Genomic DNA, 123360 nt, shown 5'->3' on the forward strand with positions numbered 1-123360 from the left:
ATTGGTTCAAGAGCTGCAAACAATGTGTGTCTCCTTTCCAGTCTTGGAGTTTTAGACTTGTGAACATTCAGCTATTCTTTGGACCTTCTTATATCCTCCATCTCATGGCAGGAAAGTTGTTTTCAGCCAATCTTGATCAATTTTCACAATCCTATCTGAGCCTTTCACTCAGCTAATGTATCAGGTATACAGGACTCTTCATTGGCTAATGATGTGATCTAATCTGCTAATTCTATTATCATTATAGCTGTCAATAGAAGAGGGCTGAGGAAAAAAAAGTATCATCCTGACAATATCTCTCAAAAATTAAAGAAGTCTTCTTCACACAACCATGGACTTCAAATTGTGAACCACTAATTCATATAATTGATTAGAAGATAAATATCTTATGCACATGTTATGAAGAACAAAACAGTTCCTGCACTAACTTTTCCTTTTTAACAAAAATACCGAAGTCCTTCTTGGATATTATTAAATCCACTCTGGTTGAAATTAAAATTAAAATAAAATAAAATAAAATAAAATAAAATAAAATAAAATAAAATAAAATAAAATAAAATAAAATAAAATAAAATAAATAAAATAAAATAAGCAGCCTTACTAAAGCTAATCAGAGTATGATATATCTAGAAATGAATAACGCCCAAGGAGACCTCAGGGTTAGAGTGGGCAGTGAATCGACAATGCAATATGGCAGGGAACAAGAAAGCCTGCAAATGTGGTCTGTCATAAAGAGAGATAGACTGTGTCCAGAAAGCTCCCATGGGAATGCTCTGCAAATATCCACTGAGTTCCTGACCTGTCATTGCTGAAAAAAAAGAAAATAATGAGGGAACTAGGGGAAGTTCAAAGAAGAGCAACCAGAATGATCTGCAGGCTGGGAAAACTCAGCTGTGAAAGACTAAAATGGCCAGATAATGGTAGTGGTACCTAAGTGGGTTTTCAGGGTGATTTGCTTGAGTTCACAAATATATGCAAAGCAGAATCCAGCTTCTTTACACTGCTTTACCTTTTGTAGTATTATGCAGAGTCCTTAAAAGAAGAATTCTACCAACACAGTGGTTGTGGAAAATAGCTTGAAGGCTTTCTGAAGGAGCCTGTTATCCACAAAAAATGGATTTGTTACCTGGTGTGCAACAAGCCATGATTGCACACTCATGAGAGACATTGATTATTTACTTCACAGTTGCACAAGCCTGGGTGCTTGGTGGTATTCCACAAATCAAGCACACCAGCTATCAAATTTTTACTATTTGTACATTGCAGCAAATAAAGGAATTAGTGTTCATGGGCAACAAGTTATATAGTTCTCTATTAGTTAGTATCCTATCTTCTGTTGGTTAATGATTCTCTTGTTTCTCATGCTAATTAATCTTTATGCTCAATCTTTCTCTTGAGTTTTTGGGTTTCTTGGGTCGATGGTCCGTGAGTCGGCGTTCATGATCTCTCCCTGCCAGAATTACCTTTTACCCAGTTGGAGCTGATTTCAGCACAATTGCTGAGTTAGCTTTATTAGTTTCTTCCTTACCTTGGGAGTTCTGCCAGTTGTCCTTGTGGCTCACAAATTCTGCATTCTTTGTGTCCACTATCAATGAAACATCCTTCTTCCCAAGCTCTGGTAACCTCACCCAGGTCTGAGATCACTGTAGCATGTCAGGCCCTAACCCTTAACAAGGCAATTTTACCAATAAGTAATTTGTTTTCCTAACACCTGGACATCACTTAGAGCATGCTTGTTAGCTGTGTTTCATGTAGTAAATCTCCCTTCTTGTTGACTAGTGTTGAGAGTACACAAAGATCCAATATTAAAGAACATCCTTCCTTAAGAAAATTTTACATATTCCACATTTTTCAACAAGCCAGCACCAGTTCCTGCTATGCAGTGGACATGGTGCTGCAGCACTGTAGAAATTACAGCACAAGCAGCAAGATTGCTACCTGAATTCCTGGTGCTCAGGGTATTTAAAGTATACTAAAAGCCTTGAAATAGTCCAGAAACAGGACACAAAGATGGCTTAGAGCCAGCACAAACCCATCCTTAAGACAATACAGCATGCAGAAAATGTGAAAGGTGGATAGGAGCAAGGGAAGAAAAAAGGAATAGAAAAAGAAAGAAAAACAAGATGACTTTAGATTTACTAGCAGGGAAAAAACCATAAAGGTCAAACCTAAGACTGTGGAGATGTGAGAGGCAAATGGCAGAAAGCTTCTCTTCTTGCAACATTTGCTATGAATTTAAGGGGACACCATGCAGCTGAATTGGAGTGGACTCTTGTCAGGTAAATAATAAACTGGCTGGCAATTTCCATCTCGTAATTTAATATATAGATAAACGTAAAGCCTTATTTCAGGCTGTATTTAGGCGGTTGGGGGGTGGGTGGGGGGAGAGGTTGTACAATGCATGTGTGCAGAGGGGCTCCAGGAGTCCCACAGCACAAGCTGATATTTCAGTCCGTTCTGCATTGATTAGTCACAACCTCCTGAGTGGGGAGCCCTCCGGGAAGAGAGGGACCAAGCAAAGGCAGGTACCTGGAGAATACCCCTCCGCTGCTTTCCATTCACATAGAAACCGCCACATGCGACACGAAGTGTCATTTCCATTAACAATTCACCGGAATATCTTGATTCATCAAGTCCAGGAACTTCCTGGGAAGTGTGGGAAAAGACCAGCGGGGCATCTCAGATGTCGAGAGAAGGACTTAAGAGCAGCTCGGAGGATGAGAAGCCGCACAGCACAAACACACAGTTCACAACAGAGCAGCGTGCCTCTGCCTCCTCTGTATCCCCCCTCCCCCGATTTTATTCCGCTTTAGCTATCGCTACCAAACGCCTGGGAAGAAGCTGGCTGCTCTCGGCGGGGAAGGGGGGCTCCCTGGCACAACCCTCCCCCTCTGCCCTCCCACCGCATTCAGTTGCAAATCCCTGCCCGCCGGAGGATTCGGCTCCGCGCCCGCTCCGCGCCGGCCCCGGTGCGGCAGCTCCGCGGCCCCGCAGCCGCAGCGCCGGCGCCAGGGGTGCGGGTGCGCCTGTGTGCGGCTGTGTGTGCGCGCCTGCCAGGGAGCCAAGCCGAGAGGGAGGAGTTTGGCTTTTTTTTTTTTTTCCCTCCCCCTCCTCCTTTTTTTTTTTTTTTTTTTTTTTTTTTTTTTTTTTTTTTTTTTTTTTTTTTTTTTTTTTTTTATTAATCAGGAGCAGTGAATGGAAACCAATCAGATAGAGAGCCCCCTCGGCTCGGGCTGCCTGCATGCCGGAGTTAAAAAGTGCTGCTGGCCGAGCGGGAGCCCTAGTGCGAGGCGGGGAGGTTGAGCGGCGGGAGAAGGGCCCGGGGAGCTGCGCTGCCTCCGACCCGGGCGAGGCTCGGCCGCCTCGTCCCTGCGTGCCGGTAAGGAGATGAGGAGATGAGGACATGAGGAGATGCGGATCCGCGCCTCTGGAGGGGCAAGTTGTGCCTCTCACCAGCCAGCCGCCTTCTGCTTTTTTTTTTGTTTTTTTTTTTTTTTTTTCCTTTTTCTTTCTTATTCTTTCTGCCGTGCTTATTGGGAATGCTGATTAAGGGGGGGCGGGAGACGGAGGAGGGGGACAGCACTTATTTCGCAAAGTTGGCAGCTGTCTGGCGGAGGGCTCTGCCCCCGCCGCCGCTCCGGGGTGACCTCCCCGGGGCTCCGCGCCCTGCCCGGCGCTCAGGGACGAGCGGGGACCGCGGTGCTGGCCTTGGAAGCCAGCAGAAGGGATGCGGCGTTTTCCTGGGGATTGTCATCGCCAGCAAGACACTTCGGGCCAGGAGAGGTGGTGAGAGCGGGAGAAGGGTCGTGTGTGCTTGGAAGAGGATAACAGTAATATTTAATAATAACAGCGGCAGAAGGATGAGTAACTAGAAATTAATAATTTTTAAAGTGTGTCTCTGTTTCTTGACACTGCCTAGTTGCTGTGAGATGCATACAGGGCAAAACCTTTCGGATCGTGAGCGAAATCCGAGGCAAAGTGCAGAACTGAATGTAGAGCACAGTTGAAATGAGGCGCTTCCTCAGTGAAAAGAAGGGGGCAGAGTGAGCAGATCTGGGGACGTTACAGGAATTGACAAATGTGAAGTCTTTTATTTGATAAAAGAACGGGTTGGGGAGTGCTGGAGGAGGTGGAAGTAAGAGGGTAGGCGTATAGGCATTTTTACAGGAAAGAAGTTGGGTAATTGCAGAAAGCAAGCACTGAATTTGGTGGTGTAGTAAATGTTTCTAAGGAGCTGGTAACATACTTTCTGTGTCAGCCAGGTTGAACTATTTATGTATTCATATATATGTAACACCTGCTTACACACACGTAGGGAAAACTGTTTGCATACTACATCTGTGTATTCTTATGCGAAAGGTTGAGAAGAGATAAGCAATAGCAGTAGAGGTCAGTGGCTGTGGAAAGGAGTCCTGTCACTGCTGCAATAAAATCCATATTTTACGGAGAGTTAAATGCAGCACTTTAAAGTGCAAGTGGATGGTCACCTAAGTAATTCCTGATGACATTCAAGGTTCGAGAAGTTTAACGACTGAAATTGCTCCCAGCTCGATGGCACAGCTACTACTTTTATACAAATCCAGAAGATAGGGCACCTTTTTCCTTTTACTTGTGTGAGGTGTGGGATTTTAAAGTTCTGTCAGCAGTGCATGAGAGATTGGGTAGCACAAATTACAGAGTGTAAGGTAAGGTCAGTCCTTTCTCCAAATTTACTGTTCTTCTACCACAGCTGGAATAGAGAGTACAGTTCTTGTCTATTCAAGAATCTCTGAGGATGGAATGTTCATCCTACATGTGTACCTCATGCTTTCCATGCATGAACATTTGCACAAGGAGAACACTGCAATCAAGAACAAGATTATTTCCATTCCCTTTTCTCACAGGACTGTGTGTAGTATCATTCTGAAAATGACATAATTCCAAGGAAAAAAATTGCTTGATCGTGCAGACCTCTTTGGTTTTAATCAAAATAGACATAGCTCTCCCAGTCAAGATAAAGGCTTATCTCCTGTATTTGCTGGGCTGAAATCTCTATTATGCAGACAGTTCTTTGCAAAAGTACTTGCATGTTACTTAAAACATTCCATAAAATTGATTAACATCTGTTCCTGAGCAATATAATGCTATGGGTAATGGTGCATCCCTATTCATTTCTTTTTTTTTCTAATTCCTGTTTAAAGGCAATAAGTTTGCATGTCACAGGAGAGTCGGGTAGGGCTCGGAGGCTTGTGTTCAAGATTAAGTAGATTCCTTTATCATGGATATATACAGTTTTAAAGGCCTGGCAGCAATGACACAATTGGATAGCTCCTTTAAAGAGCCCAAACATGCTAATAAAGACTGCAAAGCTGAATCTCTTTTTTCCTCTCCATTCAGATGTTATCTGACACAGCACCAGTAAATACATAATCTCATATGCTTCTGGCTTTCAGCTGCACCATAATCTTTCTGGACATATTTCTAGTGGTTTGCAGTTGACTTTTGAGCTGGGGGAGGGAAGAGGAAAGCAGCCAGTCTTTTCAGAATAATGTAATCAGAGCAGCAATACTTTTTTTTTTTTTTTTTTTTTTTTTTTTTCCAGGGAAAATGGCATTGATTCAGTCCTGTTGTAGCTCTCTGCAATTATCCTTTGCAGTAACTGGGGTCCCCGTAGGGACTTATTAGTCCCTCTAGGTATTTTAGTTTTCACACCAATTCACAACTCTTGCATATCTCCATGCCAGCACACCAAAGATTGCATTTATAGACACGGTTATCATTTTCTAACCAAGTTGTTCAGCTAGAAATGTGCATCTCAACTTCTGACTCTCTCTCTCTCCCTCCTTCCCTCCTTCCCTTGCATAGCTCTTCCATGCAAACGATAACGTGCCGCTCAAGGCAGCCTTCCCTTCCATAAAGTTTGCATTTTGCCATCTGCTGTTTCAATAATATTTAGCTGAGAGACTTCCTTCAAAGCAAAACATACACAGGTTAAAAAACGTGGGATTTTTTTTTCCCCCTGCTTTCTGCAGAAGATCTCAAAACTAATGTGAACTTCATAGAAGTTATGAATGTGCCTGTGTTCCCACCAGCTGAGATCTTCTTTAAAGGACATACTGGGCTCCTCTGGGCAGGAGCCTCCCTCCAGACCACTGTCCCCTCAAGTGTGTTACATCATTTTTACTTTGACTGGAAGCTATCAGCATGCTGATATGCTGCTTATTAATAGAATCCTGCAGTATTTTGGGGTTTGGAAGGAATCACTGTTGGGTTTTCTGGTGGGTGCCTGTGTGCTGTGTGGTGGTCAAGCAACATTTATGTGTTGTTAAATGAAATGGTGGTCTCTGTCTCGTGCTTAACTGAACTTTTCAGTGTGTCACCTGCCCTTTGTTGACTGCTTTTAAATTATGTTACCTTTCTAGTGCAATCTTGCAGCATTATGGCTCAAGATGTGCAGGAAATTACTTATGGATCTCCTTGGAAATGGTGGCTAATTACTAAAATGAAAGGTAGCTGAAATCTATAAAAAAGAGTGGGTAGAATGCATTTGAAGCAGCAGGCCCCACTGTGATGGTGCCTCATCTTACATAATGGTTACAATTCCTCTAGTGGCTCTGCTGCAATTATACCAGAATGAAGTAGAATTGGTTTTCAGTATCTTTTGATTATCATAAGCATGTGGGAAAGGCTTTGCCTTGGAAGCTGGGTGTTAGGGAGACTTCTTCATTAACCCACTGAAGACCTAGTTAGTCGCTGTAGCTGTTCCTCTGTCTTCACAGGCTTTGCACCATTTGGGGTTTACTTATTTTTTCCTTTTTCCTATATAACTTCTTGGGTTCACAGCTCTTAGAAACAGGGCTGATAAACTCAGCTGTGGTTATCCTGACTGCCATGGTGGGGCCAAATTCAGGATCTTTTCAATGTAAGTCTTTAAAGTGAGTCCCCCATCCTGTGCACAAAGTGAAGAGTGCTGTGGCACAAAGAGCAAATCTGTTCTGCTGACTCAATGCAGCATTCAGCTTGCAGTATTAACACCATTCTCAAGTTTAAATGTGTTCTGGTTGAGATAAAAATCCAGTAGCAGCTGGTTTGCTCATGCTGCATGCTTAGTCATGGCAGACCCTTCCAAGGGGTCTGAAAAAAAATTGTGCTGTGTGAGGAGAAAAGTATGGCATCTTGCCTTGTTTCATTTGGGATGGGGAGAGATGAGATGTAGTGTGAACATTTAGTATTAAATGCAGCTTTTAGTTGTCTTTATTGCTTAGCAAAAGGTACAGGACAGATTATTAGTCTCTGTTTTAACAACACCCTTGAAGAATGCATCATTAATACAAAACATCAGCAGAAAAAGTCATCCTCTCTGGGTTGTGCTGAGTGTTGCTGCAGTGGATTTAGGTGGGGAAAGTGCTGGATAAAAGCATTTTTAAAGTTTGAGTGTGAGTACTTCATATCCAGTTGGGCTTTCTGCACCATAAATCTCAGCCTGAGTTGCTTTTTGATTCTTCCTCAATGAAAAGCTGGGATGTGTTGGGAGTCCATCCAGGCTCAGGTTCCTAAGGTTCTCTAGGGCACTGCTGTGTGTCCGAATCCTGATCACCCATCAGCTGCTTCCCCACCCCGTTTCAGGCAGGCTTATCCCTCTTTGTACCCGTGATCATCTCCCTATTCCAGGTGGAGCCGATTACCACCATTGTCTTCTACTTTATTTATTTTCCTGGTTGTGCATTTGGCACTGAAAGGCCCAAACAAAGACTGTAAATATTTGAGTTTATGCTTTTGTTTGTTTGTTTGTTAGCAGGAGCATTCCCAGAAGGAAATAGGATAACTGAATTTCAGGAGTGTTTATAGAATGGTGTGAATTAATGTTACTGGTTGGCACATCTAGTCTGCTCCTTGGGTATTTTTCTCTCTCTAAACAAACCAGAAAGAATAGTTTCCTCCGCAGCTGCAACTCTCTGAGGAGCGGTGAGGATCGGTGCTGATGGGGAAGGGTGAGCCTGTGTGCCCTGTCAGGATGGAAAAGGCTCAGCTGGCATGGTGTCCTTCCTGAGTTAGGATGTTGGACCTCCAAAAAGAATCTTTAAGCAAAGGAGTGATTGCTTAAATGTGATGGTGCCAGAGCACTCGATAGCACCATGCTGAAACATCCAAGATGGAGTGATACTGCATTATCTTTTTCACACCCAGCCACAAGACACCCTCTCCATACCCTCCTCTGCACCAGGCACAGAGACAAAAAGTGCGCACATGTTTCCATCTGGTTTCATTTGAGAACACTGCCAGCCTTGCTATGTTTTAGGTAACCTGTTCAATAATGGCTTTATTCTGGCATGGTGGGCAAATATTTGGTGGGTTAATTAGCCTGTCTTGTCAGGATGTGCATATATATTTATATATTGTCAGCAAATGCTTAATTCTAGCAAGAATGTGACTATTAGATTTCATTTCGACATAAATACCCATTGTAACCCCTCAGCTCTTCCCTAGTGACACACCACAATGCACAGAAGAGAGCACTTTATGAATGAGATCTGTCCTGTACTATCTGGGCACTGTAATTCCTCTCAGCTAAACTAATTTCATTATCATGCTGTAATGTTTACAGCTGCCTCTGAGATAATAGGTAGTGTATCTTTCCAACATCCCCACTTCTGCATCTAATCGCAGACCCAGAGCAGGAGGACCTAGGAGAAGGGTCAGCAGGAACTGAAAATTAGCACAAAAATTAAACACTAGTCAAGTTTCCCCAGGTACTGCAGGTTCGTGCCTGCCTGGTGGAAAGCAGAGCTGCCTGTTCCCTCATTACAACTGGCAGCTAATAGCTTCTATATCACAAAGGCTGCTTAATCAACACGATCATTAGCATGTAGCTCTGCTTTGTTGTGAGGGTAACACCAAACTCAAAGGGAGCACTTGCCTCTGATGGTAACTCCACTTAGCATTGAAGGTGATGGTGATCCAGACTTGCAGGAGAGCCTGTGGAGTGGTTGGGGAGAACCACTTGTGACTGTGGCCCAGCTGGGATTCTGACACTGCTGACAGTCTCACTCCAGGGAAAACCCTCTCTCTTAGAAAGATGTGTCCTCCTCCCTCATCCTCTTAGATCCAATACCATAGCAAAAATAATTAAAAGCACAGTTGCTTTTAGTTTTGCCCTGAGGACTCAGGTGAAATCTGTTTTCCTCACTGAATTGATTCGCTTTGTGTGCCTGATGGTTTGTAACTTTAGGGTGTCATTAGTCTGGCAGTCATTATTTGACGAAAGTATCTTCATGGACAAGAAGAAAATGATATAGCTTACAGTAGTCTGCACACCCCACCACCCTCCCCAAGAACCCACAGATACTCTGTAGACATTTGGGAGTCTCACTTCAAGTAAGGGACAAGGTGTTCATTGACATGAAGCCTTCACTCAGAAGCTGTTCCAGTATTCCACAATTCCACATCTTCACCACATGGACCCACTGTGAGGCTGGCCTGTATAATTGGCTGTGTTTTACAGCAGGGGAAGCAAATCACCACGGAGGTGAGTGACTTGCCCAAGGTCACAGGAGGAGATCATAACACAGCAGGGATGCTGAACCAGGCTCTTCTAGCAAGTACAGCTTGCAGTCAACCTGCCTGCCTCTCTCCTGCTCTCTTTAGTTGTTGTAGCTGATCAAAGAATGGATGGGGGGAAAGAGTCAGATTTGGGTCTCTTTTTTTTCATCCAAAAGAAAGCCAATTATTTTTCTCAAGGACTCGTTGCATCTGCTTTGACATTCTCTCCCCAAAGGATTTTCTGGATGTTTTTGCTTGCTTGTTCAGCCATGTTTTCTGTGGTGGGGAAGGGGAAGCTGGGTAGCTCCAGAGCTGTCTGAGACAAGACTGAGTATCTTATTCCCAGGAGAAAGTAATCTGAGCTGTCCCCAAGCAAGGTGGCAATGACCTTACTCTCTGCATCGGCCGAGTTGGACTGGCCAGAGTTTCTTTACCATTCCCTGCCTCATACATTCCCACCTACTTATGCTTGTGAGAGAGAAGGGGATAAAAAAAAATCTCATAAAAGTCTGCCTATTCTGCATGCTGCTCCCTGTGGTTTGGGGCAGTCAGAGGTCATACCACACTATCTCTTGTTCATGTCCATGCCTGCATGAATTCATTTCAAAGCACCCCTGCTTTGTAAACATCTAAGGAGTAGTATTCCTAGCACATAGATATGAAGGTAAGTCAAAGGGAAATACTTGAATAAGGACATGGTGTACACCAATACCCCTGACACAGTTATTGATCGTAGTGTAAATAAAATAGAGGGAGAAGTAGAAAAAGACACATATAAAAGATACATTAAATTTACAAGTTATGTGTCCAGTTTAGATCGAAGTTGTACCAGGTCCTGAGCTCTGTGCCACCTACTATGACCTAATGCTTTTGGAGCTGGCCTGACAAACTGATCAAGCTCTAAAAGAATTCAAGAGAACCTATTTCCTCACTTTCATAGTGCGAAGAGTGCCCTGGCAGATCACAGAGCAGGAATACATAGAGGTAGAATCTCTTTCAGGGAGCAAATTTCTTTTGTGAAATTGGTGCTCAATTTAGCTGTCAGGGCTGAAAGGGGAAAAGATGCAGAAGCAACTCTTAAGTCCACCAGCCACATCTCTTTAAGCAATTCATGCTGTGCCAACCAGTTTTATAAAACCCTGTATTTCATCTAAACTCCATTTAGGTCTAAATAATATGAATGCTCTGCTATGCTATTTCCCTTCTCACTGCTGATAATTACCAAGTTATTTCTGCCATAAACAAAGCATGTTCTTCTTTCTGACTTATACCTGGTCCCAGAGCAGTTTGCTTTTAAAAGTATCAATAAACTGCACTGAAGTCCACAAGGCAGTTTGAATATTTAGGTGTCATTCTGGACCAAGATGTTAGGATTTGTAATGAAGTGTTTACAACTTTGCAATTATTTTCATGGTGACCACAGCGTGATTGCTAAATGTTTGTATAATTTTTATCCCCAAATAATAGACTATGCAAAATAGGCATGGAGAGAAAAGCAGTGTAAGGAATAACCATCATTTTACATTGACACCCCTTCAACAGTCCAGCCCTGGATCATCTGTCCAGTATGGAGAAGGATTTTTTTACTGTCTGTCAGCTCCCATCAGCAGTTGCAGAGGGGATAGGACTGGACGGAGATTTTCACTTCCTGGCTGTTTCTGCTGGCATGTAATGGGAAGATCCTTCCTTTGTGCAAGTGTCACTGTGCGTTGCATCTCTAAAACCAATTCTTAGCTCAGATTCTTCCTCTTGGTGCCTGTGTCTTCAGGTCATCTGCACTTAAGAGGAAGCAGAGCACAAGCATCTGAAGAAAAAAGCTGGCCCAGTGTATCATATTTATTAATATTTACAGCCATCAGCACAATTCTGCAGACAATCTAATCTCAAGCAGCTTTGAAATTCAGTGCTTTTCAGAGCGTTGTTTCCCATCAGAAACAGAAGTGTGCACTCTGATTTATAGGAAGGATTTCTGTTACTCTTGGGAAAAAAGCCCACAACGAAATAACACAATACTAGGCTCCCACTTTTCTCGGCAAATAATTTATATTGCTATTAAATGAAATGTATTACCATATTGTAACATGCAAGGATCTCTTTTGCAGGATTTCTGAAGCAGCTCCTCATTAATCCACTGTAATTCATTTGTCAGATATCTCAAAGCTACTTGATATCGGAGTTACTTTAAAGTATGACAGAGTTTTCCTTAGCAGCAGGTTGTAATTTCAGTCAGGCTGGTAAATGTGAGGTCAGAGGCTGGCTGCTGCAAATCTAGAAGGTTAAAATATGCTGCACATCCTTCTTCCCTGTTGCAATAACATCCTGAGTGCTGGATGAAGAAAAGTAAATACTGGAATTATTCGAGAAATCAGCTTTCATCCTCTTGGAATGGTCACTTAATATTGTGTGTTTTGTGTCTATTACAAAAGTATTTCCATGTGCCAAGCTGGCATTAAAACCAGCCTTCATGTGATGCAGACACCTCAGGCTCAGATTTAGTTTCGAGCTCTGACCCGAGCAAGGATCTGTTACGTCTCGTCGGCCGTGGGTCTCCACGGACAGAGCTGGAGCCGTGGTGGTGCCTGGGGGGCTGCAGTGTCAACCAGAGGCTTCCTGACACGGGCAGGCAGGCATCCCAGCACTCGGAGCAGCCAGAAAACTTACTCCTGAAGTCTGAACTGAGCAAGGCAAGAGCAGAGATTAGCATCTATGAGCAGCTGCAGCTTCAGTAAGTGTTTGGCTGGGGCCAGCTTGGTGCAATCCAACACACCAGAGGTTTTTGTTAAATCCCAGAGTTAGTGTGCTCTGCTGCTGGTGATAGAAAGTACCAGATTATGGCAGTGGCAGCAGTTTCCAGCTCTGGGAATGGTGGGGTGAGCATAAGCAGGAGATATTTAACTAGATGGTGTTCAAGTCCTGTTCATCACTTCCTTCAAAGGTGACATGGTGGAATGTTTGATACTTTTTTTATATATACTACTGATGGTAGTGTAGGACTCGTGCTTATCACAGCTTTATTTCCTGAATATGTTGCATAAAGGTTAATGAAGACATGTTTTCAGATACCACCCTACTTTCCGTATTCTCCTTCCCTTACAGATTTTTCTTCTTCCATGGGAATGTTTCATACTCATCTGTTGTTTTATAAGATAATAATCCTTTGCTCAGCTCTGTGCATACTCTAATCCTAGAATGTTTTAGGTTAGAAAAGACTGCTAAGATCACCAAGTCCAAGAGTTAACCCAGCACTGTCAACTCCATCACTAAACCATGTCTCTAAGTGCCATGTTGCCTGAGGAAGGAGAAGGCACACCAGGAAGCCAAAAGTTCAGAAGATTTCAGTCTGTTGGAAGCAGGTGTTTGTCCTCACATGGTGGGTTCATCACAAAGCTGGATGAGCCTCCTTCTTGCAATTGCTGTTTTACCACCCTCAACTCCAAGCTACCCAAAACAAAGCAAAGCAACCAAGCAGAATTCATCTGCAAACTGGGATAGGATGAATGATCACAGGATATTCTGAGTTGGAAGGGATCCATAAGGATCTTCAAGTCCAGCTCTTAAGTGAATGGCCCATACAGGGATTGAACTCACAACCTTGGCATTATTAACACCGTGCTCCAACCAAATAATTGAACTGAGCCATTAGAAATAAGTTGCTAATGTAAGCAAGATTAACTTGATGTGCTGCCTGAAATGAGATGTTAGAGATGATAGGGAAGAGAGAAAACTTTTCATTTAGATGGAAACAGGACTGATTAATTAAGCAGTAATGAACAGGGAACCTTGCCTTGAATTGATATGAGGCTTGCAGTGCTAATTTAACACAAAATACAGCTCCCAATTTTGTTATTAAATTAAAATGGCTTTTAAAATAGTTTACTTTTTTCTTTTTTTTTTTCCTTTTCTGTTTCTGTGTGGCAAAATGATTATTCTGGCTAGTTAGAGAAACCAATCAGAGCAGCAGAAAGTATAGATTGAAAGAGGAAAGATTGTTCTGTTGTGTAATTAAGAAATATACACTAATATCCATGACATCATGAATAAGCACTTCAAAGTAGTAAGTATGCTCTGCATTGCATATTAAATGAAACAATTAGTATGCTAACAAGCTGCTCTGGACATACACTAAAAAGACATCACACTTCAGGAAATGAATGTTTCTTATTTTTTACTCTAAGGATCTGCTCACCTGACTGACAAATAGTATTAAGAAACAATGAGGAAGAAACATTCTTCCTTTTCATCCTTTCGTCTTTTCTTGCGATTTTCAAAGCAGTTTTAATTTCAGCGACTTTGTGGTTACTCCACATAAAGGAACTTTTTCTACCCTGATCAAATTATATGGTGGAAGTGTGAGAGATTGTGTGTGACAGACAAATCCTATGGAACAAGAGGGAAAACAACCTTGTAGCGACATTGCTTTTTTTAGTCTCAAACAAAATACACTCTTGACAAGAATGATTCCTTGTAATTTATTGTAGGATAGCTCAACAGTAGCAATTTGTCATGCGTGGTTATGTAATTTGATGGGTTCATTTCTTAAATGAATTATGGATTATGGATTACCTCTGTATATCAACAACAGAGCTGTATCTTTTATGTAAATATTCCCTCAACTTTTTCTTCCTCTTCCAATCCATTTTCCTTCATACAGAGATGACTTTTTTCCATCTAATCTTTCAACTAATAAGGTGTTTAATAATTTAGCAACCTAAAAAATGAGCATATTTCAAAGGAGTTAGTATCAATGGTAGTGTAAGAGCCTCAGGCTGCAAAAAAGTGGATGAGGTTACCAAAGTTTTAGAGTCAGGATCCCAACTGTCTTTCTGCTTCAGGCAGCTATTTTATTAAAGTTGGTATTAAACAACACTGCCTAAGGTCTGATTAACAATTTATGACTTCCTAAGAAGGATTAACAGAAGCCTATCATTTTTATATTTAAATCTTGATTTGCATGTAAGAGAAACCATACCCAGGTTTATATTTTCATTATTTATTATTTTTATTATTATTATTATTGTTGCTGCCTCTGAAATGTTGCTTATGTGAATATTGCAGGCATCAATTTGTTGTGCTGATCTGTTGGTAACTCATCTTCTCACATGTGTCAGAGGGACAGCTTGCTTCTTGCATCCTGTGATGGGATTGATCCTGCAATGAGCTTTTGTCTCATGCTGGGCTCAGTTGCTCTTCACTGTCCCTGAAGTCCATTGGGACAGAAGGTGATCTGCAGTTGGCAGTTCAGGCTGAGATCTGCCAGAGCAGGAGCTGAATGTTGTCCAGCTAGCATTACTTTGGGGAGTAAAATCCAGAGGTACAGGACCAAGGCTTGCCTGACATTCCTTCCCAGAGGGGAATTTTCCTGTTTGACATTTACTTTGTGCAACCAGTAGCAATTCCATCCCAGTGTCTCAGGTTTTTTATAAGCCTCCCAGTCCTGCTTATGAGGTTGCTTCTGGGCCACCTCTGCTAGGAGAGGAGCAGAGGGTGATTCTGCTGCTATGTTCTGGGATGCAACAGAGCAGCAGCTATTGCTCTTTGCTTTTATGGAGGCAGCCCAGAAAGAAGCATGCTACCAGGTGGGAAAAGAGTGAGGAGTGGATACCTAAATCTACTGGCCAAACTTTGTTCACTCTCCTGTACAAGGAATCAGGCCAAAGACAGGCAGCTTAGTGGAACAGAGAGGAATTTATTCTACTTCTGGCAAAGATATTTTTGATTATTTTTGTTTTAATGTTCAAATAGAAAATAATAACAATAGCTTGTTCTGTTATCACTTTTCAAACTGTACTTAATTCCCCCATGGACTGTCTTTTCCAAATTCAGCTGCTGCAGAAAATTGTGTGGCTTTTTTTTTTCCCCTTGTGTATTTCTATTTCTGATACCCTTCAGTGAATTTAACACTCATTTTACTAAGGGCTGGATATGGTGGTCATAGCATGTAGAGCTAAGGGAAAAGATTGTCAGCTAGGGGCTATGAGCTCCACTGGCTCACAGCAAGGGAGAACATTATTTTGGCTTTCCTGAGCTTCTCTAGTCAGTAAGACACTAAAAGGATCTGAAGAAATGTTGATATTTAAGGATTTTCATTACTTTTTTTGAACTCTCATCATGTCCATGGTTTTCCTTATAATCAATAGCATGTTTTTTCTCTTGGTCTTAAGGGCTTTTAAGTTTCAAAATACTAAAGCCATAATCTGAAAACTGCTGGTTGTTCGGAGCAAAAACAGGCATTACCACATTCAGAGAAAGACTTCTCATTTTTCTGCCTTTTCATGATGTGCTAAACTGAATTTAAGTTTTAGGGCTGCATTCATATTTCAATAATCTGCTGTTAGAAAGACTCCAAGAACTGCAGTCAGAATATTTTCATATGACTCTTGCCTTCAGCCTGTGCTTGTGGGTCATTATTGACAGAGGGATTTAAATAAATGCTCAAAAGATTGTGCTGAATCAGGGAACAGTACCTGTGAGGAATAAGACCCTTAGATGCTGGATTAACAACACTCAAGATTTCTAGCTTATTCTTCAGTTCTAAAATTTTTACCAGTCATATTCTCAGTCAAAAGAGGACAAACGAATATTATTCCGTTGCCTTCCAAGGAGCTGTAATGATAAATATGAGCTGAAAAACCAGACCAAGGAAGCAGAAGAAAATGCATGAATAAATTATCAATAGTGGACATGCCCAGGAACTTAGAGCAGTCAGCTCTCCCCACTTTCTCTTCTATCTCAACTATTAAAAAATCCTCAGCCATGTAGCCAGAGAGCAGGAGCAATATCATGGGACTTCTGTGGCCAGAGACACAGAAATCAACAGTGCAAGTGGATAGTTCATATTAATCTGTGCAGTGAATTAGTTATCAAAACTATTCTACAGCAACACATATTTATTTGTATGACATTAATGTCCACGGGTCCTAATTGTGAGAAGGAGTGCTCTAACTTAATAGAGTCCCAGCTGGCAAATAGGTTCAGAGAAATCAGTCTTTGCTGCAGGATTATTTGACTGAAATACAGCTAACTTCACAGGAAATCGTATTAGAAGAGAGTGGTTAAGTGAGTTCTACCCTATAATAGATGCGTAAGTTAAACATGTCAGCTACACATTTGTCCAATTAAAGCATACTTATTAAAAAAGATAGCTGAATACCTGCTGTATTGTGATTCATTCTGTAGCCACTGGAATGGTTTTAAAGTCTTCTGTGCACAGAATTTTCAGGTGAGGTCAGTGTGATTTTTCACTCACAAAAATGGCTTCCTGGTTCGCTTAAGTGAATCAGAAATAGAAAAAAAAACAGGTCTGACCATAACACACAAGAATGTCTTATGTGTAGGAACAGCATGGTATCAGGCATAACACAGAATATCACAATTCTTTAAAGAAAATAACAGAAAGAAGTAAGAAATAAAAAGTGAGGTACAGAACATTTGCTGGGAGTCACAGGAGACCATACTGTGTGACTTCAGTTGTCTTCAGGGTAAATTTTGCTTTGAGAACAATACATCTTTCCCCTTGTATTTGTGGGTAGGACTGTTGCCAGGAAAATGACCTCTTCTTTGAGCTTTGATTTTTATTTTATTCCTATTCTGTGACTACACTGTCGGAACTACATAAGCTGTTCAACCTTGGTCAGTAGCTATTTTGTGGTTATTCCAGGTTGCTTTCTGCAGCAAGGTTAACAAAGAGTTTGGAGGGAAAGGTTGTCTGTGTCACAGTTTGCAGATACAGATATGGTGTATCCGTCAAAAGAACTGCTAGATGAAAACAATCTGTCAGCACCTGGTTTGTAAACATCTCTCAACATCTGCTTTTGGATGCTCATTACTAGTTGATTTCCACCACACAGCAGTGCTCTAAAATGCTCTCATGTGGACAGCCTTTCCAGGAGAACATGTGGATATCAGCTTGCAATGAAGTGTCAGCTAGCCTGAATCCGAACATAAAGCCAAGTACTTTCCTGATTTGAAAGTTTCGCAAATGGTCTCATCTTGACGTGACTGAATGAGGGAAATATATAAAGTTGTGATCTCTTAACATCTGCTCCTGCCCTATTTTCTGAATCTCAGAACGAGCAGACACACAACCCTGCATTCACCCACCCAGCTTTAAATGGGTTACTGGTATTCTGCACTTTGCTGCTTGAGTCTTTCTGCGGCTTCAACCCAGCTCTGAAATGTGTCCCTCCAGGTTAGCTTGCATAAACATAAAGCCCCAAATTAGCATCACAAGCAACCATTGCCCTCAAAAACCAGTAGTTTTCCTGTGCTCAGTGCATATTTGCCATCTGCTAATGCATTAAAAAAAAGACGAAAAAAAATCTTGGCCAAGTCCTTAATTTGGAGTAAATCCACATCTAACCCGAGTAACTTTAAGGAACTGTCATTGCCTTTACCAGCTAATGAACAGGCCTCTGTGACTGCAAAGCAGAGGATGTTTTGGAGCATTTGGGCTATGCATTGTTTCTGGCTGCCTGAAAGGATGCCAGCAAGATGGAATACGTTTTCATGGAGGCAGCCTTCTGGTTGTTGTCCAGTGTGCAGAATGGGGAGTGTACCTACATGCTGCAAGTCTCCTGTACTGCTTGGCTCTGGGCACAGCTCACATACCTATGTGATATAAATACTCAGCTTTGCTTTCTCAGCTCTAACCCTTCCTGTGCAAAGTCAGAAGCATGGACACTTTGCCAAAAATAGGATGCTGAATCCTAGTTCCTTGCAGAAATTATCTCTTTAAAAGCCACCAGCAAAGAGGGAAAATTATCTGAAACCATCTCACACCATAAAGGATATTTTGGTTGTCTAGTGGATTTTTTCTTCTATCGGGAAAAAAAAGCCCCAAACACAATTAAAATATTAAAACTTTAACAGCAGTTCTTGTAGACACAGGAATGAGCGTTTTACCCAGAGTCCTGCTCAGGAGAAGTAGAGTGTGACTGTCTGGCTTGTGCTACACCATTATTATTCAGGCTACTAGCACTGGAAAAAAATACAGAATGTCAACACAAGGAATGTGGAAGAATAAGAATTTATACAGATATGATTGTATTTTGCATCTACAATTCTGTCTATTTTCAAAAAGAAATAGAGAGAGTCCTAGGATTGGTTTTTTTCCCCACTATGGTGGATTGATAAATCACTTTGGGAGGGTGAAATTTTTGGACAGAATAAAATACTGTCCAAAAGTTTTTAAATAGTGCTACCTGAACAAGGTGGTTGTTTTAAAAGGCCTCACAAGAAACTACACATCTTTATTTCACAGCTCACCCTCACATTCCTGTCTCTCAATAAAGTGTTACTCCACCATTGAGAGTACCTGGCTTGCTGGCTGGTGTCACATATCTTTCAGTATGTTGATACCAGTGTAGTTGTTAATCCTCAGGGGATTGGCAAGCAAACGGGTGTTTGAAAGCCCTCTACCTTCAAGGCCCCTACTCAAACCCCATCTAGAGCAGATGCCAGCAGACATAAGCACCATTAGAACCACCTAATGGCTCTTCACAGGACTGTGTAAGCAAAACAAGTGTTTTATTCCCTTTCATACAGAAAGAAAGATAAACAGTAGTGGGTTGCACTAATAATAGCATCATCTGTTAAGAACTTCAGTGGCACTGGCCCGTGCACCAGAAGTGGCATGGAGGATGGCACTGCCAAGTGATCTCTAGGCTCCTTGGTGAGGTGGGCTGAATAAACTCTCATTGCTGATGTTTACTCATTATCTGTTCTATGGACAAATAAACCTTGAGCCTCTGAAGCTGACAGTGTCTACACTGCAGAAACATTGCACCAATTAAAGGATTCAAGAGGCGGGGGGAGGGTAGCAGGGAAAGCACATTCTAAGGTAGCTGATTTATCATGGGAAAATGTCCTGTATTTTTGGGCCCCCAAGTTGCTCAAAGAGCCTGTGGCCTATATTTTCTTATATTTGCAGAGAACTACAGGGGAGTCTCTAATCTCAGGGTGGAATTCACTTGTCTCACATTCTAGTCATACAGTGAAAGACCTGCAGAATATAAATATATACCTGCTGCATTTAGGCTACATTTTTAAATTGTAGAACTTTGACCTGTGATATCTCCTCTGATGGAGAAGGAACAGGAAAGGAGCACAAAAGATACAGTTTTGCAACCACCCATTAGAGACCACTTTTTAAAGAAGGAATTGGAAAACTCGAGGTTTGAGTGTCAGTGCCCTTCCTTTCATGAGTGATCTCATGCTGAGTTCAATTTTTTTTTTCCCTAAAGTGCATTTTATCACTGCCTTTTAAGGTCTTTATACCCCAGAGCAGATCACTTGCAAATTTACAATGGAAAATTATTTCATGAAGCTGGTGATGACTCACTGGAATTGGTATTTGCAGACCTGGACACTGGGATTTGAAGATTGTCTGAGTGCACAAGCTTTTTAGATATGCACCCTAACAGAAGCACAGGCATGTAAAAAATGGCATGTAATTGTAAGCAGAACTGATTTTTGTGCTCACACCAACAGATGTATATGCACCTAGTTCATCCCATACAGATATTTTTTTCTTCTACTTAAATCCAAGTCAGATCTAAACTGAAACTCAGCCTTAAGTTTCAGTTAATCAGACAAGCACATCAGTATTCTTCCAAGGAAAAAGCAAAGCCAAATCCAATGAAATTTATAAAAGGACAAGATCCTGTTTCATGTCATTTAGATTGGCCAAATGACAAGACCTACAATCACTCTTAGTTAAATTGAATTGTTGGTCCTCCCTCTCTGCTGGAGATCCTGGTGACATTTTCAGTGGACTTCTGTGAATTTGCAAGGTTGAGATTTTATCTCATAGATTTTAAGGAAATTGTCAGCTTTTGTGACTAAAATTAATGAATATTTTATATTTTAGGGTTTTGGTGGTGTTTGTTTCTTCTGAAAATTTATGGTGTATGCCTCTCCTTGTTGTCCACTCTTAGCACTGATTTCTTTAAAGCTCTGACCTGTTAAGGTAATGATGTTATTATACATTAATTTTATTTAAAAAGTTAATTCTCTATCTCTTGCATGTGAAGAAGGCCTTGAAAACATGTAGTCTACTGAAAAAAAAAAATATAAAAGAACAATCTTCAGTTATTTTTAAGGCAGTCCAGCTTACTATTAATTTGGGGTTGACAATACAGTACATTTAATTGCAAACTTTTATAACTTCCTTGCTAACTACCAGCAAACTTATCTCTCACCTTTCTGGATCAAGGCATATTTCAGAACTCCACTTTTCCATTCCTGTGGTCTCACTAGTGCACCCGTGTGCAGCCTGGCCAAAGGCATGAGGGTGCCTCGGTCACAAGTAGCTAAATAAAACAGAAATTTATTAAATTAAGGTAACGACTGTAACATTAAATTAATGATAACGACTGTAACACTTAAGACTTGCATGTTCCTCTGTGTCCAAGAGCTTCACAAGCAGCAACTAATTGCAATACATTCAGTAATAATGGTATGTTCAAAGAGATGCTAAACTGGGCTCTTCTTGAAATAAACTGCTGTGCTGGAAAAGGAAATCACTAGATTACAAAATAGAAGGCAGCATCTTTTGGATAATCCCTCTGTAGCCTCACCCACCCAGGTCCCTCCCATGAGATGGCACACATCCTTATTTCCCCACTAACACCTACGGGAGAGGTGCCTGCATTGCCTTTTCTTCAGCTTTGTTGGTTCAAAGGCTACAGGGCTACTGGAATTTCTGCCTTTGTCTATTTGTGATAGGACACAGAAAAACATTTTTTAATGGCCATGGCTGTAAAGAAAGCTGACTAACCCCTAAAGCATTTTCAATTACATATTGCAGAGCAAGACAAAAAAAAATTCCTTTGCTGTTCTGTTGTATGCTGTAGCAGAGTCATCCTGTGTTTTCTCCTTGAAGTATGTGATGTCACCAAAAATTGATTACTTGGGCAAAAAGAAATGGGATTGCAGGGAAAAAACAGATTTGTTATATTAACCTGATTATAGCTTCAGGTAATAGATAACCTTATGCTTTATCTTGTGGGAAAAAAGATAGCTTTTTTAAACACTTTAAAAAAATCCCATTTCTAATGAGGTGTCTAGAAACACAGTAAAAAGCATCAACCTTTTTTTTTTTTTTTTTTTGCATTTGCATTTGCTTACTTGTAAAAAACCTTCAAGGGACAATTCACATTTCAGTATAATTTTTTTTTAACTTTAGTCAATAACCCTTTCCAGGAATTAAGTCCACTGCATGGGAGAAGTGGTGGCAGATAACTAGGTAGAGGTAACTAAATTGTGCATGTTGTGCTTTCTCAGTACTGAACTCCAGGCTCTGTGCAGCTGCCCTGGAGCTGCTCCTTGAGGGTGCCAAGACATGGTGATGAAATTGCTGTGGTCCCTCAGGGACCAAAGTCATTGTGGATAAGAGGGACCATACAAAGTTTTAGGCATTAAATGAACTTTGGAAATGAACAGGAGTTTCTGTTGTCCTGGCCATGCTCCCAAACTGCATGTTCGTGGCATTTCTGAGCTTGCCCAGCATCCAGCACTGCAGGCACTTTTGCCTTTCCTTGTAAGGGATGGTGTGGAGATGAGCTTCACTATCCATGGATGCATCAGGCATGGATGTTCTTAAAAATATATACAGCCACTAAACAGTAGTGGTGGATATCTTAGTTACTGGAAATGTTCAGGGTTATAGAAGAACCCCCACCCCCAGCTTTAGTTTCTTGACATTAAAAATTGATCTTGAGATACCAGCCCTGTAAAATCCATTGATCACTCCTTCTAAAGCAAGAGATAAGGCATTCCTGAACCTCTTCAGTGTTTACAATATAGATTTAATGAAGGTGGATGTTGCAAGTTTCATAGGTGGTAACAGCTTGGGTTGTATTCTTTCTGCTTCTCGTTCTTAAAGCAGCATTTGATGGCAGTTTCCCTGGGCTAAGATGCTGAATGTCTTTTTCACCTCTCAGCTTTCTAAAAATTAAGTGTAATTCAACTCCTGTGAATGATAGCCTGCAGATAACAACCTAGCCAAAATACCAACTGGAGCTCATTTAAAGAGGTCATTATTCCTTTTAATTAAATAAAAAATAGGAAGTTGGTCCTTTCTTATTGGCGAGGAGTATGAATACTTTTCTCATCGATCTATGTTCAGTAAATCCTATAACTTACATGAATTCTAAAAGCAATTTTTAAAGGTATTGCAGCAGAATTTTTTCCACAAATAACATACATGCTGAAACCTTATGCCCTTTTTTTTTCCCAAAACCTTCCTAAACCAGTATCTATTTGACCTAAGCTTTCACAGTTATCAAAGCACTAAAAACATGGAAGTTATTAGATTATTGGCACAGCTACCATATCTCATGATCTATTTAACTAGAAGTTAATTTTATAAAATGCTGATTTAAGAAAACAACAGCAAACAGAAGGTGTTTACACTCAGATGAGAGTAATACATTAAAAAGGAAAAAAACCGAACAAAGCAGGGTCAAAAGCAAATAAACAAAAAAATCCCCAGCTACCCAAATAGACTGTAGAAAATGGAAATGATTAAAAAAAAAAAAATCTCTGATCAAAAAAAACATCTGCATGCTAATCCTGGTGTTTTCAAGTGGAACAACAGAGTAAGAGGAAAAAACCCACACATTTAAAAAGAAATGTGAGAAGCAAACAGAAATATAATGATGAATGGAAAAATAAGACCAAGTCAGAAAATTCAGAGAAAGAAATAGATTGAATCTGCGTGTTCTTTCACAATAGAGCTTCTGCTGGTGTGACTGCATATTCAGCAGCGTGAATATTATAATTAAAGAATGTCAGCTCAAGCAAAATGTTTTAAAACCTTCCTATTAATAAGCAGATAAACTCCTTAAAAATACTGATTACATTAGAAGAAAAGGGAAGTGTTTGGGTTTTATGTTTCCATTCCTTTCATCTGCTAGAATACATTTAAATAGCAGATGTCTCTCCCAGGGAGTGTTTGATAGCGGCAGTGTTTGATTTTGATGCCGAGGTGATAAGACCATCTCTGTGGAGGGGCTCGGTGCTGTGCTGCAGGTCCCGGCGCTGGCTGGTACCTGCTCGGGGGCAGGTCCGGCGCCAGGCAGGGATCCCAGAGGAGCAGCAGCACAGTCCATCAGCAGGATGGATGAGGTGCTGCTCCGGCGGGGCTGCTGCCAGCGCCGGGGAGCTCCCCGCAGCTCTGCATCCCTGCGGGCTCGCCCTTACGAGCGCTGCGGACAAAGAGCAGGGCTCCCCGGGATGCAGGCAGCGCCTTGTCCCGGCTTGGGACCGGAGCAGGGATGCGTGACAGCGAGCTCCCGGCGCTGGGAGCTGTGGATGCGAGGGCAATGCAAATCTCTCTCATCTCGGGAGTTGGGAGCTCTTCTCCAACCGCGTTGCAATTCAAGTCGCTGCTTCTTTTTGTACTGGCAAGGCAATGTTGTGAAGGTACCTGACGAGTGCAAAAAACATTTAATTTAAGCTAGAATGAGAATTAACTCTGGTGCCTGCAAGTTAGCCGAGATAAGCCCAATCTTGCAAATAGTTGCATACATGGATAATTTTGAACACACAGATAGTTGAGGCCCTTACGTGTATAGCCAGTGGTTTATCATTCAGAAATTTTGGGAAGATCTAATCATTACATGCAATGATCTCAAGGAACATCATCATGACAATGTAGCTTAAACCCACACCCTTTTATGTCTCTTGAAGATATTGTTCCAACACAAATAATTCAAAGTTGGCTGAACTGTGGAAAAAAAAATAGCAGTTGAAAAATAGTTGCTGATGTATATATGCATCCTAGGCTCAAAGGAAAAACATTTGTCATTTTGTCACTCTGAGCTTGCTTTTTTAGCACCCAAAAGTATCAGAGTATCTTAAGGTTTTTGTCAGGTTCTACGTGTGAGGCTGCAATGTACTTTTTTCCCCATTGTGGCCAAGCTCTGTGTTGTGAGCAAGACAGTTTACCTGAGGTGTCATTACAAAGTGTGCGAAAATTGTCATCATAAATCATCAATGTGAAAGTAAAGACAGCCTCTGGGACTGCAGCACTTCTCCCAAATTCCTCCCCTAGCTATGAGGAGAACTGTAAGCTAGCACTGGGTTTCAGTCTTTTTTAGTTGCTGAAGTGCCCTTTTGCATTCCAGGTTTCCAGAGAGTCGCCATGGCAGTTACACTGTTAACCCAACCTTGAAGAGCAACAGCAGCACCAGCAACAGCCTGGTTATGAGTCTGTAAACATTACCTCATCCATTTCAGAGAAATTTTAACTCTCTTCTCCATTCCAGACTATGACATACAAACTGCCCACTGCTGTGTCAACTGCTTAGAGAACAAAAACTACTAAACTTTACAAAAAAATAATTTAAAAAAATCCAGAGTAATGAAAATGCACATAATCACAGCCTGGTGACACCCTGATTAAGCATTTTTTGAGTCAAAGACAAAATTAAATAAATGTTTCCTACTGTATACTGTATTTTGTAACTTTCTTTTGTATAGAAATCTCAACAGAAGTGATGGAAATTTGGAGTTTGGCAGATGAGTAGAAAGGAGTGCATTCCACTATACATTTGTGTGGCAGAGCTATGTGATGCAATCTGATGCACGTCCAGATGAACAAAAGCTTCTCGTTTAATGGGTAGGATTTAGAGAGCAGTGTTTAGTAATGTCAGTTCTGAGCATAATTTTCCCTCCTCATTCTTTCATCCATGCTGTAGTAGTTTCATGGTTTTGTATCAGAAATTTATTTACCTCCTGCTCACGGACAGTCTCCCTTCCACAGTTTGGTCGTCACTGTTTGGCCACTATTTCTTGCTGTGTGCTATCCTGTTTCAGGCTGCCTCATTAGAAATGGTTAATTGGCCCCAGTGTCTTACGCCAGGGAAAATAGCAATCTTTTAACTGTAATTAAGCTCCCACAAATATTTCACTTCATGCTAATTTCCCTGCTTCCAGCTGAGGTGTTTAAAATGCTAAAAAAAAAAAAAAAAAAAAGAAAAAAAAAAAAGAAAAATAAAAACCACCCTTTTTTGTCACATGTAAATAGTTTACTAGGAATTGGTGTAAGGATTAGTTTAAAATGTATCACTGAAGGAGATAGGGCGGTTTTGTTGGTTTGTTTTGGGGTGGGTTTTTTTTAACGCTGGCGATCCTATTCCTTTTACTCTTGAGTTGTGTGCCGATACCCCATCAGAGCACAGATTTAATTGTTTTTTCCCCAATATCGGCGGGCCGAGCCTGAGGCCTGGTTGGTCCCGGGCCGCTGCAAGGCCTGGAGCTCCCCCGCGTGGCGCCGGGCCGGAGCGGGGCCGGGAACGGGAACGGGAGCGGGACCGGGGCTGGGAGCGGGACCGGGACCGGGACCGGGAACAGGACTGGGGCCAGCAGAGGGGGCTGAGAAGCGGGGCCGGGAGCGGGAACGGGGCCGGGAGCGGGAACGGGGCCGGGTCCCGCGTCCCCCTCCCGCCTGGGAATGCTGCACCAGAATTCCAGCCCTGCCATCCAGTGCGAACCTGCGCTGTTAGAAGCGCACCGAACCACCGCTTTTAATTTTTATTTAAATTCAAGGAACTTTTCTTTTCGTTGTTCCTGCTGCGGCTGGTTTTGCAAGGTTTTCTCCTAGGGCAGTGAGGAAGGGGAGCTACTGCAGAGCGGGTGCGGTCACTCCTGGGAGCCTGCGCATCCCCTTGGGCTGTGCCCAGCTCCGCAGCCCGAAGGTGTGATCCCGGGAATGTCGATTGTAGGGTCACATCCCCTGACAGAGGAGGAGCCTCCATGCAGGGAGAGCTGACGGAGCGAACACAGCGCAGGCAGGTGGTGGGGGGCTGAAAATGCCCCATTGTTCCACTGAGCATAAACGGGGGAGGCACTCGGCCATGGGACAGGACAGTACCATGGAATGGCTGGAAAGGTTTTTGACAGCAGCTGGATGTCACCACGCTGCTGCTACCAGCCACTGCAGTTGATAGAGAACAGCGATAAGTTCGGTGCCTGGACAAACTCAAACTATTCTCCCCTGACTTGTAAATGAAGTGTGCTTTGTGGCTCAGTGGCACCTGTGTGGACCTCTCTGTATTCGAGTGTGAGGTCAAAGAATTTTCCGTCTGAGCTCCTGTAGCTGGTCTGAGCCCTGCAGAGATGCCTGCACCATCTGACTACAGCCCTTGCTGAGCGAGCTCCAGAGCCCATGTGTTGGGTCAGCCTGTGCACACCTCCTTGGGTAGTGAAGAGGGTGGGTTTGGCCCTTCTTCACCACTTATGTTAGCAATGTGCAGGCCATGGAAGATTAATTTTTAATTTTTTTTTCGGTCAAGTGCAAATAACAAGCAAGTTAACAAGCACAAGTAGTCACAAGAGCTGATACCATCAAACTCTTCATCAAGTTTTTCAGTGTTTTTTTTCAATACATACAATGAGGCAGCATAATTTTACCTGGAAACACTGCGCTTCTCGCAGCTTCAATTTACAGCTGTCTGGTGTCATTTCAAAATCCTGGCATTTGAATCACACATAAAGCTCAGAGCCTAGAGATTTTCCCTCAAAAATCCCAGCTCTTCTTTGCTTTTTACTAGCCCCAGTGAGAGTACTGAAGGAGCACTATATCATGCTCTGTACATTATGCCCATGTTCAGAGTCAAAGTGCAGTAATATGGACACAATTTTGCCTCTCCATTTCTATATGATGGTTCCTTTAACAGCTTGTTAAAGCACTGATGCAATTGAGTTGCATTAACAGGGACTGAAAATGGGTTAACAGTTTAATGAATGAAAAATCAAATACAAAAAAGAAGAAAAAAAAAGCCCAGCCTCCAGCCAGCTAGGTCTGAAATATCAATCTTTGGCTTTAAATTATTCTTCTATTGTTATTCTCTTTTCACATTCAGACCCTGTTTGCATTACTGTAGATTTGCACCATTCATCTAGTAAATCTGCCCTCACTCAGCCCTGGAAGGCTTATCCCAAAATAGGTGAATTCTCAGACTGAGTAGAGCATTCCTAGCAATTTTTGTATTACCTCCCTGCAGAGAATGTAAGTCAGGACTTGGTCTAAAATGTCTTTTTATCACCCTGTTGAATCCCTGCTGTGTTTAGCAGCTGGCACAACTTAAAATAGCCTTCAGACTATGCTAAATATTGCTGAATTTCTAGAGTACTTTCTAGTGCTATGTTCCCATAGCACTAGAAGAAATCATTTGGGACACTGAAGGCAGCTCTTCCATAGGCACAAGGCTTCACATAATACACATCTAGTTTGTGGGAGTGCACAGCACAGTTCACCCTTCACTACATCCTGTAACCCACCGAGACCCGAAGTACAAGATGCAGAAGCAGTTTGAAAATGGCAGAAACATTGCAATAAAGGAAAGGAAGTGATCAAGGGTATGAGCTTTCAGAAACTGACAGAGAACTAGGAGTATATAAGGATGTCATAAAGCCACCTTTAACCTTACCTTTGCTCCCCAAACTGCTCTTAAGCCACAATTTGGCATGAGTCAGGCTCCCCTATGCTGCTTTTGTGCAGTGCTAACTTTGTAATCTTTTCTAGAAGTCTGAGGCATTGACAAAAAGATTTGTGGGACTCATTTTAAAGCCAGAGTGCCTTGCAACCATGTAGGAGTTTGTACTGTGTGGTTTCTGCTGAATCATGTAATGTCGTACTGGTGAGCTGAAAAAGCACAATAATGTAGGTTGGTTTGATACTGGCCAAAAGCAAGATCTTCCTCACCATGGTTATGTACTACCCAAGTCTTACATCCCTGTAAGATACCCCCTTCTGAAATACAGGAAATACATTGTTTTAAAATCTTTGACATGACAATAATGACTTAGGAGTGCATTCCCTCAAACTGCACCTATACTTTTCCTACTTTCTTGCTACATTTCCACTAAAAAAAAAAAAACCACCACAGGCATAGTTAATATCTGAATAATTTTTAGGGCCCACTGAGAAAGATTGTGATTCTTTCAGTCATTCTGGTTTCTTTTAATGAATAATTAAATATGTGAATGTGAAATGGATTCAGAAATTATTTTCAGGAGCTTGAATTTTACTTGCCAGCTTTTCCGTTGCTTATTAGTTCGATTGACAATGACATGTTATTGCTCACCCAATAAACTTCTATGCAATACTGACACAGTGGCAGTGTTTTTTTCATTTTTCATTTTTCCCAAGAAAGGAGCAGTGCAAAAGCAATAACAATTTATCTTCTTCAAAAGTCTAGTTGTTTGCAAAAGTCTGGAAAAGTTTATGTCCTCATTTAGCAGTATGCCTACAGCTTTGTGTTGCAGTGGAGCCAAAAGAGGCAAATGAAAAGACATGTTTAAGAGCACTAATAGGAACATGCCCAAAAAATAGTCTCATCAGGGCACATATATCTGTTAGAATCAGTGATAACAAGGGAAGGATCTTGAAATTTTCTACTATATGAAATACAGCAACCAGAAGGTCTTAAGGAAAGACTGAAAAAAAAACCTGTTAGCAGTATCTGTAACATGCAGGAATCCTGCCTCCGCTTCCATTTCCTTCTCTCCCTCATGTGCTTGCAATATGTTGTAAGGGTGCAAGTGTGAAAAAGAACACATGCAGAATTTCTTGTAGGCAGTGCAGTGACACTTGTGGTTTTTCTGGGTGTGTGTATTTATTTTTGATGGCAAAACATCACAATTTGGCCATTTTCATGAAGCTAATCGGGTAATAGGGTTTGCATCTGCCATTATTTTTTCCCCTAAAATCTTGCAAAGGTATTAGAAGGTATGGTCTCACTTGAGGTGGATCACTGGGACCTAATTTTCCTTGTAATCTCAGTATGCTTTACACTGAAAGCCCTCCTTATACAAATACTAATATACCCATACACTGTCCCCATTCACTCAAATAAAACCTTGTAAAAATTAGTTTTATATAAGAATATGGATAATTTCCATATGGATTTTTTAATTTTATAACAAAGCAAAAGGTCTTATACTGCTTTGTTTGCTGGACAGGGAGCGAGTAGTGTGGTAGGATTTTGTTTGGAGTATTCTGACAAGTGCATATTGTTTCACATGTTGTACGAGCTTGGCTTGTCTTCCATGTTTGTGCAACTGTGTGGGGTCAGCAGAGACAAGCACAGTTTGTCAGGTAGCTGTGTTTCACGGGTTCTCATTCACATTGCTGTTATAATTCCTGCTGCATTCTACTCTTACAGCTGCTTTGCAGAACCTTTCACTGCTCTAAGATTTATGTCTCCATCCCTAAATGTATAAATTCAGAGTGTAGGAAATGTGGAGTTTTTTCATCTAACAGGAATATGTACAGCAGGAACCGCTGCTACACATAATCCTGCTGAACCATACTTCACTAATGTCCAAAAAGGTGTGTGTAAACTTGTGTAAAAGGTGTTTGTAAACAGTAAACTGGGAATGAGAATTCCTCAAGGTCCCCATAACTACTTTTGGAAAGTCCATAATAACTCAGGTTTTTGGAGGTGAAAGAAGACTGTAGCCCTACCAGGTGAAGCTCCCATGTGGAAAGCAGATTATCCCCATAACAGCCTATTGCTGGGATCTTTGACCATTCTTCTAAATGCAGATCATCCACCAGGTGCTGGCCACCTTCAGAGAAGAGATACCAGACTCCATCTGCCCTGTACTCATTCTCACACTGCACAGCAGCTTTAGTCCTGTATTCCATATATCTTTTTCAGTGCTTCGGGAGTTCAAATTCTGACTCAGGTTGAACTCTGCTGTAATAAAATATCCGTGGCCTGGAAGTGTTGTGATAATCAATCTTTTAACAAATCAGGTAGAAGAGACAGAAGAGCACAGATGTAGCAAATGCCACTGCACAGTGTGCTCTCCCGTTACCTGGAGGTGTTAGGCTGTACAGAAGCATAATGTCAGCAAGCACTTGGTTAATTCAGCTCCTCCTCATCCTCAGTACTACCTTGGTAAGAGGTATAATAGAGCTCTTATTCTGTTCTTTTCAAATTTTGTTGCTATGTGTTTTTGTAAAGTCAAACAAATAGGAAAATTAATGACAGCATGTGAATATGCCACATAATAATGCTACTTAGGGACTGCTGTGCCCTTGTTGCCAATTAACCTTAGTGTTCATCATAGGTTGCAGCCAGCTGCATCTATCACAGTTGCTTGGGTTGGGAGAAAGCATCCATCATTATTACAGCCACACAGGTATATATGTTATTTTCCTAAAGCATCATAATCCTCCACTTAACCAAAGAGGGCCTGGGATAGCTGGGAGGAAATGAAACTCAATTTTCCCCTCACATCTGCTTCAGCCTTTGGTATAATCAGCACCACATGCGCTAGGCAAGGTCACAAACTTTGGCAATGTTCATCACAAAGTGCAATTTCTCCATTCTAGTGCCATTAACTGCTCAGCAACCTCTCTTTCTCCATCCCACTGTTTTTAATCTGCTAGAGCACTTCAGAGCAGGAATGGGAGGACTCACCTCGCAGACCTGTTTCCAAGATCACTGCCACAAACCACACTTTGAGAAAGAGTCAGCAGTGAACCAGTACCCCATTTGTTTCAGTGGAATAGGGAAAAGAACATCACAGTGGGATGCAATTTCAAGTTTGCTGGCCAGCGCCTGAATCTGGAAAGAGATTCTGATGGCACCAGCATTACAGGCATTGTAGTGTCTCCTCTGAGTAACATCCTGATAGTTTGTAGGGACCTGTAGCTGACATGTAGAGTCAATGGAACCAAAGGCATTTTTTTTCCTTTTATTTTTAAAAGGGTCGAGAGTAATTGTTTTTGTTGTCCTCTGTTACAAAGCTGGGTATTTGCAGGACAGTGTGGTCAATGATGCACTGTTTCTGAGAGTCCTTTGCTTAACCTGCATTATTTTAGCTGAATCTTTGTTCAAAGCCTGTAGTTTGTTTGAAGCAGAAACGAATGCAAAGCATACACCACTTGAGGGGTAGGAGGATCTTGTGAATCTTGCCTAATACTATTTCATATGGTGCTTTGTGTGCTGCAGTTGCTTCCTTCATAAAAGCAAACCTTTCCCAAGCTACCTCCCTGTAGATGTGATGGGTTAAATTCACTTGGCTTTGCTGACTCCCTCTCTCTACCTCTCTCCCAGGCATTCACTGTACTCTCCTTCCATGGAGGGCCCCCTCCCCATCACACAAGGCAGCACCTCCACACCACACTGCCTCCCTGCCCCTGGGTTTGCTGTGCCCAAGGGTCAGAGCACCCAAACATCAGCCAAACATTGCTTTGAAGTTGCCCTTAGCTCAAACAAGGGGATGTAGAAGTGAGTGGAAGCATTATGAAATAGGCAAGATATGCCACAGGTGCACAGAAGTAAAAAGATAACCAAGTCACTGTCTTCCAAGCAGCAACATCAGCTCTAAATAGCTCTCTCTGTATGTATCCAGCTGATGAGCTGACAGATACTTCACAGCCCTCTGGCTGAGGATTTGGTTCTTATGCAAACCTATGACTTCAGATTGCATTCATGCAAGAGGATCTGGGATTTTTATAGAACCAGATGCATCTTTTGGCAGGAGGTGTATGAGCGTGTGTGTGGAGGGGGGCACATTCAAATTCAAATTCTCCACTCCTTTCTCTGTAAGTGAAATTGTTAACCAGGGAAGACATTTATGTTCCCAGAACATTGTTTGCTTTTCCTAGTTTCAGAAATACTACTGTACTTAGCAAATGGTGTGCTGGTCTCCAGCACAGAGAATAAACAGATATCCTACTCCTGCTTTGCCAACATGTAAAACAAAATGTGTCACTGGAGAAAAACTAAGGCTGCTCTGAACTTCCAGGACAATCAGAAGAGTTCATTCACCTTTGTTCCTACCTGACTCAAAAACCAAATGCCTGTTTGGAAAGAGTAAGTTAAATAAACTTGCTGGAAACATAAAACCATTTGTTTCAATGTGTGAGAGATAAGATGCAGAAATCCATTCCTCACCTGTAATCCCTACTGTTTTTATGTGCACTGAAAAAGTACTTCTATCAGCATGATGCCAGACCATCATTTCTTAGATAATGATCAACATTTTCTCTGTTATGCTCTCCTTTTTAGGCCCCGATTCAGCAAAGCATTCAGGTACATCTTTATCTTTAGGTCCTCTAGCAGCCTCCAGTAAAAGCATACAGTTTGAAAGTAAAGTGCTCTGCTAAATTGGGTCTTTCACAGAACTAAAGAGAAAGCTCACACAAGAGCAAAGCAGCTTTGCTTTCCTTCCAGTCACACTTGGTTTATTCACTTGCTCTTGCTGTGTACAGCTGTAGATTGCTGGCAGTGTGCTTGGATGGAATTTGCAGGATTCACAGCTTCAAAAATGAGATGTGCCAGCCTTTAGAGCAAGCTTGTACAAACACAGGAAACCAAAGCCTCCATGTAAACAAAGGGAGGTAATACATATATTCACACCTGAGCAAACAGACACACTCGTACATGCAGCAGCAATGCTCCAGCAGGTTCTACAGCATTCACTGTATTAGCAGACACAGCTCTCACTTCTGCTATTGCTTTTCTCTTGGCTTCGTGATCAGAGAAGCACTGGGGCCAAGCCTGCTAGTTTTGCAGCACACTGTAAAATGTATGAAGAGGTCTCAAAAGCTCTGACAGGGTCTCATCTGTACTGAGCTAGCTTTATAGTTGTGCTCAGGGAGTGCAGTACACTACACTGAATTCCTACTTTATTTTTTGTTGTCCATGTACTTTTTGCGTTTTCTGTAATTTTTCCCATAAGTGGGAATTTGCCAGATGTCTTGCTGACATCTTGGGGGGAAGGATATGTTGTTTGATTTTTGAGGAGACAATGAAATTTTAAAATAAATCCTGTGATTGGAAAGATGGGGTTTAGAGACTAAACCACTAAGTGATGTATAATCATAGAGACCAGAAGAAGAAAAACAGCTTAGCATCACAAATATTGAATATTTCTGAACTTGGGCACAAAAGACCTGCCAGTTATCTCAAAACTTCAGAAGAAGCTGGTTGCTTCATTGTAGTCTTTGCTGCCTCAGTGCCTTCCCTACCCTGCCACTATCTACACCAAGGAGCAGCACTACCTTCATTGCTGGTGTAAGATGCACTTCCTGCTCTATTACACCCCAGAGGTGACTTAGTCTTTTGTGAGCCACCCAGGGCCACCCTCAGTATCAAGTAAATATTGGTCCTGAACACACAGTCAGAACACGTGGAGTCTTTCATGTCTGAGCACACTTGGCCAGATAGTGTGGCAGACTTCTGGATTACCCAGGCTCACTGTCATCAACTTGGAGTTGGATAGGCTGACCTCTGGTATAGCCACAAGTCCCATTTACTACAGTCAGAGGCAGAAACATTCAACCATAATCACCGTTGGCTCAGACTTGACATAGTCTTTGGTATCAGATTTACAAAGATTTAATGTTACTTCAAGAGACTTGGAAAGGTCCCTGAGGGAGTTCATCCACAGGAGTTAGATTCCTTCATAGGATGCACTGAAGTCAGATGGGTACCTAATTCCCATGAAGTTAACTTGCACAAGTATTTTTATAAGTCCCTCTCGGCACTATTCCCTCTTGGCTTCCCTTCCCTCTTCTCCTTCCCCCTTCAATCTTTTAAATAAAGATAGCACTTAGCATAAAGATGTGTTGCAAGGCTCTTCTTAGTGCCTGTAAAGTGGTTTTAAACTCTGGCAGAAGTGCCTAAGTGTACAGTGTTCAGTGAAACTGAAAACAGTGGGGATTTTTATGGAGATGTTGTGCAAGCTCCGTTCTATCTGATACATTCATCTCAAATTTCCCAGGTGTCAACGTCAGAAGGCTAAAAGATGGTGCTGATTCCCCAGGGCTCTCCCTATCTTTTGGCACTGCAATTAAATCCCCTAAGTCTGATTCCCATTTCATCCATTTCTGCATGACTGAAGCAGGAGTGGTGGTTTTAACCTGCAACATAACAGGAGATATTTTAGCTAAAACTATGCAGCTAGGTCTTAGTTCTACTTTTTTATCTTCAAAGAAAAGACAGATCATTTACAACAAACTGCATTACAAACAAAAAGCACAGAAGGAAAGTAGGGAAGGGTGGAAGCAGACAACTGACAAACCAGTAATTTCTTAACAGGGAGATGAAATGCAACAACAGATTTGTTTATCAGACCATTCTATTAACCTCTAATGGAACATTTCATCATTTATAATTAAGCTTTCCATTTTGTTATTAGACCTTAACAGCTAAATTGGCATCTTGCAGACTAGGCCAGGAAATACAAGCAAGCACAGGAGTTCAGGCACAATTCAGTCCCTTCATCAATTCTGCTCAGAAGCTGCATCAGCCCCCTTTTTTTGATGTGGCTGATGCCTTGTTCCTATAGGCTCCTCTGGCTATGCTGTGCTGGTGGAGACCTCCTCACTCCTCCACCTGCAGGCCACCTTCCCAGAGCTGTTCACACAGACCCATTCCTGGAAGCCCTCCCCACCTCCTTTGTGTTGACTGTAGAGGTTTGCTTTGAGATCTGCAAGCTACAATGAGTTTATTTCAACTGAGATTGGTTAAGGCATTGTGCATCTTAACAACCTTCTCTCTTGGCAGGGTGTGCAGATGGGCATTTGGTGACAAAAACTAAGCCAACACAGCTGCAGCTGAGAGAGAACATGTGGGCAAGACTTTGCTTCTCCATCTGAGCCCATTCAGTTGTGTAAGGTAGAGCTGCAGAGCTCTTTATTTCCATCCATTTAGGCGAGAGCAGGGAAAAGGAAAACAGATAGGAGATAGAACTTGAGCCAAAACTTTCCCTTTGCTACCAAGCCAAAGAAAGACTGGAGAGGGGTCTCAGATGTGGTGGTTGTGCAGTCAGATGGACTGCCTGGGTGCTATAAATATTAGAGTGTGGTACTCAGCTTTAGCACAATCCAGCTGGAAAGGATTTTGCTCCGAGGGCCCCACCAGATCACAGTGGCTGGAGGTGGGAAATGGACTTGCATGCCGTTCCAATTTGGTAGACACAGTTTGATGTCCCAGCTGAGGCTCCTGAGGGGAAATAGGAAGATGAGGGTCTAGCTTGTGAATCATGCCAAGTGTTAGCTGCCACATTGCCTGCCTGCATCACATTTGCATAATTTTCCCCTTTCTCAATAGCAGAAGTGCACGCACCTGGAGGGCTTTGATGACAGAAGTACAAGTGCTTGGGGAATTCTGGCACCAGCAGGGTCAGCTGGCAGCTGAGAAGAGGTTCAAAGGCTCTAAATACTGAGCCTCAGGGTCCAAATTCTCTCTCCAGGAACACTGATCATATTGGCTGTTTTACTTCAATGGTTGGACAAATATTGCTTCCATAATCTGAAAAGTCGCTTTTGCACTTTGAGGAACTTTTTTTCCTCAAATCAATTAAAAATCCCACATAATAGCCACTCTCACTCCATCCCTTTATCCCATTCTTTCTGATGCGCTCATCCTTTCAAAAAACGGAGAAAATAATAAAACTTGTTCCTAAAACTCTGCCAGTTATGTAAGTGGAGACTGTTATCAGCCATATTTGGAAGTAAAAAAGGCATCAAATTACCTACTGCCAGGGCAGATGCTGTGTAAAACTGGCATGTTTTAACTAATGAGGTCACTCCATGACTGTCTTCCATCGGTTTGTGACAGTTTTTATGAGGTAGGGAAGGAAGAAAGTACAATTTGCTAATTGGAAATGCATTCCATCCTACTCCTCTTGAACTCCATGTAAGAAATCCTATGAATTTGAATGGACATAAGAAAAAGGCAAAATCCAATGAGTAATAAAATATTATTTTCTGGCCAGTAGGAGGCTTTTATTAAAATACTATTGAGTAGTAAAAAACAAACATGAAAGCTACAGAACTGCACTTGACATGAATGTCTTTTTTAAAATAAACAGACATGTTTGATTATTTGTAATCCAGTATAATCCACTGTGTAATATTAAATATTTTAAGAGAATTTTTCTTCCATTTGTTCTCAGCATGGTTGGCCTGAAGCCAAAATCTTGTTATTTTTAAAAGCAACACTCCACTAAGGGTTTTGAATTTCTTTCATGTTGGCTCTTTTTATGGCATTTTGAAATTGATTGTGCATAGCAAATTTATAAGACAGGAAAAAATCCCACAAAACTCACAAACAAGCTATGGCAGCATATTTCTCTCATGTAGGTAAACTGTTGGTTTTGTTCCCCTGATTTTTGCAGCAGGAGAGACTCTACAAAGTAGTTGCTAGGAGAGATAAACTTGTAAGGATGGAAGAATGGTTAAAATCCTGCTTCCATAAAGCCAAAATATAACCAGTTCCTCCCTAAGCCACTACCAGAGAAGGAGAAGCAGGTGCTTTTCTTAAAACCCTTCAGAGCTGAGAGTGCCAGTGGTGAAAGAACTTGTCTGAGCCTCAGCCAGATGTAGAGGTCTGGGGAGAATACAGCTTGTGTACGGACTGAAACCAGAACCTTCATTTCATACGGTTTTGAATTCACTGTTTAGTGGCATTTTGGTGCCAAAAGATTGCATAAATCGGTCTCTGCAAGAAACTGGATTCTGCAGGAGATGGTGACAGAGCAGTTTTTCTCTGATAGCATTTCACTCCCTGGCAGAAAGTGTGCTTTTGCTCTGTCCTGGATGTGTACCTAGCAGATCAAGTTTGCTACGACTGTTCTGTTCCTCCTGGTCACAACAGGTATTTTGCACCCCTACCACATCCTCCTTCCCATCAGCCTCTTCCATCTGCCATTCTCAATCTCAGCACAATTCAGGTCTTGAATTTAAACATCCAGTATTAACCATGCCATGTTTGAAAGTCTAGGACCCAGCCCTAGAGGTGTTTTGTCCCAATGTACATTCAGATAAGCGTTCATTGCATTTGAGCCCAGCTAGCAGGCTAGGACACAGGTTATATTTCCAGAAACATGCTTTCCTAAAAGAAAATGGAATTTCTCCAACATTAACCCATCTCCAAGAGCTGGGACTTTGATTAACATAACAATTACTGCAAGACTCGTAATGAAATTGCTAGTCTGATCATCTCTTATTCCTGCCCAACTCAGGCTTCTAAGGTGACATCCCTTTCTTCCTAAAACTTCCTGCAATGTAAAAAACGACCTGCATGAGCAGCCCAATTCTCTTGTAAGATATTTGTATAGGCCTATAACCTCTTTTGGGGATTTCTTCTTAATTTGTATTCATTCGCAACCAGCAGAGAGAATGAAAAGTGTGGCAGGGAGAAACTCATTCCAGCAGTTCTGCAGCACCCTGCAGCTTAGCAGAGGTAATTTGTGTAGTTACAGCCCTGCTTTTATTGAACACATCTGCAGCAGTCATTGGATTGGGATGTTTCCTTTATGCCTCCTTGAGAGCTAGTATGTGTCCTGGGTGGAAGGCTGAATTTGAGAAATGTTCACATAGCCCGTGACCAGCTATGAGAATACAAAAGTCAGATGACTTTGATCCTATTAAACCACAGAGATGCTGTAACACACACATACACACACACACACACAAAGGAGAAACAATAGAAGGGACTCATGGGTAAACAGCTATTTATTTGTTATGATCTCACCCTAAAGATTTTCACGTTAAGGCTTAATGTGGTTTGCTACAGAGGTGAGCTGGGTCATGGGGTTGGAGATCAAGCCTGTAAATAACAGTAAGTATAAAAAATACTTTAAAATTTTGTTCAGGTCTTTTTTTCCTTGTCTAAAATAGAATGTATGGATTTTGCCCTTCTACTACTAGGATGAAAATAAAGTAGGATAAAACAGCCTTAAAGTGCAATTAGAAGCAATTCAGGATAAAAAGCTAATCATCACCAAACAAGGGCAGCTGCAGGAAAAAGGCAGAAGAGGACAGACCCACAGCCACAAGGTTGATTTTACCCAGCCAAGTGGATGAGGAATAGGGTTAGATACCTGGAGTGCTCATGGGGTACCATCCCCTCAGAGTGGGTGAAAGAGATGCCATGGAAGCACGCACTCCCTTTTAATCCCAGAAGGAAATTTTTTTGGACCAAAGTAAAGTTCTCTGCCATCCCTTTCCCCTCCCTCCCAGGCTCTGAAATGTTCAGAAGCAAAATAGTGGCCCATTCTACTTCTGATGTTCTTCCTGCAGTTTTGCATTTTAGTATCGTTCCTGCTACACCTAGCACTACAAGTATTGTGTTCACATATACCCAGGGAAAGAAAAAGACATTTAAAAATTGTAGATTCCTCACTACACTACATAGAAATCTGTCAAAATTTTGCACAATAGACCAACTAACAATTAATCTTCCTTTCACCCCCAGCCACAAGCTGTGCTTGCATTCCTCCACGTCAGAAAAAGCATTCATCCATTATCTGCCTCTTTCTAGTCCCACTCACCAAACAGCTGTAATAAAAAATCCCACCTTATAAATTACTTCAGAACACAAAGGGAAATCTCTCCATTTTGCAACAACTTGACTAATTTAAAATGGAATGAGGATTCTTTTTCCCTCATGTTTTGTGCTAGTGTATACTTTCTAGGACATCATATCTTGTTATCAATTTACAGCAAGTGTTCATCCAGATTCCTACAGGGTCCTCCAGCAAATGCAGAAACAAATTGACATTAAGAAGCCACACATTTTCTGTAGGGAGTCACCTTCTGCAAACCTTGCCTGCCCATAAGTATGCATAAAAATGCGGCTTCTGGGAAAAAAAAAGATTGAATTCTTATCTTGGGGGAATGGAGCAGGGAAGTTGCATTATTAATAAATCCAAATGTTAGGCTTAAAAAATTATGCAGAGTTTAAGCAGGGGTGGTATACTGTACTCCCCCATTTGAGAAGGAATGGCAAAGCAGGCCAGACACTGCCATTTTTTCCTTGAAGACAACTCATTTTCTTTCATATGCTTATTCAGGACTCATGACTTGAGTGCCTTTTAAGTGGGAGTCCCCACAGGACCTGCATCCTGGCCCTTTCCCCACCATGTCAGTTCAATGGGTATGCAATTCCACTGAAGTGAAATGCTCTCTTTCCCTGTTTAGCTTTCAAGAGCAGTGAGGCATGTTACTTTTTATTTTTTTATGACTGAAGAAACCAACTTGTCTGTCACACCTTTTGCTGCAATTGGATGTGAATAGGGACCGAGCCATCAGTCCCAGATTCCCTGTATTTACCAGAGGGTCTGTTTAGGGAGTGATAAAGGAACTTTAGAAATTCCCCAAACACTATCAGGAAGGACACATTCGCTCAGACTTTATTGCACAGGAACTGAATTTCAGCAGTTCTGCTCACATCCTTTATCAGCCATGAATCCAAGGATGGATTGAATTTGGAGGGGTGGAGTCTAAACTGCAAAACCCAGGCTGGTGTGGTGACTACAGAGCTCCTCAGGACTGCCTAGGCTTTGTCAGAGGCCACTTCAGGCCCCAGAGCATGGCAGAAAGCAAGGCTGCCTAAAGTCACCCTCGTCCACGATTCCCTCAGGCATCCACATGGACTGCAGCTCTGAGATGTGGCTCCGAATTTCAGTCAGCCTTGACTAATGAATTGACTCTGTCTGTTTTGGCATGGGGCTTGTCCCTGTGGTGCAAAACTGCTGAGAACAGGGGCTGCTTCAAGAGCAAAAATTATCTTGTGGCCAAGGGAGCAATCACAGCCCTCCTGGCTGCACACAGTGCCCTTCCTTCAGTGCTGCTCCGCGCGGATGGCGCAGGGGAGGGACACCCGCTCAAATAATCGGCTGGGCTGGAGCCCAACCGCTGCACTGGCGGTCGGCAAGTCAGAGTGCTGCTGGCAGGAGATGAATAAAAATGCATGAAAAGGTACATCTGAGGGGTGTGCCCTGAGTCTTCCTTGCTGGCTGCATCCCAGGATCACAGCTGGATAACCAGCTGTGTCCCCGCTCTGAAGCGCTGCCAAGCTGGAAGCCTCTTTGCTGCCACTCCTCTTTCTCCTTGCTGCTACTTATTATTTTCCCTTTTTCCACACTTCTGCTGCATAAAAATTACCCATCTGACAAAGAGTATTACAGTCAAAATCTTGTTATGGGCACAGGAGGACACACCTTTTATGCAGAGCCAACAATTAGAGTTTATTGTTAATCTAATTATTATTTCAACAGTAAAATCAAAATTAATTGAACAGTAATTCCAAGTCCAGTTAGAATGATGCTAATATTTATAGTTTGTATTATCTAATTATTGCTAATTCCCATTAATACTACAACCTAGTTTGTTACAAACTTCCTGCTATCTACCTCTTTTTGTTACATCACACTCAGCTTTCTTATGAGTTGCAGCAGCAAATAATTAGCATCTTAAATTCTTCACTGGGAGGAATATCTTTAGTTATGTGGCTGCTTGAGTTTTTTATGCAATCTGTCAACACCACTTTTTTAATTTGTGCCCAACTTCAGTTACCAGTTACTCACTTAAGAGGTGTTGGAAGAACATGCATGCTGTAGTTTTTTTAGGGTGAAACCATGAAATTTTAAAGAGTGAAGAAAATACCCAAAATAAGTTGGATATTAGTCATCTCTAGGGTAAATGATGATTCAGCCAAAATAAGCTGATGTAAGCCCAGGACCAGGAAAAGCCTAAAGTGCCCTGTGTTAAGGTAAAACAAAATCTGCAATTTTTCAGTAGCAATGGTAACATCTTATTTCCAAAGGTGCATGGCTATAAAAGCTGTGCTCACACTGGTACTGCTGATGCTGTCTTGTACATGCCAATTACATCAGTACTGATGTCAGTAAAACCCTTCTTACCTGTTCTTTTCCCAGTTACAGCCAAATAAACTGCAGTCAAAGTGTTCCATGTTATTTCCCCAACCACCTGAGGTTTTCTTTCCAGCTGCTCACATCTGATAGAGTCACACTTCCATTTCAAGGATCAGTGACTTGTGGTTTTAAGCCTTCATTCTATTCTGGATACTAATATCAAGGAATCACTTGAGCTATTCAGACACTGAAATTAAAATTAATTTCCTACCAACAATAGTAGAATTAGAACAGTGACTATCAGTTTATGTAGTAGTGTGTAGCACACAGGTATATATATATATATATATATATATATATATATGTGTGTGTGTGTGTATATGCATATGCACATGTAAGCTCAACACTTGGAATATGGTACTAAGTGACAATGTATCACATTTCTGACAAACATCAGCATTTATAAACAGAAAGGAATGAACATCTAAAACCATAAATCTTAGATTGAAGCAGATTGAATCTTGCTTTTCCATACACAAACTGAATCTTGGGTAATCTCTACTGCTTTACAAGTACCCATACTTGGAAAACAGTCATATTACCACCTACAAGCTAAAATAGCTTGCAGTAAATCAGAAGAAAGAGGTATTGGTTAGTGATTGTGAGAAGGGAGAAGAGGCAGATAAGTCTGGGGAAGAATTCCCCTCACATTACCTGTGTGCACCCAACACCTGTGTGGTGGCTAAGTTGGAAGGGTTTTAAATAGGAGAAAGAATCTAATTTCTGGTTTAAAACAGAAAATGATGGATTTGTTATGCAACTGAAGAAATAACATTTTGTCACAACACAATTCAACAATGTGTAGATAGAGCTAATAAACTGCAGGTGTAATCTCAATTTTGTTTTTAAACTTGTCTTCATCCAGCAGGCAAGAAACGTTGTAAAACTTTAAATGACTTACAGCTTCTTTAAGAAGAGACCATTAAATACAAGATTGTCAAGATATGCAGAAAAATCTTAAATCTTCCAGAGTAATGAAAAAGAAACATGTATGTATTTGTGAGTTTATCCATATTCATTTTATAATAATTTTTCAGCCTTTTTTGGTGTCCATATAGTTTTCTGTTTCTGCAGAAATGTCTAAAATGTCAGGGTATAAGAGGCTTAAATACCATTGACTTGACTGCAGTAAGGGTTAGGTTTTTAAATGTCTTTGAAGGTCTGGTCTTTACATTCCCTTTCTGTGTTCAAGAATGATAGCTTTACAATTCTCACAGAACTACACTGAGAGTAAATACAGTAAAGATTATTAAGTGATCAGACTCCTTGGTAATTGAGACTATGTAGGTACCTTAGATGAAGAAACATTCATATTTGCAGGACAATTTGGCAATTTTCAACTTACATCAGTTTGCCCATAACTAGAGGTGAGGAGTAAACAGGAAAGCAGAAATTGGGAGGACTTTAGGATCAAAGCTAAAGCTTCTATCTGGACAGGAAGAAGGAAGCAGCCCAAGCTGATGACAGTCAAAATGCACTAGAAGTGTATGTAACATTTTAGATACTGAAGTGGAACATATTATGACTGCAAATAAGTCCAATTTTTAGAAATGTTTGAGATTTAATTAATTGCACCTTTTGTTGCAAAAGCATGGATTTCTCTGGGTATAGTCAGCAAACATTTGGTCACTTCAAGTCATATTTAAGTTCCAGTCATTTAAGCTCTTGTCATGAAAATCAGGCTAACAGAAATTTTGTCAGCAAGAGTAAAAAAATTTGAAAGAAGCAATATTAAAATTAAGAAACATTTTTTAAAAATCAGGAGTGACTTGCTGGCTTTACTGACACAAAATTCTTAACAGTTTCGACAAGACTGAAGCTGATTGTTTCTGTTCATTGTTTTCTGTATGAGTATCAGAGAAGTTTAGATTTGGCTCAAGAAAATACTTCAGATGCATGGAGTCTTTCCATTAATGGAAGAACAGATGATCTACCCCTCTCTGATGTGAAGCATCAGAGATTGTACTGGCACCTTAGGTGATCACATTTCTTTTCTTACTGTAAATAATTTTCTAGAGTATTAACTGCTATGGAGAATGCCTGATGAAAAGGATTTCTGAAACAGAAGTGAGTCTCTCTTGTCCAGATTAGTATCTTCTTGTTTTGTTTTTTTAAACAGGGACATCTGCTTACAGGCATAAAAGCTCAAATTGTACAGAGATGATTTCTTTTAATTCTGCTACTCCCAGACTACTTCTCCGGTGTTTTTGATCTTGGCTATCAATCCTGGCAACTTCATGGAATTAATTCAGAATCAAAACAAAATGCTCTGGTGAGCAAAGGCCAATTTTGCTGTCTTCATTGGCTTGCACAGAGCAATGTTCTACTGAATCCTGGACTGAGAACAACCACTTGAATCATACATTCTGTATTTTTAGGATTAGCTCCTTCAATTGTCTAAAACATAAAAGCAGAGCTGTCCTAGAAGCTTCTAATCCCCAATTTGCTGCATATGATGTTCACATAGTTATTTAGCATTAACAATATAGTTAAGAGTTGCAGGATGGCTCCAGTTCCCTTACACAGAAAACAATAGAAACGAGTCTGTCTGGAACAGATTTTAGAAATAAAAGTCTCCATTACACAAGGGGAAGATTTCAGTAATTCCATTATGGACTCCACTTGCAAAAAACCCCACACTCGCTATGTCCCAAAGAGATTCCACATATAATTGCAAAGAATTTAGCAATACCAAAAACACCAATTGTTTTAAGTCAGATTGCAGTCTTTCCTGACTTCTGTTGATGTTGTTTTCTGGCTTTTTTTCCCATTCCTAAGAAGAAACATGTTTACAGGGATTTAATCACATACATTTTATTGGTTTCAATGCCCAGAGAAAACTCCTCACCAGAAGGAGTACAGTTTAACAGTACAAGCAAAGGTGTTAGTCACCTGTATAGTATTTGATTTTTCACAATGTATGTACACAGAGCTGTATGAACCAAGAGAAAAAAAATAAAATTGGGCCATTCAAATTTCCACAGTATTTCTAATTAAGCAACTCATTAAGATTTTTCAAAGAAATAGTGACATAAGTGGTATTATGAAATACTTCAGAAACTATTCAGTCACAAGTAACATTATTCTTTTATACATTTTCATATTCTGAGAAACATAAAATTACTAGCAAAAATATATTAAAAGGCCTTTCTCAAAGAAGAAAGCCACCTCTCAGATTAGTGATTTGAAAAGCAAGTTTGCATGTTTCCTATTCAAGAAACTTCAAGAGTTTCAGAAACATCACTCACTGTTCACAAAACTGCAGTTAAATAATGAGTCATCACACTGAAGTGGTAAAGTTTATCACCTCACCTGAAGTCACAAGTTGAGTGTAGCTGCTTCTGCCATGCACTTGAACAATGAATAAATATCATCCTTCTGGAAACAGAATGTCCTATTTGTCAAATTGCTAAAACATTCCTGCCAGCATGGCATGGTATTTATTCACCCTGAATGATCCACAAGCATGCCTTATTCCCATTTTAATACTCATTATTCAGTCCTAATAACTCTGAAGTCACTCAGAAATGGTCAATCCTTCTCGCTGCTGCAGCTGCTTCCTCATGCTAGTCCTCCTGGGATATCTTTGTGGCTATCTCAACCCTCTGCCATCCATTCTAGCCTTGCTTGAGATCTCAAGATCTCCTAGATCCTTAACAGAACCAAAAGATTTAAGAAGGGAGGCCAGCCCATCTTCATTAGCTCTCCTCTCTTTTGCTACAGCTTCTTAGGCTGTGTAGTTAATATGGGTAACATTAAGAAGTTTTTAGAGAATCTATAGTGTCTTAGTGTAGCCAGTTACTATCATGATCAAAGAAATAACAGACCTTTTCATCAAAAAAGAGACATGACCTCCTAATCTACAGTTCTTTTAACGGCACATTCATAATGAAATCAGTCTTAATGGGCATCTCTCTTTTCTAGTTGACTTCTCCCATTGGACCATATTTGCACAAACGGAGTTTGCTTGCCCACAGTGAGCTGAGAATTGCAGGCATTTCTGATTTGGTAGCACTCTGCACTCATTTCACATTGGTAAATGGCCAAGAAAGTCTCTGAGAGATAAGAAAGCTGCTGACAATCAAATGCAAAGTCAAAGTTTCTATAGTTATTTCTATCACGCCCAGGTTCCAGTACCTTATGTCTCACCTCGTTTGTTTTCGCCTAGCTTCAGAGTGGGAAATAGCATATGTTTCTGTCAGGAAGTCAGGAAAAATGTACTGAGCACTGAGCCTCTGGCAGAGAGGAAGATGCAAGCAGCAGCTAGTGAATAGAAAACTGCTTAAGAAAGACAACTGCTTTGCTGTACCACAGGTGAAATGGGCACACTGGGATAGGGTAGTGAGGAGAGTCACTGTAGCAGGGAACTGTGAAACATAGGCAAAAAATATATTAGGGTCACTAAAAGAAAAAAAATAAGACAGCAGCCATCCAATTTGGCATTGTGGCTATCCTATGGCTTCCTAATGTGAAGTTACAGGCAGTTGTAAAGAAAAAAACAGAAAAGAATAATCTCTTTTGTACACAGGAAAAATGCGTAAGTTCTAACATGCCTAAATTAGAATTGTGGGAACTCTGCTTACCTGTTTGTCCTCACTTGCTAAAATCGTTCTGTTATTAGAGTATCTGGGTTTCTTCTGAAGGAAATAAATCAGGATTTGAGCAATTAATATCATATTTTACAGCAACATACACTCTGCCCAAAGCACATCCAAAACACCCCTGTCAAAGAATTTTCTTTTACTTGTGTCTGTTATTGAACTGCCTAATTGCTACTGTCAGAAATAGTCAGTCTTTGATGAGAAGATGTGCCTGTGCCTTTGAAAAAGATGCCTTACCTCCTCCTTTTTTTTTATTCCTGGCTATGCATGTGGCAGTATAGCTTCTGCCTTCATTATCACACTACAATACTTGAGGGAGAGCTGCAATGCCACTAAAGCATCTGCAAGCCCAGATTTCTCTCCTGTGTTTGGAGAGTATCACTGATACTTTGGCTTTGAGTAATTGCTGATCAGCACTGAAAGGATCTGTTGCCTGTGGTTCTGTCTTATTTATGGGAGTTTGTGGATAATTTTCCTCAGATGGCATGAGGGTAGATACCTAATAGATTGTTGGCTGAGTGTGTGTGGAATAAAGCAAAACAGGGTATCTCCCCTAAAGTGAGGGAAACTCTTTTAAGGGAGACGTTGACCAGGTTTTTCTTTAATGTATCCAAAGGTTTTTAACAGTTTTCTTATCAGATATTTTTGAGTGGTGGCATCCCATACCTTTCTCAGACTAGAGCCTTGTTTAAAATATCTCCATTTTTTGTACAATGAAAAGCCTAAAATGTCACTGATCACTTCTAAGAGCCTGTGTAGGAGGCTTCCAAATTCCAATGTCTAAACAGAAATAAAACCACAGGTATTCAGACCATGTAGCTTTTTCTGTGGGAGACAAAGCACTTTTAATTAGGCACTTGATGGTCACCTAAGAGTGTTTCTATTATCTGGATAGGAAGGCTAGGCTCTTTTTTAGGCATCAAATTTTGATGCATAATGTAGACTGAATTTCTTTGTGACAGCACACCTGTTTTGAAGAGCATTCAAGTTCTCTATTCTAATGTACCTAAATAAATAAATAAAAAAGATTAGGGAAAACCACAGCCTTATAATTTGCTAGTAGCTTATTGCATGTCTGAGAAAAACAGCAACTTGCCCAACACGATTACAACACTGCAGACTTAAATCAAGTACTGCAACAAAAAATAAGATTTTCCTACAGCATTTTCATGGCTTCAGGGTGTTTTGGGGTACTGCTGGAAACTCTGGCTGTAGTTCCATGCACATCTGCTACTCTCTGCCATTAAGGTATTCATCAGGAATAAAAAATATGCATATCAGATATGTATAGCAGTAGGAGCACTATTGATTTGTTCTTCTACTAAACATAGTTGATTGCTTGGCTTTTTAGTCTTCTATCAAGGCACAACTTAAATATAATTAACAGTATGAGTCTGTACTATCTGCTAGTCACATACCAGTCCCTGGTTTAGAATAGAACACAGCATTACCAGGGCTCTTCCTGCTGCAGGGGGACACTGAAATGCTGTGGAGGCCTGTCCCCACATCACCTGCAAAAGGCAGAAGAAGCTGGAAGCAAGGCCAGCTCCTGCTCCGTGTTAGTGCCACCCAGAGGTCGCTCACAGAGAGGACAGGATCAGCTGGGGCTGTGTCTGTCCTTGCTCTCCCGTATCACTCTTTGCAGAGGTGACCTGTGACACCTACAAAAGGCTGCTGCTTTTGTCTTCACAGCCAGGGAATGTCAGATCCTCTTCCAGGCGCTCCAGCTGCAGCGTCCATACACCCTCTGGCTCACACCAGTGTGCAGCACTGTGCAGCAGAGCTGCTCACGGTGCTCCATGCACAGGCAGGATGACTGGCACTTCATCAGAAAGGAAGAGTAGTGACCTGCTGATTGCAATACTGCTGTAAGCTTCAAGAATCTAGGTCCAGGTTCCAGCCCTTCTGCAGATATTCCTGAATGACCACAGAAATGTCACTTATGCAGCCATACAATGAAAACAAGATTTCCTTTTCTGTGCCATTCCTCTGTCTTGTGGGTTGAGACTGTTTTTGCACAGTGGATGAAAGATACATTCCCAGTGTGGCTAACTGCAGAGAGTGAGAGTGGGCATCTCTGGAACAAGAAGACCCTAAGGCTTCTTTCAAATGCCAGGTGAAAAGAAAAAATCTAAATCTCTGGGAACAGACAAACACCATCATCAAAACACTCACCAGCTTTTGAATAAATTCGTACATCATCTTTTGCCATGGCCATTCGTGAACTTAAGAAGGAGATACACTTCTCACTTCTCCTCTTTTGTTAGTGTGTGCTTTTGTGAGGCCTGATGCTCCCACTAGGTCCACTGGGATTAAATCAGTTGTATTGTACAAAACTACCATGTTAGTAGTTCCCAGTGCAGGATGGAGGTAGTAGTTATCTTAGCATTTCTGCTGCATTTAGTTATTTTTATAGTTCTGCACCTTTTTTCCTGCTGAGGGAACTGAATAAAAAAAAATGACTTTGAAAGACATTATAATCAACGGCTGCTGGCTGCAATTACATTGTGTACTTGATGTCTTCATAAAGCACCTCTAGTTTAAACCCACAAATCTTTCAGGTTGAATTCTCTCTTGGCTCTGTTCTGTTCTGTTATTTCAATGGTGTATTTACAGGAATGAGCTCTAGAGTGTATGGGTTTATATAAAAAAGATAAAAAAAAAGTTATCAGAAGATTAAAATTTCACCAGCTATCTGTACACTGCAAAAGTGACATTTTGTTCCATTTTTGACTGGTATTTATAAAGGCAAGCCTTGTGGACAATAGAGGAAAAAAAACATTTGAGTTTCAGTGCTGTAAAAGCTTATTCACATTTGAGAAAATTATTAGATGAAGACTTTCAGATTTAAATGGTCATAAGAGAGACATAATTGTAAAGTAAGCTCAAACTTAACAGCAGTGTTTTAAGTCCAAGTCAATTATGGACAAGTCTGCAGTGTTACAGCTTCTGAGCACATGAAACTTAGCTGTTACTGAAAATACCCAGCAAGAAATTCTTTGCTATATATGAAAATGCATTAATATGATTTATTAAAATATATTAATATGAAACTAAAATTAAGTTAATATGATAAATTTGGAATCTTCTATTTTTTGAAATTAGCTGGAATACTTTTTTTTCTTTGTGCAACTAATGTCCCTTTAACCTTTCCCCCTCCATGGTAAGAAAGTAATTTTTTGCAGATTTCCCTTAAAGACTTAATCATTTCCTTGCAGTCTTGTCTCCAGGCTAGCAGAATTACATTCCTCACGTTAGATAGGACAGCCCCAAGGACACCCTAGGGTCCTGGTTTCTCTGACTCATTCAAATTCTCCTAGGGACTTGGGCATTGCTCCTCTTCTTGGCTTTGCAGTATGGTAAAATCCAAGCAGCAGATCACCAGATCCTTACCTAGAAACCTCATTCCATACCCCACATTCTCACATCTGACACTATAAGTGCAGAAGTCACTATTTAGCCATTTTTTTTCCCCCCTCATTAATGCTTTCTTTTTCACCTTTGGTTCCTCGGGCTTTGGCAACAAGTTTTGATGTTTTCCCCTGTCACAGACCTGAGATTTAGCACTTGCACATGATGTTTGAGCCAGGGGAGAGTCCTTCCAGCAAGACTACGTGAGTACAGAGAGTTCCTGTTGCTGCAGGGTCTCTCTGGGGAGCTAGGAAGTGACTCTCCTGCACAGGGAAGCTGTGAATCCAGAGCCTGCAGTCCAGCTACTGTCCGTGCCACTTGGCTCTGTAGAACTGCTTGGGATTTAAGCAGGCTCAGTTTGCCTGACAGACTTTATTGGTGCTGGTTGGGTAAGCATCTAGAAAATTATGTCAGAATGTTTCTAATGTGTTCCCACATTATCTACAAAATTAAATATAAATTAGAGCTTCCAGGGTAGAACCCTCCTTTTCTTCCAAACATTCTGCTGGTAAACACTTCATATGATGATGAAGTCAGGGAGTAGTTTGAATCCTCCTAGCAACAACTCTAAATTAGACCTGATTTGGGGGCAGTAGAGGTACATATACTTGTGCATTCACAATGTAATCTGCTAGAATGTCTTTGTGCATATTTCTCTAAGAACTTAAGCAAACTCCATAAGGATGGAGTCAATCTATTGTGCCAAATAAATAAATAAATAAATAAGCAAACAAACATGCCTCAAGCCCTAAAACATTTCTCATGCTGAGTTTTCTATATGCTATGTCAAAACAAATACTAACTTTCACTTCCTCATTCAGTTTCTGTGTGCGAATAGCAGTACATTATCAGTTCTTCAAAACACAGTTATCTTCATTCCAGTGTACTAATGGACCTTAATCCAAATCTGCAAAGCTTTGTATGAAGCACTTGAACAATGAAACTGTACCCTGATGACCAGGGAATAAAGGATCTATTAAACTGGCACTTCTGTTTGAATAAAGGTTGTATCAGAAACTTTAGAGTCAGTGACGGTTTCTAGCCTATTTACAAGCTTTTAAAAATCTAATTATCAGCAGCCCTTAACATCCAGGATGTATAAATTCATACAGAAACATAATGGAATGCATGGGTTCAGAAAATAAATGATCCTAAAGTCCAGACTCTAGTAAGCTTTAGAAAGCATATTCCTTTGAGACTCTGCTGATGGAGAGAGTACTATGGGGCTGAACAGAAAGAAATGAGGAAATGCTGTTTTTCCTCTCCTTGCTGATGCCTCTCATGGGAAGGGTCTTTGCTAGTCTGGTTTATTTAACCACCAGCTGGGAAGTCCACTACAACCCACAGTGCTGAGCAGAGGTGGAACCTCTTTGGGGCTCCTCATGTCAGGAATCTGTACCTGATGCCTGTTACTGTGCCAGAAAGGCATCTCCAGGGCAGGGCTCCCTGATTCATAGTAGTAATTCCAATGGATGCATTTCCTTTTTGATTTATAGTTGAAATACTTGGATATTGCTCTGGAAGGATGTAAATTTGCACTGAGTTCTCACATTAAGACATTACATTAATGAAGTATTGGAGAGTGTGAATAGAAAGGCTGACTATGACTACCATCACCTGGGGAAATAATTTCAAAATTGATATTTATAGTGATTAAGCAATTGTCTGAGGTTTAACAAGGATCATAGCTAAAGTTAGACTGGGATTTTTTTAAGCTTGGATGTGCACATTCCTTCATTTCTTGTAAAAAGCCCAGATTTGCTATATATTTGAGCTGGCAGAGCTAAGACAGTTGTCTGAGGCTGTTGTACAATAAAATTGTTTTTCACTCCTGGCAGTTGATTACACAGCAAGTTCCCCAGCCATCTGACCAGCTGATGGTTGAGAGAAGTGCCATGTTTAAAGTGCCTCTTTTTGCCTGTCTCTGTGCAATGTGAAGAAAACAAATTTTAGCCCCCTTCCCCAGGTCCCATCAGTTATAGCTGTACATCTACACTTAAAGAAAATAAAATGTCCCTGGTGAATGACTTGTTTTCAGAATAAAGAGATTTCAAGAGAAAAACTATTGCAGAGACCTCTCTGGAGCATGAGACACTGGGACTGGGGCAAAAATGGCATTTAAGAGCCACAAGAGCTCGCTCTACTAAAGGCTTAGCTCAGAGTGTAGTGCTCTGTCCTATTTATTCACTCTACTGAATTTATCACTACTACCCATGAAGGAGTAATCAGCACTGACAGGGCAGAGACGCCCTGGATGTAGTTGGTACTTACCCCAGGTGCTCGCTTAAGCCAGGTTCTGTTAAGGTGTGTCTCCTCTCTTGCCACTCACAGGGAAGCTGCTGGGGCTTAGCTGCTCTGCTGCATCTTGAGGGCTGTGCAGTCAAGAAGGACATTACAGGATCATGCCCTTATTTCAGCATTTTGGACACATCTCTGCGGGCAAGAGTAAAGGGCTGTATTTCACAGCGATGATATCATTCTTGTAAGCTATAATTCAGCATGAGCCACTATAAAACCTTTCCCATGACATCAGAGCTGTGAAATATAGCTGACTTCAAGTGCAGAAAATCCCCCCACAGGAATAATTGTTTCCTGGCAATTGGTGTTTGAAGGACTGATCCTTTAAAAGGCTGGCACAGATCCCATCTAGGTAATGCTGCTCCAGACAGCCCTTCTCAGGAAACGTTATGTGCAGGAGCAGAGGTATGGAGCCCCACCACAGGATCTGGCCATAGAAATGGTGGGATGAGCACTAGAGGATCCTGTCAGGTGATGAATTTCACTCCCTTATGCCTCAAAAATCCATGCAGACCTCGCTAACAGCTAGGTAGTAGGTTTGCCCATGTGCTGCACTCCCTGCCTCAGACCCTGCCTCCCCAGTAAGGGAATACACATGTGCACATTCATCTTTCCACATCTGCCCTTCAAACACAGACCATCCTGATGGTACACCCATCCTGATACATGGCAGCTCACCAGGTCTGCCCCTGCTTGGGACAGTGCTTAACTCACCTAGGCAGGTCCCAACCTCTCCCCACAGCAACCTGGCAAGAAAAGGGAAGTCAAAAATGTTGTGTGAGAACAAATTTCCTTTTCCATATCGCATGAAGGAAGATGTTCACTTGAATACAGTCCAGTGAGAGCCAGGATAATAATGGATGTTGGCAGAGCCATAAAGGACAAGACCTTACACGGGTCAGAAGGGTACAGAAGGAGGAGAAAAGAGACTATAGACATGGAGAGGGTTAAAGCCACCTCAGCTCTCCTTATCCTGGTGGCTGAATCTGCTGAATCTGCTGCCTGTGTCCTGCTCTAGCAACCTGCTCACTAGCTTGCCACGGCTCCATCAGCTGCACTGAAAACAATTGTTGAATTGTTGAAAAGCTTAGTCATGCCAGCTTTTCCTGTTCCTCCCCTGGGAAAGTCCTGTTGTGAAGGCAGCTGTGTTCTTGCTGTTCCTTCTGTGTGCATGGTTACATGTCTGTGTGAATACATCCAGGGCTCTGTCTCTCTCACAAACTCTCAAAGCTGAGTGTTGACACATCTCCCATGACCTGCAGGACAGAGTTGTCTTTCCCTGGCTAATAAAAAGCTATCTACAACCCTTTCCTCTTTTCCAGATGAAAGTACACTGTGTCAGAATTAATTTTACTGTTTACATTCTTCCTCTTAATGCTAAAAATCTTATTCCATCTAGCACAGAAGTTATGTCTTAACAGTGTTTCCTCTTTTGAAACAGTAAAATATTTTTGAATAGCCCTGTTCCCTTACCTAACATTCATATAAAAGCTAAGTGGTATTTCTTTATAGAAAATTATTTACTTACAGGAACTCTAAGAGACTTGAGGTTACTTCATACAATTTATTACCCAGAACAAAGGCAGCCAGAAGAGTAGCTAAGCCGAGGCATTGCAGGTGCTGTGTAGCATAGCTTCAGCATAACTCAAAGGCTGAATTCTGTCTAATGTACACCTTGAAATAGGCAAGCACATATTGCAGGAGAAAAAATGGTCTTTGATGTAGAATATGATCCAAGTAGTATTTCAGGAAACAAACAAAACATTTTCTCTTCAGTTTCATAGAGTGAGATTGTCATTCCACAGTCTTTATTTACAAATACTGAGATATGCTGTATTGAATTTTGAGCTGGTTCAGAATGATTTATTGGGTTTTGATCAGAATACTGAAAAAAACCTTCAAACTTTTTTTAAAAAGAGCATCAGTGAGAAAGCAAATGAAAATTAATCAAATTATCCTTCTCTGAGGATATAGATTTGTTTGAACTAAAAATTTAGGGAAGTGTTTACAATAAAAATATATGTTGTAAAATGTTTCTGTCAACTAATTCTGATTTCTTCACATTATAAAATGTTCCAAAGTGTTCATTAGGCATTTAGGTATTTACCTGAGACACATAGTATATTTTCTTCCTTTTGAATAGAAGAGCTGTCCACACTACTCTGGGGTACTGTATCTGTAGCTTTTTGGATGTTAAAAATTATGCAGTATTCAGAGATAGAGATTATTTTTGTAATTATTTTGTAGAGGCACCTATATTTAGTGTCAATAATAGTAGGAAGCAGTAGCTAGTAAAAACTCACAGGTAGCAATGAACTAGCTGCAACTTGTTTTCTACTTTTAGAATTTATTAGTGAAAGAATTTACATATATAACTATGTATTTAAAGATTCAAAACTCTGGCAGTAGATAATGAGAAAACCAAAGTGTCCACTTCATTTTTTATGCAATAACAAGCAGGTCTATTATGTGTGAGATATTGACAGATACACACATTTATTTCACTAACCTGTTAAGCCAGGCCTTTCTAAATGGAGTCAAAGGCAAAACTCCTTAAATGTGAGGGAAAAATCCTGGAGTTAAGTCCAGTTTCCTCAGTCCATAACGACAGCAACAGAATGCCTCCTGGGAAGACAGTGTGAAGTTTTGCTAGCACTTCTTTAATATAATATGGTAATCTCATCAAGATCCCTAATCAGTTACATCCCAAAATTTAGGCAGTAAAAAGAGAAAAATATCTGGCCTGCCTTTATTGATGAAGGGAAGCAAATGAGGTTAAAGGGGACCCACGCACACCCTAAATCCAAACATCATGACTCCTTGCTCATACTCCATACAGATTCTCTCAGATCATTTGAAGGATCATTTGAAACATTTTGAATCAGAAATAGCCCAGGTTTTGTACAATCATTATTACTTGTCTTCTTTGTGAACTTACTTGCTGCAGTGATGACAGTAAAGTACCTTTGGAAATGCTAAAACAATTGTTATTTTTCTTTTCAGAGATCCTTTGAGACTGCAAAGACTATCTAAAGAAGGAAGACGGCATGAGATTGGATTCAGTGCAGTAAAGTAGGTTAATTTGGGGACAAGACAAAAAATCATTATTTAGACCTTCTTGTGTTGCCGTGATGAGAACTTACCATTGCTTCTGGCTGCTGTTTTGGGCTGGCCAGCCCCACCAAAGTTTCTTAACTCCATTATCCACAAGGACTAGTGGCTTTCCAGAAAAGGAAAAGGTTTTGGTGTTGTCTGGAAACAACAGGCAAGACCTCCATCGTTCCAAAAGGAGCTGGATGTGGAATCAGTTCTTTTTATTGGAGGAATACACAGGAACTGACTACCAGTATGTTGGCAAGGTAAGTTTCTTTCATATGCATGTGTGTTTTGACCTTAGAAGCACTGGAAAGCTAGCAGTAGCAAGTGGAGAAGTGCCTGCTACAACTTTTAGTTCATGTTCTGTGTGCCCAGCTTCTGCTGAGGAGTAATTCAGTGGAAAGGTTAGTGTGCTTCAGCTTCAGCTTCAGCAAGTCTTCATTTAACCAGGAAGTCCCATGGCAAATCATTGGCAATTCTGTTGAAGATTTTGCATTTTATTTTGTGTCTGAAAATAATGCAGCTTAATAATAAACTGGGATATGTGTTTTCCCTTCCTAATTTTGCTGCAGTCAAACTATATAAAGCAGAAGAGGTTTAGATCTAAGTTAGGACTCACAGTACCTACATTTTTGGTGACGATTCTCTCTCCCCAGCAAAAGGAAATTGTTTCCCTTTTCATTACCACTGCACACCACAAAGCTGCAGTGATTTTCTGACGAGGTTTCGTGGTGCCACTGAGGGCTGTGTGACGTGACCATCACACCACCAGCCATGCTACTACAAGGCATGGTTGAAACACACTGTGCATATATACTAAGAAGCAACAGGCAGCTGAAAATTTCTAATCTCAAAGCATGCTTTCATTTGGGAAAGGGTCAAAAAATTTTATTTAAAATGAAAAGTCTGAGAACATCTGCCTCCCCGAGCAGCAGACCCCCATGTAGGTAACAAACTCTATGTGAGCTGCAGAGTTAATGCACCTGTAATAAGAGCCTAAAGAGAGTTGATACTGCTTGACATGCCATAGTCTATAGGAATATGTCTTGCAGAATGCAGAAATTATGCTACTGATTATGACATTCAAAGCAGAAACAATGCAGCAGCTTGGTTTTCCCAACTAAAATGGGGTTGTATCTGATCTAGTTTGATCTCTCAAGCCTCTTAACAAAGGCTGCAGATCACAGGGGTTTGACATTTTATCTCCCTCTGCAAGCTTCTGAGCATTCCCATGAGAGATGGTGGCTGCTTTTCTTGCCTGCCAGTCAGCTGTCAGTCAAAGTTGGATGTGACACTCCTTTCCTGCTAAATGGCTGCAAGGCATGATTCAAATGAAGAGCTGCTCAGCTGGTGTAATACTCACAGAACTCCAGACAGGATAATCAGCATTCATGAAAGGTGCCATTGAGCCCAATCTACTGGTAAAGGCCAAAGGCAGGGAGTCCTCAGAGAGGAGAAGAAGGGAAGGAGGATAAGAGGGTAAGAAAAGATACCAAAACAGAAGAGAGTAAGAGGAATGAATTAGGAAGACAGACATGGAAGGAATGGAAGCTTTACAAAGAGGAATCAAGAGGGAAAGGAGGGGGAAATGACATTAAATGAGGGTAGAGGATGAGTTGGGAGAAAGTTTACGAAAAGAGAGCAAAAACAAAAACAGAAGATGAGACTGTGAAGGAAAAAAAAGGTATGAAACATGGAGGCAAGGATGGAAAAAAGGGCAACAAATTGAAAGACAGCAGTCCTCACATACTCTCCTGTTTCACAGTCTGCTGAGGGTGGTCAGGGTAATGGGGATCTTTTTATCTAAAGCATATGGTCCTGAGGTGATCCTACAGATTCTCGTTGTGAATTTTGACATTAAACCTAATCAGCCTCCCATTTTTTCTACTGCAGAATTACAGTAAGAGCTATTGACTTCAGAGGGACTGATGGGGAAGTGAATATTCTTGCAGGATAAGTTTGCTGAGAGACAGTTAAAAGATGTTCTAGTTGGACCAGAAAACCAAGACAGTTTCAACAGAAGTCAGAGAGAGAAAAAAATATACACATTTTTCAAAGTTGTTCTTCCACCTATTTGCACTTTATTACACTTTCTGCTGTAAAGCATAGAAACAACACATAATGTATAAATGTCATTGATTCTGTGTTCCTAAGCCATTCACAAGTTGCCTTTCACACATCTTTCAAATGCCAGAACTGCTCACACTCTTGTAACTGAACAATTAGCCAAGAGGCATGGAAGAGCAGCCTTTTATTATTAAAGTTGAGGATTGGTGTGAAGGGAAATGATAGAAACATCTAAATGTCTCCAAATTGAGGTAACCAGGCAATTTAACTGAGCAATTAAACTTGATTGATGTGGGCAAATGAGAATCATGAACATTTTTATGAAGCATTTTTCTTTTTTCTCAGAGGACAAAATGTTAACCTTAAATATGGACTTAAAAATAGTAGGAATATAAAGAGGAAATGTGAACATCAAAATATTTTAAAATAATAGAAATATATGTATATAGAAGGGAATTTTGCGTATGCCTTACTATATAAACAGGTAGACGTGAATCTCCTGGGGTTTTTTTGTTTAGGGGTTAAAGCTGGTGGGCCTTATCATCATAGCCATAAAAAAAAAAAGATTCTATATAAGCTAAAAAAACCTAAAACTTTTACTCATGCTGGTTTCACTTTTGCCTCATCATTTTTTAAACATCTGTTTAATTCAAACATCTACATTAAAATTTGAGATGTAAGAAGTCTGTTGTGAAAGATTCTAAAAAACTGTATTTGTATAAGCTGCCCAAATTACAGTTGTAAAATCCTGTAACTGTTTAAACAACGAAAAACACATCAAAATAGTTTTAGAGAGTAGGGAAAGAACAGTGAAAGAGTGTGCATTCAGGTTTGGGATAATAAAAGAGAAAGGTAGTTTCTCTGAAGACAGAGCTCAAGGCAGTTCTGAAGACAATGCTGTAGCATCATCTGAGTCACAGACCAGAGCACTGTTGTTGACTATACCCTGTATACTCTTTATTCATTGAACCCAGAGCTTTGTATCCTTTAGGAGTCAATTGTCCAAGCACATATGAATCCTTTGTTTTTGGTAGCCATGGGTACTGTCAGCTATTAAAAAGTGCTCCCCAGTTTTGTATGCACACTTCATTGTCAGCCCAATCATGCAGCTGTATCTCACTGGACAAGGATGTGCAGCTGCCAACGAGGCACTTGCAGTATTGTAAATACAAGCTGATGTTTGCTGTGGCCCTGACACCAGATAGATCACTTTATTACCCATCCTTGTATTCCTGAATTTCAATCCTGTATATTTGTGAAATAAAGTCTTTTTCAAAAGGAATTGAAATTCACGCCTCCAGTCACTCTAGTCTCAGACCTAATAATAGAGAACTTGAAGAAAAGTTCTAGACTAGAATTATTCATTGCACTGCTGAATAACTTGTGAACTATAGCTATGCATTGAAGTGTGACTGATGGGCACAGTGACATTTTAACCAGAAGACATCTTTTCTTCTGGTTCAGAAATTATAGCACTTGGCAGGGATTCAATCCAAAAATAAAATAAAATAATTACATGAGCATCAAAGTAGAGAAGTGTCTAGCACTTCTACCTAGCTAAAATTTGCAACATCTGAGTTATATACAGTGCAACTGTATATAAAAATACACACTGTGTTTCCTAGAGATCTTCAGATATTCCAGTAAAAAAAAAAAAAGAAAAAAGAAACATCTGACCCCTTCCAAGATATTATACTCACAGGTACAGTTACTACTTGTATGCGCTTGACAGCTTTGACATGGCAGTCCCACTGCCTACATAAAATCCATGTACTGGCATCCATCACTGAGTTTAGAGTACAAACCTAGAATGCCTGTTACATAAAGGGATAGTATTCCTCTTTCTTTAGGACTAAAGAAAGATCTGAACAAGCCTTAAATCTTATTCATTAACCCAGGAACAGCTTCTGGCAGTCTGCAATGGAAAGGACCAACCTGCTTTCCTGGTAACAACAGGCACAGCTGTGGAATGGTTTTGTAACACTCTGTCTGTCTGGCACTAACAGGAAACTTCCAGACATACTTTTCATTTTTGCTGTGTCTTATTGATGTTCATATAGTTCAAGCAGTATGCTCGCCTGGAAGCTATCTGATGTTACTACCTGTACAACCCATCATAAACAATCAACCTCTGCTGACAACTCCATTTTTCAAGGAAGATAAAGTCAAACTCCTGCTGGTATGTGGCTTGGCAAAGCAAAAAGGAAACTGTATTACTGTAGGCAAACCCAGAATCTTTTTGTTTGGTGTTGAAAGAACCTCTTGGAAAGATGAATTCCCCTCTGTCAGGGCATGATTTAAGGTACTGTTGACCCTGCTTTTGAGGAGGGGATGAACTAAATTTTATCACAGTATAGATTCAATAGTGTTTTTCTTTCTTTTGTCTGTGATTTTACTTCTGGCTACAGCTAATCTTATGGCAAGCACAGCAGTGTATTTCAGCTGAAGCTAATGAAACAAAAGGCAGAATTTCTCCAAGCCATTGCAAGTAGAGGGACTAAGCAACAAACTGAGGCAAAATTATCTGTCTGTGAGCACACACAAGGGGCTGCTTAAACAAAGAAAACTACTGTCATTTAATACAGTCCATGCCTTTTCAGCATTTTAGGAAGTAATGGGTAACATTACTTCAATGGTTACAAGTGTCATATCTTAATTGGATGGTATGATAACTTGCAAGAGAAATCTTCACTTTCTCTCGGATTTTAGTGTGCTAGTGTTCTGTACTTACCTTTAAAAGTTTTGTTCCTCAAAAAAGCAAGATGTGAAAAGTCACACTAAAATGACTCCCCCATCTGCACTTTTAACATCCTTTATGCAGCTTTTTTGGCTCAGTGTTTGTTTTCCTTGCCTTGGAACTTGCACTACAATGCATGCTTGATGCCTTCAGTTCCCTGTTCCAAGCACAGTGACTATTTGCTATTTTGGCAATGCCTAAAGTTAAAAGTTGCCCTTGTAACTTCTGTTTATTCAGAGAGTATCTGAAAGCAATTTCCCATTCATTTTTGATTATTAGAATAGCCTCTCTCAGGGTCTAGATTTGCATTCTGCATCCAGAAGAACTGTAAGCGTTAAGATCAGCCTTTTGCATGTGACAAAACTGATGTACAGAGAGGTTAAGTGGCCTTCCACACAGCTAAAAGTCAGAAATTTCAAAACAGAGATTGGAAAACAAAAAAACACCAGAGTTCTTAGTCCCTCCCTCCCACCTCTCTGCCCTCAGTTTCTATGATTAGGTCACCTGTCTCTCTCTTCTATAGGCTGACTATTTGTCATTCTCTTAAAAAGCAGAACAAATGCTGTGGCGCATCTGTGCTTCCATTATTCCTCATCCATCAGTCATATTTTATGTTCCACCACTTGACTTTCCCAAGTGCCCTTCATTTCTATATTGAATTGCACACACACAGGCACACTTGTCTTGTATTCCTCTTTGAAAGATTTACTGGCTCTAATAGAAGTTCTCTGTGCTGTCGGTCTCTGCGGAATAGAGATAACTCTGTAATGAGGGACAGCTGAGAGGTTAGAGGCCCAAGATGACAATCCAGAAACAGCTTGCAGGTTTTGAACCATCATACAGGGGCTAAGAAAGGAGATAATGAGCAATGGGTGGGATGGGCGAGGATGTTATTCAGAAAATGAAAAGGCAGGAAATACAGCATGCTTAATGTTTACGATCATCATAATTGTGAACCTACTTGGCATCAACCTTGTATCCAAATATATTACACAAAAAAAGAGCCTTACAACCATCTGTTTCAAACAAACCACATTTCCTGAGTTATGGCACATGATGGTACTTACAGTGTAACGATACAGAACCTCCTCCCCTTCTTCCCATTTCACCTACAGAAGCAAGCAAATCCTGAGACCCTCAAGGCAATATTTATGTTAATTCTTATTTTTCATTTTTGTGTCCCAAACAAAACAATTTTGTTTTCCACATGCTAATTACCCACTCATACCAGTGCTTACATTTTGGATCACATCTTTTCACAGATTACCCTGTTTAACTCTAGTTAACAGTCTGCCCATAGTCCTGAATTGCATGTCCATAGACTTCCAGCTTTTGAAAAACAGCGGAACATATTAATCTTCCTCTCTAGGGAGAGACTACATGTGAAGTTCATGCTTGATTATGGATTGTTTAGATTGCTGTTATGTGCATTATTTTCTCTTTTTTTACAGCATTATCACTATGAAGCTGCAACATCATGAATATAAATTTTGAAGGCTAGGGACAGCTAAAAAATAAAATTCCTCTTTCAGGCCTAAGACAGCCATTGTTACTCCACCACTTATTGTTTACAGTTGACTTACCAAATACAGTAAACCATAAAGCTTAGAGAAATCTCTTTATTAAATTAAACATATTTTCTTTTGCTGCCATTTCCCACTCTGGTGAACATCAGTTCACAGTGGGGCAGCAGCAGGTTGAGAGCTGTGGCCAGTCAGTGTAACATTTCAAAACACCAAGTGAAAATGTGTTGTGATGTGAATGCCTACTGTTGATCCGTATGCTAATGCAGACTGTGGCTTGTGCTCACCATTAACAGGGTGAAAGAAACCTCAGCATGCACTTGCAAGTACTTCAGGATGCACTGAAGCTTGTAGTTGTCAGGAAAGTCTGAGGTGGCAGATGAAGAAATGGAAAGAATTGCCCTCTGGAAGGAAAAGAGAGAGGAAAAAATATCAGTTCTTTCTCTCCTGTTTTCTCATTTCATTAAAAAGCCATGCCAAAACAGAAGAACAAAGGTTATAAAGAAATAAAATACTGGGCAAGCTGGGAGTTAAAAAGTTACATTAAAGGACAAGGGGGAAACATTAGCAAATGCTTATGTTAGAATTATAATTGCCACTGTTTTCTTGACAGAGTTGTTTATTTTGGAGTTGAATCATTTGATGAAGACTGCAGTCCTTCTATCCCCAGCTTATGCTGTGTGGTTCAGGGCAAGGTTCCTGGAGAACTCAGCCAAAATGGCCTCTCTTTATAGGAATATTGTCCCTCTGGCATTATTTCATACTTTGTCTCTTTGTGAAACATCACATGATGCTTCACATTAATATCTGCTGGAACAAAGGAGGTTCTAATGTGTTGCACAGGCTCACATAATGATCATTTAGTCATCTTTAGCATATTGGTCATCTCTGCCCATTCTATATCTTCATGTTTGAAGACAACATCAAGTTCAGTCAAGTCATTTGTATAACTTTTGTGTCTAGCATCATGTTGTCATTAGTGTAAAGTCACATTCTCCCCAAAAGACAGAACCAAACAGCAAATGTGCACCTTTGGCTCTTTAACATACTTCCTTGTACCTAACAGCCCTTGCAATCAAGCTGATTGGGGCACTGGCAGAGGATTTAAAGGGCATGCAAACTGACATGTCAGGGCATTTATTCATAGTTCCTTTCCACTTCGTGTGGTTTTACACATTTCAGGTCAGTTGCTTAAAGCACAGTTAATGCTGTTTACTGCAGATAAAATTACTCAGAGAATGGGAATAACATCATTCCCACCTCTTGGAAATAGCAACTGCCAAGGGGGTTGCAGGCAAATAATTAATGCCTGTGGAAGAAAACTCTTGCATGTATATTTGTGGTATTTGTAAACTAAGCTTGAGCCTCATGCTACTTTCAGGTAGATGCTGTCAGGATCTACACCATTCACCTTATAAGTATCTGTTATTTTACCTACAGAAATATTTTATGAACAATTTCCTTTAAAATTTTTAGATTGATAGTATCACAGCAATTATATGTGCTTCAGAGAGAATTCTTTCCTTTCATGAATACTAGATATTGTATAATTAAGAGAGCATAGACACAAGTATTCCCACCAAAAGAATTCCAGGTTCTCCAGTCAAAATTAATATGCATTCCTAGATAGCCTATGCTGGATCTTGAACCTGAATTGGTGTGTGAATTGGTATTTTCAGAATTTAGGTACTTTCCCCAAAGACTATGGCTTTTCAGACATTATAGAAAGAAACATTTCATCACTGTCACCATCCTTAGATGCATCCAAATTTTTTTTTTTTATGGAACTGAGTGTGTCCAATTTACTTAAAAGGCTCCTGATGTATTGGTATTTCTCTGCTGTGGATAATGCTTCACTCTACCAGAATGTTCTGCCTGACTCAAGGCTCTTTGGGGCCAGTGGGCAAAGTGCTCATCCATATCCCTGAGCAGTTCTGCTTTATTCATGACGAATGGGTCCAGCATAACACACCCTCTGGTCAGCTCATCAATCACCTGGGTGAGGAAGATGTCTTAGGACATTCTGCAGAAACCCGGGTTGCTTGCACACAGACTTATTGCCCTTCCAGCAAACATAAGAATGATTAAAGTCCCCCAAGGGTACTATGACCTGCAATCACAGGGTTTCCTCCATCTGTCTAAAGAAGGCTGCATCTGCTTCATCTCTTTGAGCAGTCAGTCTGTGGCAGATACCTAATGTGATGTCTTGTGTTGGCTTGTCCTCTTATCCTCAAGATCTCAACTAATTTGTCACCTGTTCCAAAGCAGAGCTCCACCTACAAGTGCTGATTATTTGCTAATCCACCTCCTTGCCTCCCTGACCTGGCCTCTGTGAGGGTGTACATTCTGCTGCTGCATTCAGGTCCTGTGAGCTGTCCCTTCACAGCCTCACTAATGGCATTTTAAAGGAATACTTATTTGAAAGAAGAATCTACTCAGTGCCAGACTGGCCTAACATAAACATAAAATAACATAAAATAGCATAAAATGTTTTCCATAAATATTTTTCTAGTTGAAGAGTCCTTGGTCCTGTTGAGAGATAGATGTGTGGCCTTTCATATTGCATCTACTATCTCACAAACCCTTGATTATCTAGTTATATAACACAAACTTCTGTTTAGAAGCAAAGTTGGACAACATGACAGAATGGAAATATTTCTCCTTTTCCCAGCTTATAACCTACAGAACTAAACAACAGAGGCATGAAAACAGATTAAAGACTCAATTAAACTTGCGGATATGAGTTAGTATCCTTTTTGTTAAGTCTCCAATTAAATCTGAATGTGGGTTCTCACTTGTTTTAGCGTTTGTCTGCATCCTCCCTTCTCTATTCCCCTTCTTCCTCCCTGACACACACACTTTTATACAGCATATAAAATTCATACACACATTTCAGGGCTTGATTGTCAGCATCAAGCACTCAGAATATCAAAGGGTCACCTTTGTCAGTAAGCAAAGGATGAGCATTTGCTTTCAAGCACATCCATCAGGGAGTAGTCAGAAGCTGTTACTTGCCAAAGAAGCCTGATGTTTTATTCAACTGTATCCCAGTAAAAACATTTCTGGATATTAGGCCAAGGGTTTTTTTTATTTTTTTTATTTTATTTTGTTTTGCTGTTCATCTTTCAGATAGATTCTCCCCTATCCCCAAGGGAGAATAGAGGTTTTCACAGAATTAGAAATGTATGTGCTCGTATACCTTAATTAAGGTGCTATATTTGCTAGCAATTTAATTATGAAGCATTTTTGAAAGTTCGTGATTCCAAAGAAAATATTTTGTCAGTGATTAATAGATAATTCTGACCACTGATAAAGAGCAATCAACTGTCTCTGGGCAAATTCCCAGAGAAATCAAAGATAAATAAAGCTAGACATATAATACAGACCCATTTCACTAACTGTTCACATCACATAATTTAAAGACTAAGGAACATACACTAAAATTTTTATTGACGTGCATGTTTGCTGAATGTACACTTAAAAAAATATTTTCTCATATTCTCAACAGAATACCTGCTGCCATTTTCTACTATATGAATTCCCTTTTCTAATTGACTAATGCAATACAGGACAGAAGTCCCATTATAGTCAGTGGAAGGATTTCAGGATATTGGAATTCATTTCCTCTGACTTGAAAAAAGCTGTAAAGAAAGTTGGTGCTCTTGAATTGTAGGCACAGTTCTAATTGAAAAATAGAGTTTAGACATGCATCCCTTTATGAGCTCATTGTATTCCCACTGAATGTCATTACAAGTCATACACTTTATTTCCTTTAACCTCTCATATGAAAGTACACATATTCCTTTTCAAGGAATTTTTAAGGTATCTCAAAATGCTACTTTAACTAATATAGCCAACCTCAGAATGCAGAAACCCCTCCTACCTACTCATTCAAACCTTTGGTGGCAGTAACCTTCAGCTGGGGGATAATAACAAAAACTTGAGAACAATTAGATTTTCTACCATTGCAGCTGCATTAAGGGAAAGCCATCCACCCCACCCTCTAAATACAGCAAACTGTGGCAAAGCCCCAGTATTGCTATTCTGGATTCCAGTTAAATGATACTCAGTCTTTCCATAAACACAGAAGAAATTACAACCAAGGTTCTCAAATAGTGTTATAATTATTACAGAACTGGACATTATTAACATTTTACTGCAGGGAGAATGCAGAAGCATCAATAGTGATTTGTCTAAGATCAAGCAGAAAGACTGTGAAAAAGGCCATATTAAAACTTGACAGTGTATTTGTGGCTACAAGCCTGTCTTTCCCTTGCATATTCTGTGTTTTTGTCAGAAATGTTCTTAAAGGTGCTTCACTCCTTGTTTGTATTTTTTTGTATACCAAGAAGATCATCAGTGATGTCTTAAACTAAGTCTCCCATTTAGTCTTTAAGACACAATGCTTGAAGCCAATGACTGACTATCCAGTTAATGTGGTAAATTTGCAGTGCTAGCAGTGTCTGTCTCCTAAAATTACTCATACAGCTCTTTCAAGAATTCAGAGGCTTGAATTTTCATTCCTTATCGCTGAATTGTATACACTAGATAAAATAATTTTAAAAACCTACTTTAGTATTGTGCTCAGTTATTCGAGAGGGTTTTCCTAGTACCTGAGCTAGGTTGTGAGAAGTCTGGAGTTGGCTAAGCCATTTATACTTTCTAGTAAGTTAATACCCATGTCTCAACTAAAGCAAATCCTCATGTCTACCAGGTCCTTTTGCTACCCCACAGTTTGAAAACACTGGCAAGAAGAAATAATTCTTTCTTTTACAAAGAAATCCAGATGTTTAAATAGATGGACCAAAAGCATAAAACAGGGATTTTAAACTGCCTTGGCCTTCTCTGAGAGAAGAACAAGATCTTGGCGCTTTTGTGAGGGTAATTGCAGAAATCTGTATAATGCAGTATTGTTACCATCACTACTGTTTAGTGACTTTCACTGAAGAGAGCTCTTTGATCTTTCAAAGGCATAATGAAACCCAACCACCCTAAGTAAAACTGGGAAAATTCAGTGTATAACCATGGAATTTTTCTTTTTTTTTAAGTAAGAGGTCAGTTACTATTCAGAGTCAGAAATCTTTTGAGTTCCTTAGAGTTTAAAAGGAAGACTGCTTCTTTCTAGTGTTACACAGTAATTCAAAGAAAAGCAAGAAGTTTGATAAAAGGACATGAAACTCAAGGGCCCATATATATAGAGATCAGACTTCACACCATGGCCTCTTGTTCATTACAAATTAAAGACCTATTTGTCTTTGTAAGGGCAAACTTTGTAAATTCCTGCTGTAATTTGGCTTATAGGTAATAGGAAGAGGAATAAATAAAATGCATTACCACAGAAATGCTAAGCAGCACTCAGCTCAAGACAACATGGAGATACCTTTACCTAGTGTGCAGCTTTGCCAGATATTCATTAAGATCTGATCATCAGTTGCCCCTAGAGAGAAGAGCTGTCAGAATAAGAACCTTGCTAGTTTGGTGTACTGCAGCACAGGATGAAAGCTCTTGTGCCACTGTCCCTGTTTAATCACAGAGAAGAGCAGAAGCAGCTGGGGAACCCAAGAGGGAGAAGACTTGGGAGGTCCCAGGCAATGCTGAAAGGATTGACATATTCCAGTTGATTTTTTGCAAAGCTGATTAACTGTGGCTGCATGTTTGCACTTCAGGTTAGAAAACCCATTTGTGATTTTGAAGGGTGTAATAAAGGTGTGAGTCACCAGAGTATGGATGTTTATTCTTAGCTACATACATTTAAAACAGAACAACAGGTTCCCAACTGCACTTTGGGCAGCCTGTTCCTTGAACCAAGGATCCCAACATCAGCCAAACTGTAGTCTCTGTCTCTCTCAGGCCATGTAGCCTCCATATGGCCCTCACAGAAAGAGACTTCCAGCCTGCCTGAAGGATGTGAGCCTGATGTTCCAAAGTGAGAGAACACATTTCATCTTGTCTCTGATCTGAGGACAAATTGTTATTCCACTGCCCTTTATATTTCTTTTTTTTTTTTTTTTCACTCCAGCACCCTCTATTCTTATTATAGTGACTCTTCAGTGTTCTATTTGTTTTGAAATCAAATGCCACCATCTTTTATATTCAGTTTGCCTTTTGAGTACCTGGTTGCTTCTGAATCTTGAAATATGCTTAGTGCTTTTTGTTCTGTTTGTTTTCTGAATTTGTTCATCTCTACAAAACTGCTATTAGCCTCTCTTGGTGTCATTCATTTACAGGGAACAGATTGTCACTGCTACTTTTGCAAATGAATGAGAAAGTTCACTGACATTTTGATACTCTCAAGAAACAGAAAGACAGCATCACCGTGATATTTTTTTTAATTCTCTTTCAATTTTTAATATCAGAACAATGTGTTTTGCAGAGGACAGTGCTGTTGCTGAATACTTATAGCTTTTTTCTCTGTTAGCAGTGGGTGCAATTTTAGCTTTTTTATTGTTGTTCTTGAATCTCACGGCTGCTTTCTTTTTTGTTTACTTTTAAAAACCAACACTTAGGTTAAAGGTTACCCTGAGAGGATAGTTTTGTTTTACCCTTTGCATGTTATGCACTGAGGTGATTATCTTAATAAAGCATTTGACTTATGTTTAATAGTTCAAGTATTGAATTCCTATATCCTTTACCATTTTCTATTATTATTATTTCAATATTTACTGAGTTTTTCTGATAATCTGCCTGTTTGAATGCAACCAGGATCGATACGCTTTTTGTAAACAAGGTATCTTGCTGATATCTTCTTTCTATAAAAACACAGTCTGCTATTTATTACTATATTAATAGGATTCCACAGCTGAATAAGCCAATTTTTGAGGTATTCTTGGGTTTGCTATACTAACTCTTATGGATCAAGAATGGAAGCACACTCAAATAAACATAGTTTATTTTTCAAAAAAAGGAAACCAATACACTAAAATGCAGGAACCCCCTATAACCTCAGTAATTCTTCAGTGCTCTATTTCATTAATGTTTCTATAGATTGAATGTTTTCAATCAGGATTTGGTCTACTCAATGATCCTGTTAAATCCCTTCCAACTCAACATATTCAGTGATTCTCTGATTCTTGATTTTAGCCTTACCCTTTGTTATGAGAACATACTAGAGAAGAAAAAGAGAGCTATTGAAAATGGAAGGAATAGAAACAGGAAAAAAAATGCAATGTTCATGAAATAGCAGTTATTAGGAAAAAATCTAATGGACAATACATGGTCATAAAATGGAAGGAGAAAGAACAAAAAAAGGGGAAAAACCTGAGTGTTTTAGTCTAGAAGAACTAGTTTGATACAGCAATGAAAATTTGTACCCATTTCTAATGCAGACAGGAAAATATTAACATTGTTGCTCCGAGCTCTTGCCCATTTGTACAGAAGGAAGGCCAATTGAAATGCAGCAATTACAGAAAACCAGCTAGGAGCATCAGCCCTTCGTATCTGGCCTTTTCTTCACTGACTGTTTTTGAAATCCACTCGACTTGAAAACAAGATACTGAGGTTGTAAGCAGGTTTTCAGCTGAGGACTCAGAAGTGCCTATTTTGCAAGCAAAGGCTGTATATAGGCAGGGAATCTAGAAAAAAAAAACACAAAACAAAACAAGAGCAGAAGGAATTATTATCTGTAAATGCAGGATGAGAAAGAATTTATGTATGTGGGAGGAGGCTCTTAAAAACAGAAACATAATGCTGGCACAAGAAGAGCACATCTAATTTGGGAAACAAGATCTTTTCTACCCTCCAGAGCAGCTATGACTTTGAAAAGTAACTGTGGACCTGTTGCAGCTTTTTCTTTGCTAGGTATGTTGAGAGCCAAGCAAGATAAAGCTCCATTAATAAACTTAAACAACCAGGAATCAGTCACACTGAACCATATTCAGGTCTACTGTGTTAACTATGGTATAGGAACTGTATTTACCATGCTGAACCAATCCCTTACTGTAGTTAACCAGTTCAGTTACTCCATAAACTGTGACATCTGTAAGGGCAAGAAAGTGATGAGAAATGAAGACTGCTGATGGCTTAGGACAGCAGATCTCAGGTTAGAGAGGAGATACAAAAGAGTGTGAATCTACTTTAAGTACCTATGGTAACAGTTTAAACACAGCCCCTGTGTGAAAGCATTGCTCCTGACAGCTGTATATCAGGCATCATGGTGCTGTGATTTGCTAGCACAGGGTCTGTTTGCCTTTTTTTTATCTTGTCAATTTTTCTATTGCTTTATTTTCTTTGAAAATGGCATTGTTTGAATCTTCAAGTCTGTCTCTTGATTTTGAAGGCTGTATAGATCTTATTATAATCTTCAAATTGCTTTATATAAGAATGGAAAGGAATCATCTCTTCTAGTTTCTGTAAGCACCAAGATTTGGAATCACCATAGCATCTTTCTCCCATTGTTTTCAAAATTATTTTTAAGCATCTAATCATCAGGTTCAACAGTCTAGCCTTTACCTCTGCCCATTGGCCTCCTCTGCATAGCTCTATAGTCCATTAACTTATTTGAGTTTAATTTTATAGAGGAATAAAGGTGTCAAAATCACTAATCTCATGTACAGGTTGAAGAACAGTAAGTACATCAGGCAAATAAACTACTTTTTGCCTTGACTGGCTGGCCGGGTGGCTGTTCCATAGATGCACAATATAAACCACCAACAGCTGTGGCCCATGGTGGTTCTTCTCCAGCAAGTGTGTAAGGAGCATGGGAAGCAGCTCCATTCTAGAAGATTTAAGGACAAGGGTCAGAGCAGGAAGTATCCAGCACCATGCAGTGAAGTGAGTGATATGAGGGAGACAGGCCTGAGTTAGATACATTATGTGGTGTATGGAAGGATCCAGAGCTTAGCATGGCTGAGACCAAAAAAACATGGCACACACATCCATAGGAAATCTGGCATTTCTGGTGGTGGTGGTGGATCTCTTCATGGGCCCTTTGGAGTATCTTCTGATAGAAGGGATCTTTTATGTCTTGAAATAAATTATTTGCCCTGATGATACATGATATATTTTGTGAATATGGAACCCTTATGTAGTGTTTTGGGGTTATTTTTTGTGCATTAGAAGGAAGCGTGCACTTAAACTTCACCAAAACACTTATTACCTAATGTGCAAAGCCAGTGACATTTTCCTTTTAACACAGAGTGACCAAGTAGAGTGAAAAGTTTGGTGCTGATTATTTGATGATAAAGGAGTTGGTTATTATAGTAATTGAGGGGTTTTGTTGATGCTGTAAGGGTAAAGAGCACCAGGAAAGCCAAGGAAGAGTGCAAGGCTGTTATTACTTTTACTATTACAGTACTAGCAGTCTCTTTTGCATACTTTGTTTTTTCTAAATTCTTCATTGTTGCACCGTGTAACTTTAAGCAAGACATGTAGTTGAATTAGTTCATTACTAGACAATATTTTGGTGTTCGGATATAGTAAATTTGGAGCTAAGTGCTGTGCTATGAATATTTCCAGGAGTAAAACCATGATTCTCTTTGTCAGGTAACTACCAACTGCTTGTTACTATTTTAATAGTTGGTCCCTGTATCATTAATGTGTTAGGAGGCAAAAATGGGACCACACCACCCCCAGAATATCAACTCACTCTTGAAAACACAAAAACATAGGTAAGACACAACAGACAGCTGATTTGTGCATAACTGTAGGCTGATGGTTCAGTGTGCACATCCCAAGGTCAATTGACTTTGATCTTTGCAGAGATTCAGTAACTGCTCTGAAATTCAGCGTTGAGCATGTAATATTCACAAAAAGGAAAGGAACTTGGTCTGTAGGGTGAATAGAAAACCATTTTACCCACTGAATTGCCAGGTATCGTAACCAGCAATATGATATTAGGGGGAGCTAAACTGCAATTTACAGCTGTCTTTCATAACCTAAAGCCACTTCATAAATGAGATTAACTATGCTATTTAAATCAGTGTTACAGAATGAGGTAGAGGAGGGGTGTTATTTAACTCTGGAGAATAGTCACGGCCTGCAATTTCAATTTTTTGGAATTTAATTACCACAGCTGTAACAGTATATTTTCAGTACAACCTTGTTACAAGTATCCGTGCCAGAAAGCCGCTTCTCTCGGGTGTATTCCATTTAAACACGCAAAAAAGTTAGTGGTTAGTCTTAACCTATTAAAACACGTGGGATCTCACTTTGATTATTCAGTTTTGGTCCTGATGTTTCATAAAGTTTCATATCAAGGTGAACTTAGCATGCTGAGTAAAGTGCTCTGAGTTCAGTGCCCAGGCCTGGCTGTCCCTGTCCTCTGGCCCTGCCCCAGAAACACCACACAGGGCCAGTCCCCAGCTCCTGACATTCCTGCCCAGCCATCACCATTCCCAGGAGGCTCCCAGTACCAGCGCTGGGGCTGTCCTGCTCACCTGGGGCTGTCCTGCTCCTGCCCGGGGTGGTGGGACAGGGAAGGGCTGCCAGGTCCTGCCATTGCCCACCTGGGGAGATGCTATTCCCTGCACCACAGCAGTTTGTGGTCTTACTGAAAAAGCACTTGGAAGATGCCCTTTAATTCTTCCCACGTGCTTTGCTGAAGGAATTCCTTCCTGAGTGCGTAGAATGGATCCAACTTAATTCTTAAAATCCCCGTAAAATTTTCCTGGAGTGTTATTTTAAAATGAAGCAATGCTATCTGTTGGAGGTGAACAAAATGCTGTCAATATATTCAGTCCAGAAATAAATAAAAAAATAAAATGTTTGTGTAAAAATACTTTGAGCAGAGAATTCACTTTTCTTTTCTTTGGTGTTGTGCTGAAGACAGTCCATTACCACTACCCTTGGTGATTTTGGAAGGCTCTGCCAGAGATACTGTGGAGAGCAGGGCTACTCTGGATTGTGGCTAATTTTAAGAAAAAAAAAAAAAACCAAAACAAGACAAAAAACAAACAGTTCACACTTTAAAGAAATTATGTATATGACACCAAGCAGAATATCCAATTCAAGGAACTACTGCAGCAGTCCTGAGTGCACTTTAAACACCTCTTCCTTCAGGAGGAGTGCAGCCTTCCCAATGTCCAGGCAGATGCATTTGAATGGTTTGGGCCAGGACATTTGGGAGGAACAGAAGAAAGACAGAGGATGGAGAGTTTTTATCTGACTGTAAGTCATTAAAAGCAAACCAGATGGTTCACTTTACAGTGATATTAAAGTAAAATGAGTGAAAGCATGCCTAGGGCATAGTAAAATCTTTAATTTGTCGTTCATCCTCAGCCTTAGCCAGTGATTGATGGACAATGTCAGAAGAGTGTCCAGATTAGATTCTGAGTGAATCAATTTGTTATAATATTAATACAGTGCAATTGCTGATGCATTTACTTTTTATTGCATAGACTTCTTCACCATTTTGCTTACCTTTGGGGTATTGCTCAGTTCAGCCACCAACTGAAATGAATGCCAGTGAGTAACACTGGGTTCCAATGGAAGTAAAAAATCTGTCCTAAAGTGGAGTACTTAAAAAATTTGCTGCACTGACTTTGTCTTGAGGAGTGGTTGTGTGATACAACCCAGATTACATGACAGTCCAGACATTTTATCCTATGCCATGACTATCTGACATGGCCCCTTTATTTGACTAAGTTTATACAGAGGATAACAGACACCTTTTTGCATTATGGGTGACTAAACAGAGTGAATCTATAATATCTTATATTGGCTAGCAACAGTCCTGCTAAAAGCATCTGCAGTATAATTTATGCACATACTTAATTACAGTAAACTTTCTTTGCAATGAGGTGCCCGGGTAGTGAAAAATAACATCAACTTAAAAGGAAAATGGGGTTGTTATTACCATGCATTTCATCCTCATAACCTCACAGTGGTGTTAAGTTTTATATGCAACCCGTCAGCTGTATTTTTAAGTACATCTCATCTCCAGGCCTTTCTTCAGGACTCAATTTGCACTATTTTTTGTCCTTTAATTTTATTTGCAAATTTATTTTTTTAACCTGGTAACAGTAGCAATTTCCCTCTTCATATAGGTCACACAAACAAAATACTGCTTCCAAGATATACTGACACTTAGCTAAAAAAGAAAAAGAGATTTTCTTTGCCTGGGTAGAACTTTTCTACTGAGCAAACAGTCAACTACAGATAAAGTAATTTAAAATATATTTTTTTTTACAAGAGAATGTTGCATATTTGTCATCTGTATGAAACTTCTCTAGAGATCTGCTTGGCTTTTTTTTCTTTTTTTTCCCCTGAATAGAAGGGAATGAAATCCAAACTATTTTGGTAATACAGTTATTGTCCCAGCAATTATGCAGGTGGTGTGATACAGGTCTATCCCACATAAACCTTATGGCAAGAGCCATCCTCCTTTACTGAAATCAAATAGATTTCAGTCATGCATTTAGAGATGCTTTGTGAACCAGGTTGATAAGGCCACACATGTATGTCCTACATTCATTGCTGCTCTGAAGAGTGAGTGTTCAGCCAGCCTTAGCTCTCTGTGATACACATGCAGGACATGACCTCCCACTGGTGAGACCCTCACAGTAAATAACCCACACACAGCCTGGCTACCTGAGCTCTTCATTTGTTCTGTCATGTCTTAGGAAAGTTGTAAAACTAAAGATATTGAAGGTGGAAAGGATTTTGGCAGAGGGAGCATTTATTTTTCAAAAGATAGTGATTTAGATGGAGGTCTAAAGATTGAGCCATGGATGAGGATCACCTCATTCTCAGTGTTGATGACACAAAGATGTGCTTTGTCTGGTGTCCAGCATATATTATTAGACAAGTGGGTTAATTTTGGAGGAGAACTGGAAAATAAATAAACAATTGACATGAAAAAATCATGTAAGGTTCAATTTTTAGTTCTTTAAGTAGTCTAAGCTAGTTATAGAGTATTATGGAAAACTATTCCCAGTGCTTCCAACACCTTTTATATCTTGACCTTTTTCTGCTACTTTGTTCATGGAAACCAAGTTTAATTAAAATTATGATAAAAATGAGCTTGGGAGTTCAGCCTTTACCAAGTCTCCAAACAGCACTATTCCATGACTCATCCAAATTAATGATAGTCTCTTACTGAGGGCTGTTTTTGTCCCATTCTGATACAGACAAAGTTAAACAGGCTTTCAAGGCAAGCAGAAGTTGAATTTTTGATGTGAGAAAATCATAAAAATACACGGTTCTAGAACAAAATTATTTTCATGCCTTTTCTGTTGCAGGTTGCCTTTGAGGAAAGTTCTATTCAAATAACCCATTGCAATTACATCCAGCAGTAGGCTTCTAGTCTGACTACTTAACAAGCTGGTCTGATAGATGTTTTTTAGAGTCTGAAGTTATGTCTATTAAATAATATAATTCCTCTAGGCCCCCTGGCCAAGGAAATTGGCCAGCTAAATAGAACTCAAGAGACCTAAATTCTATTCCAAATTTCAAGACTAGCCTTCTGGGAAACTTTGTTATCCAAAAAACAGAGCAAATGGTATTGACTGGTTTTGTTAAGGGATGTGAAATCCATTTTATGAAAAATTCTGCACAGAATCTACTTATTGCTATTCTTATTATCAAGAGAAAGGGCTCCATGCAAAATCACACAGAATGTCCAATTTTCTCCCTGAAGGAGAAAATTAAGAAGTGTGTTTCAGCATGTGTGCTAATGATTAACCATGCCACAGTTACAATATTTTGTGTTGTTGGACACTCTTGGAATGTGTGGTGACAGACAGTTTTGCCCTTAAAGGCAGACTTTTTTGCTCAGAACATGCTTTCTCCAGGGAGCATTGGCATATGCACACACAGTAGAGCACTGTGCCACCAAGTGTGCAGTCTGTGGATTTCTGATTTGAGCAGAAAGTTGGAGGAATCCCAAAACATTGACCATATGGTCATGCTGGAGGCTTCCCTTCCAGCATGGTAGGGGCATAGCCAAGCACAGCTGGAGTCTATGACAAGGTTCTTTAAATCTACAAATCTTACTGCCCTCTGTATGCTATCCAGCAATGCTAAGTGCTTTGCAAAACACTCAACCAGGGGGTTTTTTCCTATCTCTTATTCAGGAAAAGATAAGCAAAGAGCTGGTTGAGAAAATCCAGCTCTCCTGACTGATAAACTTGTTTTCTCTATTAAAGAAACAATTTCCAGGAATCTGCTACTTAACAGATTTTTTTTTTCTCCATTAACTTCATTACTTATGCTCTCGTGTTGGAAGCCATTTTAATGTTTCATTTTTTAAAATTTTTGTTTTCTCTAACATAACAATAAAATAAGTAATAGTTGAGTATCCTGGATATTAAGGCCAGGGGAGTAAATAAGGCTTTAGCAAGGAATGCCCATAAGGGTATGATTTAATCAGTTACACCTTTTGTGTCACTCAACAACATTCCAAGAGATGTGGAAATCATCTGGGGAAATAAAAGATGATGGTTCAGGCAGCTCATGCTTTGTATGCTAATTCCCATCATTCTTTTCTTTCCCTTTCCTCCACCACGTTTCAGCTTCATCCTTTGGATAGGGCAGCTGATCTCTTCATTTCCAGTGCTGTATTGGTGTGTTACACCTGCCTGCCTCTGCCCTTAGCTTGCCAGATCTGTGAATGCATGCATTTATCTGTTGTTTGTGTATGTATTTGGTAGGCTATTTTATTGTGCACTATGTGATATATTACATAATGTCCATGGGGCATAAGAGCCAAGCACACAGAATTTAAACTCAAGAAGTGGCTTGACTGGCCACTTTTTAATTCTTTGCTTACTGCAATTCCCAAACCCACTGGTTTTTCACTGTAGGATATAATTGCCCATATATTCTTAGGATTCCGCCTAAGTCACTAGCATTTGGATTTGATTGATGTATATTTAGCTTGGGAAACTATCTGCAGCTTCAGTTCATGGTTATCCTCAGGCAATTTCTTATAATATTGCAGACCATTTCAATTCTGACATCAAGACACAACTCAATCTATTCACTTCTCCTACTGTAGTATCAACCCATTTCCCAAAAGCAGTGTACAGACTTCTGGCTGAGTATTACTGATAGGAAAGCATATATCATGGCATCAGTTAAAGTATCTAGAATTGTGTCCCAAATATTTATTTATTTTCTTTTTTCTTTTTTTTTTTTTTTTTATTCCCATTTCACCACCAGCTGCATTCAGACCAGGATAAAGGAGATGGATCACTTAAATACATCCTTTCTGGAGATGGAGCAGGAGACCTCTTCATTATCAATGAGAACACTGGTGACATCCAGGCCACAAAGAGACTAGACAGGGAAGAAAAGCCTGTGTACATACTCCGTGCCCAGGCTATAAACAGAAGGACTGGAAGACCAGTGGAACCAGAATCTGAGTTCATCATAAAGATCCATGACATCAATGACAATGAGCCAATGTTTACAAAGGATGTTTACAATGCCAGCATTCCCGAAATGTCAGATGTTGGTAGGTGCTAACTAATTGGTTTCAGTGTCTGGTCTGGCTTCTTTCTGTGGAGTTATTGAAGGACCCAGAGTTTACAGGTGTTGAACAGAGACTTTTGCTGTTTGAATCAGGTCTAAGAGCACCTGAGACATTAAAAAAAAAAAAAAAAAAAAAAAAAATCCAGGAAAATTGTGGCAACAGCTTGCTGGAATCAGAGGTGTCAGTTGATTGAAACATGCTCCCTCTGTTGTACAACAAAAAAAAAAGCAAGTTAATATCATCTGGTTTAATGTCAATGAGAGTGAGTTGAGCACTGTTACATGATACTTAATACATGTTACTATATGGTATTTTGTGGGCATCTGTGTCAATACCACTCCTAGATCTGTTCAGCAGCCCTTATTTAGTTCAGGAAGGTGAACAAAATGGAAAAGGGCAGGTACAGAAGGGGTTGTACACATTTCTGTCACCCACTGGTTCTGAGATTTGCCATTAACTTCCCATGACCTTTGCTGTTTCCATGCCAAAGGAAAGAACCCCAAAGTCCCTTGAAGTCCCCTGAAACCGCTCTATTGATTTAAAATATATTGAGATGTAAAAAAAAAAAAAAAGGAGGGGTGGAAGGGGAAAAAACAAACAACTTCTTTGGAAAATTATTTTGACATCTTTTCCTAAGAAGTTGACAGGTTTTGATTCTTTGATTCTTAGGGAGGTCATTTTGATTTCTTTGTCAGAGAGCAACGGATGCTTGAATTCCAAGAAGCACATTTCTAATTTGAAATAATATCCAGGGAGAGAAGCATTAATTAATCATGATCAAGAATGAGATTAAAATAAAGCTCAAACAATATGAAAATAAAGACTTTGGGGCATACGCTCTCCCCTCATTCATGGCACTTGTCACATAGATGAAAACTCATCTGGTGAAGTGAGAACCTAATATTCACATTTTAATATGCAAATACTTTATTCACAAATGGTTTTAAATGCCAAAATCTAAGCTAATTTTTTATGTTTCTTAACCTTTTGCCTAAGATTCAATACCATTTCTTTCTGTAGAAGACATGTGAAGAACCATATTCACATTCCTATGCCAAATACCTTACATGAATAGATTTGCTTGACTGAGATTCAAATTCTGAATGCTTGCAGTATCTGGAGATGGGTGCATTTCTGTTTCCTTCATGACAAACACGAGGAAGGATCCACATACCCGATCAATAACAGTGTTTGAATTAGTTGAGAATAAGACAGGTATCATTTTGACTTTATGTCCTTCATGAACAGAGAAAATTCTACAAAATAAGAATATTGCTAACTTCCTGCCACAAGTCTGACATGAACACGAATTGTTTTTCTCTATATCATAAACTGTCTCACCCATGAAAAAATGAAATTATTTTTGTTTTCTTTAACTTTTTCATTGCAGGTACCTTTGTTGTGCAAGTCACTGCAACTGATGCCGATGATCCCACATATGGGAACAGTGCTAAAGTCGTCTACAGCATTCTCCAGGGACAACCATATTTCTCTGTCGAATCTGAGACAGGTCAGGGGACCTTATCTGTCATTCTGGGACAATGTCTGTAATTCAAAAGGACACACTAAGCCACTCTAGGATTTATTACTAAAAAAACTTTGAAGAGATTACATCTTACTCAGTGCAAAATCTGACAAATTTTATAGTGATACATCTGTAAACCTGACACCTACATTATTTTAATCTTACCAGCAACGTCTAATAAATACAATTAGTACTGGATGTGAACCAGTTTTCAATCATTTTTAACAAGCAGTGGGTACAGAGACTGCAGTGGATGCTTAAATTAAACCAAATAGGTTGGCTTTTAGATGAGAGAGAGAAACAGGTGGGTGTGGAAAAAAAGTGCTTAGTCCTCATAGATCTTCATAATGGCTAAATTAAGACTGAGGGTTTGTTCAGGTGAGTTTTTTTCTCCGTCTGCTTCTTCAAAACTTGTTTAAAGTAATTATAATTTCTGTACATCTGCAACATACCACTTTAATGCTAATTTTGTGAAAGAAATCTTAATTAAGAGTAATGATAGAAGAGGTAAAATTGACTGTTGCGCTAAAGTAGAAGATCACAAATAGAATCCCAAAGTTCTGAGTTCTGTTTTTGGAAGATGTTTAAATCATACACAGTGACTGGAATTTTTAATGGTCTGACTAACGGACAGCTTTGGAGCCTGTGCACGTACAACATATGTATTCTGTCTGACTGGATCTGGTGTACTGCTGACTACCTGGCTGCACAGATAGTCTCTCCCCATGCTTTTGGACTGTATTTTCCAAAAAGAAACAAACCTCAAGAAACTACTTCAGTGGAAACATCCGCTGTGTTGCCTTGCAGGAAGCTGGGGAAATCAGATCTCCTCGGCATCCTTACAGGAAAGAAATAGATTATCCCAGACAATTCATCAGGTTTAGGATTGTTTCTTACATAAATCTTAGAGAGGCAGGGAAAAGGAAGGAGAGACTGTATGTCTCAAAGAGAAACCCGAGTTGAAAGGGTGCACACAATTCTGAAAAGAGGGAGAGCCAAGATCAAAGGCAGCTTCCCTTTAAGCATAAGATATTAGATAACAGAAGCCAGGATTTTTGCACTGAAGCACTCTTTCTGACTTGGGCAGTACAGTACGTGCTCTTCTAGAGTTATAATAAGGATAAAGCAGCTGGGAGTTCACCAGTAATAAACTTCTAGCAAGAGGTTTGTGTGGGGGACGGGAAGCTAAGTAAACCACAGTCTTGATCTTCCTGCCATGGAAATCAATTGCAGAACTCCTAGAGTGAAGCATGTCTCTTTCAAAGCCTCTGTGAATTTTGTCATGGATTTCAGTACTTGAATTTCACCCCTTTTGCCTACAAAGGAGTCAGTTCTTACCTTTAGAGACCCAGTGAGAATGTAAACATTTTGTTTCATGGTAAATCTGAATGATTCAATTTCTGTAGTAGTTGGCCTTATAACTGGTATTTGTGCCTTTGAAGAAGGAAGTAACTGGCAAATCATTTCATCCAATGTATAAATAAAGTATATATACTCAGGCATGTTTGGATTCTCGTAATTTTCTTAATTTCTCTTCTTCCATTTAATGTTGCTACACTCTTTGATGGTGTCTTGCTGAACTTAACTTTTTCTTTTTTTTTCCCACATCTGTCAAAATAGAGAGCAAACAGCCTTTTTCCAGTTCAGTGAGAGATTTTAGCATGGAACTGCAAGAGGGTAAATGGTTATGTAAAATAACATGGCTCACAAATAAGTAGAACATCTTTCTGTGGGTACCACTTATACTGTGTTTGTCACATAGGCAGGAGCCTGAGATGTGACATGACAAGTCTGTAATTTAATGAACCATCTCATAACAGTAAATATTTGTACTGGGCAAAGTTTACTTACTACACAGAGATTGTTTTGTTCTTTTAATAAGAATTTCCATCAAAGTCACTACCTGTGAACTCCTCACTCTTTAATTTTCATGTTTGCAGGCATTATTAAAACTGCTTTGCTGAACATGGACCGTGAAAACAGGGAGCAATACCAAGTGGTCATCCAGGCTAAAGACATGGGAGGCCAGATGGGCGGGTTGTCAGGAACCACCACCGTGAACATCACGCTGACTGACGTCAATGACAACCCGCCTCGCTTCCCCCAGAGTATGGAATATTTACACTCTGTGTTCTAACACTAAAATGGACAAAAATGGTCCTTGTTTTGTTTTCTGTTCACCTTAGATATTGTTTCTTCTCTTGCGAATTTACTGAGTATCAAACTTCCTTTAGGAAAACAAAAGAGAGCTCATAAAGAAGCAATAGCATCATGCTGAGGTTAATTGTAATAACTGGGAAATTAATATTTAATCTTTTTACTCCAGTTGCAGTTGACAGTCTGAGAGGTGAATTAATGTGAAGAAACAACTTCTGTTTTTCCTACCCATTAAATATCTGAACAACATAATCTGTATTTGTTGTTCACTATTATTTCTTTCAGACTTCGTGATTGATTGTGTTTTAAGGTATCTGTTGTAATCTAATATATTGAAATTTTCAAACAAATATATTTAAGTATGCAAAAATTTCCCAAGAGCAATTCTATAGAAATTAGTATTTCAAAGCATTTGCTACAATGAACTTTCCTGTATTCTTTGCATACAGAAACAAAAGCATGAATATAAATATACCAGGTATTTCTGCCACTTTACTTTCCTTATCTCAAATAATTTGGTAGATATCTGTATGATGCTTATGGGAATAAATTACACAAACTCTCTTAGAAAGTAGTTTTTATTAATGGCCATTCATTGCGGTAAAGGATTCAAAGTGATTCAGCTTTCATCCTCTTCTCTTTCTCTCTGTCTTTACTTCCTTCTTTCTCTCTCCATTTTTTTTCCTTTTTACTTCGTCTAACCAGTGCTCTCTGTATGATGTGTGTGTATCACAGTGTCAGTGTGTGTCAAACTCAAGAGCAGCTGTTACAGAAAATAATTGCAGATACTATCAGACAAATCAGTGAGCTTTGGCAGTTAAGTCACTGGGAAAGTTATTGGAAGCAACTTGTCATTTAGGTTCAAAGTCTGTTCTTAGCTGTGGGCAAAGAGTTTCCATTTAAATTAGAGCAACTTAAGAAGAAATATAACACTCTTACCCAATGAGTTAATTATACATCTCTGGACATAAGTGTCTTCAATGCAAAAGCCAAAGATACAGCTTCATAATGCCAACACTCCAAAAGTAGAGGTTATTTTCTGACACAAGTTCAATGTAGTACATTTTTAATAGGTATTTGAGCTGGGTTCAGCTTTAGTGTTACTAAGGTGTGCTAGCTTTTGACAATTCTTAATATTTGCCCTTGGGCCTCAAGACATTTTTCGTACACATTCTGATACAGCCAGCAGAGACCATGAGAACATCCAGCAAGGGGCATCTGTTGCTAAAGTTACATGCAAAATGCCCACCCTCCTTATGAGGAAACAGATAGAAAAGTAAGTAACTTTTGCCCAGGTGAAAGTACAGCAGAAGCTGAAGGCTTTTGCCCAGGAGGGCGTGCAGTGCCAGTGACTCAGTAACTCACCTGCACACACCAGAGTGGACAGTGAACCTTGAGATGGAGGCAAGGCACCTTGAGGCTGACTCACCAGGCTTCCCTCTCTGTCTGCTGCAGGCACATACCAGTTCAGGGCTCCGGAGTCCACGCCGCTGGACGCGCCGGTTGGCAGGATAAAAGCTAATGATGCTGACGTGGATGAAAACGCAGAGATTGAATACAGCATCACTGAGGGGGATGGATACGACATGTTTGGGATTACCACTGACAAGGAGACTCAGGAAGGAATTATCACCGTGAAAAAGGTACACATCTTAATCCCAGCCTCTGAAACACCAGTCAAACCTTTAACTAGCACATATTTGCTTTTCATTTTTAGTGCAACCATTATGTTTTTGTTAGTTTTAATTCTGTCAGTTTGGTATCTCTACATAGGTAAAGTTTCTTTTATGCAAGCAATTGATATCCTTCTTCTTATACCTCCTTTACTAAACCAATGCACAAACTTTGGAGAACCCAACAGAGTAAATTACCTAAGGAGTGGGGTGCAACTCAGAAAAATTTCTACAGCCTGAATATACTCACAGAAAAACTCAAGGAAGCTCCACCATCCAACTGTGATTTTCTCTCTACGGTGCTTACAGGTTTTTCTCATTTAGTAGAAGATACTGTATTAAGACCACAGAAATGATGAGTATCACATTGCCTATTTTTCATTATAAGAGAATTTTGATTCTGCAGCTATAATATATTAAAGCACAAATTTCTTTTTATGCACGTTATGTAAACATTTAATATCTCTATCAGCATGCTTTTGCTTTAGAAAAAAATAAAAATCAGTGCCTTGCAAGATCATAGTGGACATCGTTTAGTAGGTTGCACATTGGTTGTCAGAAAAGGTTTAAGAAATATTGTTTACAGTGCGTTATCAGGAAAACTTGATAAGGTTACAGATATCATCCTTCATCAATCCAAGTTCAGTCAGCACTAGATAGACATTGTGTAGATTTTCTGAACATGCACTTCCTTGTTGATATCAGTACGACACCTGTCATTACTTGTTTTTTAGGAGATGCCTTCCAGGGTCTGATTATGATATCAGTCTAACTCCGTTTGCATTTCTGTCTGTTGCTGACAGAAGCTGTGAATTTTCTTCAATGTAATGGAAAAATGGGGTGACTTGTCTGTCCCCACACTTCTCCAAGTAGTAAAAAAAAGTCTCTAATTGCTGTTTCTTTGTAGTTTTAACAGTGTGTGCTATGGTCATAGCCTATCATAAAATCATGTTTGGTTTGTGGGTGGTCCTGGGTATCCAGATACTAGACGCCACAGTTGCATTTCAGTGATGGAATGCCAAACAACAGCATCTAAACAAGCAGCACCTAGAAAATCTTCCCTCCTTTAGTGTGCAGTGCTTATGGACAAGAAATATATAAGAAATCATCAGAATGCCAAAAATGACAGAATAGCAGACATGAAGAGTTAAGGCTGTGTGAGAAAACTGCTTTGTGTTTAGGAGTTCCAGGCATAGAATTCATTGTAAAAGTGGTTTTCTTCCTAATGTATTATCTGGGCATAGAGAACTTTCTCCTTTCTGTTGGCATTTTAATTCCAGCTCCTTTTATCTAGCACAGGCCTCTCCATGACTTCCCCCATTCATCTTGCTCATCTGGCTGAGAATCACAGCAATCCCCACAGACTTCTTAAACTTTGTTTTTCCTTCCCAGGCCTTGGATTTTGAAAGTAAAAACTTGTATATTCTCAAAGTGGAAGCTACCAATACTCATGTGGACCCTCGATTCCTGTACTTGGGGCCATTCAAGGACTCAGCTACAGTCAGAATTCAGGTGGAGGATGTAGATGAACCCCCCATGTTCAGCAGACCAGCATACATCATGGAAGTGAAAGAAGATGTTCCATTAAACAGTGTAATAGGAACAGTAACTGCTCAGGATCCAGATGCTGCCAGGAACCCTGTCAAGTAAGCATATACTACTTCAGCTTGCCTGTAAATTCTTTACAGCTTTGATTTGGCTTTTATCTTGTCAGCACACACAAAAAAAATTCCTCACTTGTAACAATGTGAATTGTAGGGCATGCTTGAATATAGAGTACTGTACATGGTAAATGATCTCTCATGCTTGAGCATATTTAGGTACGTGTGAATGTGTTTGCATGGCCTTTGCATCTTAAATTATATCCTAATCTCTTTAGTAACTAATGTATGTGGTTATTTCTACCATGAAAAAATTGACTGCAAAAAGACCAATAAGAAAATTTTAGTGTTTTCTTTCCACCTTTTCCAGTGCAGCACAGGGCATCCTCTTGGCTATGTGACAGGGGAGTGATTCAGCAGCCTTTTCTTCTTCCATCTGTCCAGACCTTAACAGAGGCCACATTCATCTTTTCTAAATCACAAGTAGAAATGCCTCAAAATCAGCTCATGTGCACACCAGGCTCTGATCTCACCTGTATCAGTGCAAGGCTTCCAAGATGAGAGTCAGTCTCATGAGCTTCATAAATTAAACTTGCCATGAATCAATAAACTGCTCTTAGAGGAAGTGGAGAAAATGTTAAGGTTGGAGTAGCTATACCTAAGTCTTCTTTTTTTTGTAAGTTGTGTATTTTTTCAGTGCATACTGGTGTACTTAAGTCATACTGGATAGAGTATTCAAAAACTTTTAAATAGTTGTGTTCTTTAATTAAAGTTCATTGCTACTGACAAGGCAGCAAGAGGAGGAATTGAAATGTGCAGCAATATTAAATCCAGGTCAATTTTCAGCAGATTTCTGAGTTGGGCACCTTGGAAATTCAATAGTAGCCTTTGATCAATATAGAACTGTGCAGGTTTAATAAAAAACTAGTCCATCAATACTTTATACTTCTGCAAACAATCATCTTTCATCAAGATTTCTTACAGTAATGAGTAAATTTTAAACTATTAGTTTGTGAGAGCAGTAAATAGTAGAATTTTATAATTTTAATTTCCTAGATGAACAAGCTAAATCTGAAATGTTTCTGGCAGAAACTATCTTCAGTTTGCATTGCATGCCCTACACATGAATTCTTGTTCAAGACTAAGCCTTTTAGCTTTAATTAAAGTTTTCTTACATTTTTATCATGACATGCAGCAATTCTATGTCGTTCTGGGCCAGCAGATCATAGTCACTTAAATAGCAGTATAATGTTTTGCTGACTTTGGTGAAGCCCCAGGACAGAATGAACATCTTTTGCAGCACATTTTCATGGGCATGGGCATGCTAGCCTGAAGATGAAAAATTGGTTGGGGTGACACTGAGGCCCCTTGCAGTCTTTGTAAGAACCTGGTTTCTTATATCTAATGTCACTGGAGAGTAAGGGGAGTGCTTCCCTCCTTCCCTGTGGTGATAACTACAACCATTTGCATTTCACACCAGCACCAGCTCCTAATTATAAGTGATTTACAGAGGATAGGGACTAGGCTGTTCATTGTTGAGTTCTGCCTACTGGCTCTTTGCTATTAATTGAATGTGTGTGCTAAAACTTACCTAAATTTCAAAGGGCAGTTCTTTAATACTTTGCATATTTTAGTATCAGATAGTTATTGAGCAAAATTTAGGAGAAGTGTCAAAACTGATGCAGTGCAGCTGAAAGCTTGTCTACTTTTTACCATAATAGCATGCAACAGCCAAGTGCAAGGAGAAGAAAAATAAAAATCTAAAAGAGATTTGAGTAATAGAAATAAACACAGCAATAAAAAATGTGAAAATCAGTAAGAGAGAAAGGAAATCAGCAGAAAGCAGTAGCCTGAGAGATGTTAACTTGCAATAAATGTAATTTTATGGTGCTAATATCTCGGGTATCTGCTAGAATTTAGGGGCATGGGTTGAGTCTGCATCTTTGTGACAAGATAATTTTTTTTTTTCTATCATGCAATAGAGATGCTAAATCCAATTTTCACTCTGAGCTTTGGGGAAGATGCAATTAGACTGTATATATATGACTTGTCACTTGCTTGTCAATTTTTCTTGATGGTTAAAAATAAAATCTTTAGACACTTGATATTACAATGAAAACCTTCCATTTTCTCTTCTCGAGTGAAGATTTCTCCTCTTAAACAAACTGAGCCCTAACTCTATTAGATGAAAGCCCCTTTGATCTTCCATTAAAGGAAACCTTCACAATATCATTATGAAAATGCATTATGAAAAATTCACACACACATCCCTTCCTGACCCACAAATCTTCCTGACTTGTGGTTACATTAGACAGCAAGCTGCTGAGCATCACAAGACCATGAAGTGATAGCAAAATATCTGCAGATATCTGTCCTGTTTGTAAGGCTGCTGTTTGTGACCTGTGTATTTGTAGAGCTAAATTGTGTCAGTCTAAGTCTTATAAGCAAATTTTGCTCTGATATGATGTTGAGAAAATACAAAAATACACCAATACATGTTTGGCTATATTTGAATATGTGTCCAAGTGTAGTAACATTAAGATGCTCCCCAGTAGCACTTTACAGTCCAGGGGTGTTATAAAAAAAAGTTTTGCATTCTACTTGTGTTTGATCTACACGGAAATAATATGAACCTCTGCATACTGATAAAAACAAAAAACAAAACAATGCTGAAACTGGCGCTGCTGTATTGTACATCAGATCTTTTTAAATTGCTAGCTGAGTTTTTTTGCTATAGTAACTCCTCAGAGGCATAATGAAGTTCATCAGTCACTGGAACTGTCTTCCTGCTGTGATTTGATTTACTAAAGTACCCCAGATGAAAATGATCTGCAAACAAATGTAAGGGTAAATTTTGTTTGTGTATTTTACTGACAACATATTTGCATGTGTTAGATTCTCTCTTTTACCCTTCCCTTCTTCCTGTTATGTACAAGGAAAGACTGGAGTCTACATAGATACTTTTAACTTCCTAGCTTGTCAATTCCTCAAAGCTTGAAAGAGACGAAGTCCTGAAGTGTGACAAACACACAGCCGTAATTTCATTAAATAAATGTAAAAATTAGTTTGATGTTGTCTACTTAATTCTTACTAGGTTGTGATCCAGAAGTCAGAATCAGCACCAATTCAACATAATTAAAAATCCTTGATCAAAAGAGACTGGATTATGCAAACTGAGAACAGAAGTGACAGTCTAGCTTATTAAAATCATCCTTCTAGACCAGATTTAATGGTATAATTGGAATATACTTTAAATGCACTGACCTTGTATGTATTTTCTTTGGGATATGAAGAAATAAAATTAACATTCCATTAAGAAACTGTCTCTGCTGCTTTTATTTTTATGAGTTTGAATTTCCACTTTACAAATGACTGAATATACATATGGCTTTACATATACTTGTACTTTAATATCCTTAATACCTTGAAGAAGAAGGTCTCAATGTTACAGCCTGGTAATCTTTTTTTATTTTTTTTTTCTTCCAGTTACTGTACAGATTGAATTTGGGAACTCTTACAAAGATAGTGATTGCAATATACCAAGGCATTAAAATGTGCTAAGACAGTAAGATATTTAAAATCCATTCAAAATATGAAGCTGGAGTGAAAGTAAAATTGAAGAAAAAAAGCCCCCAATGAACAGACAGCTCATGCCTAAAGCTAGTTGCTTATTTAAATATCTTGCTGAATAAGAGTCTGAAACATAGCATTACAATTAGCTGGAACAGCTAATCTATAGAAAATCCTGATATTTCATTTCAAAGAACACAGGATCCAGATTTAACTGCAAAATGGAAATACCAAAGTATTTCAGCTGAAAGGTGTGGAAATGAGCTACAGACTATCTGAAAATAATTGAATTCACAAGATACCAACATAATATCATGCAAAAGCCCGAATGAATGAAAGTTAAAATGAAATGTTTACCATATCAAATACTTACTTTGTCAAAATATAAGAGTCAGACCAGTTTGTATAAACTTATTCCCGTTAAACATTTCAGCAAAATCAACAATTTCACACGTGCTGTTTAGATTTGGACAAAGCAGCACTTTCCAAGCTGATGTTAAAGTCACAGTGCTGCATAAAGGAACTAAGTGACACCACAGCTGACTTCCTGCAGCCAAAATTTCAGTACTCACAGACAAGTGACAGTGATGAATAAAAACTAAATCTGAACTTCTGAAGAATTATCAAAGTGTGCCCATGCAAGTTCTACCAAAATATATTAGCTTATTGTGCTAGTACCTTTAAATGTCACTTGGGTGCTTCCCTAGGATTCAGTTTAGTGTAAATAATTAATACTTGCCATTGTTTTTTTTAGAAATGTAGGCATCGCTTAAATTCTTATTTTGGAATAAGACCTAATAAGTCTAATTTGCTGTAGGCATTATATCCCACTTTTTATTTGCAAAGAAGAAAAAAAAATCAGTTACAAGATAATTAGCAAGTTAGCTCATTTTAACATTTTGGCAGAACCACATTTTGACTAGTTTCTTCTATTCCTTCCTTCTTTCATAAAAGGTCTTTCTCAGAATTCAAGAGACATTGCACAGGCACTAGGAAATTGTGCAGAATAGAGAACCTGTCTTGCAGCTGCTTCAGGGCAGAGCAGGGGAGAGAAATTTCTGCTCAGCCTCTGCATTCCCCTGGATTCTGTGGTGGCAGTAAACCCTGGCAGTCATTCTCCTGGCCCAGTTTTCATCTGACTGAGTACCAGCTCAGCTGCTATCTCTGCCCTTGTCTGGACACAAGGGACAGCAGCAGCTGCAAGGAGGCCAAGGGAGCACACTGGGCTTCCTCGGGATCTGTCCTGCACTGCACATGAGCACACAGTTGGGCTTGACACAAGAACAGAATAATGCAATTGCATTCTTGCTTTGGCAACATCAGAGACATATTTCTGTCAAAAACCTCCATAATTTATGCAAGAATTCTCCCTTCAGGAGAGATGAAACCAAGTCACAGCATTTGGATCAAGGTGGTAGCACTCTCTCCCGGGAATTGGAGAGTTCTACTTTTAAACTTGGATTTAGTTCAGCTGAAAAAGCAAAAGATCAGATTTGAATCTGTATTTAGACTCTGAGCTCATCCAGAGCTTGTTAGCATTCCTTTTAACATATAGATACCATCAAGCAGGGCTGAGAATGTTAGTTTTAATGAGTTACAACAAACCTTTGTGTGATATGTACCGTGGAATAATGAATCTCTGTTCCTTGCTGACTTGGTTTGGGCGGGCAGCCTTTTTAAATGCTGGGAAGTGAAAGGTACAAATGTGCCCCAGCTGTCAAACTTTGTACCAGAAATTATTTGGAACAGTTGAGATATCAAACCATAAAAAGAAGGTTTTATAAAGGAAAAGCCAACTCAGCCTTAAAATAAACTTCATATCTTTCAGGACACAGACTTCACATTTTTCACTAAAAACAAAGCTTTGATGATTCTCAGAGGTATGTAAATTCCGCAGCAATTCATTTATTCAGTGACAATACTCCACCTTCTAAATCAAACCTCCAATGTGTCATTATCCAGTAGCTCAGAACTAGCTCTTTGTGTGAATACATAAAGACTCCGAAGCCTGTGCTGAAAACAAAAGGAAACCCCATTTTCTAGCTGTTTGATGTCTAGCCTTAGAAAATGGTTTCAGAGCATAGAAATTAGAAGGCAAGCATTCCTCTAACCCCTGTGTCTGTACTTGCAGGTACTCTGTGGATCGTCATACTGATATGGACAGAGTATTCAACATCAATTCAGGAAATGGTTCGATATTCACTTCCAAACCCCTTGACCGGGAAGCGCTGCTGTGGCACAACATTACAGTAATAGCAGCAGAGATCAGTAAGTTGAACCTAAACACCACTCCTGTCCCTGATGTAATGAATTTAGCCTTCTAGCTGAGTGTGTGGAAAGCACAGCTGGGCACATGTCAGGTTTATGGATAGCCCACTCAATACTAATGAAGAAGCAGTAACTCTGCAAGAGGTCATCCACAGTTCTGTGTCTATTAGGGACACAGTTCAGGAAGAGGTAACTTAGCAGGGAGGAAAGGTGACAGGTCTGTGTTCTCAGATCAGCTACAGCCACTTTAAATTTAGAACATGGTTGTTGAATTCTGAAACTGGCATGCAGCAAAACAGATGATTTAAAGCCAAACTGCATTCCTTGGCTGAGTGCAGTCTCATTCAGACTGGATGTTTTCAAATAAGTCTAAAGTGGCTGGTCTGAGCTGGGTGCCCAGATCTTTGTCAGTTTTATGTATCTCCACTTCTAACTTTGTGGATCCTTTGAAATTACAAGCCACAGCTCCAAATCAGTCTGTCACTTAGTTTAGGATTGTTCCAAAGTGATATCTTGTGATAATACTAAACATACTGATTTTAGAAGTCGAAATTCCAAGGGTCTAAGATAAGGACATGTGTTTGAGATGGCATTAATAGACAATCTGCCTTGTTGTAAAACACTATCTATAAGTGCATCACATGCTCAAATATCAGAGAATGCAATTCTATTCACTTTTGCAGAGTCACAGTGCTTATGTTTAGGGTGGAATGGTAGATTAATATAAACACCGGTTCTGTGGCTGTCACAGTGTCTCTCTGCACCTCAGAGGCAAAAAAGCTTTTGATTTTTCTGAGACAATGTAAGCTCTACTTTCTTTTTTTGTATGTGTGTATGGCTCGGTTACTTCCTTAACAGTGAGAAGAGAATGAAAACCTCAAGACTACTTGACTCAACTTTCTTTATTGTGTAAGTCCTCTTTAAAACTGAAAACCAGTGTAAAACAATGCTACTGAGGAAAGCAAATGGAGTTATATGAAAGAGTAGTGGGTAGGAGCCTATAGGAATGACACAACTTTAATAGTTTTCTTACTCTCATGAAAGTTTGCACCTTTTAATGCTAGGTATGGGATTTCAGCACACCAAACACTGAATGTTAGTCATGAGACTGTGTTTCTATTAAATTCTTGAAGGTGGGTTCTAGGGTCAAAAATTGTACACTATAGGCAGCTCCTGAGTAGAGTGGAAGGGAAAAATAAATGCCTGAAAAGGAAAGAATAGCAAGAACATTTAGCATTGACAATAGCAAGAACACTTGCATTGACCCCAGCTGGGCTGAAATAACATGCAGTATAGAAAACTGTCTGAAAGCTATCTTAACATCTACAGGAAATACTCATTTGGTTTCTTGCTTCCTCCCCTAGCACAGACCTTCCACTGCACCAAACCCTCTCAACCTCTTGTGTTTGACACAGGCTTCTGCCTTAATTACAATTGCTCTTTAGTCTGAATCCTTTCAGGCTGCAACAATTGCTTCCCACGTGCTTTACTAAGCCTAGACCAAGTTTGGAATAACTAGGATAGATGTCTTCCAAAGGCAAATTTTTTTGGTTGAAATGTGCTTTTCTGATCCAGGACACTTCACTAATTTTAGTCTCAAGAGACTAGACTGGACTAGACTAGACTGCTTATTATTCCTGACAAACCCAGAAATTTCTAGCAAGGCTACTTAAAGTCCCATTCCACTAAATTCCATGGAATCACTTATTACTCTCAGTGACATTATCTCATCAAGCTCCATGCATATTCCACTGAAGTAATAAAAAAAACCCTAGTCAGGTTACAGGCAGGATACACCTTCAAATGGGTGGGTGCTCCCTTTGATATAGAAAAAAAAATAAATTGTAAAGTCATAAAGAGAAAAACCTTTCAGTGATGACTGCTCTTGATTTTGTTTTAAAGTAAAAAAAAAAAAAAAAAAAAGATACAGAGGTTGTTTTGCCTTTGTCTAGAATTGTCAGTGAGTGCAGATTGCTCCATTTCTAAATGTTCTCGTTTTTCACCAGTATGAGCTGCAATTGCTCAGCAGCCCAGAGAATCAATCATGCTGTGACTGCTGCACATAAATAGCTGGTGAAACACCAGGTCAGTACATCTGCCACAGTCAGACAGCAAACTGGCATTAAAACACAGGACACAGGTCTGGTGAGTCACAGCTGCAGAATTACAGCTGATTTACCAAAGACAATTCCCAGAGTGTTTTTAAATATTTGTTGCTTTACACTTATGGGTAAGTCAAACCTCAGCAGGACTTTGAGGCTCTATTCTGGAAAAAAACCCACCACTTTAACAGTTCTGTTGCTGGCTCAGCACAAAACATATCCCCATACAGAGAAATACATTTAAGCAGTTTGTTGAGTCTATGGAGATGCAGCCCAGCAGTAATTAAAAGATAATGCAAACAAATGAACTCACATGAATTAATTTGCACAAATAGTTTGAAAGATTCAGCCTAGTCCATATTATACATAAACTGTTATTTTATACATAGGATGAATTTAGCCCAATGGCTGATATTAGAAAGAGTTTTATTCCTAATGGAATCAAATTAAATTCAGTGGGACTGTGGAGCCTTAAAGCACAATATTTTGTCCAAATGACTGAGCTCTGCAATGCAAATAAGCAGTGCCAATTTTGGAGAAGGCATTTTCACATTTACAAAATGATGATAAACACATTAATAGGACTTTTATTAAAGTCAACAAGCCACTATAATAAGTAAATATAATAATAAAACCAACAAGCTACTATAATGAATGCTTGTAGAAGAATATAGAGTCTTAGATCTGCTATATTTTATTGTACTATTTTTTCACTTGAATGATAGGTTAAAATGCATTGATAAAGTATATTAACGTGGGTAGGAAATCAACATGGGAAAATTCAGTGTGAGCCCTCATGTAGGAGAGGGGAAGGTGTTTGTTTTAAATGAAACTTATCTCAGTCACTCTACTTCCCTCGGATTTTTCTCTCTCACATCCCAATACCCACATACTCCTAGGTGGATATTGTGTGATATGGAGCACAAAGGAGACAGATCAACAGCAGTGTCTCTGGGTTTCTTTTGATTAGTGATAGTAGATTCCTTTGGGACCAGATCTTGTACATTTTAGGAGTCAGTAGTTGTTATGGTGTGACTTTTTGCCTCAGAATCTTGCCTATTTCACCATGCATGGCTCTAGGCAAGGTTACTGCAACTGCTTTTCTTCCTTATTCTGTGTATCATTTTGACCAAGGTCTGCCTCCTCCCAAGAGGAAAAGGAATGGTCTATATGGTATGCTGCACTTCCAGATGTTTGTTTGGTTTTTTACCCAGAAAGATGACAGTATTTTCATTATTATCATATGCTTAGGAATATCTTTGTCAATTTTAATCTTTTGGCATTATGCAGGCCTTACAGAAAAAAAAAAAAAAGATTGTTAGCATAAGGGGGTCTGATGTTCTATATAGTGCTTATGTTTATCAGCTTATACACTTCAGTATTTAATCTAGAACATCAGACAAAACGATTCACGACAGGTTAGAAAGCATCTGTGATCACAGCTGCAGTTACTATTTCTGTAAAGTAATGATAATCATGGTAGCTTAAGGAACTTGCCACAAGATTTGTAGGGCACAGAGTATTGTATTTAACAAGTGGAGAAGAAAAAACCCACTCAATCTCATCCTCATGACTCTTCCTGTTAGATAGCTAAGGAAGGGAATACATTCTAGGTACTTCACTGCCACCAAACAGTGTCAGTCAGGCTAATAAATATATTTAATTTAGTTCCAGTATTATATTTATGTATATCACACATACATTCAGAATAAAAATTGGAATGATCAAAGGAATTTGTGAATCCTGGACTCCTACTCTGTCTTAACTCTATAGTTTACACAGAATTAGAGTAATGGTACTACATTCACCAAAAATCAACAGAAAGTAAGTGAAGTGCTCTGAGTAAGAAAAATTAAGGCAATGAGCCTCCAAGTCTGTCCTTCCGCTTCACTGAGTCAGTAAATAAAATCTCCATTCTGGTTTTGTCATTTCAGACAACCCAAAACAGAGCAGCCGTGTCCCAGTGTTCATTAAAGTTTTGGATGTGAATGACAACGCTCCGGAGTTTGCCATGTTTTACGAGACCTTCGTCTGTGAAAACGCAAAGGCAGAACAGGTGTGTTGTCTGCTCATAGTAACAAAATATTCCAAGTTAAATGAGTTTTGCTACTACTCTTGCATTTCCTCATCAAGCAGTGTACTTTGCATTGCTTCAAACTTAATTGCAAAATTAAACAGTGGCTGCACAGTGTCTGATTTCACTCAGTATTCTTCCAGCTGACATGATGCTATGTTTTAGAATGTTCTATTCTGTGCTGCACCTTGTTACCGCTGATTCATTTTCATTCTTTCATCCTTTGCTTTATTCAGGCACCTCCACTGTCTCCTTCAAAAACAATTTCATGTCTGTAAATGTTACAGGTCCTTTCTGTGATACAACTATATCCTGCTAGATAACTTTCATTCTACCATTCCTGTTGTGAAGTAGTTCAAAGTTGCTGATGATTTGGAAGATTCAGCCAATTAATTTCTGTGACATGAGATTGGGGTAGATAAATATAAATTCAGCTTGGACTGTCTCACCTTTCATCTCTATTCCTTGTCACATGCAAAGGATTCCTACCATCTGCAGTGGCATGAACCCAAGCCTTCTGGTGAAATCAACATGATTTTCCTGCCAACTTTCAAATTCATTATGTTGCTCCCTGATGGTATAGGATATAATAGTATGGTGACCCCTAAACAACATCAGCAGCATGTGGATGACTTTTCTTAAGCTCACCATAGCAACATCATCTGCCTTGAAGCAGAAGAAAAAAATTAATACAAAAGATTGCTTTTTATGGTTTTTTTAGAGTACATAAATAAACATAAAGTTCACTGACTTGGGAGATAATTTTGTTCTTATTGTTTCAGCTGATACAAACATTAAGTGCTGTTGATAAAGATGACTCTTACAATGGACATCAGTTTTCATTCTCCTTAGCTCCTGAGGCAGCCAGCAGCTCAAACTTTACACTACAGGACAACAGAGGTGAATTTCTAGGAAGACTTTTCTTTATTATCTTATCCTTGCTTTCAGTCTTCAGATGAAGATTTAATGCATGCTTTGTGTTTCCAGACAACACAGCAGGGATTTTCACTCGAAAAACCAGATATAACCGGCACGAAACTAGTACCTACTTCTTGCCAGTGGTAATATCAGACAATGATTATCCCATCCAGAGCAGCACTGAAACTGTGACTATTCGAGTGTGTGCTTGTGACCATCGAGGAAAGATGCTGTCCTGTAATGCAGAAGCCTTGATTCATCCTACTGGTCTCAGCACTGGGGCTCTTATTGCCATTCTTCTCTGCATCATTATATTACTTGGTAAGTAGCTCAGGGACATTTTGTTCCTTTCATGGTTATTTTAATGATTATTCCAAGACTAGGACAAAGGAAAATAAAGACGTAATTGTCTTATCCTATACATATATTATTGTATTTCCTCCTCTGTGGGCTGCTACAGATGGCGTGTATAGGGCACAAGCAATCTAACCTTAGTTATCTAAAAGTTAGCAATGTATGAGGAAGAGGAGACAGCTGGACTCCACATTGGTCAATGCAAAGAGATGCCTCTAGAGAGACATCCATCCCATCCCATCCCATCCCATCCCATCCCATCCCATCCCATCCCATCCCATCCCATCCCATCCCATCCCATCCTTTATTGGTGTCTGAGGAGGATCAGACAACATTGGTCATAGCCCTATGCAGGTGTCCATCCCTTTCTGTCAACTATAGAAAGAGGGCAGATAACTTGATTTTGAAGAATTAACTTCCCAGTTCTAAACTGAGGAGGAACCAGTCTCAGTGCTTTTTCTCTGTTGGAAAAGGATGCTGAATGACACTGAGGGACTCTCAAAGGCTGCAGGATCCTCCATTTCAGCCACCTGTGATTAGAAAGAGGTTGGCTTCTGAGTGTGGAGGATGTGCAGAGCTCTGGCTGTGACACTTACAGGTGGTCAACTTTTTTAATATATTTATAAATAAGGACAGTTTGCAACATCTCTCCCATACCTGTCAGGCTCCACACCTCTTGTACTGCAAATAGGTCACTCAGCCATTATCTGTACTTGTTCATTTGGGAACAACTGTAAAATACAACATAGGCTGCTCTCTAGGGGATGTTATTAGGATGTTAGGATGAAAGAAGGGAGTCAGACCAATTTTACAGCAGTAGGGTCAGGCAGGGGAGAAAATGTTTCCTTCATGATTCTACTTATTTTTACCATACTATCTTCCTTGGACATGCTTATACTGATGTAGAATAGTCCTGATCTTTACTTTTAACAAAATTTCACTCTCCAGTAATGAGTGGAAGATGAGGTTGTGGTTCTCAGACTCTAACAATATAGTCATGGCTTGCTCAAATATGCTCTATCCCATTTTCAGAAAAGATTCCCACAATAACAATCTGATCTTTAACTCACCATAAAATTCATTTTTCAAAACATGGTATCACTGCCCCTAAGGGCTGAGCTCACTTTGTATTAAGTTCCTTACCAGAAAAGGTAATGTAATGCTGCAGGTAGTCTTGCACTCGTTAGTACAACTGTGCTCATTAATATCAATCTGACATTAAACGATTTCCTGTTTTATGTCAATCGAAAATAATTGATTCTGTGTGCTAAGCAGCACTTTATGTCAATTACTGCTCATGCCACCATGCACCATAAGCAGATTTTCAATTAACTCAGCTATATAATTTTCTATTTTCAGGTTGGTTGCAGGGTTTGAATGTGCAGCCACTGCTGAGTGAAAAACAATACTCTGGGCAGACCTGAACCACAACTCAAAGTTTAGCAGCAACAAAAAGTGGCTGTAAATTGTTGGGTTTATATGCAGTTTGAATAAGTTTAGCACCTTATCAGGAGGTTTCAGATACTGCTGAGCACAGACATGCAAATAAAGGTGATGTACTTCAGCACATAGCTTATGATGGGCTCTTTATCCTGCAAGTTCAGCACAAAGCAGTAAAATCCACATATCAGACATGTGATGTATTTATCAAAGTCTCATCTTTGCATGTTCTGTGAATCACTGTTTTTGTAAGGAGATACTTCAGCACTCTTTGATGTAAAATCTGTCATTCCTATGCTTTCTCAGACCATTCTACTGTCATTGTTCCACAAGTCCATTCCAAACAACATTGCATTTTTCAAGTTCTCCAAAATGTTGTCCAGCTATGTCTCTTATTTCATACACACCTTCCACCAGCCCTTGCACACAGTGCCACAGCTTTTTGCTCTTGAGGAAGACAGTTCTCTCTAACTGCATGAAGAGGCATCACTCAAACTAGGACCCTTCTGTGACACCATAACTAAATGCTCATCATTAGGCTGAGATGCTAATGCAATCTGAGCCACCTCTCCTAATCCTTCAAATTCACCATCCATTTCCTTTCAATTCATATTGACAGATATTCTTTCTTATTCACTGTATTCCTGTGGTAAGACACAGCATTTTCCTACTTTACCCTGTCTTTTGGTGACCTTCCATAGTCAATGTACAAGATACTCAGGCACACCTACAGACAGTATTTTGCTCTAAGCAATCCTGCAGGGGAACTCAAAAAACAACCAACAAAATTTAAAAGACAAACAAACAAGTAAAAATAAACAACAACAAAAAAAATCACCTTCCCTGGCCAAAAGAAAAAATCCACCATTATTTGTCCGTCAAAGAAAACTAAGAATTATAAGGTTCAACGGAATAAAGTTTTGGGCTGAGGACACCCTTAGTCCTTGATGTTGACCTTAAAAGGTTACAACTGAGGAAAGGACTGAAAAAAATTTCTTTAAAAGTTGCTGTGCTTGACTCATGCCATTTTAGATACAAAGCTGACATGAAGAATCATTGCAATCCACCTTATCATCTCACATCAATGAATTTAGGCATTTCTGCTTTGCTCTGCTTTGCTTTGCTATGAAAAAACTGTAAAGACAGCAAGATGTGTTCTTCCTTGGAGTCTGCACAGCAGAGCTGGAAGGCTGGACACTGCAGACCTCAGACTACTAAAGCAACACTGACTGCAGAAATACATCCCTGCTCCTTGCTACTGTTCATTTGTCAATATTCAGCCATTAATATCTTAATGTAGAATTTAGCTAAGAAATCTGAAACTGGCTTCTATAGGAAAGTGTTGACTATATCCCTTTCCACACCCTCTGTCCACTTCTCCATCTCTACTGAAAATCATTACTGAATAAAAGTATTAAAATTTGCATCAGGATCATGGAAAGTATTCCTTCCCTCCAAATAAATGAAAAATATGTGCATGCAAACACACACTTTAAAATGAAGGACAAAAAAAAATTATGTTCTAGAAATCTGCCTTTGTCAGATTAAAAAATACCTTTATCATATCTCACCAGTCAATTATTTAATTTGTCTACTTTTCAAGGTGATGTACATTGTGAAATCATTCCAGGGAAGTTAATAAAATTCAGACTTTGTGCCAGCTGAAAATCCACTCCATATTCCAAGCTTTTTTCCCAGAGGAGAATAGATTTACTTATCTTGAAATTCAGCTTTGCTAAGCTCAGTAGATACTGTCCTTGTCCATGGCAGAAGTTCCATATTGTCCGAGAGTTCAACATTAATACCATCTGATGTTACTTATTCTGGAGAAAGTGTTTCTTCCTTCCCTCTCGTGAAACTAGTTCTGCTCTCAAGGTGACAAAATTAGTATATGGCTCTGGTAACAAAGTGCCTGCTGGCAAAAAGACACTCTGCTTGGCTTCCTGCAAGCTTGACATCTCCTTTCTTCTGTGTATCCGTGCCATTCCATCTCCCAAGGAACTCACAGGCAGAGCAAGCGCAGCCTGAAAACCTGATGTGCTCATTTTCAGTTTTTCAAAACATCCTCTCAAACTTCAGACTCAAGCATTTCTCCTGGGCTTTAACGGAGTTGGGGATAAACCTTCTTTCCCTTTCTCTGTCGCTGTTTTTATTTGCAGTTACCGTGGTGCTGTTTGCGGCGCTGAGGCGGCAGCGGAAAAAAGAGCCTTTGATAATTTCCAAAGAGGACATCAGAGACAACATTGTCAGCTACAACGATGAGGGTGGTGGAGAGGAGGACACCCAGGCGTTTGACATTGGCACGCTGAGGAATCCCGAAGCCATAGACGACAACAAACTACGCAGAGACATTGTGCCGGAGACGCTTTTCGTGCCGCGGAGGACTGCAAGCGCGCGGGACAACACGGATGTCAGAGATTTCATTAACCAAAGGTTAAAGGAAAACGACACGGACCCCACGGCACCCCCGTACGACTCGTTGGCGACCTACGCCTACGAAGGTAATGGCTCTGTGGCCGAGTCCCTCAGCTCCCTGGAGTCGGCCACCACGGACGGAGACCAGGACTACGATTACCTCAGTGACTGGGGACCGCGCTTTAAAAAGCTGGCAGATATGTATGGCCCAATGGACAGCGACAAAGACTCCTAATGTGTTGTCCTTTTTTTCTCTCTCTCTCTTTTTTCTCTTCCTCATTCCCAGAAGGAGCATTGGGATATGTGAAGTGGCTGTTTCTTTCTGTTTCTCCACAGCTGAAAGGGTTCTCTTGAAAAAGTTCTCTGTTCTACCCATTTGAATTGTCTAATGACTGCAGTCTGTGTGGGTTAGCCATCAGAAAACTTTCTCTGGTATCATTTTATGAGCTTCCAAGAGGCAAAATCCTTATTTTTTGAGTGCATCCAGTTTACCAATCTTACAGGCACAGCAGTAGTGGAGGGCAAAAAAAGGATCAGATGGGGAGCAATATTTTTAGTTGTTCTGCTTATATTGTAAATTGGATTATATTACTATTTAAGCTCACTTGCTTTTTACTTGTATTCAGACTATTCAGCTCAGACAACTGCTCTGTCGATTGTGTATTGCACATTCCAATGTAATGAGGTATCCTAGTTTACCCTATGTATTATAGTCAAAAGTAGTGGTGATGGAATGAAGGTTTATTATACAAGTAGAGTAAGCTGAGAAAAGAACATCAAACATGCATTTTACTCATGAGGAGGGTAGAGAGGCTTAATGGTCATTTAAACCTGAGCGTTTCTCTAGAACTCACCATTGCCCCATTGCACTGAATCATACTAACACACACATATATATAGCTCATTGACTGCTCTGTATATATTCTTTGGACCTAGCATTGCTGGAGAGATGTGTGTGTGTGCACGTGTGTGTGGTCAGTAGCCCCAATATCTAATTCTTAGATGGTTTCCCCGTTCTAACCCAGGCTCGCTTTGCGATACAGGGAAAGGCATCAAATCCAGCTCCAGATTGGGTCATGACTTGGAGGAAGGAGCAGATCATAACTGGGCTTTTGTTTGCACTTCCTCAGTCAGCCTCCACCTGCACATCAGTCCAGTGATGGCCGCTCTCCTGGGCTCGTTGGATGTTCACGTCCAGCTGCTCCTGCCTGTTCTCATGTGCAGGTGGGGAGGAGTGACCTCAAGGTGACTGCCATCCTCTGGGGCAAAAGGAGCGACTGCAGAGGAGGAAAGTGCTTTTTTTGTCTTGACCTTCTCTGCCTGCATGTCCAGGGTGGATTCCTGACTGACTCTCTGTCCAGTTTTGCTATCTGTAAAATGGGGAAATAATGCCTACCTCATCAGGATGTTGCAAGAACTATGGAAGACATTTGGAAAATACTTTAGAAATGGAAAACGCTGGCATTCTGCCAGAGGGAGTACCTTTTCATGCTTTTGGGTAGTTGTTTCCTTTCTTTTTCTTCCCGACTCAAGCCCTAAATGAACAAGTAAGTGAAAATTAATGGTCATTCCAGTGGCCTGAAAAGGGGGGTTTATAATTATAACTCATTTTTTTAAAATAAACTACTCAGCTAGGGTTGTTAAAGACATCACCAAAAGGTAAATTTTTAACCACAAGTTTCTCTGTGTGTGTTTATCTGCTTTGCCAAGCTAAGTAATTTTTGTCCAGGTGTGGGGTGAGGGAAGTTGCCATAATCTTGGGCCAAAACACTTTTCTTTATAGCTTGCACACCACTCAGAACTTCAGTTGGTTTTTCAAAGATGTAGTGGCTGCTCTTCAAATCCAGCCATCTAGGAGAGGCTCTCTGGAGAAAACCCTAAGGGGCTGCCATGGGGCATATCTAATTCCAGGAGTTAAATGTTGCCCTGTGTCCCAAAGTAGGGAACCAGCCCATGGCACTGTGCCAAGGAAAGAATGAATTACTATTTTTAAAATACCTCAGGTGTAACTATTCTCATTTATTCCATGAAACAGAATTACAGGATTGGATCCATTTTCCTCCTCCGCTGAATTTTAAGTGAATCATTTTGAAAATTAAACAGCTCCAATTTACTCCAGAAATAAAGTGAGATGAGAAAAAATAATAAACAGAAAGCTAAAAGCAATTAAAAATTAATCTGTGGAATTCATTAGTTAAAGAGAGAAGTAAGAGTCTCAAGGATTATACTTTTAGAATGAAAGAATTTTAGGTTTTGTGGCCAGAAGGGAGAGTCAGCCATGCTGCAGCCCTGGCTGAGCACTGCACACCTGTAGGTGTAGGGCAGATGCCCAGTGCTATAGACTGGATGCTTTTACAGCAGAGGAGCCCAGAGTTTCCAGGGATCCAGAGCCCTCAGCCTCCCTGGTGGAGGGGTCTCAGAGTGTTTAAGTCCAACAGAGTGTGGTTCCAAACTTCATCACTTAGTGGGGGCTGAGCTGTTGCACCCATGATAATGGCAATGGCACAGCCAGAGCCTTATTATGTCCTCTTCAGGGCCCCTAAATAATTTAAGATGCTAAAAGCCTGGCTCTTCCTTCTATGGCTTCCTTGAAAGTGGAACTTCAAGGAAGCAATCTGTCCAAAAGCTGGCTCTGGCAGACAGGAGAGACCATCTGGATTTTGGATATTGGAGGAGCAGCAGATGCTCAGCACCACCTGCTGCAGGTGCCTCCCTTGGGGCTGCTGCCCTCACACAGTCACTGGGGCCAACATATCCCTCCAGGGGCTCTCCCCAGCAGCTTCCTGACACATCCCTCTCTCACCCCTCACTCTGGGGGTGCCTCCAGCAAATACCCCAAGCTCAGAATGCAGCTGGATGCCCAAAGTGAGCCAGTGAGCTGTCCCTTCCCTTCCTTAAGCCTCAAGGAAGCAAGGTGTGGGGAGGGGATCCAGATGTGGCTGTGAAGCCACACAGGTGTTCAGCCCTGCAAGCCACCTCCAGCTCACTGGGAGGAGGGAGTGGATGGTGCTTGGCTGAAGAAAACCCCCATGTCCTGAAGGGGCTGGGGCACCTGCAAGTCAGCCTGCATTAGTCACTTCTTGGGTGGGATAGCGAGACAGGAGGATCAGTGAACTCCTTGTAACTATTTTCCTATGTTTGTACAGTGATTTTGTCTGATTTAGTGATTGTTAGTAGCAGTCCAAGCGCAACTTTTGAGTTGGTTTGGGGTTTTATTCCTTTTAATTCAGAGCTGGTTTTATCTTGTCCATTGAGTGACACAGTAAATAATAGAGAGTTGCTACTCGTGCCTGTTATGTAAATATATTATATATATAAAATTATGTTATGTCACCACAAATATGGTGCCTGAATAGCAAATGCATTCTTATAAGAAAATTTGAGGCAAACTTGCATCCAAATTATTATTTATGCATCTAGGTTTTAAGGTCTATTTCTTTCCTGCAAATGAAACAGATTTAGCATCTCTCACACAGCAAGGAGAGTTCAATTCTTTCTTTTCTTCTTGCTTGGCAGTACCACAAAGTGCAATTTATAAAATCAGTACTGCATTCTAAATATTGAAAGTGCCATATTGCAGTGAATACAAACCTTTGCAGTAGTATTTCTTTGCACTTTGTTGCATGGTGGTGTGCTAGATGATAGAAATGAGTATTTAACAAAGCTTTCACACAGTGCTACAATTGTCATTTGTAGATAACCAGTTGTTGGACTATGAGCTATGAAGTGGTTTTCAAGGCTGTTTTAAGCCTGCTCTTCTTACAGCCACACCTATTTTAGAAGAAGAAATATTATTAGGCAGTTTAGCTAAGCCAGGTAGAGAGATAAAAATGCAGTTGGCTTTTAATTTGGAAAAGCATCTGACCTAACAACAGGAACCTATTAAAAGATGCCAAGGAATTCAGTGGAGTCAACAGGAAGCAGGGAACTGGGAGTCTATTCCAGCCATGTTACTACAGAAAATAACTTCTCTACACTTGAATGGGAATAAGGTTTCTGCAGTAACTATTTCATCTCAACTCCCAAGAGAGTCACTTTACCCCAGAAAACTGGTGGGAAGTTGTTTTTGTTTTGTGTTTGCTGTTTGTTTGTTTTCTTTTTTACCCCAGGAGAATTACTTCAGGTTAAACCCAGTTCTACCCCATAGCAGCACCAGTGTGGGGAGGCAGGGCAGCCCATGTCCCCAGTGCAGCTGTGCCAGGACATCTCTGTGCAGACAAGGGCTTGGAAAAGAGCTGAGGCAAAGATTTGCTGAGAGCTCTGCACAAGGCTCTGCCAGCAGTATCACAGGACTGAGATGTGTTCCCAAGCCTGACATAGATGGAGTTGTGTCTAATAATGAGAAAACCAAATTGTCTGTATTTTTCAGTTATTTCTGTTTAAAATGTGCTGGAAAAGGTAGGTAGTAGAAAAACATGTCACCTGTACCAACAGAAATATTTTCTAAATTTTTTTCTAAGAAACAGATATATTTTTCTGGTCTTACTTCATTCCATGGACAGGTGTTTCTTCTCTGTTAAATGTGAATGGAAGAGGCAACCTTCAAATAATCCACTTTAGGAAGTAGCAGTCTAGATTACAAGTTACAACTTTTCCATTTCTCTGTTATGAAAACAAAAAAAAATTATCCCACAAAACCAAGAAAATTAACATCTGCAGTACCATACAAAACCAGAACAGTCATAGAGAAGTATAGCAGAGAGAAATGGCTTTAGAAATGTATATCTACACATGGACAGTTTCAAAACCAGAATTATCCATGTTAAGCAGATCCAGCAGGGGACTTCTAAAGCTTTCAGATTTACTGACACACCAGAGGGAGATCTGCATGGGTAGGGAGAAAGACATCTTTTTTAGACTAGGCAATTTAAATTCAGGCCATTTCCATGTAGATCTCTTGGAAAGGCACATGTTAAATTTCTGCAGCAGAACTATCTTGGTGGTTTTCTGCAGGGGGAATCCCTGACAGTGGTTCTGTCAGAGCAGGTAACTCTGCAACCACCCCTGTGTTAGCTCTACCTGCCACCACCTGTTAGAGAGGTCTCTCCACGTTTCCTTTGGCTGTGAGTAGTATTTGAAGTGTTTCAGAAGCCACTGTCCCAAATGGATGCTGCCATCCCCTGCCCATTTTCATTTCAATTAACCCTGCAGTCTGAGCTTCCTCATCGAATGAGAACTGACAAAGCAAAAGTCATTATGCTACTTTCAGTGAGTATGAATTATGTCATGAACTGTGAAAGGCAGGATTTTTCCAATCCATCTACACCTGTGAAACAGCAGCCTCATCCAATAAATGTCAAAGCCACAGTATCTTTTGCTTTCAGTTCAGTCTTTAGCAAGAGTTCTTTTCTCAGAGATTGATTCTGTACTTAAAGAGGAACAAAAGCATATTTAATGTCTACAGACTCATGTGTTGCTCCAGAAGGAGAAAAACACAGAACTCTAACACAATGCTTTAATACCAGTCTCTGCCCTCAGCAGTTTTACTTAAGCCAGCAGAAACAATCTTCATCCTGCCCATCATTTTGCAATATTACACTTTTGAGCCCAGACTTGTGTTTGTCATACACTAAAACAGTTTCCTGCACAGTTCATAAAATTCGGTGGTAGGTATCCAAAAGCTAGGGTTAAAAGAAGTACAAGTGCCCCAGAACTGAGCATTTCAGGAAGAAGAACAGGAGGTGAATTGTGTTGGGGGTGAGGGTAGGTCATATGCAAGGCAGACCCATGGCAGTTAAAAGCCACAAAGCTACCATCCTGTGTGTAGAGTTACTGGATTTCAAAGGAGTTTTTACAAAACCTGCCCCTATCCTTTTTTCTTCATGTATCTTTGCTTTCTTTAAAAATAAATTAAAAAAAAAATAAAAATAAAAAGGAGCTGCTATATTTAAATTTCTCCTACCATGATGTCGATTTGACAAATAAGGCATAAATCCAGCAATTCTTTCCATTCCCATGAGCTTTTGACTTTTCCTATGAGACTGCACTATTTATGTAAATATACTTGGAGACACTTTCTATAAGCTTTTAGTTTTCTATGATCTATTACTTTACTGTTTATTAAAGCTACAAACTTATAGAACTATTAAGCATTCAGGTGAACACAACAAAGAAGGAACACTGCAAAATTGTTCTGGATTTTGACACAAAAGACTCTTCAGAATCACTGTACTGTTTTAATTCTGTGATTACTTTCATTGCTTTGAAAAAATTAAACTTAAAAAAAGGCCTTATAATAAATGCTATGTGCATCTTGACTGTGTTACAGAGCAAAATCAATCTGGCTAACTCCTATTGTGATTTGTGATTTTTTAAACCCTTTAAAATAAATGCTTTTTGGTATTGATTTTTTTTTTTTTAATTAAAAGTACTTCCAAACATAAATTGAAAATGATGCCTCCACGTGAGAAGATTTGCTTGCTGGCATGCTCCAGCCTCACAGTCTCTCATGCTGCCATCCTCTGGTTGTGCCAAGGGGGCCTCAGCAATGGATGGATCTGGTCATTGCTCAGCAGGGAGGGACATTTGTGGGTGACAGTTTTGTCACCCAAGAGGTTTTCACCTAGAACTTCCCTGTGTTGCAAAGGGACCCATGCTGGAATGATTATCTTTTCCTCAGCGTGGATGGGCAATTTGTTTTTTTCAGATGGAAAGTGTGCACTCTCTCCCTTATATTTCCTGTTCACTGTACTGGCTTCTGTTTTTGGGGTTGGGGGGCAGGGGGAAATGAAATTTAAGGATTTGATGAGAAACCAATTTGAACAAAAATTTCTCACAGACAGAGTGAATTTGCCTTTTTGCAAATTGATTTTTGTAACAAGTTATTTATATGATATTACTTAATAAATTGTTTTTTCTAACTTGTTTTTTTTTTTTTTCTAATTCTCTCAATCTATGTTATGTATTTACAACACTATCATAAAGATAAACCTTTGGAAAGATTCTTCAATCATTATAAGACAAAGGGCTAAATTGACTCAGTCTTTGAAATTCAATTCTTAAGTGTCTGGCTTGCACCATGCTATAAAAGCAGCAGGATCACTATTCTGTGATCATTGAGGCCTCCCAAGAGTGGTGTAATTCCAGAAGGCATCATGTAGTGATGCTTACTACAAGGAGGATTTTAGTCTATGATCACAAGCCCAATTTTGACTAGGCAAGGTTTGCCAGGAAGGCTGCAGAAGCCTTGTCAAGGTAAGGCATGCAGAATGCCTTTATTTAAGCATATAAAGATCACATAATTTATAATAGCACCTTTTAGTTGTTTGTCTTTCATCATGTGAGATTTAAAAAAAAATTAGTCTCATTGCACTTATGGAGAGTCCAAATGTCATTTGCAGTATATTTTTACATAAGAAGAACAACCTCCAGAGAAAATTCTTCATTTTAATGAAGAATTTAGTAAATGAGCTGTCTATATCTCCAGAAATTCCATCATATTTAAAGGACAAGGACAAAGAAAAGAGTGGCAAAGGTCACAGCAAAGTAGTACTTCATTAAAAGCATTAGAATGAGGCACAAAATCAAACAGTTCAGCACTGAAACCCACATGGGGTTTATGAAAGGACTAAGTTCTGCAACTGATGAGAAATTAGCCCAAATATCCACCTGCAATCTTTGGTGGACCTCTAGAAGAAAACCTCTGTATGAATAGCCAAAAAACCCTCCAGCTTTTAAAAACAGTAGGGAATCACAAGAATGTCAATACAGAAGTCTACAGTTTTTATTTAACACATTATCTGAACACCAAGCCAGGGAAACTGAGCATGGCACTGTGCAGGAGGATGCATCTGTTGCCCACCCACACCCTTCAGCAGGGGCACACAGACAGACAGACAGACACACAGACACACACACAGACAGACACACACATAGAGGTGCAAGCACCTGAGAGAGGCTGCAGGGACTCCATCTCTCAGCTCTGTTACTTTGTGCATCAGAGCAGCCCTGCAGGACTCACAAAACATCAGATTGGGCTTTTCATCCTCTAAATAATGGCTCTAGCAGCAGAAAACATCTTGGTTGTCCACATGCTGAAAGGTGGGACAGACTCTGCAACCCTCCACATGTGCAGAACCACTTTGATTTACCTGATAGAGGAATCTGTCCTACTTCTTGTCCTCTTATTTGATTTACTTTATCAAAGAGCACTTCAGTAATGAAGAAAATTCAACTAAAGAGTAGCATTTCAGCCAGTAAAATGTATTTGGCTTTCCAACACTAATTTAGCAGGTTTATCTATGCAAAATTACTCCTTCCACAACAAGCAACACACCAACCACAATCCCCTGCAAATATTCATCTTTCATTAATACTACCAAGGTTATGACAGGGATAAGTCAGCCAGACAAGCCATTAAAGCCAATTACTTCTTTAAAGTTCTTGTTGAATTTGTCTCCTCCTCTGCCTCTCTTGTGACACCCCAGAGGGAGTGCTGCATCCAGCTCTGGGATCCCAGCAAAGGAAGGACATGGACCTGTTGGAGTGAGTTCAGAGAAGGGACACCAAGATGACCAGGGGCATGGACTTCCTCTCCTGGGAGGAAAGGCTGAGAGAATTGGGATTGTTCAGCCTGGAGCAGAGAAGACTTAATTGCTACCTTCCAGTACCTCAGGGAGCTGGAGGGACAAGAAAGATAGAATATTGCAAGAGGAGATGGTGACAGGAATGGGGGAATGGCTTCAAACAGAAGAAAGCAGGTTTAGGTTAGATGTTAGGAAGAAATTCTTTACTGTTAAGGAGGTGAGGCACTGGCACTGGCGTCCCAGAGAAGTTGTGGTGCCCCATCCCTGGAAGTGTTCAAGGCCAGGCTGGATGGAGCTCTGAGAACTGTGTCTAGTGGAAGGTGTCTCCCCTGCCCATGGTGAGGGGGTTGGAACTAGATTATCTTTAAGGTCCCTTCCAATCCAAGCTATTCTGTGGCTCTATGGATTTCAAGGACAGCTCAAACAAGAGAACCAAAGAAAAGAGCAAACATTTAAGATGCTTTAATCCTTGCATAAAAATTGCAGGAATGATCACTTAAATGAGCAGCCAAGTAAATTCAGTGCTGGTTCTTCCAGTCTTACTCTAATATAACATTCCTTCCAATGCTGTAATTGAAATTTGAGTTTGTTGGATTACACACAAATTTAAAAAATAATCCCAACATATTCTTATCCAAAATCTTTGAAGCTTTTCCTCTTTCTTGTCAGCACTAGTACATCTTTCCCTGATTGCAGTACAGACAGTTACTAGTAAATACCCACTCTCTGCATTTTTCTCCAAACTGACTGCTACAATTAAGAGTTTTTCAGCAGCTATCTCCACATCAGATCCTCAAGCACCTCTGTCCCTCCAATCAGAAAGGCTGATTCCACTTCCTTTATTCCCCATACAGAAGCAAATATGAGCATCAGAAGTCCTCAGTCACTCAGTATTTCTAATTGCTCAAATACTCATTACACATTTTTTGACCTTGGTAAACCACAGAGTGCACAAAACCATTTATATTTTTATTAGTTGTGGAGACACTCATGGCCTGATAGGACCTTATCATTTATTTAAGCAAGAGAAACAAACTTAACATGATCAAGAGAGCAGTCAGGAAGACTGTATGCAAGGGGACATGCTAATCTGAAAATTCTAAAAACCTTTGGGGCTGTTCCTCCTTTACAGAAGGAAAAAGGAAACAAACAAACAAAAATTTAAAACCAAAAAGAAAACCCCAAGCCTACACTGCCCCTCCCCCAATCAAACAAAAAACCCTAAAACTCCAAGAATCTCCTAAATACAGCTTTCCTTGTACCTCTTGCTGGAATTTTGCCTTTCTTAACTCAGAACTTCAGCTGGCTGGCTGCTCATGCATGCATCTTAATTAATAACCAAATCTATAAATCCCCTCCTGATTGCTTTTACATGTTTTTCTAAACATCTGCTTCTACCTTCATTGTTAGACTCTTCTACAGCTCAGCTGGGGAACTTATTTCTCTCTCTCTCAGAGTGCAATTGGGTATTTCATGTCAATTATCTTAATTGGAAGCAAGCTTAACCCATTTCCCAATTACAGCTCCAGCTTATTAGAACAAACAAACTCTCAAACCTCCTCTAATAAAATAAACCCAAAAATGCCCCCAAAGAACAAGCCTAAACTTTGGTAACAAGACATTAAAAAGAGGACTGAATAGAAGAGCTCCTGGTAAGTGAAAAGTGAGTGAGCTGTAGTAGTGAAATTGGATATAGGAATGTGAGGAGATGGTGAGGGTCTGACTGGTCTCCAACACAGCATTCCCCTAAGTCTGTCCTCTGGGAGCTCACTGAGGGAGCATTCCTCAGCCTGGCACTGCCTCATGTACTTTTATGCCCCACATCCCAAGGTGTAGCTGTCAGAACAAAATATAGAGGCAGGTGGATCTTTGCTTTGCCACTGCTGGGCATTGTGGCTGGGGAAGCTTTTTTCAGCTGCTTTGTTCAAGTACAGAGCCAGGTTCTCTCTGCCTCCTCCTCCTCACAGTCTGCTCCCAGACTTTATCACTGGTGCTCAAACAGACATCCACCTAACCACTGTTGCCAAAGACAAAAAGCCTAAAGAGAAAAGTCATCCAGAGACAAGAGGGCCAAGCCACCTGCTCCTGCTACGAGTTATGGCTTGGTTAACCCTGGCTCTTCACGTGGCCTTCTCTCTCTTTCTTGCCCAATTTGTGTTCCAGTGTCACATCCACACCAGATGTATCCTTTATTACACATCTGTGAAGGCAACAGATTAAAGCCATTCTATCTGGCTTCCCAGGGATGTCATCACCATTTTGAGTGGCACCCACCTTTTATGCACACACTGGAGTAAGAAGCTATGTGTAGAAATTATTCCACGTGCTATACTACCTATTTGCACAGGATGAACGGGCCAAATACTTAGGACATGAAGCTGTAATATTCTTGTCCACCTGCAGCATCTGCCAGGTACTGATCCAATGAAGTGTGTTTCCCCCTTGCCAAGATTGCATGTTCAGAGATATTGATTATGATGTTATTTTTAATTTGTTGTTTTCTAATATTGTCAACATTTCTCTAAATAATTTCTACAGTTGTTTTTGAGAAACAAAGAAAAGTCAAAAATATACTTTTGAGATTCACCACTCTAATATCTTCGTATTTAATCAACCTGTAATATAATATTGATTACAAATACCATGGAGACAAGATACTGGTGCTTGTCTTTAGAGCAAGTACTTCTTGTAGCTCTTTATTGCAAAAAGAGCCTTTCAAATGTTTTGCTACCAAATATCCATCTGGCCCATGGGCTCTCTCACTTTCACAGTCAAAATGTTATCATTGATCCTGGCAGAAGGGAGATGGGACTCCTGAAAGGCAATGCAGATTAACTGTGTGGTGACCAGCATGAAGTGCAGCAGAGGACAAAAAGGGATTCAGATCATACATGTTGCTCCTGAGGACTGTGAAATAAAAGAAGCACATGTGAACAAAGATGTCTGGCAGGAAGGTCCTGACACATAAAACATTGTGCCAAACACTCAGCATTGTGTGTTATAGCCCATTAACCATTAGCTTGCAAAAGCAAAACAAAACTCTCATTGTGTGTCAGCTGAGACATCACCAAACCCTGTCAGCTCTCTGCTTTCTCAATTCCTCTCCACTGGAAGGTCATGTCTTCCCTGCAGGCAGTGCTTGCTCTGTGCCAGCTCTGGTCACCCCTCCTGCATCCCCAGCCTCCAGACCAGTTGGACCAAAGCTGAGCTACACTTTTATTTCACTGAGCTCTTGTTCTTGTATCTCCTTTTATCCTCTGGGTAACCTACATAGTTCATAAACATTTATACCATATATTAACTCTTTGTTTATTTATTTATTTATTTATTTGTTAATTTATTAATTTATTTATTTATTATAAAGCTGTTATGCTAATGGTTGCACAGTCTTACTCTCTCTTGACTTTTGAAATCCTGACAGGTACTTTGCCCAAGCTCTGCAAGTAGGAATAGACTATTCACATTCCATTGATGCAGATAGTTCTGGGCACTCACTAGGTACCTTGTAATAACTGGTAAACTCCAAAAGCCCTTTTCTATATGTTCAGTGCTGTCAGCACGAGTTACTCCTGTCATTGCTGGAGTGAGAAAATGCGAACTCTGGAAGATATTTTGATTACTCAAGAGAAAACACTTCCCCATTTAGGCTGCCTTCCCACTGCTCAGTATCTCTGGGACAGCAGAATTAGAGGCCACCAGAACACTTCCTTGGCAAATAAGGCACACTTTTTTGTTTGGTGTAAGGGGCGTTGAGTTTAGGAAAGAAAGACACAAATATCATTCCTCCAACGCTGAAAGGAAGTCCCAAATAGTAGTTTTAGAAAAACCTTTTTCTTATGCACACAGTGGTCAGCTAGTGTTCTCTTCCTAACCTTCCATTCCCTTACAATCAGCCATGGAGGAGGGAGACAAGAGTCTGTGTTTGTCTCACCAAGTACAAAGAGGGTTGCCACTGAAGGAAATGTAAAGGAGTGTTGAGGGGCAGCTAGAGAAACATTGTTCCTGGCAGAACTATAACTTGGAGTGTCATAAAGTGTTAGTGGCCATATTTACATCTCTCCCATAAACCTGAACCATTGGTATCAGGGGCTGGGGGGATCAAGGGGAGCTCAGAGATTTAAGGAGTGCTCCAAAATAAAATCGTGTTGGCTTCTATAACCTGGAGGCTCAGAAACTGACTTTGAATTTCTTTGCATATGATGATTATTTAGTCTGTCTGTTCAGGGAGACTAAAGGCACTGGTCCTAGTGCATAAAGTGAGAAATGTACATCAGTCTGGGCAAGAGTCATGCACTGTTTTCTTCAAGTCTGGAACATGGATTCAAACTCTAATCAGTCTGAACTGTCAATTTAAAAAACACTTCCACTGGTGAAGACATGCTGATGTGCTTCAGGTATGAGAGTTGTACTGTGACTAAATGCAGACTTGGAGCAATGTAGTTAGGCACTGCTGGTTTCAGTCCTCAGAAACCCTGCTGCTTTACTGCATCACAATTCTCATCTGTTTGTAGTAGCAACTTAAGTAATTTACTATAAAGTCACAATATGAATACCTACAGCAAGAAGGTTTGGAGAGAACTCACAAATGTGAATATCTCTAGGACATAATAGGAAATTAGGCAGAACATGATTTTGTCATTTATTGCAGAGGGTACATGTCACATCCTGAGGTGTCTCCTTAGACCTGAGATCACCTCTGGAGGACATGCAGGTGGTCTGGAACCCAGCTCTTTCCAATGCCCGCCGATGAGAGACTGCAGGAGGCTGTTCTTAGAGGTTTTCATGGTTGTTTATTGTTGCTTATCTCAGGAATGCTTTGTCCAGCGAACAGCAGTCTGCTCGCCAGACGTCCATGGCAGAATCCGCCTGGCAGAGGCAGGACTTATCTTTTATAGTCTAAATTACGTACAAGGTATTTACAAATGACCCCCAATACAATACAATCTTGTTACATGGTCCAGATCTGTTCTCATCCAATCTAAGAGTGCCAGCGTGTCACCCAGCATGGATGACACGGAGGAGAAGGAGGAAGAGGTATCCACACCCCCAATTCTCCATCTTGGCCACGTGTCCCTTATCACAAACATTCTAGAAATCTGCTAATTCTACATTCTAACAGTCTAATTTACACTCTATTTACTTTTGTGGCTTGCATTTCTTCTCTCAATGTTGGCAAACTGCTCCAAGGAGCCAAATCCAGCCCCCGAGACACCTGGGTCTCATTCCAGGGTCTTTGGGGACCCCGCCAGGGGGGTCCTAAACCTTCCAAGGAAACCAGAGGAATACTCTGGACTCCCACAGGTACACCCCTGTACTTTTGTATGAAGCCAGTTTCAATGAAATGAGCACTGGAGCTGTCCCCTCCCAAATGAAGCAAGTTTGTAGATGTGGCATTAATTGCTATTATTGTCCTGGATTAATGCAGTACCCTCCTTTGCTGCCAATGGTTCTGCATTTGTAGGAGGGTGCTTGTCTAATCAGATGTTGCTTGCCATGTCATGCTTTTATGAAGTTAACTTTGTTCTGATGTGCAGTAATTATATATAAGTTGCACTAGGCTGCACAGTTTAAATGAATAAATGACACTTTGGCATATCCTGGCTGTAAAAGGTCTTGGAGTTAGTTTATTTAGAAGAAAAGAGAAGAAGGAAATTAAGTCCTCTGTCTCCTATTACAGTATGTGCACAGATCACTGCATCTTTACAGAACAACAGAGCAAGCCAAGGAATAATTTACCATGCTATCAAAGAGGAAAAAATGTTGGTGTTACCAAATATCTTGTGTTACTGAAACATTAATAGCCTTTTCATGTGATCTATTCTGTACTTGAACAGCCTGAAAACTTACACACATGGAGGTGTTCAGGTTCTGTCTGTTACAGGTAGTTCAAACTCAAGAGTGACTTGTTCAAAAATATGTTTTAAAAAGAGGTCAAACTTCTTGTGTTTCCTTATATTTCCTTCTATATATGCTAGAAGAAATGAGTCTGCCAGGCATAAAGACACAATTTATGTCTCAGATACGTTGATAATTCTACTGAGACTTAGTGTGAATTTGTGTTTTGAGCTTTCTTAGCTCTGGCTGAGTTGAAAGACTTGATCCTTAATTTAAAGTGGTTATTTATTCTTAAAATCATTTTGGTCATTCTAAAGAAAACTTCCATAAGGGAAGCACAATCAGTCTTTTTAACTAAAGTGGATAAAATAGTATCTCTTTAATGTGGTGTCTATTGTACTTAAGGCTTGAGCTACAATAAGCACAAGCACAATGCTCTTTCCAATTCCCCATCTGATAGAAAGGTGATTATCTTTATTCAAACCTCTCAATCCAAGAAAGAAAGGGAGAGGAGAAAAATACTGCTCTTTGTAGTACTGCTTCGAAGTAAAGGTTAATCATAAAGTGCAGAGCTGGTTTTAGATGTTTCAGAATGTAAAACAGATGAATTTGCTCCTTCCTCGTAACTGGACCGTTCTAGTTAAAACAGTGAGAAATGAATTCCTGGCTCTGCTTCTTTTTACAGAGAAAAATAACATAGTGGCCTTCTGGGGCAAGATCTTTAAAGATTTTCGATGAGATGTATGCGGCAGAAAGAGCTCTCAGAGACAAATGGATGTAACTAAGTACAGCGCTCCCGTGCAATCACGCGGATCAGGAAAACTGGCTGCATCGTCACAGGGCTGTCATTTTCTCACTTGCACTCTGTGAGATTGCCAAAGGATCCTCACAACATTGAAATCAAGCCCTCCAGTTGACAGCAGCCAGTGACAGCAGGGGCAAAGGAATGTATCTTCTTGAGCTTGTGCCTTGCTAAACACAATTCTTTTTCTGACAGGCTCGAGATTCCCATTCCTTGGCACTATATTACCTGCACAGACACATTCTCAGGTTGCATCTCTCTGTCTACCAGATAATTTTTATAAACAAATGTGAGGCCAAAGATTTCAAGGAAAAAATTACATTCTTACACTTCTTATACATCCAATACTTTATTTGTGGTATTATTAATGAGTCTGTTTGCACAGATAGTGCCTCATCTTGAAGTGCTAAGATATTCCTGATCCTCGTTTCTTCACCTCCTCATCATCAGATGAACCAGTTTTGTGGTGTGTTTTTACCTGGCTCCTTCTAGTTGGTGCTATTTCCCACTGCACTACCCTGGGCACTGCTCTGGTTTTGTTTTGCTGCTGTTTGGCACTGTCATGTTGGTGCTGCTGAGGAACTGGTTACAGCAGGGCTCTGCTGCTCCCAGTACTGCATGGAGAAAATGGCAGCTCCCACCCCAGCAATCTATAGGTAGCAATCATCTGAAGGAATTTGGGTGTAAACCAGTAAAATCAGGAAATTAGGAGCTCAGCCTGCCCAGTCACTTCTGAAAATCCTGTTGGATGTCCACATGCAGGTCTTATATACACTTACATTCTGTAAGTATGTGAACCTGTAAACCTGATCTGGCATCCCAGAGGCATCTGAAGGAGGACATGCCCACTGAATGCCATTCCAGTCTTTCCTAGCTGAGCACAGACTCTGCTTGTTCAATGCACAATGCACAATGAACACAAGTTATGCTGAGCCTGTGCAGGTCTGGGCACTTTGCATATAAGATATGCACCAGTGAGCTATTAAAGAAATGGGAATATAAAGTCCTACTTGCAAAAAATGAAGGCAAAAATTATTTGTCTGTGTATGTGTATGTAACTGTGGCTTAGCTTGCTGCTTGCTGCTGATGGACATTAAAAGCATGAAGCAGTGTGAAAAAGATATACTATCCAGTATATTTTATGGTAATGTCCCTCATAGATTTTTAAGGTCAGTTCTGCTACTGAGCTATTAATCTTAAATACATGAGAAAAAAAATCGCATGAAAAATTAGTCAAAATGTTAGCTGTACTGGTAATAAGAGGTGGAGAGCATATAAATTAGGGAGAGAGAAGGAAAAAGAAAGGAACTGAAAGGGTCTACACAGGGGAAAAGAGAAACCTCAGGAAGAAAATGAACATTCCCTGTAAATATCTTCAAGGTAACAATGTAAATGAAGGAAGGAAATTACACCAAGTCTCAGAAGAAAACAGAAAAAGAGGTAATGGCCATAAGCAAAGAAGGAAAAAGTTCAGCCTAAACATGAGCAAAACTCTAAGAGTAATTAGGCTAGTAAAAAATTCAAAGGTAGCTGAGGTGCAATTAATGCACATATTCAAGAACACTGGACTAAAAATAAAAAGATGAAGAGAACATATCCATTAAAGTTGAGAGGAAACAAATGTAAACAGGTTTTGAGAGGAAACAAAGAAGAAAGTGTTCTCTGGCACCCTGTTGGTGATTTTTCTCCACAATGACCATGTAAACTTCAGATTAGCATATTGATTAAACTGTGTTGCTTGCAACATACTTGTTTTTCCATGGCACTTACTTGTTCATAATTTTTTTTCTTTTTTTTTTTTTTTTTTTTTGTGAGAGAGCTGACATCAGTGTTATTATCTTTTTTTCCTTATTTGACTTCTTATCAATTTTAATTCAGCCATGGTATGTCCTCCTCTCATCATTTCCATCCAGCTCCTTCAATCATTCTATAGATACAGAAGCTGCTTTTGCAGTGAACACGAATTTGACAGCATTCTCCCTCAGTTGCACTTGCCACAAACATTTTGAATTCTGCCTTGTTCTGGGAGAGCCTGTAGCTGTTCAGCTGTGCAAACGGAGGGCCCTAGTTCAATTGGGTCTGGTTTACAATAGGCATTTTCCTTCTAGAGACTTCTGTGTTTCACTAAGTACATTATGATTTAGTACATAGCATAGATGCTGTTTCATCAACAGAATCTCCTTCATGTTTTGACAAACTGTAAATTCATGCTTTTAAAATCTCAGTTACCTGGATGCCAAGGTTTTATTTCAAGGTTTGACTTTCAGCTCGATATAGATGCTCATTAAAGTCAAGGGAAGGACCCTACTGACTCAGATGAGTTCAGAGACCTTATACTTCTATTCAAGCTTAAGCAACCCTGAACATAAATTTGCCATTTGGATCCTTTACTGTGCAGTCAGTGCAAGAGCATCCACTTCTGCTGTCACAGATGGTATTCCAATTCCACAATCTGTTTTAAGTCTTCAGACAACTCTCCATACCTTTGTATGCAAGTGCTCAAAATTCCATAACAGACTTACCCTTCCAATTCCAAAAGTCAAGAAGTGCTTCTTTCTGCCTTTCCAGATGGGTGGTACACTCTCATTTAAAAAAGGAGTTGGGCAGCTACATAACTTTGATGACCTGTGCCAAAGAACTTTGTGGTGTCCTAGTAGCTCTTGAGTTTTTCCTGGAAAAAGCACTTGAACCAGAGTTTCCTGGAGTGTGACTGTACCAAAGAGGAAGAAGGATAGAGCTGTAGCCCTGCTATGGAGGCAAGGGCAGGTCGGATCAGCAGTGAGGAGCTTGTGCCTGCCCAGGGACATTGACAGGAGACAAAGGGGAGAGAAAGGAAAGACAAAGTTCATAGTCCTTTAACAATTTTCTCCTCATTTTGCCTTTCTAAAGTTGCCCTTGCTGGGGTTAATTAACAACTGTGAATGCCAGTGCTACAGGAACAAAGTAGATTGCAGTTTTTACCCCTCTCCCAGATTTTCCATAGCTGTGACTGGACCTCAGGATGTGACCTCTGTAAATGCTCTCTCATTACTTTCCTACTAATTAGTCTCATTTCGTTTATGAGTTATATTAGCTGGGGATTTTATATGGTTTAGCACATTAAAAAATAAAGCCTCTTGACATTTGAAAATACTCTCACTTTGGAGAAACTGTCAGTCCTCTTCACATCTGCACATGAGGGGATGGTTGAAAGAGTCATCTGGGGATAAAGAAGCGTTCTCCTCACAGCAATGGCCATGCAAAGTGTTAGGGAGGCCATGCCATGCTGGCTTAATGTGAGTACTTGTGTCTTATAGCTATATGCCACAAATGTTTAGAGCCTAGATCCAACTCGTATAACTATGGGCACTAGACTGTTCAGAAAGATAAAAGAGGTGTCACCCTTTGCTTCTCAGACAAGAGGGGGTGATTCATCCTGCCTAAGCCATGAGCTAGTCTCTGGAGATGTGGCTTTCTCTCTCCACTTATCACAGCAGGGGCCTGGGGGGCCATAGCTATGACTTCAGTGTCTGCTGCTTGGGAGGGTGTGATTCAGCCTTATAGTTCAGTATAATAAAAGAATTTGCTAGAAGTTCTTGATTTTGGGGTATTCTGGTTTTTTCTACAGGTGCAACTGACTGCAAGTTTCAACTTCAAAGATGGCCTGTAACAGCTGGTTGTGGTCTCCACCACTCTGTGTGCATACATGCATGTAAGCTAAAGGAAAATGTCACTGAAAATTCATCCTAGAGCAGCAGAAGCCAAATCAGCACATTTCCTCCCCGGTGTTGGCTAAAGCACTTGAAAACCAGAGGCCATTCTGCAGAGCCAGGTACTCTCTGAATATCTTGCTGATATTCACCTTCAGCAGAATAAGAGCCTTTCGTCCGTTCTCTACTCTCACCTCCTCGGAAATGTGACTGGGATTAAGAAGGATTAAACTTCAGATAGTGCCATGCCAGAAGTCAAAAGAGAAGCTTCTTTATCTCTGTTCACTGGAACCTCTTCTGAAGGGGTGTCTCCTCCAGACTTGCCTTCTTTACACATGCCTCCTTGTATGGAAAAATTGCTGAACAAAAGAAACTGAGTTAAGGTGAGCAACTTCAGTTGTATTACAAGTTTTAAGACATAAGGATGTGATCTATTCTGAAAGTCCCTGATGATTTATTTAGTGGGCATATTTTTACATTGTTTCCTCTAACATCAGAGAAAATGTGCCTTTGCAGAGGCATAGCTTTTATCTCATCCCTTTTAAAATCACACCACAGATCTCAAAGGAAAGGCTATGCCATGTCAGAATTTAAAACATTCACCTTATGGCTGTCACCCAAAGTAGATGAAATATATGCCATTGAGTTTTAAGTGACTGCTTAAGCTGTCAGTCACAGACAGATCCCAAACTGAATGAGGTATGAATGTTTCCCTGAAAGCAATGAAGTTGAAGCTTTTTATACCAGTAAAGGATTTGGCCCTTAAGTTTCAGTGTTTTCCAAATCCAAAGTAATTTTAACCACTTGAATAATTTATCATCATAACCTATTTTTCATTAATCTGACTATGCTTTCGTTCCTCTTGGGGTTGGTAGGTACAGCATAGCTCTACTGCCAAAAACAACCATGTGAAATTAGCACTTTCTTACTCAGCAGATCCCTTTCCTGTGAGAAGTCAGAAAGAGTGCTTAACTTACCATGAAAAGTACTAAAATCTCTCTTCCCTGCTTGTCACCCAGCACAGCCAGTGGAGCCAGGGGGAAGCAAACAGGTCAGGATTTTTGGCTCTTGTAAATATGTGACAGTCAACTGAGCTGCAGGGCCACCTGGGCAGCCTGTGGGTCTCTGGGTTGTGACCAGCATGACCCTCCCATTGCCAACAGTGAAGCTGTAGCTGCCAGCAGAGCTTGCAGAGCCACTGCCACTGCTGGCAAGTGAAAATAACATGATTTCCCACTTCCAGCTGATGTTCTCAGCTCAACAAAGACAGACGATTATGTGTTTAAAATTAATATTAGGCATAAGGATTGTGGGACAATGGCCACTAGAATTCTAGGGACTGGAAAACAGATGAAGCTGTTAGTTGATGTGCTGTAAAACATCTCAGGTGTGAATGCTTCTGTGCTAATCCTGAGGAATTTGTTTCACTAAAATAGATTCTGGAATCAGATTGGGGGCCCAAAATCAAGTAAGATTTGGGGATGATTTCTAAAGAAACTGGTTCTTAATACAGAGACCAATAAATTAACATTAGCATAAGATCTCTCGAGAAAGACAATACATTTTGAGGCAATAATCCCCCAGTGTACCCAAATTATTTTTTCAACTTTTCCAGATAAGTTCTTTCTAAAACTCCCACTGCAAATTCAAGATTAGTTTTCCTCAAGAAAGCATATGCAATACATTGTAAAAATAAGAAGTTTCAAAAGAACTTTGAATTTTTCTTTGCCATTGGACATTGCTTATTACAAGGATGTTCTTCAAATTTAGACAGTCTCTAACATATGACTAAGTCTGAAGTCACTTTGTCTGTCAAAAGGTAAAGGGCAAATGAGTTATCAGGGCAGCTGGGTCATCAGAATTCATTCTCTTTGGACCTGATGTAGTAAAAAATATCCTGTCCTCCAAACAACTGAAGTCCCAAAAGGCCACAAATCCTCACTTTGCAACAGGCCAACTTATCCAACACAAAGGTCAGCATCATTAAACAGAATAAACAAACCAATCCTAGAGCCAGAAATGACAGATCTGCCTGGGAGGGGAAGGAGTCATGCAGCTGTCTGTATGGGCCTCCTTCATTCCCACACTTGCACAGTCCCAAATTCTCTGCACACACCCACCAGTGCACACACATGGGCTGTCCTGTGCTTCACTGCATCCACAAGTGTGCACACACATGCCTGTACAATGGGTGCATCACGGCACCAGGTAAAAATCCCCTCAAAACATGGGAATCCGTGAGATAGGCCACTGCCAAACACATGGAGCAGCAGCTGATGGAACTGAGCCCTTCTTTCTCGTTCCCTCATTCTTTCTATTCTTCCTTTTTCTACCTTCTCATTCCCTCGTTCTTTAATTCTTCCTTTTCCTTCTTTCTTCCTTGTTCTTTCATTCTTTCTTTTTCTATTTTCTCATTCCCTCATTTTTTCTATTCTTCCATTTCTTTATTTCTTGTTCCCTTGTTCTTTCATTTTTTCTTTTTCTACTTTCTCGTTCCCTCGTTCTTTCCATTCTTCCTTTTTCTACTTTCTCATTCCCTCATTCTATTTCTCCTTTTGTTTCTTTCTTGTTCCCTCATTCTTTCTATTCCTTCATTCTCTACTTTCTCGTTCCCTCGTTCTTTCTATTCTTCCTTTTTCTTCTTTCTCGTTCTTTTGTTCTTTCTTTTCCTCCTTTTGTTTCTTTCTCGTTCCCTTGTTCTTTCTATTCTTCCTTTTTCTACTTTCTTGTTTCTTCGTTCTTTCTATTCCTCTTTTTTCTACTTTCTCGTTCCCTCATTCTTCCTATTCCTCTTTTTGTTTCTTTTTCTTTCCCTTGTTCTTTCTATTCTTCCATTTCTTTATTTCTCGTTCCCTCGTTCCTTCATTTTTTCCTTTTTCTTTTTCTCGTTCCCTAGTTCTTTCTATTCCTCCTTTTGTTTCTTTCTTGCTCCTGTATACTCCTGTGGGCCTCTCCTCATTGCCCTGCAGGAAATGGTGTTTGGTCAGGGATTAACAACAGCTTGTGGAGTGGAGAGCGTTTCTCCTTCCAGCTCTCACCGCATGTCCCCAGCCTCTGCCAGCCAAGGCTGGGCTAAACCCCGTTCTCCTTGCTCTGCTTGAAAGGCCCAGGTTGTGTTCCCACCAGCCCTGGTGCTGGCACACAGCACTCCCAGCCTGGGATCATGCTCCTACCCACACCTCCACCTTCTCTTGCTGTCCTGGAGCCACCAGCACACACAGCAGCACAAGACTAAGAGGAGATGCTTGTCTCTTTTTGTGATGTTTACCCACAGCCCCCTCTACCTATCTACAGCCCAAAAATCTCTCAAGCAATTAATTTTCTAGGAGCCAAGGAAGTAACTTAGGCCCTTTGAAGCCAAGTACTTTTCACAGATGAGAGCACAGCTGTTTGCATGCTTATTTCCTTCTGTCACCACGCTGGAAATACATCCTGTGCTTAGAGTCATACTAACCTCTAATGGATTTGGTGAGCGGAAGGGAGACCTGCTTTCTCCTGCCTGTGTCTGAGGGGGCCCGAGCTCAGCTCCAGCACAAGGTGACAGTGCTGCTTGTCCCTAGGTGAGTGACATCTGTCACACACCGTCCCCAGGAGCTGAGCAGTGGCCTTGGAGCTACCAGCTCAAGCTGCCACAGCAGGAGCTCAGCAGCAAACGTGAACATGCTGGCTGTGGAGAGGAGCTCCCGCCATGCAGGAGCAGCCGTTGAGGTTTCCTTCACTTTTTAAAATTACTTTTATAAGATTTCAGTATGGAAGAGATTAGGTAAAGCCCCATTCTAGGCTGCTGTGCATGAAATTTAAAATACCCACATTAATGCAGAAATAAACCAACTAAAACATCTAAAGCCAAATGCTGTACATAAGTATGCAGTATGAGGAGAGGACAAATCTCAGCTGGGACGTGACAGATTCAGGTTTTGTTCTCATTTCTACCCTTGACCTGTTTGGTGACTTTGAGTAAGTTGTTGCTTCCTTTCTATTTCTTTCTGGGTCAGGGACTGCCTGTCATTTTGTGTTTATAGCAGCTGGCATGAAAAGCCGCAGCCATAGTGAAGATCTCTGGACACTATTTCAATAAAACAAATATCTAAATACCTGTTAAAAAAAGAACACAGACAAGCCTTTTTCTTTCCTTGGTAAAAAGGTACCATGTTGGAATAAGTGAAAACTTCAGATGTTTCATTAAGCAAATAAATATATACATAACTGCATTTACATCAAACACATATCTTCAACTATGTTCCTAATTAAAATCTAGAAAACTATTACAACTCTACTAGATGACATCCCACCTGTATATCCCTAAGATATTAAAGTTTTATCATCCCACTTCTAATAGATTTGCTATATTTTACCAATAAGATTTATTTTCTAGCTTTGCATAAAACTCAACTCTGAATGCATTTTTAAAAGCCATCATTATCACAAGCACATGGCATAGAATTGTATTTATGTTACAATTGTATTTTATGTTACAATGAAACCTCATATTTTTCAGTCTGTATTTGAAGTTAACATTTCTCTACCCTAATCAATCTCCTTCTCAGGAGCCAGTGCTGAAATAAGGTTCTTTTCTATTGTTTTAGGCATCTGTTCTGCCTTTTCTTACCTCTCTCTCCTCACTTACACGTATAAATGTCCATTTATAAGCTTCCAGTTGAAATAGATGCCAAACATAATCCAATTGCATAAATTCACAACATAAGCTGCAAAAAGTACATCACTGCATGCCTCAAGAATTCACAGCCTCTCTTAAAATGTCTGACAGAATCCCTGAAATTGTGCTGGAAAGATTCAGTACTTTATTCCCATAGATGTGCAGGAAGGTTTTTGTTCTCGCTGTAGGCACTTGTTTTTTGATGTAAGTGTTGAGGTATGACTTGCAAGAGCAAAGAGTTCAAGGTCATTTATTTTCTAGTCTCAGTGAACAAGAAATTGATGCCCTAACTGCTAAGCAGAAGTAAGGGTCAGGGAAATAGAAGACAGTAGTGCTACAGATCACATTAAGAACAAACAAGCAATGAAAACACTGAAAAATAATAAAATATAAGCAATGGGAGAAAAGGGAATGGTAAGCTTTGGAAACCTGTTTTGGGCTAAAGCCATTGAGTTCTCTGAAAGTTTTGAGGTTTTATAAGGTTGGAGGTGTCACACTATTTTGGATGTCTGGTCAAGTCCTGGTTCAAAAACCAGAAAGCAATAACATATAGATTGATTTTGATTGTTAATGTACAGACATCAACTGAGATGGGGTATTGGTTGTAAAATCTGATACATTCTGACAGGTGGAACACACATCTAAAATGTTTGGGTTTTGGAAGAGGGAAGCAGATAGCAGAAATGACAGAAATTTTAAACATTGAGAATAAGGGAAAAATAATATTTTTTTCCTTCAGATGGTATGATATTTATTTTTTCTTAATAATAAAGTTTAAAGACCCTTACATATTTAACGATGTTTTTCATCACAAGAACAAAAGGTAAGAGCAGCAGTTTTGGATGACTTATTCCATGAGGTCATTAAACATTCTTATCTTACAAAATTTATTTTCTTTTAATATAAATAAGAAATTTATATTTGGATACAGAATAGTATTAGCATTTTCAAATGCTGCTGGATTGAAAAGTGGCTGCTTTTTGTTTGTCAGTTCAAGTATCGCTCTGGAAACAGCTGCAATATTTGAATTGTAATTCTAGTTGGCAGCAAAAACTGGTCACCATGTCAGAACTGTTCTGACAGAGTAAATGACTGAAGGAGGAAACCTGCAGGGAAGTAACTTTATTTTTTTTTTTTTTTTATAGAAATGTTGGCTGAGCTTGCATCAGTAGGGTCCCATGGGTTCCCCTGACCACCATCCTCATCTTTAAATAAGTAACAAGCTACCTCCAGTGACAAACACTTAGCCACCCATCACTGCTGCATCACTTCTGGACCACTGATGTATGCGCTGCTTCTGCCACCACTGAAAGTTCACAATTTGTCAGCTCAAGAGCCTTTCCTTTGCTGATGGATTACTTTTGAAATGTCTTTTCAAAGTGGAAGGTTTTTTTTGGTTTTT

General features: G+C 40.0%; 1 protein-coding gene across 1 annotated transcript; it reads left to right on the top strand.

Moving 5' to 3' along the window:
• The first annotated feature begins 3228 nt into the window (after positions 1-3228).
• LOC130249917 (cadherin-6) lies at positions 3229-105252 on the top strand. Its single transcript, XM_056485078.1, has 12 exons — positions 3229-3379; positions 54525-54880; positions 76041-76335; positions 77744-77863; positions 79819-79986; positions 81491-81678; positions 83101-83354; positions 89011-89147; positions 93184-93305; positions 94106-94223; positions 94311-94562; positions 98195-105252. The coding sequence occupies exons 2-12, from the start codon at positions 54653-54655 to the stop codon at positions 98683-98685; spliced, it is 2373 nt and encodes a 790-aa protein (XP_056341053.1). The 5' UTR covers positions 3229-3379; positions 54525-54652; the 3' UTR covers positions 98686-105252.
• The last annotated feature ends 18108 nt before the right edge of the window (positions 105253-123360 follow it).

Source organism: Oenanthe melanoleuca, chromosome 2 (assembly GCF_029582105.1).
Source record: "Oenanthe melanoleuca isolate GR-GAL-2019-014 chromosome 2, OMel1.0, whole genome shotgun sequence".
Lineage (NCBI taxonomy): Eukaryota > Metazoa > Chordata > Aves > Passeriformes > Muscicapidae > Oenanthe > Oenanthe melanoleuca.

What these genes read in the sequence shown, in the direction of transcription:
- LOC130249917 (XM_056485078.1), top strand. Translation starts at nt 54,653, where the DNA reads ATGAGAACTTACCATTGCTTCTGGCTGCTGTTTTGGGCTGGCCAGCCC. An exon ending in CCCGCCTCGCTTCCCCCAGA is followed by an intron (nt 79,987 to 81,490) that starts GTATGGAATATT and finishes TGTCTGCTGCAG; the next exon opens with GCACATACCAGTTCAGGGCT. An exon ending in AAAACGCAAAGGCAGAACAG is followed by an intron (nt 93,306 to 94,105) that starts GTGTGTTGTCTG and finishes TTATTGTTTCAG; the next exon opens with CTGATACAAACATTAAGTGC.